The sequence below is a fragment of the Scyliorhinus canicula genome, chromosome 2 (assembly GCF_902713615.1).
Source record: "Scyliorhinus canicula chromosome 2, sScyCan1.1, whole genome shotgun sequence".
Lineage (NCBI taxonomy): Eukaryota > Metazoa > Chordata > Chondrichthyes > Carcharhiniformes > Scyliorhinidae > Scyliorhinus > Scyliorhinus canicula.
In genome coordinates, this window is record NC_052147.1 from 5,570,188 (window position 1) to 5,704,035 (window position 133,848).

At 52.1% G+C, this 133,848-nt stretch overlaps 1 protein-coding gene across 5 annotated transcripts; it reads left to right on the forward strand.

Annotated features, from left to right (window-relative positions):
* Positions 1–34,700: 34,700 nt before the first annotated feature.
* LOC119979635 (probable G-protein coupled receptor 132) lies at positions 34,701–111,372 on the forward strand. 5 transcript variants are annotated; one of them, XM_038822155.1, is made up of 3 exons: positions 34,790–34,860; positions 88,990–89,087; positions 110,187–111,372. In XM_038822155.1, exon 3 carries the CDS (start codon positions 110,236–110,238, stop codon positions 111,259–111,261), a length of 1,026 nt encoding a protein of 341 aa, XP_038678083.1. In that variant the 5' UTR covers positions 34,790–34,860; positions 88,990–89,087; positions 110,187–110,235; the 3' UTR covers positions 111,262–111,372. The 5 variants fall into 5 exon arrangements, with proteins under 5 accessions (XP_038678101.1, XP_038678083.1, XP_038678115.1 ...); XM_038822163.1 differs by lacking the exon at positions 34,790–34,860 and adding an exon at positions 65,285–65,401; XM_038822173.1 differs by lacking the exon at positions 88,990–89,087 and having other exon boundaries at positions 34,701–34,860.
* The last annotated feature ends 22,476 nt before the right edge of the window (positions 111,373–133,848 follow it).

A 133,848-nucleotide genomic window follows, 5' to 3' on the forward strand; every position in this document is an offset into this window, starting at 1 on the left:
TTTCTGACTGTTGCCAGGTTTCTGACTGTTGCCAGGTATCTGACTGTTGCCAGGTTTCTGACTGTTGCCAGGTTTCTGAGTGTTGCTGGTTTCTGACTGTTGCCAGGTTTCTGACTGTTGCCAGGTTCTAACTGTTGCCAGGTTTCTGACTGTTGCCAGGTTTCTAACTGTTGCCAGGTTTCTAACTGTTGCCAGGTTTCTAACTGTTGCTAGGTTTCTAACTGTTGCCAGGTTTCTGACTGTTGCTGGTTTCTGACTGTTGCCAGGTTTCTGAGTGTTGCTGGTTTCTGACTGTTGCCAGGTTTCTGACTGTTGCCAGGTTTCTGACTGTTGCCAGGTTTCTGACTGTTGCCAGGTATCTGACTGTTGCCAGGTTTCTGACTGTTGCCAGGTTTCTGACTGTTGCTGGTTTCTGACTGTTGCTGGTTTCTGACTGTTGCTGGTTTCTGACTGTTGCCAGGTTTCTGACTGTTGCCAGGTTTCTGACTGTTGCCAGGTTTCTGACTGTTGCCAGGTTTCTAACTGTTGCCAGGTTTCTGACTGTTGCCAGGTTTCTAACTGTTGCCAGGTTTCTAACTGTTGCCAGGTTTCTAACTGTTGCTAGGTTTCTAACTGTTGCCAGGTTTCTGACTGTTGCTGGTTTCTGACTGTTGCCAGGTTTCTGAGTGTTGCTGGTTTCTGACTGTTGCCAGGTTTCTGACTGTTGCTGGTTTCTGACTGTTGCCAGGTTTCTGACTGTTGCCAGGTTTCTGACTGTTGCTGGTTTCTGACTGTTGCTGTGTTTCTAACTGTTGCCAGGTTTCTAACTGTTGCCAAGTTTCTAACTGTTGCCAGGTTTCTAACTGTTGCCAAGTTTCTAACTGTTGCTGGGTTTCTAACTGTTGCCAGGTTTCTAACTGTTGCCAAGTTTCTAACTGTTGCCAGGTTTCTAACTGTTGCCAAGTTTCTAACTGTTGCCAGGTTTCTAACTGTTGCCAAGTTTCTAACTGTTGCTGGGTTTCTAACTGTTGCCAGGTTTCTAACTGTTGCCAAGTTTCTAACTGTTGCTGGGTTTCTGACTGTTGCCAGGTTTCTGACTGTTGCCAGGTTTCTGACTGTTGCCAGGTTTCTGACTGTTGCTGGTTTCTGACTGTTGCCAGGTTTCTGACTGTTGCCAGGTTTCTGACTGTTGCCAGGTTTCTGACTGTTGCCAGGTTTCTGACTGTTGCCAGGTTTCTGACTGTTGCCAGGTTTCTGTTGCCAGGTTTCTGACTGTTGCCAGGTTTCTGACTGTTGCCAGGTTTCTGACAGTTGCCGGGTTTCTGACTGTTGCTGGGTTTCTAAATGTTGCCAGGTTTCTAACTGTTGCTGGGTTTCTAACTGTTGCTAGGTTTCTAACTGTTGCCAGGTTTCTGACTGTTGCCAGGTTTCTGACTGTTGCCAGGTTTCTGACTGTTGCTGGTTTCTGACTGTTGCTGATTTTCTAACTGTTGCCAAGTTTGTAACTGTTGCTGGGTTTCTGACTGTTGCCTGGTTTCTGACTGTTGCTGGTTTCTGACTGTTGCTGGTTTCTGACTGTTGCCAGGTTTCTGACTGTTGCCAGGTTTCTGACTGTTGCCAGGTTTCTGCCTGTTGCCAGGTTTCTGACTGTTGCCAGGTTTCTGACAGTTGCCGGGTTTCTGACTGTTGCCAGGTTTCTAAATGTTGCCAGGTTTCTAGCTGTTGCTGGGTTTCTAACTGTTGCTAGGTTTCTAACTGTTGCCAGGTTTCTAACTGTTGCCAGGTTTCTGACTGTTGCTGGTTTCTGACTGTTGCCTGGTTTCTGACTGTTGCCAGGTTTCTAACTGTTGCCAGGTTTCTAACTGTTGCTGTGTTTCTAACTGTTGCCGTGTTTCTAACTGTTGCCAGGTTTCTGACTGTTGCCTGGTTTCTAACTGTTGCTGTGTTTCTAACTGTTGCCAGGTTTCTGACTGTTGCTGGTTTCTGACTGTTGCTGTGTTTCTAACTGTTGCCAAATTTCTAACTGTTGCTGGGTTTCTGACTGTTGCTGGTTTCTGACTGTTGCCAGGTTTCTGACTGTTGCCAGGTTTCTGCCTGTTGCCAGGATTCTGACTGTTGCCAGGTTTCTGACTGTTGCTGGTTTCTGACTGTTGCCAGGTTTCTGACTGTTGCGAGGTTTCTGACTGTTGCTGGTTTCTGACTGTCGGCAGGTTTCTGACTGTTGCCAGGTTTCTGACTGTTGCCAGGTTTGCAGGTTCTGACTGTTGCCAGGTTTCTGTTGCCAGGTTTCTGACTGTTGCCAGATTTCTAACTGTTGCCAGGTTTCTGACTGTTGCCAGGTTTCTGACTGTTGCCAGGTTTCTGACTGTTGACAGGTTTCTGACTGTTGACAGGTATCTGACTGTTGCCAAGTTTCTGACTGTTGCCAGGTTTCTAACTGTTGCCAAGTTTCTGACTGTTGCCAGGTTTCTGACTGTTGCTGGTTTCTGACTGTTGCCAGATTTCTGACTGTTGCCAGGTTTCTGCCTGTTGCCAGGTTTCTAACTGTTGCCAAGTTTCTGACTGTTGCCAGGTTTCTGACTGTTGCTGGTTTCTGACTGTTGCCAGATTTCTGACTGTTGCCAGGTTTCTGCCTGTTGCCAGGTTTCTGACTGTTGCTGGATTCTGACTGTTGCCAGGTTTCTAACTGTTGCCAGGTTTCTGACTGATGCCAGGTTTCTGACAGTTGCCAGGTTTCTGCCTGTTGCTGGTTTCTGACTGTTGCCAGGTTTCTGACTGTTGCCAGGTTTCTAACTGTTGCCAGGTTTCTGACTGATGCCAGGTTTCTGACAGTTGCCGGGTTTCTGACTGTTGCTGGGTTTCTAAATGTTGCCAGGTTTCTGACTGTTGCGGGGTTTCTAACTGTTGCTAGGTTTCTAACTGTTGCCAGGTTTCTAACTGTTGCCAGGTTACTGACTGTTGCCAGGTTTCTAACTGTTGCTGTGTTTCTGACTGTTGCTAGGTTTCTAACTGTTGCCAGGTTTCTAACTGTTGCCAGGTTTCTGGCTGTTGCCAGGTTTCTGACTGTTGCTGGTTTCTGACTATTGCTGGTTTCTGACTGTTGCCAGGTTTCTGACTGGTGCCAGGTTTCTAACTGTTGCTGTGTTTCTAACTGTTGCTGTGTTTCTAACTGTTGCCAGGTTACGGCCTGTTGCCTGGTTTCTAACTGTTGCCAGGTTTCTGACTGTTGCCAGGTTTCTGACTGTTGCTGGTTTCTGACTGTTGCTGTGTTTCTAACTGTTGCCAAGTTTCTAACTGTTGCTGGGTTTCTGACTGTTGCCTGGTTTCTGACTGTTGCTGGTTTCTGACTGTTGCCGGGTTTCTGACTGTTGCTGGTTTCTGACTGTTGCCAGGTTTCTGACTGTTGCCAGGTTTCTGCCTGTTGCCAGGTTTCTGACTGTTGCCAGGTTTCTGACTGTTGCCAGGTTTCTGACTGTTGCCAGGTTTCTGACTGTTGCCAGGTTTCTGACTGTTGCCAGGTTTCTGTTGCCAGGTTTCTGACTGTTGCCAGATTTCTAACTGTTGCCAGGTTTCTGACTGTTGCCAGGTATCTGACTGTTGCTAGGTTTCTGACTGTTGACAGGTATCTGACTGTTGCCAGGTTTCTGACTGTTGCCAGGTTTCTGACTGTTGCCTGGATTCTGACTGTTGCTAGGTATCTGACTGTTGCCAGGTATCTGACTGTTGCCAGGTTTCTGACTGTTGCCAGGTTTCTAACTGTTGCCAGGTTTCTGACTGTTGCCAGGTATCGTCTGTTGCCAGGTATCTGACTGTCGCCAGGTTTTTGACTGTTGCCTGTATTCTGACTGTTGCCTGGTTTCTGACTATTGCCAGCTTTTAGACTGTTGCCTGTTTTCAGACTGTTGCCGGGTTTCAGACTGTTGCCGGGTTTCTAACTGTTGCTGGTTTCTGACTGTTGCCAGGTTTCTCACTGTTGCCAGGTTTCTGACTGTTGCTGGGTTTCTGACTGTTGCCAGGTTTCTGACAGTTGCCAGGTTTCTGACTGTTGCCTGGATTCTGACTGTTGCCTGGTTTCTGACTGTTACCAGGTTTCTGACTGTTGCCAGGTTTCTGACTGTTACCAGGTTTCTGACTGTTACCAGGTTTCTGACTGTTACCAGGTTTCTGACTCTTGCCAGGTTCCTGACTCTTGCCTGGTTTCTGACTTGCCTGGATTCTGACTGTTGCCTGGATTGTGACTGTTGCCTGGTTACTGACTGTTGCCAGGTCTCTGACTGTTGCCTGGTTTCTGACTGTTGCCAGGTTTCTGACTGTTGCCAGGTCTCTGACTGTTGCTGGTTTCTGACTGTTGCTAGGTTTCTGACTGTTGCCGGGTTTCTGACTGTTGCCAGGTTTCTGACTGTTGCCAGGTCTCTGACTGTTGCCTGGTTTCTAACTGTTGCCTGGTTTCTAACTGTTGCCAGGTTTCTGACTGTTGCCAGGTTTCTGTTGGCAGGTTTCTGACTGTTGCCAGGTCTCTGACTGTTGCCTGGTTTCTAACTGTTGCCAGGTTTCTGACTGTTGCCAGGTTTCTGTTGGCAGGTTTATGACTGTTGCCAGGTCTCTGACTGTTGCCAGGTTTCTGACTGTTGCTGGTTTCTGACTGTTGCCGGGTTTCTGAATGTTGCCTGGTTACTGACTGTTGCCAGGTTTCTGACTGTTGCCGGGTTTCTGAATGTTGCCAGGTTTCTGACTGTTGCCAGGTTTCTGACTGTTGCCAGGTTTCTGACTGTTTCCAGGTTTCTGACTGTTGCTGGTTTCTGACTGTTGCCAGGTTTCTGACTGTTGCCTGGATTCTGACTGTTGCCTGGTTTCTGACTGTTGCCAGGTTTCTGCCTGTTGCCAGGTTTCAGACTGTTGCCTTGATTCTGACTGTTGCCAGGTTTCTAACTGTTGCCAGGTTTCTGACTGTTGCCAGGTTTCTGGCTGTTGCCAGGTTTCTGACTGTTGCCTGGATTCTGACTGTTGCCAGGTTTCTGACTGTTGCCAGGTTTCTGACTGTTGCCAGGTTTCTGACTGTTGCCTGGATTCTGACTGTTGCTAGGTTTATGACTGTTGCCAGGTTTCTGGCTGTTGCCAGGTTTCTGACTGTTGCCTGGATTCTGACTGTTGCCAGGTTTCTGACTGTTGCCAGGTTTCTGACTGTTGTCTGGATTCTGTCTGTTGCTGGGCTTCTGACTGTTGTCTGGATTCTGACTGTTGCCTGGTTTCTGATTGTTACCTGGTTACTGACTGTTGCCTGAATTCTGACTGTTGCCAGGTTTCTAACTGTTGCCTGGTTTCTGACTGTTGTCTGGATTCTGACGGTTGCCAGGTTTCTGACTGTTGTCTGGATTCTGACTGTTGCCAGGTGCCCGATCCAAACCCTGACTGTACTGAGGGTTTCATTCTGCAGTTTCCAATTGCACCAAATTCCGGAGTCGCACAGAGAAACAGGCCATTCGGCCCAACTGATCAATACTGGTGTTCATGCTCCACACAAACCTCCTCCCATCCAATTCCACCTCACCCCATCGGCATTTCCTTCTATTTCTCCTACTTGGATGCACCTACGCTATTCCCCTCAACTACACATTGTGGGGAATTCCACACTCTCTGGGCAAAGAAGCTTCTCTAGTTCCCTGACTTATCCAGTCCCTTTTACACTCTGAAGGACCCTTATATTGTCTCATCCCTCAGTCTTCCTGTTCTGTAAAGCTCCAGCCTGTTTATCCTTTCCTCAGAGTTATGAAAACTCTGACTGGTCTCAGTTTTGAACCTTCTCCATGACGTCAATGTAAATTTTACAACAGAGGTTGGATGGGTGTTCAGTGCCCGGGGTCTTACACCTCAGTCTCATCAAGGTGCAGGGAGATCAGAACAATTCTTTATGAATGAGGTGATTCTGATCCATCCCAGGGCAGCAGTGGTTAGCACTGCTGTCTCACAGTGCCAGGGACCCGGGTTAGCACTGCTGCCTCACAGCGTCAAGGACCCGGGTTAGCACTGCTGTCTCACAGTACCAGGGTTCCAGGTTAACACCGCTGTCTCACAGTGCCAGGGACCCGGGTTAGCACTGCTGTCTCACAGTGCCAGGGACCCGGGTTAACACCGCTGTCTCACAGCGCCAGGGACCCGGGTTAACACCGCTGTCTCACAGCGCCAGGGACCCGGGTTAACACTGCTGCCTCACAGTGCCAGGGACCCGGGTTAAGACCGCTGTCTCACAGCGCCAGGGACCCGGGTTAACACTGCTGTCTCACAGTGCCAGGGACTCGGGTTAACACTGCTGTCTCACAGTGCCAGGGACTCGGGTTAACACTGCTGCCTCACAGTGCCAGGGGCCCGCGTTAACACTGCTGCCTCACAGTGCCAGGGACCCGGGTTAACACTGCTGTCTCACAGTGCCAGGGACCCAGGTTAACACTGCTGCCTCACAGTGCCAGGGACCCGGGTTAACACTGCTGTCTGACAGTGCCAGGGACCCGGGTTAACACTGCTGTCTCACAGTGCCAGGGACCCGGGTTAACACTGCTGCCTCACAATGCCAGGGACCCGGGTTAACACTGCTGCCTCACAGCGCCAGCGACCCGGGTTAGCACTGCTGCCTCACTGTGCCAGGGACCTGGGTTAGCACTGCTGTCTCACAGTGCCAGGGATCCGGGTTAACACTGCCGTCTCACAGTGCCAGGGACCTGGGTTAACACTGCTGTCTCACAGTGCCAGAGACCCGGGTTAACACCGCTGTCTCACAGCGTCAAGGACCCGGGTTAGCACTGCTGTCTCACAGTACCAGGGTTCCGGGTTAACACCGCTGTCTCACAGTGCCAGGGACCCGGGTTAGCACTGCTGTCTCACAGTGCCAGGGACCCGGGTTAACACCGCTGTCTCACAGCGCCAGGGACCCGGGTTAACACCGCTGTCTCACAGCGCCAGGGACCCGGGTTAACACTGCTGCCTCACAGTGCCAGGGACTCGGGTTAACACTGCTGTCTCACAGTGCCAGGGACCCGGGTTAAGACCGCTGTCTCACAGCGCCAGGGACCCGGGTTAACACTGCTGTCTCACAGTGCCAGGGACTCGGGTTAACACTGCTGTCTCACAGTGCCAGGGGCCCGCGTTAACACTGCTGCCTCACAGTGCCAGGGACCCGGGTTAACACTGCTGTCTCACAGTGCCAGGGACCCAGGTTAACACTGCTGCCTCACAGTGCCAGGGACCCGGGTTAACACTGCTGTCTGACAGTGCCAGGGACCCGGGTTAACACTGCTGTCTCACAGTGCCAGGGACCCGGGTTAACACTGCTGCCTCACAATGCCAGGGACCCGGGTTAACACTGCTGCCTCACAGCGCCAGCGACCCGGGTTAGCACTGCTGCCTCACTGTGCCAGGGACCTGGGTTAGCACTGCTGTCTCACAGTGCCAGGGATCCGGGTTAACACTGCCGTCTCACAGTGCCAGGGACCTGGGTTAACACTGCTGTCTCACAGTGCCAGAGACCCGGGTTAACACCGCTGTCTCACAGCGTCAAGGACCCGGGTTAGCACTGCTGTCTCACAGCGCCAGGGACCCGGGTTAGCACTGCTGTCTCACAGTGCCAGGGACCCGGGTTAACACTGCTGTCTGACAGTGACAGGGACCCGGGTTAACACTGCTGTCTCACAGTGCCAGGGGCCCGCGTTAACACTGCTGTCTCACAGTGCCAGGGACCCGGGTTAGCACTGCTGTCTCACAGTTCCAGGGACCCGGGTTAACACTGCTGTCTCACAGTGCCAGGGACCCGGGTTAACACTGCTGTCTCACAGTGCCAGGGACCCGAGTTAGCACTGCTGTCTCACAGTGCCAGGGACCCGGGTTAACACTGCTGTCTCACAGTGCCAGGGACTCAGGTTAACACTGCTGTCTCACAGTGCCAGGGACCCGGGTTAACACTGCTGTCTCACAGTGCCAGGGACCCGGGTTAACACTGCTGTCTCACAGTGCCAGGGACCCGGGTTAACACTGCTGTCTCACAGTACCAGGGATCCGGGTTAACACTGCTGTCTCACAGTGCCAGGGACCCGGGTTAACACTGCTGTCTCACAGTGCCAGGGACTCAGGTTAACACTGCTGTCTCACAGTGCCAGGGACCCGGGTTAACACTGCTGTCTCACAGTGCCAGGGACCCGGGTTAACACTGCTGCCTCATAGTGCCAGGGACCCGGGTTAAAACTGCTGCCTCACAGTGCCAGGGACCCGGGTTAACACTGCTGTCTCACAGTGACAGGGACCCGTGTTAACACTGCTGTCTCACAGTGACAGGGACCCGGGTTAACACTGCTGTCTCACAGTGCCAGGGGCCCGCGTTAACACTGCTGTCTCACAGTGCCAGGGACCCGGGTTAGCACTGCTGTCTCACAGTGCCAGGGTCCCGGGTTAACACTGCTGTCTCACAGTGCCAGGGACCCGGGTTAACACTGCTGTCTCACAGTGCCAGGGACCCGAGTTAGCACTGCTGTCTCACAGTGCCAGGGACCCGGGTTAACACTGCTGTCTCACAGTGCCAGGGACTCAGGTTAACACTGCTGTCTCACAGTGCCAGGGACCCGGGTTAACACTGCTGTCTCACAGTGCTAGGGACCCGGGTTAACACTGCTGTCTCACAGTGCCAGGGACCCGGGTTAACACTGCTGCCTCATAGTGCCAGGGACCCGGGTTAAAACTGCTGCCTCACAGTGCCAGGGACCCGGGTTAACACTGCTGTCTCACAGTGACAGGGACCCGGGTTAACACTGCTGTCTCACAGCGCCGGGGACCCGGGTTAACACTGCTGTCTCACAGTTACAGGGACCCGGGTTAACACTGCTGTCTCACAGTGCCAGGGTCCCGGGTTAACACTGCTGTCTCACAGTGCCAGGGACCCGGGTTAACACTGCTGTCTCACAGTGCCAGGGACCCGAGTTAGCACTGCTGTCTCACAGTGCCAGGGACCCGGGTTAACACTGCTGTCTCACAGTGCCAGGGACTCAGGTTAACACTGCTGTCTCACAGTGCCAGGGACCCGGGTTAACACTGCTGTCTCACAGTGCCAGGGACCCGGGTTAACACTGCTGTCTCACAGTGCCAGGGACCCGGGTTAACACTGCTGCCTCATAGTGCCAGGGACCCGGGTTAAAACTGCTGCCTCACAGTGCCAGGGACCCGGGTTAACACTGCTGTCTCACAGTGACAGGGACCCGTGTTAACACTGCTGTCTCACAGTGACAGGGACCCGGGTTAACACTGCTGTCTCACAGTGCCAGGGGCCCGCGTTAACACTGCTGTCTCACAGTGCCAGGGACCCGGGTTAGCACTGCTGTCTCACAGTGCCAGGGTCCCGGGTTAACACTGCTGTCTCACAGTGCCAGGGACCCGGGTTAACACTGCTGTCTCACAGTGCCAGGGACCCGAGTTAGCACTGCTGTCTCACAGTGCCAGGGACCCGGGTTAACACTGCTGTCTCACAGTGCCAGGGACTCAGGTTAACACTGCTGTCTCACAGTGCCAGGGACCCGGGTTAACACTGCTGTCTCACAGTGCCAGGGACCCGGGTTAACACTGCTGCCTCATAGTGCCAGGGACCCGGGTTAAAACTGCTGCCTCACAGTGCCAGGGACCCGGGTTAACACTGCTGTCTCACAGTGACAGGGACCCGGGTTAACACTGCTGCCTCACAGTTACAGGGACCCGGGTTAACACTGCTGTCTCACAGCGCCGGGGACCCGGGTTAACACTGCTGTCTCACAGTTACAGGGACCCGGGTTAACACTGCTGTCTCACAGTGCCAGGGTCCCGGGTTAACACTGCTGTCTCACAGTGCCAGGGACCCGGGTTAACACTGCTGCCTCACAGTGCCAGGGACCCGGGTTAACACTGCTGTCTCACAGTGCCAGGGACCCGGGTTAACACTGCTGCCTCACAGTGCCAGGGACCCGGGTTAACACTGCTGTCTCACAGTGCCAGGGACCCGGGTTAACACTGCTGTCTCACAGTGCCAGGGACCCGGGTTAACACTGCTGTCTCACAGTGCCAGGGACCCGGGTTAACACTGCTGTCTGACAGTGCCAGGGAACCAGGTTAACACTGCTGTCTCACAGTGCCAGGATCCCGGGTTAACACTGCTGTCTCACAGTGCCAGGGACCCGGGTTAACACTGCTGTCTCATCAGTGCCAGGGTCGGGTTAGCACTGCTGCCTCACAGTTACAGGGACCCGGGTTAACACTGCTGTCTCACAGCGCCGGGGACCCGGGTTAACACTGCTGTCTCACAGTGCCAGGGACCGGGGTTAACACTGCTGCCTCACAGTGCCAGGGACCCGGGTTAACACTGCTGTCTCACAGAGCCAGGGACCCGGGTTAGCACTGCTGTCTCACAGTGCCAGGGACCCGGGTTAACACTGCTGCCTCACAGTGCCAGGGACCCGAATTAACATTGCTGTCTCACAGTGCCAGGGACCCGGGTTAACACTGCTGCCTCACAGTGCCAGGGACCCGGGTTAACACTGCTGCCTCACAGTGCCAGGGACCCGGGTTAACACTGCTGTCTCACAGTGCCAGGGACACGGGTTAGCACTGCTGTCTCACAGTGCCAGGGTCCCGGGTTAACACTGCTGTCTCACAGTGCCAGGGACCCAGGTTAGCACTGCTGCCTCACAGTGCAAGGGACCCGGGTTAACACTGCTGCCTCACAGTGCCAGGGACCCAGGTTAGCACTGCTGTCTCACAGTGCCAGGGACCCAGGTTAGCACTGCTGTCTCACAGTGCCAGGGATCCGGGTTAACACTGCTCCCACAGTGCCAGGGACCCAGGTTAACACTGCTGTCTCACAGTGCCAGGGATCCGGGTTAGCACTGCTGTCTCACAGTGCCACGGACCCGGGTTAACACTGCTGTCTCACAGCGCCAGGGACCCGGGTTAGCACTGCTACCTCACAGTGCCAGGGACCCGGGTTAACACTGCTGCCTCACCGTGCCAGGGACCCGGGTTAACACTGCTGCCTCACAGTGCGAGGGACCCGGGTTAACACTGCTGCCTCACAGAGCCAGGGACCCGGGTTAACACTGCTGTCTCACAGTGCCAGGGACTTGGGTTAACACTGCTGTCTCACAGTGCCAGGGACCCGGGTTAATACTGCTGTCTCACAGTGCCAGGGACCCGGGTTAACACTGCTGTCTCACAGCGTCAAGGACCCGGGTTAGCACTTATGCCTCACAGTGCCAGGGACCCGGGTTAAAACTGCTGTCTCACAGCACCAGGGACCCGGGTTAGCACTGCTGTCTCACAGTTCCAGGGACCCGGTTTAGCACTGCTGTCTCACAGCGCCAGGGACCCGGGTTAGCTCTGCTGCCTCACAGTGCCAGGGACCCGGGTTAACACTGCTGTCTCACAGCACCAGGGACCCGGGTTAGCACTGCTGTCTCACAGTGCCAGGGACCCGGTTTAGCACTGCTGTCTCACAGCGCCAGGGACCCGGGTTAGCACTGCTGTCTCACAGTGCCAGGGACCAGGGTTAGCACTGCTGTCTCACAGTGCCAGGGACCCGGGTTAGCACTGCTGTCTCACAGTGCCAGGGACCCGGGTTAGCACTGCTGTCTCACAGTGCCAGGGGCCCGCGTTAACACTGCTGTCTCACAGTGCCAGGGACCCGGGTTAGCACTGCTGCCTCACAGTGCCAGGGACCCGGGTTAACACTGCTGTCTCACAGTGACAGGGACCCGTGTTAACACTGCTGTCTCACAGTGCCAGGGACCCGGGTTAGCACTGCTGCCTCACAGTGCCAGGGACCCGAATTAACATTGCTGTCTCACAGTGCCAGGGACCCGGGTTAATACTGCTGTCTCACAGTGCCAGGGACCTGGGTTAGCACTGCTGCCTCACAGTGCCAGGGACCCGGGTTAGCACTGCTGCCTCACAGTGCCAGGGACCCGAGTTAACACTGCTGTCTCACAGTGCCAGGGACCCGGGTTAACACTGCTGTCTCACAGTGCCAGGGACCCGAGTTAACACTGCTGTCTCACAGTGCCAGGGACCCGGGTTAACTCTGCTGTCTCACAGTGCCAGGGACCCGGGTTAGCACTGCTGCCTCACAGTGCCAGGGACCCGAGTTAACACTGCTGTCTCACAGTGCCAGGGACCCGGGTTAACACTGCTGTCTCACAGTGCCAGGGACCCGAGTTAACACTGCTGTCTCACAGTGCCAGGGACCCGGGTTAACACTGCTGTCTCACAGTGCCAGGGACCCGGGTTAGCACTGCTGCCTCACAGTGACCACCGGATGACACGGTCACGGCTCGCGTTACGTGGTAGGAACGTGCCAGATTTTCCCAGGGCCTTGGGCAGTGCACAAGTGTTTCCTTCGGGCTGCAGAGTTTGTTAAATAAATTTACTGTTGTTACAGGCCTTAATGCAGTCACAGCCAATCAGAGCCAACTCCAGCCGCCTGCCTCTGTGTGGGTGACTCTCTGCTGGATGCATCAATTGTTGCCTGTGTGGTAGCTAATATGTGCTACTCAATAATCTAACTAGTACTGATAAAGCCAACACTCCTGGTACCATGTTTTGTTACCTGTGTGGTAGGTAACATGTGCTACTCAATAATCTAACTAGTTCTGATAAAGCCAACACTCCTGGTACCATGTTTTGTTACCTGTGTGGTAGGTAACATGTGCTACTCAATAATCTAACTAGTTCTGATAAAGCCAACACACTGCTGGTACCATGTTTTGTTACCTGTGTGGTAGGTAACATGTGCTACTCAATCCTTGGCTAATGATGAGGTCGTCTGAATCTCGATGATGAGGACTCAAACTCGTCCAGTAGTAACAAAAGGTTTATAGAGTAACTATAACAATAATTGCATATGTTCTTTAACTTTGACACTAGTGATAAGGTTAACAAGACCTAACTACGGTAACTATACTTAACTCTACTAGCCATCTGAACTAGTCTGCTATTGCCCTGATCACAGTGCACCCCCGAGAGAGCCAGAGACCCAATGTGGTTGCCTTTTATACCCCTGTTGATCTGGCCCTCTAGTGATCATGTGGTGCTACTGGTTACACATTAACCCCTCGTGTACATGCACATACAGAGATCACTATAACCAGTCCCAGGTTCATCCTTAACACAGACCCCTGGGGGTGTCAACCACTCAGCTCCGATATTCATGGAGAGGTGGGGAGGCTGTGAAAATAGTTTTGCGGCCAGGATTGAGAGAACTGGATTGCACTTCCTGTGTTCCCTTCTCGCCAGTGAGGTTAGTGGGAAAACTAGCAGCAGGAAGTCATCTCAAGGACTGTTAAGGGTGGAGGGGGTAGGGGCAGTGACCTCAGACACAACCCTCAGCAACGTCTGCCTGCTGGAGATTACGGCAGCCGGCTGTGCCCTCAGGCAAAAGCAGGTAACTCTTTAATACAACTGTTTGTTTAGAAATACGGGGCAGCACGGTAGCACAGTGGCTAGTGCTGTGGCTTCACAGCGCCAGGGTCCCAGGTTCGATTCCCCGCTGGGTCACTGTCTGTGTGGAGTCTGCATGTTCTCCCCGTGTGTACGTGGGTTTCCTCCCACAGTCCAAAGACAGTGCAGGTTAGGTGGATTGGCCATGATAAATTGCCCTTAGTGTCCAAAAAGGTTTGGGGGGGGGTTATTGGGTTACAGGGATGGGGTGGAAGTGAGGGCTTCAGTGGGTCGGTGCAGACTCGAGGGGCCGAATGGCCTCCTTCTGCAGTGTATGTTCTATGTAAGTCACAGTGCAGAATTAGTGGGGGTATAGAGGGAGGTTGGTGGGGGTACACAGGGAGGCTGGTGGGGTACAGAGGGAGGCTGTGGGGGTACTGAGGGAGGCTGGGGGGGGTACAGAGGGAGGCTGGTGGGGGTACAGAGGGAGGCTGGGGGGGTACAGAGGGAGGCTGGGGGGGTACAGGGGGAGGCTGGTGGGGGTTCACAGGGAGGCTGGTGGAGTACAGAGGGAGGCTGGGGGGGTACACAGGGAGGCTGGGGGGGGGTACAGATGGAGGCTGGTGGGGGTACAGAGGGAGGCTGGGGGGGGTACACAGGGAGGCTGGTGGGGGTACAGAGGGAGGCTGGGGGGGTACAGAGGGAGGCTGGCGAGGGTACAGAGGGAGGCTGGGGGGGGGTACAGAGGGAGGCTGGGGGGGGTACACAGGGAGGCTGGGGGGGGTACAGAGGGAGGCTGGGGGGGTACAGAGGGAAGCTGGTGGGGGTACAGAGGGAGGTTGGTGGGGGTACAGAGGGAGGCTGGGGGGGTGCAGAGGGAGGCTGGGGGGGTACAGAGGGAGGCTGGTGGGGGTACAGAGGGAGGCTGGCGGGGTACAGAGGGAGGCTGGGGGGGTACAGAGGGAGGCTGGTGAGGGTACAGAGGGAGGCTGGTGGGGGTACAGAGGGAGGCTGGGGGGTACAGAGGGAGGCTGGGGGGGTACAGAGGGAGGTTGGTGGGGTACAGAGGGAGTGGGGATGATGGGGGTACAGAGGGAGTGGGGATGATGGGGGTACAGAGGGAGGCTGGGGGGGTGCAGAGGGAGGCTGGGGGGGTACAGAGGGAGGCTGGTGGGGGTACAGAGGGAGGCTGGGGGGGTACAGAGGGAGGCTGGGGGGGGTGCAGAGGGAGGCTGGGGGGGTACAGAGGGAGGCTGGGGGGGTACACAGGGAGGCTGGGGGGGTACAGATGGAGGCTGGTGGGGGTACACAGGGAGGCTGGTGGGGGTACAGAGGGAAGCTGGTGAGGGTACAGAGGCAGGTTGCTGTGGATGATAAAAGAAATGGTAGCTGAGAAAGTAGATGTGTCGGTTTTGATTTTGTAAAACTCTCATGATTTGGGGGAGGCTCATCACGAGCAAATATTGAATGTGACCCGCCCTGTTCAAAATAGGAAAGAAACAGAAAACAGGAAACTGTTTCAGTTAACTTCACAGGTGCCAGAGCGATAACGCAGCATCTATTCTTAAAGCAGTCACAAGCAGGTCTTAATATAATCAGACAGGTCAACAAGGTTAATGAAAGGAAAATCATGTTTGACTAATTTCTTGTAGTTTTTTGAGGAAGTAATGAACAAGGTGGATGAAGGAGAACCTCTCGATGTGCTGTATTTAGATTCCAGGAGGCATTCAACAAGATGTCACACCAAAGATAATTGCAGAAAAGAAGAGATCATGGTTCGGAGGGTAATATATTAGCATTGATAGAGGATTGGGTAGCTACCAAGAAACAATGAGTAGGGGTAAATGGGTCATTTTGGAGTTGGCAAGATGTAACTAAAGGAATGTCACAGGAATCATGGCCGGGGACTCGATTATTTACTATTCATATGAATGACTCGGATGAAGGGACCGAAGGGGTTGCTACATTTGCTGCTAACACAAAAGAAAGGTAGGAAAGTAAGCTGTGAAGAGGATACATTAAGTCTGCAAAAGTACATAGGCAGGTTAAGTGAGCGGACAAAGGTTTGGCAGATGGAGTATAAAGTGGGAGAATGTGAACCTGTCCACTCTGGCAGGAAAAATAGAAAAGCAGCAAATGATTCAAATGGAGAGAGACCGCAGAACTCAGAGGTACAGAGGGATCTGAGCGTCCTGGTGCAGATACGGCGAGTGATTAGGGAAATAATGGAATGTTGTTGTTTATTTGCAGGGGGAATGGAATGTAAAAATTAGGGATGTTTTCCACAGTTCTATAGGGTGTTGGGGAGTCCACATCTGGAGCACTGTGCGCAGTCTTGGACTCCTGATTGAAGAAGGGGTATAAATGTGTTAGAAATGGCTCAGGGAAGGTTCACTCGCCTATTTCCTGGGGTGAAGGTGGTTGTCTTATGAGGAGAGGTTGAACAGGTTGCGCCTCTATCCAGTGAAGTTTGGAAGAATGAGGTGATCTTACTGATATATAAGACCTTGAGGAGTCTCGACAGGATGGGTATGGAATGGATGTTCCTCCTTGTGGGAGACAGCAGAACGAGAGGAGACAGTTTAAAAATAAGGGGTCTCCCATTTAAGATGGAGATAAGGAGAAATGATCTCTCTCAGAGGATCGCGAGTCTTTGAAACTCTTCCCCAGAGAGTGATGGGGGCAAGGCCATTGAATATTGTTAAGGCAGAGGGACATAGATTCTTCACTAACAAGGGAGTCAAAGGTTATTGGGAGTATGTGAGAATGTACAATCAGATGCGTCATATTCTAACTGAATGGTGGAGCAGGTTTGATGGGCCGAATAGTCTACTCCTGCTCCTAAGACCTATGTTTGTTTGTATGTATAAATTGTTAGATATTGTTTAGACGTTCCTCTGCTCCTCAGTAAAGTAATCGTGCTCCATGCTGCTCAGAACCACCATTGTATTTCTGAAACTTTCATGTAACTTTTATGTAGTTACATTGGGCAGAATTCTCTGCTCCCCACGCCGGGTGGGAGAATCGCGGGAGGGCCGGGCGACTCACGACACGCTCCCCTTGCGATTCTCCCACCCCCTGCTCGGAAGAATCGCGCTCGCCGTTTTTCACGGCGACCGGCGATTCTCCAGCCCGGATGGGCCGAGCGGCCTGACGTTCCCGACCGGTTCACGATGGCGGCAACCACACCTGGTCGCTGCCGGCGTGAACATGGGCGCCAAATGCTGGTTTGAGGCTTGTGGGGGGGCGGAGAGGGGAGTGAGCACCACGGCCGTGCTCGGGAGGGGACTGGCCCGCGATCGGTGCCCACCGATCGTCGGGCCGGCGTCTCAATCGGACGCACTCTTTCCCCTCCGCCGCCCAGCAAGATCAAGCCGCCACGTCTTGCGGGGCAGTGGAGGGGAAGACGGCAACCGCGCATGCGCGGGTTTGAGCCGTCAGCCGTCGTGACGTCAGTCACTGCATGCGCGGGTTGGAGCCGCCCAAGCTGCGCATGCGCGGGTGATGTCACTTAGGCACCGCCGTCGCGTCATTCTCAGCGCGCCGCCTTGACGCAAACGTCAAGGACCGGCGGCTGAGAGTTACGGAACGCCCCGGGTGGGGGTGAATAAGGTGGGAGGAGCGGCCTCCGAAGCCGTTGTGAAACTCGGCCGAGTTCATGACGGCCTTCCCGATTTATCGCGGGAGCGGAGAATTCCGCCCATTGTATATCTTGTGTTGCCCTATTATGTATTTTCTTTTATTCCATTTTCTTCCCATGTACTGAATGATCTGTTGAGCTGCTTGCAGAAAAATACTTTTCACTGTACCTCGGTACTCGTGACAATAAACAAATCCAATCCAATCCGATCCAATCATCTTTCCCTTCCCTCCATTTTCGGAATGGGAATGGCATTCCCATGGAATGGGAATGGGAATTCCATACCAGCCTCCCCGAACAGGCGCCGGAATGTGGCGACTAGGGGCTTTTCACAGTAACTTCATTTGAAGCCTACTCGTGACAAGAAGCGATTTTCAATTTCAATTTTTCATTTCATCTTCATCAATACAGACCGATGCAGTCAGCCCCTCTCTCCCCGAGGTCGCCTGAACTGCGGAATGTTTTTCCAGCATTTTCCCTTCCGTCTGTGTATCAGTTAGCCAGAATTATTGCTTCTGTGACCGAATCGACGGGGACTTTCAGAGGCTGAAATTAATCAAATCCTGCGATCGGATTCTCTGTTCCGTTTAGCGTTCCACTGGTCAACATGCACTTTGTAAAGGTCACTTTTCCCTCAGTTAAGCATTGTTGAAGAAAATGAGCATTTTTTGGGTGCCCCAGAACCGGGGGCGGCGGGTGGGGTCTCGCTTCCTCTGTTGCATTTTGCAAAGCCCCCTCTTCCCCACTCAGAGATCCAGCAGTGAAATTGTGCAGATTTCACACCTTCTGCGAGGTGTAACATTAGTAACGCAGTCAGGGTACAGCGCCAGCGATTTACTCAGCGTCCCAACTGCATGCAATCTTATCAAAACAGCCCGACACCAAGCCATGGCTCATGATTTTATTTGTTAAAAAAGCATGAACAATTTTCATTGAATTTAACAGGAAATCAACAAGCGTGTGAAATGAATGAAAGGGTTTCTTGTGTGGCCGCACAACCTCTCGACCTCCCAAAGCGATTCACTGCCAATGCAGCTGACAAGTTTAAAGATAAAACGTATACCGATCGTGATGGACTCAGCCTGAGAAGGGCTTGGCTGGAAAAAATACATTTTCAAAAATTGTGTTTGAAATGCAGCCATTTCCTGCCTCATTTCAATCTGGGTGAGAATTGAAACAACAGCTGTAAATTCAGAACTAGAAATTCATTATTAGAGAGACGGTGACATCCAGAGAGTGACACAAAGAGAGAGAGAGAGAGAGAAGGAGGCGTAGAGAAAGAAGAGAGAGAAAGGTGGGGTGGGGGGGGGGGGAGATTGAGAAAGAGACACGGGTCACGGGTCTGATGCGAGCAGATTGTTACCATGTGGCCCCTTCACTAAGGTAAGGTTCATCTTCAAACAAACCTACTTTATTGGTTGTGAAATGCTATTGGGACATCTCGATCTGCTGAAAGGATCTGTAGAAATAAAATTTCTTTCTCGTTTTTGCTTCATCATGTTTACTGTTTTGCTGTTAAAATCGATGAGGACAGTTTGATCGTTGAAACTAGTTGCCTGTCGTCGCTTCTGACCTTGACTCGAAGTTGTTGACCAAGTTTCAACCAACCTACAGTTTTTATGCAAAGACTAAAAATGAGATTAAAATCATAAAAGATGCAAATAGTTTGGAGGAGACAGTGAGCAGGATATTATTGACCACCTGCATCATGACCAGTCCCAAACTTACACTGCGGGCTGAAATGATCAACTAGATCTCAACTAGATAGATGGAGCCAAACTGCCCAGGGGATGTTCTGGGCACACTCCAAACATCTCAGAAATAGTGGGCGGGATTCTCTAATCCCGCAGCAGAGTCTCCACGCCATCACGGCGTGAACGGGCAGCTGCCAAGACTAATTCTGGCCCCTAGAGGGGGCCAGCACGGCGCTGGAGCAGTTCACACCGCTCCAGCTGCCGATCCCGGCGCGTACTGGGCACCGCGGGACCCGCGCACGCAGCAGTGGCCTCCTACAACGCGCTGGCCACGACACAACATGGCGCAAGACTACAGGGGCCGGCGTGTAGGAAAGGAGGCCCCCAGCCAGAGAGGCCGGCCCGCCGATCGGTGGGCCCTGATCACGGGCCAGACCGCAGCGGAGGCCCACCCCAGAGTCGGAGCCCCCGCCTCCCCCACAGGCCGCCCGCCACCTGACCCTTCCACGCTGACTTCCCGCCGGCTGAGAGCAGGAGTGGACGGCGCCGGCCGGACTCAGCGTTTCCACGACGGCCGCTCGGCCCATCCCGGCCTGAGAATCAGCGGGCCGGCCGCGTAGAGCGGCCCCCGACCGCCGCCGCGCCAACCACGCCGGCGCCAATGCCGCCTATTCTCCGTTCTGCGGAGAATCGCGTACCGGCGCAGGGGCAGCGTGGGCCAGACGCGGGGAATCTCCGACCTGGCCCAGGGCTGGGAGTATCCCACCCACTAAATGTTGGAGGCCATTGGGCCCCTTCAAGCCTGCCCTGCCATTCAATAAAATCATGGCTGATCTTTGACCTCAATGCCTCCTTCCCCTATTAGTGCCATGTCCCACAATTCCCTTAGTATCCAAAATTCTATCGACCTCCATCTAGGAATACCCAATGACCGAGCATCCACAGCCCGCGGATGTAGAGAATTCCAAAGATTCACAACCCTCCGAGTTCTCCTAATCTCAGTCCTAAAGCCTGAGCCCACTCCTTAGCCTGAGACTGTGCCACATGTTCCAGGTTCCCTGGGAAAGGGGGAACCGCTCTTCGCATTTACCCAATCAAGCCACTTAGAAAATACAAATCTGCATGTCGGTGTAATCAGCACTGAGACAGAGAGAGTGAGAAAGAGGCCAGGGAGGAAAATTACTAACCATCAAGCGTCCCCACGAGGGGTTGCTGGACAGCGGGAGGCGATATTGGAACCAAGCAGGATGGCGGCCATTTTCAAAATGGAGGGCAACACGTTGACGAAAAAATTAATCTAATATGAGCTCCTGTGAAAGAACAAGGTGAATCATCGGAGTAAATGGGAGAAATATCTCAAGAATAACCTTGTTGAGAAGGGTTGAGGAAGGAACGAGCCTCCTCCATCCCCATGTGCAAGAGTCTTCTCCAAGCGTAACTTGGCTGACGATGACTTTGGGAAAGTGTCGTGGCCACATCCCAGCGGGAGCGAGCGGGTGAGGCTCAATACTCTCAGAATGGGTAAGAAAGTTCCTGAAGGTTAGAACACAAGGGAATGTTACACAATATTACACAGAAGGAGGGGGAACCCTGCAGTGCAGAGGGGCAAGAGCTAGCCAAGGCTGGAGGAGGGGAGAATCTTATTATCTTACTATCTGGTTCCCGTAAATTGGAAATAATCAAGCTTTTGACTAAAAATAGAGTTGGAGCTTCATCGAGTATATTTCTTGCATCTTTCATTGTGGTTTGAGGATTGTTACTCAATATCTAACTGCAGCCTGCAAGTACATTCTCTTCACAATCAGTTCCCATTTCTTTACAAATTTCGTAACATCCCATTCTTTAAAAATCATATCTTGGCCCAGAATCGTCTGTATCATTGGACACCAGAAGATACGCTCCAGGACCCTGGAAATTCCCAATGCGCTGACTATATGGAATTTCCTGGGCCCCCTCACCTGATACATCGACTCCCAACCGCCCCCCACCCCCCACTCCCCTGCACCCCCCCCCACTCCCCTGCACCCCCCCACTCCCCTGCACCCCCCACCCCCCCACTCCCCTGCACCCCCCCACTCCCCTGCACCCCCCCCACTCCCCTGCACCCTCGCCACCCCAGCCTGACTTGATCAGTCCCCGACCTGACACCTTTTCCTGACCCGAGCGCCCATCCTACCCACCCTACCCTACCCCCCTCACCCAGCTGCCACCCCGGGACTCCATGTCCTTACCCTTCGAACATCCACACAACCCCGCCCCCCCTCGCCCATCCTGCACCCCCTTGCTCATCCCTCCCCCTCCCACATCCCTCCCCCTCACCCATCCCCCCCCTCACCCATCCCCCCCCTCCCACATCCCTCCCCCTCACCCATCCCTCCCCCTCCCACATCCCTCCCCCTCCCACATCCCTCCCCCTCACCCATCCCCCCCTCACCCATCCCCCCCCCTCGCCCATCCCTCCCCCTCGCCCATCCCTCCCCCTCCCACATCCCTCCCCCTCCCACATCCCTCCCCCTCACCCATCCCCCCCTCACCCATCCCCCCCTCCCACATCCCTCCCCCTCGCCCATCCCCCCCCCCTCGCCCATCCCTCCCCCTCGCCCATCCCTCCCCCTCGCCCATCCCTCCCCCTCGCCCATCCCCCCCCTCACCCATCCCCCCTCCCACATCCCTCCCCCTCCCACATCCCTCCCCCTCGCCCATCCCTCCCCCTCGCCCATCCCTCCCCCTCGCCCATCCCTCCCCCTCGCCCATCCCTCCCCCTCGCCCATCCCCCCCCTCGCCCATCCCTCCCCCTCGCCCATCCCTCCCCCTCGCCCATCCCTCCCCCTCACACATCCCTCCCCCTCCCACATCCCCCCCCTCGCCCATCCCTCCCCCCTCGCCCATCCCCCCCTCGCCCATCCCTCCTCTCACCCATCCCCCCCCTCGCCCATCCCTCCCCCTCGCCCATCCCTCCCCCTTGCCCATCCCTCCCCCTCGCCCATCCCCCCCCTCACCCATCCCTCCCCCTCGCCCATCCCTCCCCCTCGCCCATCCCTCCCCCTCGCCCATCCCTCCCCCTCACACATCCCTCCCCCTCCCACATCCCTCCCCCTCACCCATCCCCTCCACTTGCCCATCCCACCCCCTCGCCCATCCCTCCCCCTCACACATCCCTCTCCCTCGCCCATCCCTCCCCCCTCGCCCATCCCTCCCCCTCACCCATCCCTCCCCCTCGCCCATCCCTCCCCCTCGCCCATCCCTTTCCCTCGCCCATCCCTCCCCCTCGCCCATCCCTCCCCCTCACCCATCCCTCCCCCTCGCCCATCCCTCTCCCTCGCCCATCCCTCCCCCTCGCCCATCCCTCTCCCTCGCCCATCCCTCCCCCTCGCCCATCCCTCCCCCTCACCCATCCCTCCCCCTCACCCATCCCTCCCCCTCGCCCATCCCTCGCCCATCCCCTCCCCTTGCCCATCCCACCCCCTCACACCTCCTGCCCCCTCACACATCCCTCCCCCTCGCCCATCCCACCCCCTCACACATCCCTCCCCCTCACACTTCCCCCCCCCCCCCCCCCTCACACATACTGCCTCTTCACTCACACACCTTCTCTCGAGGGCTTTTCAAAAAAACTTTGGGACATTTAGAATTCCTACAGTGCAGAAGAAAGCCATTCGGCCCATCAAGTCTGCATGTCTCTCCGAAAGTCCACCCTACCTAGACCCAGTCCAGCACTCAATTGCCACAACCCCACCTAACCGTTGTACACTAAGACCGTAAGACATAGGAGCAGAATTCGGCCACTCAGCCCATCGAGTCTGCTCCACCATTCAATCTATGGCTGATATGTTTCTCATCCCCATTCTCCTGCCTTCTCCCCATAACCCCTGATCCCCGTATTGATCAAGAACCTATCTATCTCTGTCTCAAAGACACTCAGTGATTTAGCCTCCACAGCCTTCTGCGGCAAAGAGTTCCACAGCTTCACCACCCTCTGGCTGAAGAAATTCCTCCTCATCTCTGTTTTAAAGGACCGTCCCTTCAGTCTGAGGTGGTGTCCTCTGCTTCTAGTTTCTCCTACCAGTGGAAACATCCTCTCAACATCCACTCTATCCAGGCCTCGCAGTATCCTGTAAGTTTCAATAAGATCCCCCATCATCCTTCTAAACTCCAACGAGTACAGACCCAGAGTCCTCAACCGTTCCTCATACGACAAGCTCTTCATTCCAGGGATCATTCTTGTGAACCTCCTCTGGACCCTTTCCAAGGCCCCAGCACAACCTTCCTTAGATATGGAGCCCAAAATTGCTCACAATACTCCAAATGGGGTCTGACCAGAGTCTTATACAGCCTCAGAAGTACATTCCTGGTCTTGTATTCTAGCCCGCTCAACATGAATGCTAACATTGCATTTGCCTTCCTAACTGCCGACTGAACCTGCACGTTAACCTTCAGAGAATCGTGAACAAGGACTCCCAAGTCCCTTTGCGCTTCTGCTTTCCGAAGCATTTCCCCATTTAGAAAATAGCCTATGCCTAAATTCCTCCTTCCAAAGTGCATAACCTCACACTTTTCCACATTGTATTTTATTTGCCACTTCTTTGCCCACTCTCCTAGCCTGTCCAAATCCTTCTGCAGCCCCCTTGCTTCCTCAATACAACTTGTCCCTCTACAGATCTTTGTATCATCTGCAAACTTAGCAACAGTGCCTTCAGTTCCTTCTTCCAGATCATTAATGTATACTGTGAAAAGTTGTGGTCCCAGCACAGACCCCTGAGGCACACCACTAGTCACCGGCTACCATCCTGAAAAAGACCCCTTTATCCCCACTCTCTGCCTGCTGCCAGTCAGCCAATCCTCTATCCATGCCAGGATCTTACCCTGAACACCATGGGCTCTTAACGCATTTAACAATCTCCTATATGGCACCTTGTCAAAGGTATTCTGGAAATCTAAATAAATCATGTCCACTGGTTCTCCTTTGTCTAACTTCCTTGTTACCTCCTCAAAGAATTCTAACAGATTTGTCAGACACGACCACCCTTTGACGAAGCTGTGCTGACTCAGTCCTATTTTACCATGCACTTCCAAGTACTTTGTGATCTCATCTTTAATAATGGACTCTAAAATCTTACCAATGACCGAAATCAGGCTAACAGGCCTAGAATTTCCTGCCTCCTGCCTCCTTCCCTTCTTAAACAACGATGTTACATTAGCCACTTTCAAGTCCTCTGGACCCTTCCTGCCTCCAGTGATTCCTGAAAGATCATCACCAATGCCTCCACAATCTCCTCAGCTATAGGACCCTGGGGTGTAGTCCATCCAGTCCAGGTGATTTATCCACCTTCAGACTTTCAGTTTCCCCAGAACCTTCTCCTTAGTAATGGCCACTGAACTCACCTCTGCCCCCTGGTTCTCCTGGAGCTCTGGCATCCCACTGGTGTCTTCCACCGTGAAGACTGATGCAAAGTAACTATTCAGTTTGTCTGCCATTTCTTTGTTTCCTATTATTACTTCTCCAGCCTCATTTTCCAGTGGTCCAATGTCTATTTTTGCCTCTCTCTTACCTTTTATATATTGAAAAAAAACCTCTTGCTATCTTCCTTTATATTACTAGCTAGCTTTCACTCAGACTTCATCTTCTCCCCCCTTATTGCTTTATTAGTTGTCCTCTGCTCTCTTTTAAAGGCTTCCCAATCTTCTGGCTTCCCACTAATCCTGGCCATTTTGTATGCTTTTTCTTTAGCTTTTATGCTGTCCTTGACATCCCTCATCAGCCATGGATGCCTTGTCCTCCCCTTAGCATGTTTCCTCCTCCTTGGGATGAATTTCTGTTGTGCCTCCCGAATAACCCCCCAAAACTCCTGCCATTGCTGTTCCACTGCCTTCCCTGCTAGGCTCCTTTTCCAATCAACTCTGGCCAGCTCCTCCCTCGTGTCTTTGTAGTTACCCTAATTTAATTGTAATACCTGATTGCAGCTTCTCTCTCTCAAACTGCAGGGTAAATCCTATCATATTGTGGTCACTGCTCCCTAAGGGTTCCTTCACTTTAAGGTTCCATAATCAAGTCTGCTGCAGTACACATCACCAAATCCAGAATTGCCTGTTCCCTCGTAGGCTCTGTCACAAGCTGGACCGAAAAAACATTCCACAAATTCCTTTTCTTGGGGTCCACTACCAACCTGATTTTCCTAGTCCACTTGCATATTGACGCCCCCATGATTATTGTAATATTGCCTTTTTAACATGACTTTTCTATCTCCTGATTTATTTTCTGCCCCACATCCTGACTACTGACAAGCAATTTACACGGACAGTACATCACCTAACCTGCACATCTCTGAACTGTGGGAGCAAACAGGAGCACCGGAGGAAACCCACTGAAGCACGGGGAGAATGTGCAAACTCCACACAGACAGTCAGCTGGGGGCTAACCCGGGTCCCTGGCTCTGTGAGACAGCAGTGTTAACCCGGGTCCCTGGCACTGTGAGACAGCAGTGTTAACCCGGGTCCCTGGCACTGTGAGGCAGCAGTGTTAACCCGGATCCCTGGCACTTTGAGACAGCAGTGTTAACCCGGGTTCCTGGCTCTGTGAGACAGCAGTGCTAACCCGGGTCCCTGCCACTGTGATACAGCAGTGTTAACCCGGGTCCCCAGCACTGTGAGACAGCAGTGTTAATCCGGGTTCCTGACACTGTGAGACAGCAGTGTTAACCCGGGTCCCTGGTTCTGTGAGACAGCAGTGTTAACCCAGGTCCCTGGCACAGTCAGACAGCAGTGCTAACCCGGGTCCTTGGCACTGTGAGGCAGCAGTGTTAACCCGGGTCCCTGGCACTGTGAGACAGCAGTGTTAACCCAGGTCCCTGGCACAGTCAGACAGCAGTGCTAACCCGGGTCCTTGGCACTGTGAGGCAGCAGTGTTAACCCGGGTCCTTGGCACGGTGAGGCAGCAGTGTTAACCCGGGTCCCTGGCACTGTGAGACAGCAGTGTTAACCGGGTCCCTGGCACTGTGAGACAGCAGTGTTAACCTGGGTCCCTGGCACTGTGAGGCAGCAGTGTTAACCCGGGTCCCTGGCACTGTGAGACAGCAGTGTTAACCCGGGTCCCTGGCACTGTGAGACAGCAGTGTTAACCCGGGTCCCTGGCACTGTGAGGCAGCAATGTTAACCCAGGTCCCTGGCACTGTGAGACAGCAGTGTTAACCCGGGTCCCTGGCACTGTGAGACATCAGTGTTAACCCGGGTACCTGGCACTGTGAGACATCAGTGCTAACCCGGATCCCTGGCACTGTGAGGCAGCAGTGTTAACCCGGGTCCCTGGCACTGTGAGACAGCAGTGTTAACCCGGATCCCTGGCACTTTGAGACAGCAGTGTTAACCCGGGTTCCTGGCTCTGTGAGACAGCAGTGCTAACCCGGGTCCCTGGCACTGTGAGACAGCAGTGTTAACCCGGGTCCCTGGCACTGTGAGGCAGCAGTGTTAACCCTGGTCCCTGGCACTGTGAGACAGCAGTGTTAACCCGGGTCCCTGGCACTGTGAGGCAGCAGTGTTAACCCGGGTCCCTGGCAGTGTGAGGCAGCAGTGTTAACCCGGGTCCCTGGCACTGTGAGGCAGCAGTGTTAACCCGGGTCCCTGGCACTGTGAGGCAGCAGTGTTAACCCGGGTCCCTGGCACTGTGAGACAGCAGTGTTAACCCAGGTCCCTGCCACTGTGATACAGCAGTGTTAACCCGGGTCCCCAGCACTGTGAGACAGCAGTGTTAGCCCGGGTCCCTGGCACTGTGAGACAGCAGTGCTAACCCGGGTCCCTGGCACTGTGAGGCAGCAGTGTTAACCCGGGTCCCTGGCACTGTGAGGCAGCAGTGTTAACCCAGGTCCCTGGAACTGTGAGGTAACAGTGTTCACCCGGTTCCGTGATGCTGTGGGTCACCCACCGTGCTACCCTACTAAGATTATTTAATTATCAGAATACGACAGTTAGTTCTGTAAAAATATCAAATGATCTGCCTTCAGCAACACTTTGTAGCAATGAAGAAACAAACACATTTTGATGACACTGCCTTTCTGGAGGAGCTGGATTGGGAAATCCTGTCAGTAATGTACAGCTGTGACATGGGAAAATGTAGCTTACTGCCTCTCTGTCAATACCACTCTTCCAAACATTAATTCCTTTTTCCTAAATAAAAGAAGGTTAACAATCAATATTTATAAATACACGGATGAATTTAAGAGTTTTTTTATAGCTTGTTTTCTTTTCAAAAATTGTATTTACTGCAAAAACGTAAATGTTGCTACAGTCCCGTGGGCTGCTTTGCCCTTTGAGGGGCTGAGCTGACTAGTGTCACTCTCGTTGCCGTAGGAACCGTGTGCGATGTTGCTAAAGTTGTGTCACTAACATTCCTGATGTTTCACTGCTTTATCCTCATGTTGTTGATGGTGTCTCGCTGGTTAGTGATGTTACTGGTGATGGTGTCTCGCTGGTTAGTGATGTTATTGGTGATGGTGTCTCGCTGGCTAATGATATTACTGGTGATGGTGTCTCGCTGGTTAGTGATGTTACTGGTGATGGTGTCTCGCTGGTTAGCGATGTTACTGGTGATGGTGTCCCGCTAGTTAGCGATGTTACTGGTGATGGTGTCTCGCTGGTTAGTGATGTTACTGGTGATGATGTCTTGCTGGTTAGCGATGTTACTGGTGATGCTGTCTCGCTGGTTAGTGATGTTACTGGTGATGCTGTCTCACTGGTTAGTGATGTTACTGGTGATAGTGTCTCGCTGGTCAGTGATGTTACTGATGATGCTGTCTCACTGGTTAGTGATGTTACTGGTGATAGTGTCTCGCTGGTCAGTGATGTTACTGATGATGCTGTCTCACTGGTTAGTGATGTAACTGGTGATGGTGTTTTGCTGGTTAATCACTGGTTAGTGATGTTACTGGTGATGGAGTCTCGCTGGTTAGTGATGTTACTGGTGATGCAGTCTCGCTGGTTAGTGATGTTACTGATGATGTTGTCACACTGGTTAGTGATATTACTGGTGATGCTATCTCACTGGTTAGCGATGTTACTGGTTATTGTGTATCGCTGGTTATTGATGTTACTGGTGATGGTGTCTCTTTTGTTAGCGATGTTACTGGTGATATTGTCTCGCTGGTTAGCGATGTTATTGGTGATGGTGTATCGTTGGTTAGAGATGTTACTGGTGATGCAGTCTCGCTGGTTAGTGATGTTACTGGTGATGTTGTCTTACTGGTTAGCGATGTTACCAGTGATGCTGTCTCGCTGATTAGTGATACTGCTGGTGATGATGTGTTGCAGGTTAGCGATGTTACTGGTGATAGTATCTCCCTGGTTAGTGATGTTACTGGTGATGGTGAATTGCTGGTTAGCAGTGTTACTGATTATGGTGTCCCGCTGGTTAGTGATGTTACTGGTGATTTTGTCTCGCTGGTTAGCGATGTTAATGGTGATGGTGTCTCACTGGTTAGTGATGTTACTGGTGATGGTGAATTGCTGGTTAGCAGTGTTACTGATTATGGTGTCCCGCTGGTTAGTGATGTTACTGGTGATGTTGTCTCACTGGTTAGCGATGTTGCCGGTGATGATGTCTCGCTGGTTAGTGATGCTGCTGGTGATGATGTGTAGCTGGTTAGCGATGTTACTGGTGATAGTATCTCACTGGTTAGTGATCTTACTGGTGATGCTGTCTCGCTGGTTAGCGATGTTAATGGTGATGGTGTCACGCTGTTTTGTGATGTTATTGGTGATGGTGAATAGCTGGTTAGCACTGTTACTGATTTTGGTGTCCCGCTGGTTAGTGATATTACTGGTGATGGTGTTTCGCTGGTTAGCAATGTTATTAGTGATGTTGTCTCGTTGTTTAGCGATGTTACTGGTGATGCTGTCTCGCTGGTTAGTGATGTTACTGATGATGTTGTTTCGTTGTTTAGCGATGTTACTGGTGATGGTGTATCACTGGTTAGTGATGTTACTGGTGATGGTGTCTTACTGGTTACTGATGTTACTGGTAATGGTGTCTCACTTGTTTGTGATGTTACTGGTGATGGTGTCTCTCTGGTTAGCGATGTTACTGATGATAGTGTCTCGCTGGTCAGTATGTTACAGGTGATGATGTCTCACTGGTTAGCGATGTTACTAGTGATGCTGTCTCGCTGTTTAGCGATGTTACTGGTGATGCGATTTCACTGGTTAGTGATGTTACTGGTGATGCAGTCTCGCTGGTCAGTGATGTTACTGATGATGCTGTCTCACTGGTTAGTGATGTAACTGGTGATGGTGTTTTGCTGGTTAATCACTGGTTAGTGATCTTACTGGTGATGGTGTCTCGCTGGTTAGTGATGTAACTGGTGATGGTGTGTCGCTGGTTTGTGATTTTACTGGTGATGCAGTCTCGCTGGTTAGTGATGTTACTGATGATGTTGTCTCACTGGTTAGTGATATTACTGGTGATGCTGTCTCACTGGTTACCGATGTTACTGGTGATGGTGTCTCACTGGTTATCAATGTTATTGGTGATGGTGTATCGCTGGTTAGAGATGTTACTTGTGATGCAGTCTCGCTGGTTAGTGATGTTACTGGTGATAGTATCTCACTGGTTAGTGATCTTACTGGTGATGCTGTCTCGCTGGTTAGCGATGTTAATGGTGATGGTGTCTCGCTGGTTCGTGATGTTACTGGTGATGGTGAATTGCTGGTTAGCAGTGTTACTGGTTATGGTGTCCCGCTGGTTAGCGATGTTATTGGTGATGCTGTCTCGCTGGTTACTGATGTTACAGGTGATGTTGTCTCACTGCTTAGCAATGTTACCGGTGATGCTGTCTCGCTGGTTAGTGATGCTGCTGGTGATGATGTCTTGCTGGTTAGCGATGTTACTGGTGATAGTGTCTCACTGGTTAGTGATCTTACTGGTGATGCTGTCTCGCTGATTAGCGATGTTAATGGTGATGGTGAATTGCTGGTTAGCAGTGTTACTGATTTTGGTGTCCCGCTGGTTAGTGATATTACTGGTGATGGTGTCACACTGGTTAGTGATGTTACTGGTGATTCGCTGGTTAGCGATGTTACTAGTGATGTGCCTCGCTGGTTAGCAATGTTACTAGTGATGTTGTCTCGTTGTTTAGCGATGTTACTGGTGATGGTGTCTCGTTGGTTTGTGATGTTACTGGTGATGCTGTCTCACTGGTTAGTGATGTTACTGGTGATGGTGTCTCGTTGGTTTGTGATGTTACTGGTGATGGTGTTTCGCTGGTTAGTGATGTTGCTGATGATGTTGTCTCGTTGTTTAGCGATGTTACTGGTGATGGTGTATCACTGGTTAGTGATGTTACTTATGGTGGTATCTTGCAGGTTAGTGATGTTACTAGTGATGCTGTCTCACTGGTTAGTGATGTTACTGGTGATGGTGTCTCGCTGGTTAGTCATGTTACTGGAGATTGTGTCTCACTGGTTAGCGATGTTACTGGTGATGGTGTCTCACTGGTTAGTGATGTTACTGGTGATGTTGTCTCTCTGGTTAGCGATGTTACTGGTGATAGTGTCTCGCTGGTTAGCGATGTTACTGGTGATGGTGTCTCTCTGGTTAGCGATGTTACTGGTGATTGTGTCTCATTGGTCAGTATGTTACTGGTGATGGTGTCTCACTGGTTAGCGATGTTACTAGTGATGTTGTCTCGCTGTTTAGCGATGTTACTGGTGATGCGGTCTCACTGGTTAGTGATGTTACTGGTGATAGTGTCTCGCTGGTCAGTGATGTTACAGATGATGCTGTCTCACTGGTTAGTGATGTAACTGGTGATGGTGTTTTGCTGGTTAATCACTGGTTAGTGATCTTACTGGTGATGGTGTCTCGCTGGTTAGTGATGTAACTGGTGATGGTGTTTCACTGGTTAATCACTGGTTAGTGATGTTACTGGTGAAGTTGTCTCGCTGGTTAGTGATGTTACTGGTGGCGGCGTGTCGCTGGTTAGCGATGTTACTGGTGATGGTGTTTTACTGGTTAATCACTGATTAGTGATGCTGCTGGTGACGTTGCCTCACTGGTTAGCGATGTTGTGGATGATCTTTTCTGCTTTTCCTGCTGATCTGTCGAGCCAACATTGACTCTGGTCCATCTCTTTTACTTTCTGCTTTCAGTATCAATGATGTACATCTTCCCCAACAACCTTTGCTGAGTTCCAGATTTCCATGATTGGATCTTGAACATGTACTTTGTCCTTTCAATAACTCTTGCAGAGATTTAACTTGTTGAATTGTTGACCTCCTCATATCCTTGCTTCGTTGAGTTATTGCCTCACTTTCAACTAGTCACATGGAGGATGGTTTGGCTTTTAACAGCGATGCAAGTTGACAGGGTGGATTGGAGTAACAATACTCCAAGGCGTGAGTCTGCCTCTTCCTCTGGGCATTTCACAAAGATTCTTTTACTTGCCTAAAAGTATCTTTCTATAAATCCATATGCCCTGGGTAATGTAGTGATGTGAGGATCACAGAATCACAATGGAGTAGAATGAGGCCATTCGGCCCATTTGATCTCTGAAAGAGCGTTGCACCTAGTCCCACTTCCTTGCCTTATCCCCCTTACCGTGCACATTGTTTCTTTTCATGTAGCAATTCACTCCCTTCTCATTACCTCAATCAAACCCGCCTCCTCCACCTCTCAGGAATCTCGCTCCAGACGAATATTTTTCCTCACATCACTTTGGCTCCCTTTGGCAATTATTTAGAATTTGCGCTCCCTCGTACTTGATGTACTGCTGAGTGGAAACAGCTTCTCACTATTGGCCCTGTCCACACCCCTCAGAATCTTGAACAGCTCGATCAAGTCACCTATCAGCCTTCTTCTCTCCAAGGGAAACAGTCGCAGCCTCTCCAATCTATCCTCAAAGATACAGTTCTTTATCCCTGGAATCATTCCTGTGACTACTTTCCCTTTTGTTCCATGAGCTAGACTGTTGCTCACAAGTCTGGGCCGGGATTCTCCCCTACCTGGCGGGGCGGGGGGTCCTGGCGGGATGGAGTGGCGTGAACCACTCTGGCGTCGGGCCGCCCCAAAGGTGCAGAAGTCTCCGCACCTTTAGGGGCCAAGCCTTACCATTGAGGGGCTAGGCCCGCGCCGGAGTGGCTGGCGCTCTACCGGCTGGCGGGAAAGGCCTTTGGAGCCACACCAGCCGGGGCCGAAGGGACTTCGCCGGCCGACGGCAGTCCGCGCATGCGCGGAGCGTCAGCGGCTGCTGACGTCATTCCCGCGCATGCGCAGGGGAGGGGGTCACTTCCAACTCCACCACGGTGAAGACTATGGCGAAGGCAAAAGGAAAAGAGTGTCCCCACGGCACAGGCCCGCCGGCCAATCGGTGGGCCCCTTGTGGGCAGGTGGAACCCTGGCCCGCCTGTCCCCCGCGGATCAGATGATTCCGCCAGTGGGAAAGCCCAGGAAATTCTTGGGTGCGGCTTTTTTGTTTCTTTCACTTTTCATTGGCCCTGTGGCTCTGGCATCTTGTTTGCTTCTCTCACCCTTTGCTCTGCATATCTTCTCCCAATGGTTGGACTTCCCACAAGCTCTGCAGTTTGATCCATACGCGAGACATTTCCCTCCGTCTGTGAACTCATCTGGTCGCCCGCAGCTCTTGCACATCTTTCGCTCTGTCTGGTCTGCATCCTTTTGTTGCTCCTCCACCGTGTTAGCCGTTCTGTCGCTCTCTAGAATTAACTGGGTAATCAGTGTCTTCATCTGTCTGCTCTCAGTTTCATTTGCTCTGCGAATCCTAATGAGCACTCATGCCGTGGATGACGGATTCCTGGAATGTATGTGAGATGGTTTTCTAGGTCAGTGTGTGCGTTACTAACTAGGGGGTGGGCCATTTTAGATCTGGAACTGCAACGAGAAAGGGATAATTAATAATCTTGTTGCAAAGGAATCTTTAGGGAAGGGTGACCACAATCTGACGGAATTTTATGTGAAGTTGAAAGCAATGTAATTCAATCGAAAATCATGCTTTTTAAAAAAAATCTAAACAAAGGAAAATATGAAGGTATGAGGGTCAAGTTGGCTGAGGTGGATTGGAAATCTACAGTAAAATGTATGATGGTATTTTTACAAATTCATTTACAGGATGTGGGCATCGTTGGTTAGACCAGCATTTCGTGCCCATCTCTCTGAGTCCTTCAGAAGGTGGTGTTGAGCTGCCTTCTTAAACCGCTGCAGTCATTGTGGTGTAGGTGCACCCACTGTGCTGTTAGGGAGGGAGTTCCAGGATGTCGCCCCAGCGACAGTGAAGGAACGGCCGATATATTTCCAAGTCAGCGACTTTGAGCGACTCCGGGTTGTAGCGTTCCCAGGTTCTGTATTTTTCACCGATGTGTTTCCCCACTGGCATAGCGGAGAATCGTGCCTGGGTGAAAGATTCCGATCGGGCCTTTGTCTGCAAGCAAATCCACCCAAAATGTTTGTCTTCTTCACAGAGGGAGAGACAAACCCCCCCCAGAAATATGAGTGAATGAAGGGGCTTTTGACAGGGGGGACGGACGGAGACCCAGGCTATGGGGGAAGTCTGGCAGTCTGCCAACCTTAGCTGAGTTGGCTGGCATCAAGCAAGATGGGGTGTGGTGGTGGTGGTGGTGGGGTGGGGGTGGGGGTTGTGGATCTCCTCCCTCTCCACCCCCTGACCTCTCCGACCCCCCCTCACCTATCTCACTGGGCCGGCCAGCCAGACCCCGGTGAAATCCAACCCCCTCCACTTACCGTGGCATCTGACTCCCAACGCCGATCGCCATTGGGGACTGCCTGCAGTTCCAGCGGTGGCCACCGCTTCCCCCTGGCGCTGCTGGGAACAACAAAGCCATATAATTGGCCAGCAGCTCTCTGAGGCAGGATGTCCCTCCGGCCAATAGCTAATTAATCACTAAATGAGCCGCCCTGACCCTGGGCGACCTCCCCATTGCCATTTTAGCCAAGAGGTGCTCTATAACATCTAGCCCATTATTAATCACTACAGGACTGCAATGCAGCAATGAATATGGGACCCTGGGATACCTATTCAAATAACAATGGGTCTTATTTCTCCATGAATAACATAACAGAGTCTTCAGGAATGACAAATAATCTCAAAGTCACTACTTTGAGCAAAAACCCAGCAGAAGAATCATTAGAATATTCTTTACGTTGAATCAATTTCATGAATTAGCTTCAGAAACACTGGAAAGGGGGTGAAAGGGCTGATCCACAAGTTGGGGGTGATCAGAGGTGAGTGAGAGGTCTTGGGGTGAATACATCCAACCAGCCAGCCAGCTCCCCCCCACAATAGAAGGGCTGGTTTAGCACAGTGGGCTAAACAGCTGGCTTGTAATGCAGAACAATGCCAGCAGCGCGGGTTCAATTCCCGTACCCGGACTCCCCGAACAGGTGCCGGAATGCGGCGACTAGGGGCTTTTCACAGTAACTTCATTGAAGCCTACTCGTGACAATAAGCGATTATTATTATTATAAATTCCTGCTGGAAATTCCAGACTGTGGGAGTGACGGCAAGAAGGGGCGCAGCCACGATGCCCTCCACAGTTGAATGGCCTATCCATCATCCTCCAGCTTGCCTCCCAATCAACGGGATGAAGTATCTAAGAGCTGTAAGAAGTGAAGAGAAAGGCTGCAGCATAGCGAGGAGGGGGGGGGTATGGAGGGAGGGGGCCCAAGGGGACAATGGTAGAGTCAGAGAGGAGGGACAGGGCCAGTTGCAGGAGCTCTGTGGACAGATGTAGTGAGGAGGCCCGTGGTCCAGACTGAGAAGTGGGTGAGATGGGAAAATGGCACTTTCTCACCCCCCTCTGATATTTCTGATCCTGCAGTTGGGGATCTCCCTCGTGGTTTGTGGTATTGGAGTTCACATGAACACTGTATGAGTCAGTGGAAAGAGGAAGGACCTGTGCATGTTTGCTGCACACACACACGGAATGTTTGCTTACTGGCCAGGGAGCATCTGCTATTGCTGCCCATCTGACCTGCGGTAGTTTGGAAAGGACTGTCATTTGGAGCAGTGGAGGTGCACGGAGAGGAAAATGGCGGGGAAAGCAGAAAGGGAGCAAAGAAGGTGAAGAGAAGGACTGAGCCGTGTCGAGGGCCACACTGTGGTAAGTGCCAGGCAACCGGTGCCTCGCGACCTTCACCATTATTCCTGTGCCTTTAACTGCACAGAATGCTCAACATCTTGTGTGTAGAATACCCTTTAGTCCTGAGATCTGACATGAGTCAAGCAACCAACCTGCCAGGTAACAATTGCAACCTTTTTCTCTCTTGTCACTTTATTGACACTCAATCTTGCACTCTCTCACTTCTTCTCTTTCACACCCTTTCTCTCAATCCCTCTCTCAATTTCCCCGTCCTCGTACACTTTCTGTCTCTTTCACTCTCAATCTCTCTCACTCATTCTCCATGTGAAGTTACTGTGAAAGTTTTGAGAAGACGTGGTGGTTAGGTGAATTGGACATTCTGAATTCTCCCTCCGTGTACCCGAACAGGCGCCGGAATGTGGTGACTAGGGGCTTTTCACAGTAACTACTGTGCTACTGTAACTACTGTAACTACATTGCGGTGTTAATGTAAGCCTACTTGTGACACTAATAAAGATTATTATTATATTACCTACCTCTCCTCTAACTTTCCAGGATCTGTAGGTGTTATGGGCCAGGGTTTAGACCATGTATCATGGAGTTCACCTGACCCACAACTTTTAATAGATTGTGGTATGGGGAGCACACGGCCCACTCTACAGGTGTGGTACAGCAGAAATGGAAAAGCATTTTTTAAAGCAAAACAATGTTTATTCTATGAACTCAAGTTAACCTTTTTAAAACATACAGTGAACATCTTAGCAACCATCAATTCAAATACAACCCCCAAAGACTACAACACTAAGTAATCCTTAATAACTTCCCAAACAACATCCAGAAGACAGAAGAAATACCTTTTAACAGAAGCACATCAGGTTTACATTCACTACTGAAAACATTTATAATTCTGAATTCACCAAATGATCAAGAGATAGTCTTTTGATGGCAGAGAGAACAGCAGTACACCTGCTCTGTCTGGCTTCAGCTCCAACACTGAAAACGAAACTAAAACACACCCTGCAGCAAACAGCCTAAAATGAAAGTAAAAAGCTGACAGACAGCCCAGCTCCACCCACTCTCTGACATCACTGCAGCAGTAAACACCCATTTCCTAAAGGTACTCTCACGACAGATATTTATATGCGCATCCATTTAGAAACACCTATTTCTTAAAGGTACTCTCACATGACATGGGAATAAACCAAGAACAGGATCTGTGGAACCCAATTGGAAACAGTTTTCTTGTCACAAAAAGACCAATTGGACATTACCCTCTGCTCCTGCCTCTGAACAAATTTTGGATGGGGTTCGGTTTGAGTACAGGGAAAAGTATTATTCTGCGAACAGCTCAAACAGATCATTCCGTACATGAAAAGAAAATACATAATAGGGCAAACATAAAATACACAAATTAAACACAAAAACACAGGCATGGGGTGAAGCAGACGGAGTGTGGTACTACTCAGTTGAGAAGATGTGTGAAAAGATCAGCTCAGTCCATAAGAGGGTCGTTTAGGAGTCTGGTAACAGCGGGGAAGAAGCTGTTTTTGAGTCTGTTCGTGCGTGTTCTTAGACATTTGTATCTCCTGCCCGATGGAAACTTGGAAGAGTGAGTAAGCCGGGTGGGAGGGGCCTTTGATTATGCTGCCCGCTTTCCCCAGGCAGCGGGAGGTATAGACAGAGTCAATGGATGGGAGGCAGGTTTGTGTGATGGACTGGGCGGTATTCACGACTCTCTGACGTTTCTTGTGGTCCTGGGCCGAGCAGTTGCCATACCAGGCTGTGATGCAGCCCGATAGGATGCTTTCTGTGGTGCATCTGTAAAAGTTAGTAAGACTCAGTGTGGACATGCCGAATTTCCTTAGTTTCCTGATGAAGGGATTGTTAAAGTAAATGTAGATCAAATATTCCTGGCGCTTTCTTGGTGATAGCATTGACGTGGGTGGACCAGGACAGATTTTTGGTGATGTGCACCCCTAGGAATTTGAAACTGCTAACCATCTCCACCTCGGCCCCGTTGATGCTGACAGGGGTGTGTACAGTACTTTGCTTCCTGAAGTCAATGACCAGCTCTTTAGTTTTGCTGGCATTGAGGGAGAGATTGTTGTCGCTGCACCACTCCACTAGGTTCTCTATCTCCTTCCTGTTTTCTGACTCATGGTTGTTTGAGATCCGACCCACTATGGTCGCGTCATCAGCAAATCTGTAGATGGAGTTGGAGCCAAATTTTGCCGCACAGACGTGTGTGTACAGGGAGTAGAGTAGGGGGCTAAGTACGCAGCCTTGCGGTGCCCCGGTATTGAGGACTATCGTGGAGAAGGTGTTGTTGTTCATTCTTACTGATTGTGGTCTATGGGTCCAGATTCAGTTGCAGAGGGAGGACCCAACCTGCCTCTTTCCCTTTGGATCACAAGGGTTTGAACATTCTGCGGAGTCATTAATATGTCGCTCCCTTCACTATGCCTTTTCCATCCAGCCCTTCGTCCGCACTGCAATGTCTGCCTCTTCCCTCTCTTTTGAGAAAACAGATGGTAAATATTTATTCAGGAGCTTGCCCATATCCTTCAGCTCCACACACAAATTATTGTTTACAGTAGGAACATTGGAATTAGGAGCAGTATTCGGCAAGTCAGCCCTTTCAGCCTGATCCACCATCCAATCAGATTATGGCTGATCTCTTCCTGGTCTCAGATCCCCTTCCCTGCCTGTTCCCCTAATCCTTCAGAAATATATCAATCTCAATCATTTAATGATTCAGACTCCACCGCACTATGGGGCAGCGAGTTCCACAAATTCACCACCCTCTGTGAGAAGTCTCATCTCAGTTCTAAACCTACCGCCTCTCAACCTATATCTGTGACCTCTCATTCTACAAAGGGGAACATTTGGTCTACGTTTACTTTATCAATCCCTCTTAGTATTTCATATACCTCAATCAGATCCCCTCTCATCCTTCTCAACTCCAGCGAGTATCAGCCCAAACTGTTTAATCTCTCCTCGTACATCATCCCCTTTCATCCCTGGGATCAATCTGGTGAACCCCCTCTGAACTGCCTCCAATGCCACTACATCCTTCCTCGAATAAGGAGACCAAAACTGGACACAATGCTCCAGATGTGGCCTCACCAACACCCTATACAATTGCAACAACACTTCTCTAATTTTACACTCCAGTCCTTTTGCAATAAACGCGAACATTCCATTTGCCTTTTTAACTACAGGCTGTGCCTGCATACCGACTTTCTGCGATTCATGGACAAAGACACCCAGATCCCTCTGCACAGATCCCTCTGCCCAGATCCCTCTGCCCAGATCCCTCTGCCCAGACCCCTCTGCCCAGATCCCTCTGCCCAGATCCCTCTGCCCAGATCCCTCTGCACAGATCCCTCTGCACAGATCCCTCTGCCCAGATCCCTCTGCCCAGATCTCTCTGCCCAGATCCCTCTGCCCAGATCCCTCTGCCCAGATCCCTCTGCCCAGATCCCTCTGCACAGATCCCTCTGCCCAGATCCCTCTACCCAGATCCCTCTGCCCAGATCCCTCTGCCCAGACCCCTCTGCACAAATCCCTCTGCCCAGATCCCTCTGCCCGGATCCCTCTGCCCAGATCCCTCTGCCCAGACCCCTCTGCCCAGATCCCTCTGCCCAGATCCCTCTGCACAGATCCCTCTGCACAGATCCCTCTGCCCAGATCCCTCTGCCCAGATCTCTCTGCCCAGATCCCTCTGGCCAGATCCCTCTGCCCAGATCCCTCTGCCCAGATCCCTCTGCACAGATCCCTCTGCCCAGATCCCTCTACCCAGATCCCTCTGCCCAGATCCCTCTGCCCAGACCCCTCTGCACAGATCCCTCTGCCCAGATCCCTCTGCCCGGATCCCTCTGCCCAGATCCCTCTGCCCAGACCCCTCTGCCCAGATCCCTCTGCCCAGATCCCTCTGCCCAGATCCCTCTGCACAGATCCCTCTGCCCAGATCCCTCTGCCCAGATCCCTCTGCCCAGATCCCTCTGCCCAGATCCCTGGGCCCAGATCCCTCTGCCCAGATCCCTCTGCCCAGATCCCTCTGCCCAGATCCCTCTGCCCAGATCCCTCTGTCCAGATCCCTCTGCCCAGATCCCTCTGCACAGATCCCTCTGCCCAGATCCCTCTGCCCGGATCCCTCTGCCCAGATCCCTCTGCCCAGACCCCTCTGCCCAGATCCCTCTGCCCAGATCCCTCTGCCCAGATCCCTCTGCACAGATCCCTCTGCCCAGATCCCTCTGCCCAGATCCCTCTGCCCAGAACCCTGGGCCCAGATCCCTCTGCCCATATCCCTCTGCCCAGATCCCTCTGCCCAGATCCCTCTGCCCAGATCCCTCTGCCCAGATCCCTCTGCCCAGATCCCTCTGCACAGATCCCTCTGCCCAGATCCCTCTGCCCAGATCCCTCTGCCCAGATCCCTCTGCCCAGATCCCTCTGCCCGGATCCCTCTGCCTAGATCCCTCTGCCCCGATCCCTCTGCACAGACCCCTCTGCCCAGATCCCTCTGCACAGACCCCTCTGCACAGATCCCTGGGCCCAGATCCCTCTGCCCAGATCCCTCTGCCCAGACGCATTCTGAATCTGATTTCCATTTAGATAATAATTTGGCTTTCTATTTTTTCAGCCAAAATGGATAACCTGACACTTATCTGCATTAAACTCCATTTGCCAAACTTTGGCCCAATCTCCTAGCCTGTCTGTATCCAAGCGGCTTTTCACAGTAACTTCATACGTGTGTCAATAAAAGATTATTGCTATTATTATCTGTAAAATCTTTATCTCCTCTTCACTAGCTGTTTTCCCACCTATTTTAGTACCATCCGCAAATGTTGCTATGCTACACTCTGTTGGGGAAGGTGGGGGGGTCTGGGGCTCACGAGCCCGCCGGGGGGGGGCACTGTTTTTCAGGCCGGATCCGCCCTTGGCTGGCGCCATGTTGCACAGAGCGGTCGCTGCCGGCTGCCGCCATGAGCCTGCACGACCACGGACCCGGCAATTCTCCGGGGCCGTATCGGCAGCTAGATCCGGGTACTCTAGGCTGCCTTCCTGCTCGCCCCCAGCAATAAGGAGGAACGGTGGCCGTTCTGCAGCGTATTGTTGTTCGTTATACGCCACCGTTCCCACGCTGGCATCAGGACAGAGCCTGAGAATCGGAGAATCCAGCCCCTGTTCTTTAATTTAGTTCCTAGTGTCTGATAATCCCCCCCAAACAGGTCCTCTTCCCTAATATTCCCCATGTTGTTCATCCCAAGGAGGACCACAACAACTGGACCCTCACCCTCTCGCTCCACTATCCTTTCAAGCCGGTCAGAGATGTCACTCACCCTGGCACCGGGCAGGCAATATAATACGCGGGACTCGCAGCCTGAACTAAGAGGTGGGTTTTAAGGAGGACCTTAAACGAGGAAAGTGAGGGCGAGAGGTTTGGGGAGGACACTCCAGAAGTTACGGCTCAGGCCGCTGGCAATGGTGGAGGGATTGGCATTGGGAACGATCGGGAGGAATGCAGATATCCAGGTGGGGCTTGGTACTGGAAGAGATGACACATTTGGGAGGGGGGAGGCCATGGAGGGATTTGAAGACGAGGATGAGAATTTTGATCGGGTTTTGAATGGGCGGTGTGCTGTCTGTACAGAGGGGGGGGGGGGGGGGCGGTGGTGTGGAGGGAGGGGGGTGGGGGGGAGGGAGGGGGTGGGGGGGAGGGAGGGGGGTGGGGGGGAGGGGGGTGGTGGTGCGGAGGGAGGGGGGGCTCTACTTACCCGCTGAGACAAAGGGATTCTGCCCGTCAGTTTGAAGTAGCCTTTGAGCCCAATTGTCAAGCTGGGATTGTGGACAGAATTTTCTGAGCTCAGCGGAAAGGTTTTGTGAAGCCACCTACTGCCCAGGCCGCTCAAGCTGAGGTAGCAGCAACCAGCATTGGTACTGGCTTGGGTCACCACCTCAATGAGAGGAGGGAGGGGTTGGCTGAGGTGAGGAGTTGAAGTGGTCTAGCCCCTCCGGAGTCCCTTCTTCCTCAGGGTGGAAGCTGTCACAAACGGTGACGGAATGTTTTCTCTGTGGGCAAGGTCGGAGGAAGCATTTCCAGACAGGATATTTGCTGACCAAGACACAGGGCTGTAACCTAACTTGGCCAAGACCATCGCTCTGGGCCTCCCAACAGTCTCAGGGCTTTGGGAACACTGAGCGGGATTCTCCGATGCCTGATGCCGAAATCATAATAATAACATTCATCATCGCTTATTGTCACAAGCCGGCTTCAATGAAGTTACTGTGAAAAGCCCCTAGTCGCCACATTCTGGTGCCTGTGTCACGAGGAGGTACATGCAGTCATTCTGAGGAAGTGGCTGTCACTGGCAACGCTGGAATGGGCAGCACGGTAGCATAGTGGTTAGCACAATTGCTTCACAGCTCCAGGGCCCCAAGTTCGATTCTGGCTTGGGTCACTGTCTGCGGAGTCTGTACATCCTCCCCGTGTGTGCGTGGGTTTCCTCTGGGTGCTCTGGTTTCCTCCCACAGTCCAAAGATGTACAGGTTAGGTGGATTGGCCATGCTAAATTGCCCTTAGTGTCCAAAATTGCCCTTAGTGTTGGGTGGGGCTACTGGGTTATGGGGATAGGGTGGAGTTGTTGACCTTGGGTAGGGTGCTCTCTCCAAGAGCTGGTGCAGACTCGATGGGCTGAATGGCCTCCTTCTGCACTGTAAATTCTATGAAATTTAATGCCCAGTTGCAGTTGATAAGACGGGCAATGGTTGTTCCTCATCTAACACTGCCTCAGACCTGGTTCAGTCCAGCTGTGCGTTTAATTCATGTCTTGTGTTTGTTTTCTGGACAATATTTATTCCTCAGCCAGACTATCTGGTCATAGTAACAGAGTATCTAGTCATTGTCACATTGTTGTTGGTGGGGGTTTGAAGTGGGGACATTTCATGCTGCATCTCAATAGGATTTAATTGGCTGTGAGATGTTTAGGGAGTTCCTGTGGTTGGGATAAGTACGATACAAATGCAAGTTCTTTATTTTTCCTTTCTCATTTCCTTATTTTCTTGCACTGTAGAAGCCACAGTCCCCACTGATCACAGGTGTCCATGAGTTAAAGATTCATTACAACACAGAAGGAGGCCATTTGGCCCATTCGGTCCGTGCTAGCTCTCTGTAAGAATTCAACTTGCAGCCCTGCTGATTTGTTTCCCTCGAGCGTCAATAAATTTACTTTTGAAATAATCGCTTGTCTCTGCTTCCGCCATTCTGCTGGGCAGTGAGTTCCAGCTCATGACCACTCACCGTGTAAAACACATTCTTCCTTACATCACCCCCCGCACCGCTCTCGCCCCCAAAAGATTTACCTGAACTAAACCTGTCACAATCCTCCAAACCTCTCTCAAATCTCCCATCAACCTCCCAGGAGAACAGCCTCAACCTCTCCCAGCTAGCCTTATCAGTAAAATCCCCTTAACCCTGGTAAATCCGATAAATCCCCCTCCGCACCCTCTCGAGGTCCCTCGCGCACATCCTTCCGAAAGTGTGGTGACCAGAACTGGACTCCATACTCTAGTTGAGGCCTAAAGTAAGGCCTGTGTTTGTACTCAATGCCTCTTGATGTACCATCAATTGAACGCGAGACGAGTTGCTGTACAAAAGTATGGCTTTAATCAGCTAGATGTTAGCCCTGCGGTCGATTACAGTAAATGGACGACCGCCGGGTGTACTGGGTATTTATACCCCACCCTGGAGGCGGGGTTAACTCAGCCTCTCGACCAATCGGGGAGCCGTCACATGACTGGTCTCAACCAACCGGTTGAGAGGCACATGACCGACCAGGGCCAATGGTAAGCCGGTGTTCTGCACCAATGGCAGGCAGCTATGCTAATCATACCACCACACCTCCCTCCATCAAGCCCAAGATCCCAGGTGCTTTGGTCATCACTCTCTCAATGTCACGGTCGAAGATCGGTGCAGACGAGGGCCTCTGTCTCTCTCACACAGTGCCACGTCATCCATATCGCCTCTCGCTGCCCCTTCAGAAAGAATACATTAGCTCACATTCCTCTGCTTGATGTCAATATTGCCATGCTCCACAATGCTGCTTTATTCACACAGATAGATCACAACATTCACACTGGGACAAACTGAAACAGAAGCGGTGTGGGAGTTCCAGCGATGAAACTGGCCACGTTCTGCTCCTCCTCGGGAGCTGGGATGAGAGTGGAGATGACAGGTTGATGATTTCCTGCTCTTTCCATTGACACGTCTGACATGCAGAAATTCTGTGTCAGATGGAGTGTTTTCACTGGGGAATCTAAGGGGGGGGGGGGGGTGGTTTGCGGTGGGAGGGGGAGAGGGTGCAGCTATAGGGGTGGGGAGGGCACTTGAGTCTCTTTCTCAATCTCAACCTTTTTGAGTTCGATTCTCCACCCTAGCCCTCCACGGCCACGCCCCGCCCTCTGCCCTCTCTGGGGTCCTGACTTTGCTTCAGCCAGTCTGTCGTTAAAAACAGAAAACCTCGACGCCCGTCGTGGGCCATTCCACACTGTGGGGCATCGCAAACTCAGCAGGATCCAACTGGAATGGCAATCCATTGTGTGTTAGCCAGCGTTCCCCAGCTGGGGGAACTCAAGTGTTTTAAACTGGAACAGGGCTACCCATCTGAGCCACTGTGAGATGGGGGGGGGGGTTGGGGGGGGGGGGGGGTTGGGGGGGGGGGGGGTACGGGGGCAGGGGTTGGGGTCGGGTCAGGTGGGGTACTAACAGGAAGCATTTGCATTTCTGGAACACCTCAGCATGTCCCTAATGTTTTGCACACCGGGAAATACTTGCTGACGGGGGTACAAACAAATCTATGCACAGCAAGATCCCATTACTCGCAATCTAACCACTAGTTTTTGTGATTTATTTTTGAGGGATTGGTATTGGCCAGGATACTGGGAAAGAGCTCAGCACCTTTCCTTGGAAAGAGTGGTCATGGGGCCTGGACAGGGTGGATAGGGAGCAGCTGTTCCCCTCAGCTGAAGGGTCAGTTACGAGGGGAGACAAGTTCAAGGTGAGGGGCAGGAAGTTTGGGGAGGATTTAGAAACATAGAAAATAGAAGCAGGAGGAGGCCATTCAGCCCTTCGAGCCTGCTCCACCATCATTATGATATGGCTGGTCATCAAGTTCAATACCCTGATCCCGCCTTCCCCCATATCCCCCGATCCCTTCAGCCCCAAGAGCGAAATCTAATTCCTTCCTGAAATTACACAACGTCTTGGCCTCAACTACTTTCTGTGGTGGTGAATTCCACAGATTCACCCCTCTCTGGGTGAAGAAGTTTCTCCTCACCTCAGTCCTATAAGGTTTACCCCTTACCCTCAAACTATGACCCCCTAGTTCTGGACTCCCCCACCATCGGGAACATTCTTTCTCAATCTACCCTGTCTAATCCTGGTAGAATTTTGTAAGTTTCTATGAGATCCCCTCTCACTCTTCTAAACTCCAATGAATATAATCCTAACCGATTTAGCCTCTCCTCATCTGACAGTCCCACCATCCCAGGAATCAGCCTGGTAAACCTTCGCTGCACTCCCTCCATAGCAAGAACATCCTTCCTCAGATAAGGGGCGAAATTCTCCCCTACCCGGTGGGGCGGGGGGTCCCGGCGCCAACCACTCCGGCGTCGGGCCTCCCCAAAGGTGCGGAATTCTCCGCGCCTTTAGAGGCTAGGCCCGGGCCGGAGTGGCTCCCTCTCCACCGACTGGCGGCAAAACTGGCGGCAACGGCCTTTGGCGCCCGCCGCCCAACGTTGGGGCTGGCCGAAAGGCCTTCGCCGGTCCGCGCATGCGCCGGAGCGTCAGCGGCCGCTGACATCACCACCGGCGCATGCGCGGTGGGGGGGGTCTCTTCCACCTCCGCCATGGTGGAGGCCGTGGCGGCGGCGGAAGAAAAAGAGTGGGCCCCGATCGCGGGCCAGGCCACCGTGGGGTCACCCCCCCGGGGTCAGATTGCCCCGCACCCCCCCCCCCCCCCAGGACCCTGGGGGCCCGCTCGCAACGCCAATCCCGCTGGCACAGATGTGGTTTAAACCACGCGGCAGGAAAGGCCTGACAGCGGTGGGACTTCGGTCCAACGCGGGCCGGAGAATCGCTCCGGCAGGCACGCCGATCTCTGGGTGGTGGAGAATTCCGGCCACGGCGGGGGCGGGATTTACGCCGGCCCTGGGCGATTCCCCAATCCTGCGGGGGGTTGGAGAATTCCGCCCAAGGGCACCAAAACTGTACACAATACTCCAGGTGTGACCTCACCAATGCCCCATACAATTGCAGCAAAGCATCCCTATTCCTATCCTCAAATCCTCTCGCTCTGAAGGCCAACGTACCATTTGCCTTCTTTACTGCCTGATGTACCTGCACGCTTACTTTCAGCGACTGATGCACGAGGACACCAAGGTCTCGCTGAGTATCCGCCTCTCTTAATTTGCACCCATTCAAATAATAATCTGCCTTCCTATTTTTGCTACAGAAGTGGATAACCTCACATTTATCCACATTATCTGCCATGCATGTGCCCACTCACTCATCCTGTCCAAATCCCGCTGAAGCATCTCTGTATCCTCCTCACAGCTCACCCTCCCAACTGTGTATCATCTCAAATTTGGAGATGCTACATTTAGTCCCCTTGTCCAAATCATTAATATATAATGTGAACAGTTGGGGTCCCAGTACAGATCCCTGCAGTACCCCACCAGTCACTGCCTGCCAATCAGAAAAAAAGACCCATTTATTCCAACGTACTGCTTCCTGTTGCTAACCAGCTTTCTATCCATCTCAAGATACTATCCGTAATCCCATGCCCTTTAACTTGACATATTAATCTGCTATGTGAGACCTTGCCAAAAGCCTTCTGAAAGTCTAAATAAACCACATCCATTGGTTCTCCCTGGTCAACTCTACTAGTTACATCTTCAAAGAATTCTAGTAGATTTGCCAAGCATGCTTTTCCTTTTATAAATCCATGCCCATCCATTTGAGGAAAAGCTTTTTGATCCAGAGGGTGGTGATGGTCCGGAACGTGCTGCCTGGGAGGGGGGTAGGGGCGGGTTGCCTCACATCCTTTTAAAAAGCACCTGGCTAAGCACTTGGCACGTCATAACATTCAAGGCTACGTGCTGGCAAATGGGATTCGGTAGGCAGGTCGGGAATTGTGGATGTGTCGGTACAGACTCGATGGGCCGAAGGGCCTCTTTCGTGCTGTATTATTCTGTGATTTACATCTACCAGAGGGCAGATCTGGCCTCGGTTTAACATCTCGCCTTTGACAGTGCAGCTCCCCCACTGCTTAGCCCTGCTGAACCCTGGCGTGGGACTTGACCCCCGACACCCCCCTGCCCGGCCAGAGCCCCTGAACCACAGCTGATGGAGTAGCAAGGCTTCCAGTGTTCCAGGCCTCACACAATCCGGGGGCAGCACGGTAGCATGGTGGTTAGCATAAATGCGTCACAGCTCCAGGGTCCCAGGTTCGATTCCCGGCTGGGTCACTGTCTGTGTGGAGTCTGCACGTCCTCCCCGTGTGTGCGTGGGTTTCCTCCGGGTGCTCCGGTTTCCTCCCACATTCCAAAGATGTGCGGGTTAGGTGGATTGGCCATGCTAAATTGCCCGTAGTGTCCTAAAAAAGTAAGGTTAAGGGGGGGGTTGTTGGGGGTATAGGGTGGACACGTGGGTTTGAGTAGGGTGATTATTGCTCAGCACAACATCGAGGGCCGAAGGGCCTGTTCTGTGCTGTACTGTTCTATTCTATTCTAAGCCTGCAGGGACAAGGCCCGTGGCTGAGCCATAACCTGGTCACTGGGACCTCTCGACCCTGACAGGTGCCATCGGAGCCAGAGTGGGGGGGGGGAAAAAGCAGTTAACATGCAAAAAATAAACTTGTGAAAGAGCATGTGCCTGTGGTTTGGTGACTGACAGGCTATGCAAACGGGAATCAGTGGCTGCCTGAATCATGCTGATACCTGTCTTGTGTTAATTGTGTCATGACAAGTCTGTTGACTGAAACTCAGAGAGATTCAAAGCATTAGGCAAATATAACTGCCTCCACATGTTAACACTGCTTTGTATTTATTGCATTCTAAGTTCTTTCAGTTCGGGCTTTGGGACGACTGAATATAGGCCACGTCCCAGGACAATTAGGGGCTAATGAGGTGGGGTGTGGGGGTTGGGGGTCACAGGTCAGAATCTCTGTTTTCCTTCCCTAATTGGCCATAGGTGAACCAATTGGGCTTTTTCTTTCAAGAACAATCCAACCGCCTGGAAGCAGCATTTTAATTTCCATATCTTGTAAACTTGAATTCAAATTCACAAACTGCCGGTTAATCCAGGAACGGAACCACTGTCCCGCCATGTCATGTGGCACTGAGCCATACACAGTCACCAGGCCCCAGGCCTCTGTGGTGACACAGCAGCAGTTGGAGAGGCCCAGAACAGGCTTCAGGATCCTTTAGGCTGAGGAGTGAGAATTCGGTCAGGATCACTCCCCCTTTCCCCACTCCCAGCCACCACCCCCTCCCTCTCCACGCTCCCTGTGATGCTGCACGCGGTTGAACAGCTGGCGTAGTGAATCCATGAAACTGTGGAAGGGGAGTAGAGAGCAACAGGGGCAGGAGTTCCCGTACGGCCAATGAAGTACTTTTGAAGTGTAGTCACTGTTGTAATGCAGGAAATGCAGCAGCCAAGCTGTGCACAGCAAGATCCCACAAACTGGAACAGGACAATGACCAGATAATCAGCTTTTAGTGGAAGACGTCACTTCCAACAGTGCAGCACTCCCACTGAAGTGTCAGCCTGGATTATGTGCTCTTCTTCTTGTTGTATCGGATATATGGAGCACAGTTCTGAAATTTGTGGGGAATACACAACTTGGCAATATGGTAACAAGCGAACAGGAGCAGACTTTGGAAGCCCATAGACCGATGACTGGTAAAATGTAGGTTTAAGGTGAGAGGGGAAAGGTTTAGAGGAGATGCACGAGGCAAGTTTTTTACACAGAGGGTAGTGGGTGTCTGGAACTCACTGCCAGAGGAGGAGGTGGAAGCAGGGACGATAGTGACGTTTAAGGGGCATCTTGACAAATACATGAATAGGATGGGAATAGAGGGTACAGACCCTGGAAATGTTGAAGGTTTTAGTTTAGATGGTCGACGCAGGCTTGGAGGGCCGAAGGGCCTGTTCCTCTGCTGTACATGGGCAGACCCATGGTAGATACAGTTGAATGAGGGGTAGAGGCCTTTGGATGATCAGGGGCGGAGAAGGGGGCCATCTGGGATGGGGCTAGGTAGAGGGTGGAATTAAGGAGGCGGGGGTTAAGTGGGGAAGGTGATGGACGGTAGAGGGGAGTGGAGGCGCAAGCCTCCGGTAAGGTTGGTAACGTGGAACGTCCGGGGGCTGAATGGGCCGGTTAAAACGTCGTGGATGTTCGCGCACCTCAGGAGCTTGAAAGCGGGGGTGGTCTTTCTGCAGGAGACCCACCTCTGTGAGAAGGACCAGGTTAGGTTAAGGAAGGGGTGGGTTGGGCAGGTTTTCCACTCGGGGTTTGATTCAAAACCGAAATGGTAATTGTGTTGTGGGGCCTGGGACTCAGGTTGACTAATCCTTGTTGGTGGCAGGGCAAGTTGGCTCAGTCAGGGATCCTGACTTTTATAAATATAAGTAGGTTTGATAAATAAAGGCAAAAGCAACGTTAAACCTTAAATATCAACAGTTAGGGTTCAGCTGGAATATTGTGTAATTCTGGTCATTGCACTTATAGAGGATATCACAGGGGGAGCGAGGAGGTTTATCAGGATCATCCTGGAGACGAGGGATTTCAGATACATGGTGAGGTTGGAAAAACTGGGATTGTTCTCCTTAGAACCGAGACAGTAAAGGGGAGATTTAACAAAGGCTTAAAAATGAAACATTTTTTCATTTTTAAATAAAAACAGTAAACATTTCCACTGGTAAGTGTTGTAACCACACACATTCAATTTCAAATATTAAGCAAAGAAACTAGAGGGGAAATTAAGAGAACCGTTATACAGGGCCATTAACATTTGTAACACACAACACAACTTGTGTTTGTCTCACGCCGTTAACCTAATAAAACTCCCCAAGAGTGTCATAAAACAAATTTGATACGAGGGCAGAGGGTGAAAAGCTTAGTCAAAGTGGTCGGATTAAGGAGCGTCTTAAAGAGAGAGAGGCTGGGGCGTGGAGAGATTGAGGGAGGGAATTCGAGAGACTGAAGCAGCTGAAGTCTCAGTCACCAAAATGGGGAAGAAATTAAAATCAGGGACACGGGGCAGAATTCGAGACGTGCGGATTCCTTAGAGGAGGGTTGTGGGTTGGAGGAGCTGGGCAGGGACAAGTCCATGGAGGAAACACGACAGACAGGAAGCAGGAAACTCCAGGCCAGTTCGCCTAAACTCTGCCAGAGGGGAAAATGCTGGAATTGATTGTTAACGGGGAAATCTCAGTGCAATCTGGGTGAATTTGGTTTTGTGAAAGGGAAATTGTGTTTGTCTAATTTATTAGCGTTCTTTGAGGATGTAGCAAACCATGCGGATAAAGGGGAACCTATGGATGTGGTGTACTTGGATCTCCAAAAGGTGTTCACAAGCTATCACATCAAAGATTTTTTTAAAAAAAATTTAGAGTATCCAATTCATTTATTCCAATTAAGGGGCAATTTAGCGTGGCCAATCCACCTACCCTGCACATCTTTGGGTTGTGGGGGGTGAAACCCACGCAAACACGGGGAGAATGTGCAAACTCCACACAGACAGTGACCCAGAGCCGGGATCGAACCTGGGACCTCGGCGTCGTAAGGCAGCAGTGCTAACCACTGCGCCACCGTGCTGCACTTATCACAGCAAAGATAACTACACAAAATAGGAGCGCATGGTTTGGGGGGGTAACATATTAGCATGGAGCAAGGATTGGTCAGCTAACAGGAAACAGAGAGTAGCAGTAAATGGGTCATTTTCAGTTTGGCAAGGTGTAACCAATGGAGTGCCACAGGATTCATTGCCGGGGACTCCACTATTTACCATTGAGACCTGAAGCTATGGAGCTAAATTTGCTGATGGGACATAAGTCTGCAAAAGGACAGAGGACGCGATCTATCGGCCACATCACGCCGGGCGCAAAAACGAGCGAGCCGCTTAGATAGCGGGAGAGGCAGAATTCGGGAACCACGGCGATCAGTTCCTGATGTAACCGGCCCGTTCCCGTTGGCGAGACCTGGATCCTGCCGAGCTGTGGCGGGAAATCATTAATCAGAAATGAAGATCACTCTCCATCCCATTAACGGGAAGTATCCCCTTTCGAACAGCCTCCTGTGATCTAACCGCCTCCCCAGCGAGAGGTCACGTGGCCGCCGTTTAGTACACCTGTTTAAAAATGTGAAGCCAGCGCAATGGCTGCGGTGGGGATCCGGGGGAGGTGAATAACCATTTTCAAAATCGGGCAGTCAGCTAGGGGGCTCTGGGAGCCTGCCCCACTGCTTGGGGGGTAGGGGGGAGCCCCCAGGGGGAGCAGCCCCACTTGGGTGGATGGTGGGCCACCATTTCTGGGGGGAGGGGGGTTGGCCCTGAGCAGGGTTGGCGAGGGGTCACACGGGTCTGTAGTGCCACCCCCCCTGGATTGTGTATACCCGTAACAAGGGCAGCTCCAGCTTCCACTGGCAGAGCCCCCTCTGTGGTAATACCATGGTCACTTTAACCCCTGGTGACCATGCCAGCCGCTGCCCGCACAGTTGAAGACTATTGGGCGGCAGGGTAGCACAGTGGTTAACACTGTTGCTTCACAGCGCCAGGGTCCCAGGTTCGATTCCCATCTTGGGTCACTGTCTGTGCGGAGTCTGCACGTTCTCCCCGTGTCTGCGTGGGTTTCCTCCGGGTGCTCCGGTTTCCTCCCACAAGTCCCGAATGACGTGCTGTTAGGTGAATTGGACATTCTGAATTCTCCCTCTGTGTACCCGAACAGGAGCCGGAGTGTGGCGACTAGGGGTTTTTCACAGTAACTTCATTGCAGCGTTAATGGAAGCCTACTTGTGGCAATAAAGATTGTGAATTAATTATTGCTAATAGGGAATTGGTAATTCTGGTAATGTGAGCACCTCACAGGTCCCCAATGGACGGGCGTGACATGTCCCAGGTGGTTGTTACTGCCGAGCATCATAGTCAGGCTGTACGGCCTGGACACTCGGCCTGAACTCCGGAGGCATCAGCATCACAGAGGCAGCAGCCAACATTGGAACAGCCAAGAGCTGGGCCACAGCACTGGGGACATTCCCATGACAGAGGGTGGGTGTGTGGACTGAGGAGGGAACCAGCGCCCGGCCCAGGTAAGGTTCCCAGCCGGTGTCTGGGGTCCAGTGCCCAGCGGCTCCTGCCCCGGCTGGGGGTGTGTGTGCACTGGATGATACCCTGAGGGACGGCACGGGATGTGAGGGTGGGGAACGGTCAGTGAATCCAAGCGATCCGGGGTGGATGCCATGGCTGATCGGCAGTCTGCCCAATTCCTCACAGATATTGAGATATGGATGGTACCCTGGACCCCGTGGAAGCTGCCCTCACGTTGGCGTTGGCAGGCCAGGCAGCAACAGCATCGAAAGAGGCTCGAGGTGGCAGCCCATGTGCCAGACCCCGCCCAACAGCCTGAGGAGCCGGCCGCCCATCAGGCCAGGGAGGGACCCAGAGGGGGAGCCCGCAACATCTCGAGGTGTACAGACATCACTGGCCCTTCGAACAAATGAAGGACAGCTGGTGCCACGTCAACAAGGAGATGGTGCGGCACCTGTGCCGTAGTCGTGCGGAGGAGGGCGCACGCTGCCGGTGGCCATCAAGGTCATTGCAGCCGTGTACCTTTATGCCGTGACCTCCAGGCCCGTTCCTCGTAGTGGGGGGGGTGAGGAATCTGAGGTCTGGTATTCTTCCGCCCATCCGGGCCCTTTCCCATTTGTTGTGGGCCATCTTTCCCTGCGGGGACGGAGAGGGGACATCGGGAGCCGCGTGCTTCATGCTTCACGAGGCGGGGGGGGTGGCACGGGTTTGGGCACCGCTACTGGCCATGGGTGGGGTGTGCTGGTGGATGGCAAGCTGTGTTGGGACACGTGGCAGTATTGTACTGGTGGGGAACAGGGTCATCCGGGGGGGGGGGGGGTTCCAGGTGCAAGGTCGCCGGGGGTGGGTGAGGGGGGCTGACAGGCGGGCCGATGCTAACTCACCCATGAGACCTGGTGGAGATCATTGACTTTTTCATGGCATTGGGTGGCGCTCCCCCTTGTCACCAGCCCCCCCCGCCCTGCGCGCTGCCGACTGTCACCACCCCCCCGCCCCACCCCCCCGCCCCGCGCGCTGCCGACTGTCACCACCCCCCCGCCCCACCCCCCCGCCCCGCGCGCTGCCGACTGTCACCCCCCCCCCCGCCCCCCCCCCCCCGCCCCGCGCGCTGCCGACTGTCACCACCCCCCCCCGCCCCCCCCCCCCCGCCCCGCGCGCTGCCGACTGTCACCCCCCCCCCCCGCCCCGCACGCTGCTGACTGTCACCCCCCCCCGCCCCGCACGCTGCTGACTGTCCCCCCCCCCCCGCCCCCCGCCCCGCGCGCTGACGGCTGTCACCCCCCCCCCGCCCCGCCCGCTGACGACTGTCACCCCCCCCCCCTCCCCCCCCGCCCCGCTGCCACTGCCTCCCAGGCAGCACTGCCGACCCTATGGCTGACCCTCTGAGCCCCTCTGGGGAACAGGCCGTCCCCTCTGGACTTTACCGCGTCAATGCGGCCAGGTCGGCATTCCAGAATCGTGGAGCTGCTCTGCTTGGTGGCTGCGTGTCTGGGGTTTGCTCTGCGGGATCGGTTTAATTGCTGTTCTCCCTCGTTAGCGGGGAGCTGGCGGGCACAGTCCCGGCCAATCAGCCGGCAGGACAGTCGTTCCCAGCGTGAAGGCCATCGGGCATCGCTACGGTGACGGTTTCGCCGTGTCGGCCATCGGGAAACACCTGGCAGTTCCAGCTCGCCACCACACTCAGAACAAATTTGGTTGGAGCGCGCCCATGGATTAAGTGTGCGGGTAACAATTTGGCAAACTGCAGGGAGAATGTCAACGTCTTGCCGGGGGGGAATGGAAAAGCAGCATTTTTCAAATTCATTGACAGGATGTGGGCGTCGCTGGTCAGACCAACATTTATTGCTAATCTCTAATTGCCCCTGGGAAGGTGGGTGGTGAGCTGCCTTCTCGAACCCGCTGCAGTCCCTGTGGTGTAGGTGCACCCACTGTGCTGTCAGGGAGGCAGTTCCAGGATGTTGACCCAGCGACGGCGAAGGAACGGCCGATGGACGCGATTTACCGGCAGCATCCCACCGGAATCGGGACTGGACGCAGCCGGTAAGTTCCGCGAGCGGCCTCTTCTGGGATTTCCGACAGTCGTTAGTCCCCACGAGATCTGACGGGATCGCGCGAGACGTCACCACCTGGATCATTCTCACAATGGGCGGGATCCAGACTTGCATAGTTAAGTGACCTGAACTGTTGACTTACTTATGCCTGCGCCAAATCAAACCGCTCCCCGGATCTATCGGGATCTATCGGCCTCGCCAACGATACCCCAGCTGACCACCGTTTAGCAATGGTCTCCACAAACAGGGAGCTGGCGGAACGGCATTTATGGGGGTCTCCCAGGCGATTGGAGGCCCCTGGGTGGTTGGCTTCTGGGCAGGATGGTGCCCTGGCACTGCTGATGCCACCCAGCGCCCTGGCAGTGCCACCCAGCACCCTGGCAGTGCCACCCAGCGCCCTGGCAGTGCCACCCAGCGCCCTGGCAGTGCCACCCAGCGCCATGGCAGTGCCACCCAGCACGTTGGCAGTGCCACCCAGCACCCTGGCACTGCTGATGCCACCCAGCACCCTGGCACTGCTGATGCCACCCAGCACCCTGGCAGTGCCACCCAGCACCCTGGCACTGCTGATGCCACCCAGCACCCTGGCAGCGCCACTCAGCACCCTGGCAATGCCACCCAGCACCCTGGCAGTGCCACCCAGCACCCTGGCAGTGTCACCCAGCACCCTGGCACTGCTGATGCCACCCAGCGCCCTGGCAGTGCCACCCAGCACCCTGGCAATGCCGCCCAGCACCCTGGCAGTGCCACCCAGCACCCTGGCAATGCCACCCAGCACCCTGGCAGTGCCACCCAGCACCCTGGCAGTGCCACCCAGCACCCTGGCAGTGCCACCCAGCACCCTGGCAGTGCCACCCAGCACCCTGGCACTGCTGATACCACATGGGCACCCTGGCACTGCTGATGCCACCCAGCACCCTGGCGGTGCCACCCAGCACCCTGGCAGTGCCAACCAGCACCCTGGCAGTGCTGATACCACATGGGCACCCTGGCACTGCTGATGCCACCCAGCACCCTGGCAGTGCCACCCAGCACCCTGCCAGTGCTGATACCACATGGGCACCCTGGCACTGCTGATGCCACCCAGCACCCTGGTGGTGCCACCCAGTGCCCTGGCAGTGCCACCCAGCACCCCGGCAGTGCTACCCAGCACCCTGGCAGTGCTGATGCCACAGGGGCACCCTGGCACTGCTGATGCCACATGGGCACCCTGGCAGTGCCATTGTCCCGCCCAGAACGGGACTTTTTCTTTTTTAGATCGTGCCGGATATATTTCCAACTCAGGGCGATAAGAAACCAGCCTCTGATTGGGCAAGTTCGATACAGCAGGAAAGTAAGACCTCAATGGTCCAGGCCAGGGCAGGAGTGGGGAAGAGAGCGGTCACTGGAGTGAGGCCAGCAGTGGCCATGGGGTGAGGGGGGAAGCGGCCATGGCGTGAGGAAGAGAGAGGTGAGAGTATGTTTGTGAAAAAAAGAAGAGAGAGCGAGGGAGGTGAGTGTGAGTGAGAGAGAGATCGTGTTTGAGAGAGTGTGGGTGTGAGGGAGAGAGTTAGTGTGTGTGAGAAAGTGTGTGTGTGAGAGGGAGTGTGTGAGAGAAATAGTTTGTATGTGTGTGTGTGTGAGTGTGGGTGCCAGGGAGAGAGAGGGAGTGTGTGAGAGAGAGAGATTGTGTGGGAGAGAGAGGGAGTGTGTGAGAGAAATAGTTTGTATGTGTGTGTGTGTGAGTGTGGGTGCCAGGGAGAGAGAGGGAGTGTGTGAGAGAGAGAGATTATGTGGGAGAGAGAGAGAGTGAGAGAGAGGGAGTGTGTGTGAGTGAGAGAGAGTTTGTGTGTGTGTGAGAGAGAAAGAGTTTGTGTGTGAGAGAGAGGGAGTGTGTGTGAGTGAGAGTTTGTGTGTGAGAGAGAGGGAGTGTGTGAGAGAGAGAGAGTTTGTGTGTGAGAGAGAGGGAGTGTGTGAGAGAGAGAGAGTTTGTGTGTGAGAGAGAGGGAGTGGATCTGAGTGAGAGTTTGTGTGTGAGAGAGAGGGAGTGTGTGAGAGAGAGAGAGTTTGTGTGTGAGAGAGAGGGTGTGTGTGAGAGAGAGAGAGTTTGTGTGTGTGAGAGAGAGGGAGTGTGTGAGTGAGAGAGTGTGTGTGAGTGAGAGAGAGAGAGTTTGTGTGTGAGAGAGAGGGAGTGTGTGAGAGAGAGAGTTTGTGTGTGAGAGAGAGGGAGTGTGCCTGAGTGAGAGAGAGAGAGTTTGTGTGTGAGAGAGGGAGTGTGTGAGAGAGAGGGAGTGTGTGTGAGTGAGAGAGAGTTTGTGTGTGTGTGAGAGAGAGGGAGTGTGTGAGAGAGAGAGTTTGTGTGTGAGAGAGAGGGAGTGTGTGAGAGAGAGGGAGTGTGTGTGAGTGAGAGAGAGTTTGTGTGTGAGAGAGAGTTTGTGTGTGAGAGAGAGGGAGTGTGTGAGAGAGAGAGAGTGAGAGAGAGGGAGTGTGTGAGAGAGAGAGAGTGAGAGAGAGGGAGTGTGTGAGAGAGAGTGAGAGAGAGGGCGTGTGTGAGAGAGAGAGAGTTTGTGTGTGAGAGAGAGGGAGTGGATCTGAGTGAGAGTTTGTGTGTGAGAGAGAGGGAGTGTGTGAGAGAGAGAGAGTTTGTGTGTGAGAGAGAGGGAGTGTGTGAGAGAGAGAGAGTTTGTGTGTGTGAGAGAGAGGGAGTGTGTGAGTGAGAGAGTGTGTGTGAGTGAGAGAGAGAGAGTTTGTGTGTGAGAGAGAGGGAGTGTGTGAGGGAGAGAGTTTGTGTGTGAGAGAGAGGGAGTGTGTCTGAGTGAGAGAGAGAGTTTGTGTGTGTGAGAGAGAGGGAGTGTGTGAGAGAGAGGGAGTGTGTGTGAGTGAGAGAGAGTTTGTGTGTGAGAGAGAGTTTGTGTGTGAGAGAGAGGGAGTGTGTGAGAGAGAGAGAGTGAGAGAGAGGGAGTGTGTGAGAGAGAGAGAGTGAGAGAGAGGGAGTGTGTGAGAGAGAGAGAGTGAGAGAGAGGGAGTGTGTGAGAGAGAGAGAGTTTGTGTGTGAGAGAGAGGGAGTGGATCTGAGTGAGAGTTTGTGTGTGAGAGAGAGGGAGTGTGTGAGAGAGAGAGAGTTTGTGTGTGAGAGAGAGGGAGTGTGTGAGAGAGAGAGAGTTTGTGTGTGTGAGAGAGAGGGAGTGTGTGAGTGAGAGAGTGTGTGTGAGTGAGAGAGAGAGAGTTTGTGTGTGAGAGAGAGGGAGTGTGTGAGGGAGAGAGTTTGTTTGTGAGAGAGAGGGAGTGTGTCTGAGTGAGAGAGAGAGTTTGTGTGTGTGAGAGAGAGGGAGTGTGTGAGAGAGAGGGAGTGTGTGTGAGTGAGAGAGAGTTTGTGTGTGTGTGTGAGAGAGAGGGAGTGTGTGAGAGAGAGAGTCTGTGTGTGAGAGAGAGGGAGTGTGTGAGAGAGAGGGAGTGTGTGTGAGTGAGAGAGAGTTTGTGTGTGTGTGAGAGAGAGGGAGTGTGTGAGAGAGAGAGTTTGTGTGTGAGAGAGAGTTTGTGTGTGAGAGAGAGGGAGTGTGTGAGAGAGTGTGTGTTTGTGTGAGAGAGAGAGGGAGTGTGTCTGAGTGAGAGTTTGTGTGTGAGAGAGAGAGTGTGTGAGAGAGAGAGAGTGAGAGAGAGGGAGTGTGTGAGAGAGAGAGAGTGAGAGAGAGGGAGTGTGTGAGAGAGAGAGAGTGAGAGAGAGGGAGTGTGTGAGAGAGAGAGTGCATGTGTGAGAGAGAGGGAGTGTGTGAGAGAGAAAGAGTTTGTGTGTGAGAGAGAGGGAGTGTGTGTGAGTGAGAGAGTTTGTGTGTGAGAGAGAGGGAGTGTGTGTGAGAGAGGGAGTGTGTGAGAGAGAGTTTGTGTGTGAGAGAGAGGGAGTGTGTGTGAGAGAGAGAGAGAGTTTGTGTGTGAGAGAGAGGGAGTGTGTGTGAGAGAGGGAGTGTGTGAGAGAGAGAGTTTGTGTGTGAGAGAGAGGGAGTGTGTGTGAGAGAGAGAGTTTGTGTGTGAGAGAGAGGGAGTGTGTGAGAGAGAGAGTTTGTGTGTGAGAGAGAGGGAGTGTGTGTGAGAGAGGGAGTGTGTGAGAGAGAGAGTTTGTGTGTGAGAGAGAGGGAGTGTGTGTGAGAGAGAGAGTTTGTGTGTGAGAGAGAGGGAGTGTGTGAGTGAGAGAGAGTGCATGTGTGAGAGAGAGGGAGTGTGTGAGAGAGAGAGAGTTTGTGTGTGTGTGTGACATGAGAATGCGAGAATCCTGCTGTCTCGCAGCACCCTGAATGTTAAATTAATTGAAATGAAATGAAAATCGCTTATTGTCACAAGTCGGCTTGAATGAAGTTACTGTGAAAAGCCCCTGTTGAGCAAAAGCAGCAATATCAGTCCTCCCATTAAAATGGCAAAAAGAAGGTAAGAGTTCTGTACTTTGAATAAGAAATGATGATAAATGGATACATATAAGAAATAGAAAATACTTTTAGAAATGTCTGTTTTCTAATGTTGGTACCTATTGCGTAAACACAATTGTTTTTTGTGGTTTAATTCTTTAACAAAGTAAGAATGTTTCACCGGGGGTTCTGTCAGAGCTCTTGGGTTTCAAAAGGTTCCCACAGTGAGAAACGTTTGGGAAACCTTTAGCGGGATTCCCCGCTCCCCAGCCCCGTCTTTTCTGCCGGGATTCTTTCTTCCCGTCGCCTGTCAATGGGATTTCCCATCGTGACCACCCCACTCCGTCGGGAACGCCACAAGCGCGGGCACTCTGACAGCAGGAAAAGAGAGTCAGATTAGCCGGGGAGAATTCCTGCCCCCCGTCTATGCTGTAACGGAGAATTTTAATGTTAATATTGACTGTGAGAAGTGGAGAGGGTCAGCAGCTCGTAAAGGCTGTAACCCCCCGGAATGTTCCGGGCTTAGTTTTCTGGAGCAATGGGAGCAAATTGGAATGTAGATGTTGGATAAAACAGGTGATATTAAAGTGGCCACCGGCCGGATTGCCCACAGCCCTTTCAGAGTCCGACAATTCAATGCCCAGCGTTTCATGCCTCTAATTTCATCCCATTGCCCCAAATATAGGGGCTGGTTCAGCACAGTGGGCTAAATCGCTGGCTTGTAATGCAGAACAAGGCCAGCAGCGCGGGTTCAATTCCCGTACCAGCCTCCCTGAACAGGCGCCGGAATGTGGCGACTGGGGGCTTTTCACAGTGACTTCATTGAAGCCAACTTGTGAGAATAAGCGATTATTATTATTAAATAGACAGGAACGTTCTCTAACGACGCCCGGGGGGTGGGGGTGGTGGGGGTGGGGGGGGTCAGTTATCACAGGGCACCGATTGAAAATGATTGACAAAATAACAGGAAGTGACATGAGGTGAGGAAAAGTGTTTCTGCATAGGTGGTGGACGGGGGAGGGGGATCATTTGGGTGTCTCGACAAAAGGGCTGGCACTGACAAGATGGGACCGAATGGCCACCTTCTGTGCCGTACTGTTCGAAGGAAGTAGGATGGTATTTCTAAGAGAGATTGCCCTCCGTCTGTACTGTACCTTTCTGCGGTTCTATCGTACGTTTTGGAACAGGCAAGGGAACTGGCCACCCGAGAGCCAGTGGTGAGGGCCCAGAATTCGCCAATGGTTGGGATTCACGATTCCCCCTGGCGGCGCGCCCCACCTCCGGGTTTCCCGGTGGCGTGCAGCGGTTCCGATGGAAAGTGGGCAGACCGAGCTGTTGGTCAGCTCCCCTCGTAGTTCCTCCGTGGTTCAGTGTCGAATCTGCTTTGATGACGCACCCTTTGGATGTTTTGTTGAGTTAAAGGTGCTATACTAATACCAGTTGTTGCAGATGGAGGATGCTGAGAAGTTTGTTGTGAAGGTGGAGGAGAGGGGTGGGTGGTGGGGGTGGGGGGGGGGGGGGGGGGGGGGGGGGTCACAGACCAAGATTTTGATCTAAATAAGACTGCGTCTGAAGGATGAGGTGTGAAGTGACCGTAACTCGCTGAGCGAGACATGTGAATTAACAGAGAGAGTGGGAGGTGCCGGCACATTATCAAACCATAAAAGGTAATTAGCTGCGCAGTTAAGCAGCGAGGATGTAAGATATATCAAAAGCAAGGAGAAGCTTGCACAAATATAAGCGGAATCTAGTGGACTGGGTAAAAGCCAGGGATAGGAAGTAAGCAATAAGCTGCGAAAAATAATTTGCAGGTTTTGCAAATTTACTGAGGAAGACGGGCGGTGGGTGGGTAAATATAAACCCACTGATGGCAAACGTCGGGGTGCTGCGTTGGGCAATAAAGAGGTGGCCGCCTTCTGAATGAGGACTTGGCAGAAGAGGAAGAAAACGAAATGGCTTTGATATGACAGGGGTTAAACATAAAATTTGGGAGGAAGTTATTGGATTCTGTGGCTCTGAGTTCTCATGTCCAAGAAGACAGGCAACTCCCTTTTCAAATTAGTTATTCAATCAGCATTCTCAGAGAGAATGTTCCAGAACCTGACAACTCTGAGTGACAAAGTTCTCTTCCTTTCGCCACTGGATCATTTCCCACTGATTGTAACTTGATGGGGTTTGATTTTCCGTTTGGGGCTAGGAGCAGGGTTCCCCGTTCCCCCGTTCGGAATCGATGATCGGGCGGAGACTCCCTTTTGACCCCAAAATCGGGGGGGGGCGGCGCCTGTTTGATGCAGCTTTTGTATCTTCCGCCCCCCCCCCCTCCGAAATGGTGTCACCGGAAGGCCCTCCCCCGATGCTCCGCCCTCGATGGGCCGAGTTCCCCACCACGCGGTTCATGTGCGGTCTCAGCCATGCGGGAACCCGGCGTGGTGGCAGCGGACTGTGTCCGGCGGGGCCACAGTCGGGCGGGAGCCGTGTTGCTGGCCAGGGGTGGGGGGGAGGGCTGGGGGGACTGGTGGGGGATGGCCAAGGGGTGACCAGGGGTCGGCAAGGGGGGGGGGGGGGGCACTATCAGGCAGGTCGAGTCGGCGAACGGCGCCATAATTCAGCCCCGAACCCCACTACCCGCACCGAACATCAGCTCCCCACCCCTGGGTCACCTGGGTGTCCCCTACCCCCAAGTACGGGGCGACTCAATTTCCCAGTACCCCTATAATAGGGAACCCCCCACATGGAGCCCTGTTATAGGGAGACCCACCCAGGGACCCCTGACCAAAGGGAACCCCCACATGGACCCCTTAAATAGGGAGACCCCTACACGGACCCCCTGATTAAAGGAACGCCCCCACAGATCCCCCCCCCACACCGACTCCCCCCCAGCCCCCAGAAAAGAGGCCTCTGTGTGGAAGCTAGAGAGCAGTCCAGCCAGGGGCAGTGAGAGGAATTACCGCTGGCACATTGGGGTAAGGTCGGGTGGTCTTTCAGAGGGCTGGTGCAGACTCAGTGGGCTGAATGGCCTCCTTCTGCATAGTAGAGATTCTATGATCTGCCAAGCTTTTGCCCACTCACCTAACCTGTCTATAACCCTCTGTAGACTCTTTGTGTTATCCTCACCACTCGCCTTCTCACTGTACATTCACTGCCCTCGTCCAAGTCATTATGTATTCGAAACAATTGTGGCCCCAAAACTGATCCCTGCAGCACTCCACTAGGTAAAGGTTGCCATCCTGAAAATGCCTGTCTTATCCCAACTCTGGGGGCAGCACAGTAGCATAGTGTTTAGCACTGTTGCTTCACAGCGGCAGGGTCCCAGGTTCGATTCCCGGATCGGGTCGCTGTCTGTGCGGAGTCTGCACGTTCTCCCCGTGTCTGCGTGGGTTTCCTCCGGGTGCTCCGGTTTCCTCCCACAAGCCCCGAAAGACGTGCTTGTTAGGTGAATTGGACATTTTGAATTCTCTCTGTGTACCCGAACAGGCACCGGAATGTGGCAACTGGAGGATTTTCACTGTAACTTCATTGCAGTGTTAATGTAAGCCTTCTTGTGGCAATAAAGATTATTATTAGATTATTATATCAGTCAACCAATCCTCTATCCATGCTAATAAACCACCCCCCAATACCATGGGCTTTTATCTTATTAAGTAACCTTTAGTGCTTATCAAACACTTTTTAGAAATCCAAGTATATTACATCTACTGGTTCTCCTTTATCTATCCTGCTTGTTACCACCTCAAAGAATTCTAATAAAGTTGTCAGACATGATTTCCCCTTCATGAAGCCATGCTGACTCTGCTTGGTTATATTATGTATTTCTAAATGTTCTGTTATTATATACTTTATAATGGACTCTAACGTTTCCCCAATGACAGAGGTTAAGCCAACTGGCCGATAATTATTGTTTTTTGAATAAAAGTGTTACATTGGCAATTGTCCAATCCTCTGGGTCCACTCCAGAATTTAAGGATTCTTGGAAGATTGCTCCAGTGCATCCACTATCTCTGTAGTTTTGATTTTATTTGATTTGATTTATTATTGTCACATGTATTAGTCTACAGTGAAAAGTATTGTTTCTTGCATGCTGTACAAACAATGCATACCGTACACAGGGAAGGAAGGAGAGACTGCAGAATATAATGTTACAGTTATAGCAAGGTGTAGAGAAAAGATCAACTTAATACGAGGTAGGTCCATTCAAAAGTCTGATGGCAGTAGGGAAGAAGCTGTTCTTGAGTCGGTTGGTACCTGACCTCAAACTTTGGTATCTTTTTCCTGATGGAAGAAGGTGGAAGAGAGTATGTCTGGGGTGCGTGGGGTCCTTAATTATGCTGGCTGCCTTTCTGAGGCAGCGGGAATTAGAGACAGAGTCAATGGATGGGAGGCTGGTTTGCGTGATGGATTTGGCTACATTCACAACCTTTTGTAGTTTCCTGCGGTCTTGGGCAGAGCAGGCTCCATATCAAGCTGTGATACAACCAGAAAGAATGCTTTCTATGGTGCATCTGTAGTTGCTTTCTTTAATATCCTGGGATGTAACCCATCAGGTCCAGGGGACTTATTGTCCTTTAACCACATTAGTTTCCCCAATACTTATTCTCTCGTGATTGTTATTTGCAGAGTTTTGACAGAGTAAATACGGAAATACCATTTTTCAGGTAGGTCAGTAAACAGATGACAATTCGCAAAAGGAAGAGTTTACAAAAGAAAAAGTTTTCACATAATGAGTTGTGTTGTGGAATGTTGAAAGGGTGACGGTAGCAACTTCAACAGTCACTTTCAAATGAAACTCAAATAAATTCTTGAAAAGGAGACATTTCAGGGCGATGAGGAAAGAGCAATGGAGTGAAATTAATTTGATAGGACTTCGAAAGAGCTAGCACAGACACAGTGGGCCAAACGGCTGCCTCTGTGTTGTACTATTGTATGATTCCAGAAATAGTATTTCACCAGGAAGCAGGGTGAGGTGGAATAATGGAGGGATGCTGCCATGGGTACAAAATGGGCGCAAGAGCCTCCATCCGCTCGCTCCTGTCTCCCAATCTTCTGTCCCTCCACTCAAAGACATTTTGCTTCTAGATTTATGAGTTTCGACCCTCCCAAACGACAGAGGTGCACAAATCGTACCTTCTTGCAGCCAGTGCTGAGATCTGTGCCACACTGAGATATGGTGACAGCAGAAAAGGGGCTGTAATTCTCTCATTAACAGGCCATGCAAGATGGTGGGGCCAAGGCATTGCGAGCTTGATGTTTCAAACCTCCCAGTGATTGGGATGTCCCCTGGGGGATACGTTCCAGATGTGGCACTGGGAGAATATTGTGGGCTGTGGTTGTAGCAGCAAGATCCATTCACCCATCACCCATGTGTTCACCGATCTACACTCGCTCCCAGACCGTCAACACAATTTTGAAATCCTCGTCCTCGTTTTAAGATGCCTCCAAAACGTGACGGCCCTCCCACCTCTAATGTCTGTAATCTTCTCCAGGCCCTCCTGAGACCACTTTAATTCTGGCCTCTTCCACATCCCTGTGTTCCTATTGCTTCACCTTCTGACTGCGTCTTTAGCAGCTTGGACCCCTAGCTCTGGAACCCCGGGCGGAATTCTCCGACCCCCCGGGGAGTGGGAGAATCACCCGGGGCCGGCGTCAATCCCACCCCCGCCGTGGCCCGAATTCTCCGCCACCCGGGAATCGTCGGGGGGGGGGGGGGGGGGGGGGGGGAATTCGCGAATCGCGCCGCACCGGTCGGTGGGCCCCCCGTGATGATTCTCCGGCCCGTGATGGGCCGAAGACCCGCCGCTGACAGGCCTTTCCCGCCGGCGGGAATCAAAGCACGTCTGGTGCTGGCGGGATTGCACGCGCCGGGGTCCTGGGGGGGGGGCGATCTGGCCCCGGGGGGGTGCCCCCACGGTGGCCTGGCCCGCGATCGCGGCCCACCGATCGGCGAACGGGGCCTGTGCCGTGGGGGCACTCTTTTTCTTCCGCCTCCGCCACATCTCCACCATGGCGGGTGGCGGAAGAGACCCCCTCCCCCGCGCATGTGTCGGGATAACGTCAGCAGCCGCTGACACTCCGGCGCATGCGTGGACTTCCGCCGGCCGGCGAAACCCTTTCAGCCCCGGCTGGCGTGGCGCCAAAGGCCATTTGCGCCGGCCGGTGGAGCGGAAACCACTCCGGCGCGGGCCTTGCCCCTCAATGTGAGGGCTTGACCCCTAATGGTGCAGAGAATTCCACACCTTTGGGGAGGCCCGAAGCCGGAGTGGTTGGCGCCACTCCACCACACCGGGACCCCCCGCCCCGCCGGGTAGGGGAGAATCCCGGCCCCCGTCCCTACACATCTCTACCTCTCCTCACTCCTCCAAGCCACTCCTTTAAACTTGCCTTTTAGACCAAGTACTTGCTCATCTACCTAATATCCCCTTTTGACATTTGGGGCGAGATCTACCACCCGTATTGCTCCCGGAAAGCAGTGTGGTGAGGCTGATGGATGCTGGGAAATCCCACTTCCGGGATCTACCCGGCTCGTCACGCCTGGCGAGATCTGGCACAGATCTCGTGAGCCGTCACAATATAAATTAGGGCAGCACGGTAGCATTGTGGATAGCACACTTGCTTCACAGCTCCAGGATCCCAGGTTCGATTCCCGGCTGGGTCACTGTCTGTGTGGAGTCTGCACATCCTCCCCGTGTGTGCGTGGGTTTCCTCCGGGTGCTCCGGTTTCCTCCCACAGTCCAAAGATGTGCAGGTTAGGTGGATTGGCTATACTAAATTGCCCTTAGTGTCCAAAATTGCCCTTAGTGTTGGGTGGGGTAACTGGGTTATGGGGATAGGGAGGAGGTGTTGACCTTGGGTAGGGTGCTCTTTCCAAGAGCCGGTGCAGACTCGATGGGCCGAATGGCCTCCTTCTGCACTGTAAATTCTATGAATGCTCCCCACTGTAGGCGGGATCACTTCCTGGCAAATCTGCATATTGGAGTGAGACAGCTAGTCTCACTCTAACGTGCGTTCCCGAGATCTAACCGAGACGTTGGGATCTAACCGCCATTACCTCGGAGACCTCGGGCGAGCGCCGTTCAGTGCTGGTCTCCAGGGACGGCATTCGTGAGGTTTCACAGGGGATCGCAGGCCCTCAGGTGTTTGCCCGCTGAGCTGGCTGGTCAACGCAAAAAACGGGACTAAATGCAGCCTCGGCCTAGCGTTCTCCGCTGAGGCCTCTGATCTACCCGCATGGCCGTTAGCGTGGTGATTCCTGGCACTCTGGCACACGCTGTGGGACTCTGATCTACCCGCATGGCCGTTAGCGTGGTGATTCCTGGCACTCTGGCACACGCTGTGGGACTCTGCTGCCATTCAGGTAGATCACGCCCCTGGTATCAGATTATCCTTGATATCGCTCCTGTCAGGGGCTTTGAGACATTTTACCATGTTAAAAGTGCTACATCAGTGTGCAGTTGTGGTGGAACACGTTTAATCCTTTGTCATCACTGTGTACAGCTGTGTTCGAGACGCCTGCCAGCTTTAAGCAGATGTACCAATGACAATGCCGCCAACGAGTAATAAAAACACTCACTGCCTAACAACTCCCTAGGGGTTAGTGTAGGAGGAGGTGTTCCTCAAACAGGCAAGCTGCTACAATTCCACCTTGGACCGGCACTCCAGACAGACATGAAGAGTAAATTCAGGCTCAGCTTTCGGTCTGTGACACTGCGGTGGGAAAGATTTGCCTGTTTCTTGGGGCTGTATGTGGAAACCTTGCCGAGACGGACAGTGTAGTTGGTATGTGTCCCTCACCTTTCCCAATGTTTTAGCCGTGTATTCATTGCAACTTCCTGAAATGTTCCCTGTAAAAATTGTTCTGCATGACTGCTTTTTTCAACACGTGTTATATCTAAATGTTTTTTTCGCTGCTGTGTGTTATTTAACATGATGTGGAGATGCCGGCGTTGGACTGGGGTGGGCACAGTAAGAGGTCTTACAACACCAGGTTAAAGTCCAACAGGTTTGTTTCAAACACCGGCTTTCGGAGCGCTGCTCCTTCCTCAGGTGAATGGAGAGGTATGTTCCTCTCCATACCTCTTCATTCACCTGAGGAAGGAGCCGTGCTCCGAAAGCTGGTGTTTGAAACAAACCTGTTGGACTTTAACCTGGTGTTGTAAGACTTCCTATTTAACATGGAATCGGCTCTACACGGTATATTCCAGGCTCCTGTGTGGATGCACAAGCACAATTTCACAGAAACATTGGGTGTCAATTTTACTTTTTCTCTTCAATTCCCTGAACCCCTTCCTACATCGAGCTTTTGCACCTTCCTGCATGTCCCTCCTTATAACCCACCTTGTTTCCATCCAGCCCTCTCCACTGTGCTCTCTCACCTCGGGTTATCTGTCTGCATACCTCGCCCTATGTACCTCACTCTCCCTCCCTCCTTCGCCCTGTATCTCATTCACTCTCTCCGCCCACCTTGCTGTTGTTCTCTTGGTCATCCCCTCTCTCGTTCAGCCTTTCTCCCCGACACCCTCTGCTTCCCCTGCCCCTTTGTCTCACTCTTTCCATTCCTGTTGGTGGTGGTGGGGGGGGGGGGGGGGGGGGGGGACTAGACCTTTAAACGGGAAGTAAACTTTGTCGGAAAGTGTCACACAGGGAAACGTTCTTGAGGGGTTTCCCAGGAGAGATGAGCTCACAGATACTGCATGTAGAAGGTTGACGATGATGCAAAATCTGAAGTATTTTTAATATTTGAGGCATTTCAATTTTTTTCTGCGATGCATTTGTTTTTCACCACAAGGGGGGAAGGCCCAGGAGAAACTGTGATGTGGTGAACACTGTCTGATGATACAATTTGCCAATTCTCGTTAGCAGAAACCGAGACTACTTTAAGCAAATGAGACAGTTTGACACAAATAACTGTTCCGATGCAAAACTTGCCTCAACGTGTCTGCAGTTATCAGCTGAGGCTCAGTGTGGGTAAGGCTCGCATTCCTGAGCTCAGAGGTTGGGAGTGCAAGTCCCGCTCCAGAGACTTGAGCTCTAAAATCTAGACTTAATCTTGTGCAATGCTGAGGGAACGCTGCACTGTCCAGGCACAATCGCTCGGATCCGTTATCAGGCCCAATCCCTGTCTGCCCTCCAAGGTTGAGATAAAAGTTCCCACGGTTCAATGAGAAGAGCAAGGGAATTGTACCCAGTGTCCTGGCCACCATGCATCCCTCAGTCAATACCACAAAAAGGGGTTGATCTAGATATTGCCGTATAACTGTTTGTGGAAGCTTTGCTCTGTCCAAATTAGCTCCTGTGTTTCCAACATTGTAACATTTCATTGCTACATTTCAAAAAGTGCTTCATTGCCCGTGAAGTGTTTGGGGACATGTTGAGGTTGTGAAAAGTATTATCAAAATGCAACTTCCTTACTTCTGTTAAAAGCTTTCAAAAGTATTGATTAGTTCTTGTATAAAATCTCGCATTGGACAATTTGGAACTCTCAGCATTTTGCAGCCCATTGTCAGGCCTACAGTGTCACAGAGTTTTTCTACAGCCTGGAGAGAGGCCGTTCAGCCCATCTTGTGAATAATAGCCATCAAGAACCTATTTACTCTCATCCCATTTTCCAGCACTTGATCCGTAGCCTTGTGCGCTGCGGCGTTTCAAGGGTGCCTCTAAATGCTTCTTAAATGTGAGTGTTCCCACCTCTACCAGGCTTTCAGGTAGCGAGTCCCAGACTCCCACCACCCTCTGGGTGAAAATGTTTCCCCCCTCATCTCCTCTAAACCTCCTGCCCCTTACCTTAAATCCACACCCCCTGGTTACTGACCCCTTCACTAAGGGGAAAAGTTTCTATCTATGTCTCTCAGAATTTTGTACACCTCAGTCAGCCCCCCCTCCCCCCCCCCCCAGCCTTCTCTGCTCCAAGGAAAACAGCCCCAGCCTAACCCGCCTCTCTTCACAGCTGAAATGCTCCAACCCAGACAGCATCCTGGGGAATCTCCTCTGCATTCTTTTCTGGTTTAGCACAGGGCTAAATCGCTGGCTTTGAAAGCCGACCAAGGCAGGCCAGCAGCACGGTTCAATTCCTGTACCAGCCTCCCTGAATAGGCGCCGGAATGTGGCGACTAGGGGCTTTTCACAGTAACTTCATTTGAAGCCTACTTGTGACAATAAACGATTTCAATTCATTTCATTTCATTTCACGTCGTCACGTCCTTTCTATAGTGTGGTGACCGGAACTGCACCCAGTACTCTAGCTGTGGCCTAGCCAGTGTTTTATTCGGCTCCATCAGCCTCAGTTAGTAGAGGCAAGTATGCCACAAGCCACCTTATCTACCTGTCCTGCCACCTTCAGAGATATGTGAACCTGCACACCTAGGTTCCTCTGGTCCTCTGTACTTCCTAGGGTCCGACCATTCATTGTTTATTCCCTTGCCTTAGTTAGTCCTCCCACAATGCATCACCTCACGCTTTTCAGGGTTAAATTCTATCTGCCACTGTACTGCCCGTCTAACCGGCCCATCCATATCGTTTTGTAACCTGAGGCTTTCCTCCTCACCATTTACCACACCACCAATTTTTATGTCACCTGCTAACTTACTGATCATATCTCCTAAATTCAATACAAACAGCAAGGGAGCCAGCACCGATCCCTGCGGCCCACCACTGGACACAGATTTCCAGTCACAACAACAACCTTCAAACATCACCCTCTGCCTCCTGCCACTCAACCAATTTTGGATCCAATTTGCTAAATTGCCCCGGATCTCATGGGCTCTTACTTTTTTGCCCAATTTCCCATGCGAGGCCTTGCCAAAAAGTCTTACTGAATTCCATATATTTGTTATTTACAGCACAGAAGGAGGCCATTCAGCCCACCGTGTCCGCACCAGCTCCCAAAAGAGCAATCCAGATAGTCCCATTCCCCAGCCCTATCTCCGTACCCCTCTAAACTCGTCACTTTCAAATATAGATCCAGCTCTCTTTTGAAACTTCCTGTGGAATCCGCCTCTACCACCCTCCCAGGCAGCGCATTCCAAACCCCAACAAATCTCTGAGTAAAGACGTTTTCCCTCCTCTCACTCCGAGCTCTCTTGCTGACCACCCTGAAATTGTGACCCCTCATCACTGACATACCAATCAGTGGAAACAGAATAGCGACTTTACCCTGTTAAAATTGTTCAGAATTTTGGACACCTCAATAAGGTCGCCTCTTAATCTTCTCTGTTCCGGGGAAAACATGCCCAACTTCTCCAGTCTGTCCTTTTATCTAAAATTCCTCATTCCTGGTATCATTGAAGTAAATCTCCGCTGCACTCTCTCCATGGCTTTAACATCCTACCGTAAAGGTGCCCAGAACTGAACACAGGGGCTGGTTTAGCACACTGGGCTAAATCGCTGGCTTTGAAAGCAGACCAGCAGAACGGTTCAATTCCCGTACCAGCCTCCCCAAACAGGCTCCGGAATGTGGTGACTAGGGGCTTTTCACAGTAACTTCATTTGAAGCCTACTTGTGACTGTGGTGGTATGATTTGCATAGCTGTCTGCCATTGGTGCAGAACACCGGCTTACCATTGGCCCTGGTCGGTCATGTGCCTCTCGACCGATTGGTTGAGACCAGTCATGTGACGGCTCTCCGACTGGTCGAGAGGCTGAGTTAACCACGCCTCCATACCGAGGTATAAATAGTCAGAACGCCCGGCTGTCGTCCATTTACTGTAGTCGACTGCAGGGCTAACTTCTAGCTGATTAAAACCTAACTTCTGTACAGCAACTCGTCTCGCGTTCGATTGATGGCTCATCAGTGACAATAAGCGATTTTCATTTCAATAATCCAAATGTGGTCTGACCAATGATTCCTAGAGGTGTCACATCACTTCCTTGCTTCTATACTGTCGAGGGACTTCTCACAGGAACTTCATTGCAGCATTAATGTAAGCCTACTTGTGATTATTTACATTTACTCGATGCCTCTATTTATGAACTCAAGGATGCTACAAGCCTTCTTAACAACTTTTTCAACCTGCCACTTTCAGAGAATTATGCACCTGCACACTGAGGTCCCTCTGCTCCTGTACTCCCCCCAAAGTTGTACCATTGAGCCTATATTGTCTCCCCATGTTTCTTCTACCAAAATTTGTAAATTCTCTGTAAATTTAGAGATTTTACCTCAATACCCACCTCAAAGTCATTTATATAAATCAGAAGAAGCAAAGGTCCCAACACTGAGACCTGGGAAACACCACTTTCAACTCATCTCCCTTGGAGAAATGCCCACCTATACCTACCCTCGGTTTCCTATCTCTGAGCCAACTTCTAATCCATGCTGCCAAGGACCCATCAATCCCAAACATTTTTAATTTGCTAACCAACCTGCCACGTAGCACCATATCAAATCTTTCTGAAAGTCCAAATATACAACATCCACAGCATTACCCTTATCTACTGCCTGTGTCATCACCTCAAATAACTCAGTTAAATTTGTCAGACATGGCCTGCCCTTGACAAAGCCATGTTGACTGTCTTGCATCAACTTACTTTTTTCTCTAAGTGTGTATTTATCACATCCCGTATCATGGCCTCCATCAGTTTTCCCTCTCTTGATGTCAAGCTGGCAGATCTGTAGTTTCCTGGGTTATCCTTTGCCCCTTTATTAAACAACGGTGTCACATTTGCAACCCTCCTGTCCCCTGGGACTAACCCTGTGTTCAGAGAGGCCTGGGAAATTTCTGTCAAAGTTTATGGGCCTCACTCTATCCTTCACTAATCTTTTAGCATTAATACGCTTGAAGAACATTTTGCTATTTGTTTTGCGCAGCCTGCCATCCATTCCCCATGCTTCCTCATGGCCTTCCTTATTCCAGCCTTAGCCTCTCCCCTTCATTTGAGACACTGGGCGAAATTCTCCGACCCCCGCAGGGTCGGAGAATCGCCTGGGGCTGGCGTAAATCCCGCCCCCGCCGTGACCGGAATTCTCCGCCACCTGGCGGGGGCGGGAATCACGGCGCGCCGATCGGTGTGCGCCCTGCGGCGGGACTTCGATGGGTCGAATGTAATGCGACATGAATCCAAGATCCCTGTTGAGGCCGCACTCATGTGTGTGGAACTTAGCTATAAGTTTCTGCTCGGCGATTCTGCGTTGTCGCGTGTCCTGAAGGCCGCCTTGGGGAACGCTTACCCGGAGATCAGAGGCTGAATGCCCTTGACTGCTGAAGTGTTCCCCGACTGGAAGGGAACATTCCTGCCTGGTGATTGTCGCGCGATGCCCGTTCATTCATTGTCGCAGTGTCTGCATGGTCTCGCCAATGTACCACGCTTCGGGACATCCTTTCCTGCAGCGTATGAGGTAGACTACATTGGTCGAGTCGCACGAGTATGTACCGCGTACCCGGTGGGTGGTGTTTCCACGTGTAATGGTGGTATCCATGCCGATGATCTGGCATGTCTTGCAGAGATTACCCTGGCAGGGTTGTGTGGTGTCATGGTCGCTGTTCTGAAGGCTGGGTAATTTGCTGCAAACAATGGTTTGTTTGAGGTTGCGCGGTTGTTTGAAGGCCAGTAGTGGGGGTGTGGGGATGACCTTGGCAAGATGTTCATCTTCATTGATGATGTGTTGAAGGCTGCGAAGAAGATGTCGTAGTTTCTCCGCTCCGGGGAAGTACTGGACGACGAAGGGTACTCTTTCAGTTGTGTCCCGTGTTTGTCTTCTGAGGAGGTCGGTGCGGTTTTTTGCTGTGGCACGTTGGAACTGTCGATCGATGAGCCGAGCGCCATATCCCGTTCGTACGAGGGCATCTTTCATCGTCTGTAGGTGTTTGTTATGCTCTTCCTCGTCTGAGCAGATCCTGTGTATACGGAGGGCTTGTCCATAGGGGATGGCCCTTCCAGTCGGGGAACACTTCAGCAGTCAAGGGCATTCAGCCTCTGATCTCCGGGTAAGCGTTCTCCTAGGCGGTCTTCAGGACACGCGACAACGCAGAATTACCGAGCAAAAACTTATAGCTAAGTTCCGCACACATGAGTGCAGCCTCAACCGGGATCTTGGATTCATGTCGCATTACATCCACACCCCCACCATCTGGCCTGGGCTTGCGAAATCCTACCAACTGTCCTGGCTTGAGACAATTCACACCTCTTTAACCTGGGGTTAGCCCTAACTCGGGATCTGTAATGATTTGATTACCTGCAAATGCTCGCACTCTAAGCATTGTCCAGCATCTCTGACTTTGTCTATATAAATGTTTCTGGAACATAGCTCTCCATTCACCTGAGGAAGGAGCTGCGCTCCGAAAGCTCGTGTTTGAAACACACATGTTGGACTTTAACCTGGTGTTGTAAGACTTCTTACTGCCACTCTCTCCCCATAGCCCTGTATCAATCCCAAACTAATCCCACTGCCCCACTCTTCCCATAGTCCTGTATCAATCCCAAACTAATCCCACTGCCCCACACTCTCCCCATAGCCCTGTATCAATCCCAAACTAATCCCAATGCCCCGCTCTCTCCCCATAGCCCTGTATCAATCCCAAACTAATCCCACTGCCCCACTCTCTCCCCATAGCCCTGTATCAATCCCAAACTAATCCCACTGCCCCACTCTCTCCCCATAGCCCTGTATCAATCCCCAAACTAATCCCACTGCCCCGCTCTCTCCCCATAGCCCTGTATCAATCCCCAAACCAATCCCACTGTCCCACTCTCTCCCCATAGCCCTGTATCAATCCCAAACTAACCCCAATGCCCCGCTCTCTCCCCATAGCCCTGTATCAATCCCAAACTAATCCCACTGCCCCACTCTCTCCCCATAGCCCTGTATCAATCCCAAACTAATCCCACTGCCCCACTCTCTCCCCATAGCCCTGTATCAATCCCCAAACTAATCCCACTGCCCCGCTCTCTCCCCATAGCCCTGTGTCAACCCCAAACTAATCCCACTGCCCCACTCTCTCCCCATGGCCCTGTATCAATCCCAAACTAATCCCACTGCCCCGCTCTCTCCCCAGAGCCCTGTATCAATCCCCAAACTAATCCCACTGCCCCGCTCTCTCCCCATAGCCCTGTATCAATCCCCAAACCAATCCCACTGTCCCACTCTCTCCCCATAGCCCTGTATCAATCCCAAACTAATCCCACTGCCCCGCTCTCTCCCCATAGCCCTGTATCAATCCCAAACTAATCCCACTGCCCCACTCTCTCCCCATAGCCCTGTATCAATTCCAAACTAATCCCACAGCTTGCTCTCTACCCATAGCACTGTATCAATCCCAAACTAATCCCATTTCCGTGCTCTCTCCCCATCGCCCTGTATCAATCCCCAAACTAATCCCACTGTCCCACTCTCTCCCCATAGCCCTGTATCAATCCCAAACTAATCCCACTGTCCCGCTCTCTCCCACAGCCATTAAAATGAGATTGAATGGAGATAGTAAAAATCCTGAAGTGTTTGGGGAAAGGGCAGGCAAATAGGACTGCTGGGTGTCTCTTTACAAGATCTGTCCAGGTTTGATGGGCTGAATGGCCTCTTTCTGTGATGCATCAGTCAATGAGACTTCAGCAGCTGAAGGCAGTTTCCAAAAACCAGTTTGAAATCGGTGGAGCATTTCAATCAGTGCGCAGTGAAATAGTTGGCAGGTTTGATCATGTTGAAAGTCTGTCATTTTAGTCGATGCCGATGCCATTTACTCTCTGCCATTTGCCCAATGTTGGTGGGTGCTTGGGTGACGTGGTGCAAGTTTAAATTATTGCTCCATAATTTCCTGGAGTGTCCTTGCTACAGTGTACGTGAATGAAGGAACCAGTTACCATGATTCTACCATTTAGGAACCATCCAGGAAATAAGCAATAGGAGCAGGAGCCGGCCATTCGGCCCATCGAACCGGTCCTCCATTCAATACAATCGCTGTTCATCTATCCCCTCAACTTCACTTTCCCACCCACTCACAATGATTTTCCCGAGACATTAAAAATCCGTCTCATTCTCGAATTTTTTCAACAATGAGGTGTCCCCAAGCGCACTGGAGTAGACAGATCCAAAGATTCACAACATTCCGAGGGAAGAAATCTCTGCTCACCTCAGTGCGAAGCGGTCGGCCCCTTATCCTGAGATTGTGTTCCATGTTCTCGATTCCCCAACCAGGGGGAAATAGCCCCTCAGCATATACCCTATCAAACCCATTCAGAAGGACATCGCCACTCCATAAAGCCACTCGGCCCATCGAGTCTGTTCCGATGACTGATCTGATATAATAATCCTCAACTCCACTTCCCAGTCTCAATCTCGTCACCCTTGATTTCCTAAATGATTAAAAACCTGATGAGGAGATTTCTTGTGGCGGCCATGGGCTGAGCAGTCACACGCAAGGTGGTTCTCTCCTAGAAACATCTTATTACACCTTACTAACCCATCAAACAGGCCAAGCTACCTTCCCCCAACTTAATCCCCACCTACCACTCATTTACCGTTTTGAACACAGAATAAAATATATATATAGAAGAGAAGGAAACACACAAGAAAGAAAAATAAAGACAGGTAGGGTCTTCTCCACCAGCTCAACAACAGCAACTCTGTACAATTGGCAATATTATTTTTAACACATCAATAGGTACCTGTTTGTGGGGGGGTGGAGACTGGGGATGTACATAAACGTTTGGATGCCAGAGAAACAATTAAAGAGGGCAATACGAGAATGGGTCTGGTGTTGGTGCTGTCACTTGCTTCTCCCGGATGGTTTTCGCTGCCGTTAACGTCGCGCCTTCACCTCCGCTTCGGCCGTTCGTCCCATCTTTCGCCCGTATTTTCCTTGCTCTCTGTTACTGTATTTGCAAAGTTTTTGATCATTTCCCGTGCTTTCCTTCCGGCTATCATTCCCTCGCCTCCCCCTCCACCTCTCTTTCCCCTCTATTGTTCCCTGTCTCCTCCCTCTTCTCCCACCCCCCCCGCCCCCTTCTGCCCCCTTTCCCCCCCTCCCATTCTCCTGTGGTTTGCCTTTCTTTACTCTTAGGTTTAGCAGTCCCCCCCCCCCCCTCCCCCCCCCCCATCCCCGGTCTATCCCTCCCTCTCACGCCTTGGCTACTTTCCCCTGATTCTTGGCCGCCCGACTAATCTTCCTCTTGTACGTTGGCCACAAACAGGTCCCGGAACAATTGCATGAATGGCTCCCACGTTCTGTGGAAGCCGTCGTCTGACCCTCGGATGGCGAATTTGATTGTCTCCATTTGGAGAGATTCCGAGAGGTTGGACAGGCAGTCTGCAGCTTTGGGTGGTGCTGCTGACCGCTAGCCAAACAGGATTCTATGACGGGCGATCAGGGAGGCAAAGGCAAGGGCGTCCGCCCTCCCCAGGAATAGAGAGCGGTCGCACACATTGCAGCTCCAGCTTGAAGGTGTTGGTTTTGGAAGTTTCTACCCGCTAGTGGGGTCATTTCGGCAGAAACGTGGAGAGGAAAGTGCAGGAACAAAGGTTCTCCGCAGGATTGGCATGTCTACTGGCTATCAGACCCGGCAGAAGACAGTGCGGGACCGGGCTAAGGGGGTTGGAGGAAGCCTATATCGCAGCACCAATTTCGGGAATGGCAGACGGGGAAGGGTCGTTGCCGGTGGAAAAGCCTCAGATGGAGCAATTGATGAGCTTGATCGAGGAGGAATTTCTCCAGCGAAGGAAGGAGATGCACAACGACTGGTTGAAGCCGATTGAGGGGTTGTGGCACCTCTGTGAGGTCGTGGGGGCCAGGGGAAGTGTCTCTAGGTGCAAGGTGCGATGATATGTGAGGTAGAGAAGGTGGTTTCTGACCAGAGAGATCGGATTGTGTCCCTGGAGGTGGAGGTGGGGAATTCTGGGGGATCTATGCAAGTCACTATGGGTGATGGTGGAGGAGCAAGAGAACAGGTCCAGGCGGCTTGACTGGTGGATTGTGGGTCTGCCAGAGGGTGTGGTTGGCCGGGCTGGTGGAGGAGGCGGTGCTGGACAAGTCCCCAGAGGTGTATCAGGAGGTGGGTCAGGCCCACAGGTCCTTGAGGCAGAGGCCGAGAGCGGGGGAGCCACCGGGAGCGGTGATTGTGCGGCTACACAAATTCGTGGACAAGGAGAAGATCCTGAGGTGGGCCAGGGCGAAACAGGTCTGTGAATGGGAGGGTAGTCGAGTCTGGGTGTACCAGCACATTGGCACAGAGCTGGCAAAGAGGCGTGTGGCATTCAAAAAGACCAAGGCGGTGTTGTTCGGTAGAAGATTTCTTTGGGGTGCTATACCCAGTGAGACTTTGGGTAAATTTTGATGGTCGAGAGTACTATTTTGAGATGCCGGAGGAGGCGAACGACTTTATAAAGGACCATAAGCTGGGGGGGGGGGGGGGGGGGGGGGGGTGACGGTCGAGGGGAGTGGAGGCGTAAGCCTCCAGTAAGAGTTGTGACATGGAATGTCCATAGGCTGAATGGAGCAATCAGAAATTCCGGGGTTTTTGCACACCTGAGGGATTTGAGAGCATGGTTTTTCAGGCGACCCACCTCTGGGTGAAGGATCGGGTTAGGCTGAGGAAGGGATGGGTGGGGCATGTATTCAACTCGGGGTTTGATTTGAAGACGAGGGGGCGGCCATTTTGTTGGAACAAGGGGACAGGGTTTGTGGGGGCCAGGGAAGCGCGGGACCCGGGAAGAAGGTGATAGTGAGTGGGGTGCTGGGGGGGATGCCAGTGCTGCTCGTCAACGTTTATGTGCTTAACTGGGATAATGCGGGGTTTGTAAAGGGGTTACTGGGAGTGATTCCGGACCTGGTGATTATGGGCGGAGATTTTGACTGTATAATGGAACTGAAGGTGGACGGGTCGAGCTCCAAGTCGATGGGAAGGTGGAGAACGGCGAAGGAGCTGACAGGCTTTATGTGGCGAATGGGGATGGTGGATCCGTGGAGATTCAGACACCCAGGAGGGAGGGAGGGAGTACTTCCTCTTCTCGCATGTGTATAAGGCGGCTTCTCGAATGGATTTCTTTGTTCTGAGTCAGACGGTGCTGATGGGAGTGTTGGGGCAGACTGTGCTGGAATTGTGATTTTGTACAATGCACCGCATTGGTTATACGTGAGGCTCAGTTCGGGGCAGGTTCAGAGGCCGGATGGAGGTTAGACGCGGGTCATTTGGTGGATAAGGTGATTGGAGATTATGTGGAGATTAATCAGAATGAGGAGGTGTGAGGGGCAGCACGGTGGCACAGTGGTTAGCATTGCTGCCTCACGGTGCCGAGGTCCCGGGTTCGAATCCCGGCCCTGGGTTACTGTCCGTGTGGAGTTTTCACATCCCCCCCCTGTCTGCGTGGGTTTCACCCCCCACAACCCAAAGATGTGCAGGGTCGGTGGATTGGCCACGCTTAATTCCCCCTTAATTGGAAAAAACTGAATTGGGTACTCTAAATTTATAAAACAAAAGAATGGGGAGGTGTCAGTGGCCATGCTTTGGGAAGCGTTGAAGGCTGCGGTTCGAGGGGGAGACTATCGTGTTCAAAGCGCACAGGGATAGGAGGAGGGAGGAACACACATGGCTGCAGGACAAGATAGTTGAGGTGGAGAGGAGATATTTGGGGGGGAGGGGGCACACAAAGAGGTTGTTGGCGAAGAGGACGAGGTTGCAGGGGCAGTTTGACAGGTTGACAATGGGCAAAGTGGTAGGGCAGCTGCGGAGGGCGAGGAGGGAGCAGTATGAGTACGGAGAGAAGGTGAGCCGTACGTTGGCCTATCAGTTATGGTGACAGGCTGCGTCTCGGGAAACGCTAGGGGTGTGGGCGGAGAATGATAGTTTTAGTGAATCTGTAATCTTTTATATCTTAGCAAGCAAGTCAAATCTATTTAGTTGTACTGCAAATAAATTAGCTTTGTTCAAAACTTAGCTTGATGTTCTTTGTGAGATACGACACTTTGAAGCCATCCTCACTCAGAAAACAAAGAACATCACAAAATCTTCACAATATACCGGGGGCGGGAGTGCCCCCAAACGCCAACACAGCCGTGTCGAGGGCGAAATCGCCATGTTAGATCCCATCTCGTTTTTTGCTTCTTCGTGGGGTGTGGTACTCAATGAACCCCGGGTGACAATGGAGTTCCTTTGACTATAGTTTTACAACGCAGGTTATAATGATGTAAACACACCACAACTTTAATATGTTTTCGCACAAGTGTAAATTTTGATCACATTCCTGCTCCAGCTAGTGCAATGATGCAATTTATTTATACCGTCTGTGATGATTGACGTAGCTGTGTAACTGAAGTATGTGTCTAATACGTTTGCCTGTCATAAATGAAAAACTTCAATATAAACATTTCTTAAAATAAATCTGAAGAGGGAATGTTGACATTTGCTGTTGAACGTTCATACCTAAAGAATGGTGATATATGGACAGCTGATCACGCAGACTCTGTACAAAGGTCACGCGCAATGACACCGATCCACATTTGCGCCTCTCCAGGATCCTTTTTGCGATCCCAGTGATTGGGAACAAATGTCAAACTTTTCACCCAAGAGCGGATTTGGAGCAAATCCATCCTGTGAAAAACCGTAGAGACCCAGGATTGGCAGAGTGTTCAGGTTCCCGACAGAAGACCTGAGGTTGTAGCCCAGGCTGGTGGCAGATATGAAACTGAGGTCCTTTGCCTGCCCAGGTAGACCTCAACAATCTCATTGCCCTCTGTCGCAGAGCGGGAGTGTTATCCTCAGTGTCCGAACCTAATCTTCATTACAAGAGCGATGCCACCAAAACATTAATCCCTTTGCTGTAACTCTGCCTCGGCAATGCTGGCCTCTTGGCCATCTGTGATTTTAAATGCTCAACTACTGGTGACTCAACTACTTCGGCCGAGAGCTCTGGAATGTGATACGTGCGACAGAAATGGAAACCTTTTCTTTTCCACTCCGAATCATAATGTCAATTGGTATGATCTAAAGTGATCTTATCAAACTCAATGTGGTCAATAAGTCAGCAGTCAGCTACTAATGTGGGGAGGATATTGTAGTTTGCACAGAATTTAAGGTCACCTTGTCAAGAGATGAATTATGATGATCTGCTCTCCAACGAGCAAGTCGCCACCATTTCTTTTTTTTTAATAAACAATTTTATTGAGGTAGTTTTTGGCTTTGTAAACAGTTACAGACATCAACAGAAAGAAAGCAAAAAAGGCAAAAATGTGCAAACATCCATGTACATTCAATACTTCAATCGTAACATACTGCACAAGCCCGCTCCTCTCCCACCGGTACTACCCGCCATTTTATCCCTCCTACTCTACTCTACTCTACCCCCACCCCCACCCACCCCCTGCTGATGCTCACTCTCCCGCAAAGAAGTCAATAAATGGTTGCCACCTCCGGGCGAACCCCTGTACAGATCCCCTCAAGGCAAACTTAATTTTTTCCATACCCAGGAAACTCAACATGTCCGAAAGCCACAACTCAGTCTTTGGGGGCTTTGAGCCCTCCACGCCAATAGCATTCGTCGCCGGCTATCAGGGAAGCAAAGGCCAAAACATCGGCCTCTTTCTCCCCCTGGACTCCCGGGTCTTCCGAAACCCCAAAATTGCCACCCCTGGACCCATCGCCACCCTTGTTTTTAGCACCCGGGACATGACGCCTGCAAATCCCTCCCAGTACCCCCTAAGCTTAGGGCATGCCCAAAACATGTGAACGTGGTTCGCTGGTCCTCCTGCGCACCTAGCGCATTTGTCCTCTATCCCAAAGAATTTGCTCATCCGAGCCACCGTCATGTGGGCCCGGTGAACGACCTTAAATTGAATCAGGCCGAGCCTGACACATGTTGCGGTCGAGTTTACCCTACTCAGGGCCTCTGCCCACAGCCCATCCTCCATTTCCCTGCCTAGCTCCTCCTCCCATTAAGTTTCAGTTCCTCCGTCTGGGACCCTTCCTCCCTCATGAGCACCTTATAAATATCAGAGACTCTACCCTCCCCTTCTTCCCCCCCTAGAGACTATTCTGTCTTGGATCCCCATTGGCGGGAGGCGTGGGAAAGATGGGACCTGTCTATGGATAAAGTCCCGCAACTGTATTGCGGGACCTAAAATCATTTCCCCTTACCAGACCAAATTTCTCCTCCAAGCTCCTCAAAGTCGCAAAGCTCCCTTCCAGGAACATATCGCCCACCCTTCCATCCCCCGCCCGCCGCCATGCTCGAAACCCCCCATCCATACTCCCTGGGGCAAACCGATGGTTGTCGCAGATTGGCGCCCAAACAGACGCCCCCATCTCCCCTACATGCCTCCTCCAATGGCCCCATATCCGCAGGGTCACCACCACTACCGGGCTGGTGGAATACCTGGCAGGCGGCAGCGGTAGAGGAGCCGTGACCAGGGCTGCCAGGCTGGAGCCCCTGCACGAAGCCGCCTCCACCCGCTCCCAGATAGACCCTGCACCACCATCCACTTCCTTATCATAGCGATGTTGGCCGCCCCATAACAATTAATCAGACTCGGCAAAGCCAGCCCTCCCTCGCTGCGGTTCCTTCCAGCATCGCCTTCTTCACCCGCGGAGACTTTCCCGCCCAAACAAAGTTCATGATTATCCTATTAACTCTTTTGAAGAAGGACTGTGGGACAAAGATCGGGGGCACTGAAAAACAAACAGAAATCGAGGGAGGATTGTCATCTTTACAGTCTGCACCCTCCCTGCCAGCGACAGCGGGAGTGCATCCCATCTCCGAAACTCTCCCTTCATTTGCTCCACCACCCTGGCCAAATTTAACTTATGCAGCCTGCCCAGTCTCGTGCCACCTGGATCCCCAAGTACCGGAAATTTTCCTCAACCAGCCTAAACGGTAGCCCCCTCAATCTGTTCTCCTGGCCCCTTGCCTGTACCACAAACATTTCACTCTTGGCCGTATTTAATTTGTATCCTGAAAACCGGCCGAACTTCCTCAACATTCCCAGTATACTTCCCATCCCGGCCACTGGGTTCGACACGTACAGGAGCAGATCGTCTGCATAAAGAGAAACCCTATGTTCTACCCCGCCCCTCACCATCCCCTTCCATCCCTCTGCGGCTCTCAGCGCAATCGCCAGCGGCTCTATGGCCAGCGCAAACAGCAGCGGGGAGAGCGGGCAGCCCTGTCTGGTCCCTCGGTACAGCCTAAAGTACTCCGACACTCTCTGTTGGTCCTGACGCTGGCCCTCGGGGCCTGATATAATAATTTGATCCAATTCACCAGTCCCTCCCCGAACCCAAACCGTCCGAGCACCTCCCATAGATAGTCCCACTCCACCCGGTCAAAGGCCTTCTCGGCGTCCATCGCCACCACTACCTCCACCTCCCTGCCCGCCGGGGGCATCATTATCACATTAAGTAATCTTCTCAGGTTGGCCGCCAGCTGCCGACCTTTCACGAACCCAGTTTGGTCCTCCCCAATCACCTCCGGTACGCAGTCCTCCATTCTAACCGCCAGTACCTTTGCCAGGAGCTTGGCGTCTACATTAATCAGGGAGATTGGCCTGTAGGACCCGCACGCCTCCGGGTCTTTACCCCGCTTCAATATCAGAGATATGGTGGCTTGTGACATTGTCGGCGGCAGGGTCCCTCTGTCCCTTGCCTCATTGAAAACCCTCGCCAAGACCGGGCCCACCAGCTCAGAAAACTTCCTATAGAACTCTACTGGGTATCCATCCGGCCCCGGGGCTTTCCCCGACAGCATGGCCTTTAGGCCCCCCGATACCTCCTCTACTCTAATCGGGGCCCCAGCTCATCCACTCGTCCCCCACTTACTGTTGGGAATGTTAACCCGTCCAGAAACCTTTTCATCCCCTCCGGTTCTTCCGGCGGCTCCGAAGTATACAGCTTGCGATAGAAGTCCCGGAATACCCTATTCAATTCTGCCGGATCCTCCACTTTGCGCCCCTCCCCATCCATCACTCTACCTATTTCCCTGGCCGCCTCCCTCCTCCTGAGTTGCTGCGCTAACAGTCTGCTAGCCTTTTCCCCATACTCGTACACCACTCCCCTCGCCTTCCTAAGCTGTTCCACGGCCCTGCTCGTGGATAGTGCCCCCAGTTCCGCCTGTAGTCTCTGCCTCTCCCTGAGTAAAACCTCCCCCGGGGACTCCGCGTGCTCTTCATCTATCCGACCCATTTCTCTGACCAATCTATCCATCTCTGCCCGGTCTGCCTTGGCTCTGTGGGCCCCAATTGAAATCAGCTCCCCCCGCACTACTGCCTTTAGCGCCTCCCACAGGGTCGCCGCTGAGACCTCCCCTGTGTCATTCACCTGCAGGTAATTTTGCATACACCTCCGAAGCCTCTCGCAGATCCCCTCCTCCGACAGCAGTCCCACGTCTAGCCTCCATTGCGGGCGTTGGTAGCTCGCCCCCCCCCCCCCCCCCCCCCCCCCCCCGATCTGCAGGTCCACCCAATGCGGGGCATGGTCTGAAAATGGTAATTGCTGAGTATTCCATGTTCTTTACCTCCCCCATACAGTCCCTGCTTAGTACGAAGAAATCTATCCTAGAATATACTTTATGGACGTGCGAGTAAAATGAGTAGCCCCTTCCTGTTGGCTGTCCCTCTCTCCAGGGGTCCACTGCCCCCATTTGCTCCATAAACCCTTTCAGCTCCCTTGCCATTGCTGAGAGTCTCCCCGTTCTGGGACACGACCAATCCAAAGCCGGGTCAAGGACCATGTTAAAGTCCCCCCGCCATTATTAGCCTGCGAGAGTCCAGGTCCGGGATCTTCCCCAGCACTCTTTTAATGAAGTCCACGTTATCCCAGTTCGTCATCCCATATTCACCAGCACCACTCTTCTCCCCTCCAGTCTGCCCCGTACCATCAGGTATCTGCCCCCCCCCCGTCTGCGGCTATGCCCTCCGCCTCAAATTGCACCCGCTTGTTGATCATGATTGCCACCCCCCTGGACCTCGAGTCCAAGTCCGAGTGGAAGACCTGGCTAATCCAGCCCTTCCTTAGCCTGGTCTGAGTCGCCACCATTTCTGATATCTAGATGACATGATGTTACGATAACAATCCCTGTTTACCACCGATTTCCAGTCTGGGATGGCCGGCTTGCAAACAATGCCGGCTCCTCCACTGGTGAGATTTTGTTCATTTGTTCACAGTGTGAGGGCGTTTATTGTTCATCCGTGATTGTCCTTGAGGGGGTGGTGTTGAGCCACCTTCTGGAACCGCTGTGATCCATGGATGTTAAGGTGATTCCGTGCTTCTATCAGCTTCAGAGATTTGGACAATCTCCAGCAGCCATCTCAAAACATTAGAAAAATATCACGGACTTTGCAAGATCTTCCTCGCCCAGTGGCGAGAAGATGGTCCAGCAGCAGCGTCACTCCCAAGCCAACTTTCCCAATATTGAGGTGATAATCCAACTCTCTGGGCAGCACATTGGTTCCTCTGCCTGACTCCACACTCCCAAAGCAATTCCTCGACTCAGAACTCAGCTATCGAGTTGGAGGGAATACAGCTGTATTAAGTTCCAAGCGAGTAGGGCAAGCTGGATGGCCTCTACTTGAATGCAAGGAGCAGTACAGGTAAAACGGATGAGTTAAGGACGAGATGGACATGTGGAATTGTGATATGTGACCATCACGGACACATGGTTGAGGGAGGGGTAGAATTGGCAGCTCAACATCCCAGGATATAGAATCTTTAGGCAAGGCAGAGGGCGGGGTGAAAGAGGAGGCAGCATTGCAATATTAGTGAAGCAGTCAGTTACTGTTTTAAGGAGAGATAATATTGAGGAGGAGGCATGAAATGAAACTTTGTGGGTAGAGCTTTGGAATAAAAAAGGGACAGTCACATTGTTAGGTGTTTATTATAAGCCCCTGGATAGTCAGTGGGAAATTGAGCAGCAAATATGTGCGCAATTCTCAGAGGTGTATAAAATAGTAAGTGGGGAATTATATTCGGTGATATCAACTTTCCCAACATTAATTGGGATATTCATGGTATTGAGGGTTTAGATGAAGTGAAGTGCTTAAAATGTATACATCAGGCCAATGCCGGTGCAGACTCGATGGGCCGAATGGCCTCCTTCTGCACTGTAAATTCTATGATAATCTATGATTAATCTAGGACAAAGGTTCGGCACAACACAGTGCTGGACCTAATTCTGGGGAATGAAGCCAGACAGGTGGTTGATGTGGTGGTGGGGGAGCATTTTGGTGATAGTGACCACAACATAGTACAATTTAAGCTTGTTGGACAAAGAAATAGACAGGTTGCAAAAAAAGGTTTTGGATGGGGGCGAGGGGGTGGGGATGGGGGTGGGGATGGGGGTGGGGGGTGGGGGAGTAGATTTTAGTAAAATAAGGCAGGATCTGGCCAAGGTAGACTGGAATGAGTTACTTGTGGGGAAATATACAGAAGAGCAGTAGGGGGCGTTCAAAAAGGGAATGGGGAGGGTACAGGCCCAACATGTTTCCTCCAGGGTGATGGGAAGGAATAACAAGCCCAGAGAAGCACGGATGACCAGAGATATTCAGGGTTGGATAAGAGGGAAACAGAGACCTTTAGCAAGAGCAAGGGGAGCAAATCAACAGTGGCATTAGTGGAGCACAGGAAGTGCAGGGTGGAGCTTAAGAAAGGAATTAGGAGAGAAAAGAGGGGATACGAGAAAGGTCTGGCTGGTCAAAGTAGGGAAAATCCCAAGATATTCTCTAAGTATATCAATGGGAAAAGGATACCCAGGGAAAGAGTAGGACTAATAGGGACCAAGAGGGCAATCAGTGGGTGGAGCTAGAGGACATTTGGTAGGGTGTTGAATGAATATTTCACATCTGTCTTCACACAGGAGAGAATGAGGATGTATGTATGGAACCCGGGGAGAGAGACTGTGAGGTTCTTGAGCAAATTGAAACAGGGAGTGACAAGGTATTGGCGGTGTTGGCAGGCTTTAAAATGGACAAGTCTCCAGGTCCAGATGAATTGTGTCCCAGGAGGCTGTGGGAGGCGATTGCAAGGGCTCGGACCCAAATGTTTAATTCCTCTCTGGCCATGGGGGAGGTGCCAGAGGATTGGAGAACAGCTAATGTGGTCCCACTATTTAAGAAGGGTTGTAGAGATAAGACCAGTGAGTCTTACATCAGTAGGAGGGAAATTATTGGAGAAAATTCTGAAGGAGAGAACCTATCTCCATTTGGAGAGGCAAGGTTTGGTCAGGAATAGTCAGCCTGGCTTTGTCAGAGGGAGGTCATGCCTCACAAATTTGATTGAATCTTTTGAGCACGTGACCAGGTGTGTAGATGAGGGTAGTGCAGTTGATGTAGTTTATTTGGATTTTAGCAAAGCCTTTGACAAGGTCCCACTTTGGAAGGAGTAATTTGACAAGGAAGTAATCAATGAACGGGATGACTCTTGCAAGTTCTGAGGAACAGAGGGACCTTGGCGTGTTTGTCCATAGATCTCTGAAGGCAGAAGGGCAGGTTAATAGGGTGGTGAAAAAGGCATATGGGACACTCGCCTTTATCAATCGGGGCATAGATTACAAAAGCAGGGAGGTCATGTTGGAGTTGTATAGAACGTTGGTGAGGTCACAGCTGGGGTACTGTGTGACATTCTGGTCACCACATTATAGGAAGGATGTCACTGGAGGGGGTGCAGAGGCGATTCACCAGGATGTTCCCTGGGATGGAACATTTCAGTTATAGAGGGAGGCTGGATAGGCTTGGGTTGGTTTCACTGGAGCAGAGAAGACTGAGGGGGCGACCTGATCGAGGTGGACAAGATTCTGAGGGGCATGGGCAGGGGGGATAGCGAGCAGCTGTTCCCCTTAGTTGAAGGGACAGTTAGGAGAGGACACAAGTTCAAGGCGAAAGGTTTCGCGGGATGTGAAGAAGACATTTTACCCAGAGGAACGCACTGCCTGGGAGGGAGGGGGGGGGGGGGGGGGGGAGGGGGGTGGTAGAGCCGGGTTCCTCACTTCCTTCAAAAAGTACCAGGATGAGCACTTGGCACGTCATAACATTCTAGGCTATGGGCCAAATGCTGGCAAATGGGGTTAGGAAGGCAGGTCAGGTGTTTTTCATGTGTTTTTCGATGGGCCGAAGGGCCTTTTCTGCATCGTATTTCCTGTGATTCTGTGAACTCGGTCACGACAGGAGATTCCCAGGACAGTGGAAATGTTTTCGGGATGACCACAAAGTCAAACATTCCCACCAACTCACGGGAGCCCCGGACTTGTGACTAACGAGAAAGGGAGAAGACTTTTTTAATATTAATAATAATCTTTATTGGTGTCACAAGTAGGCTTACATTAACAACGCAATTAAGTTCCTGTGAAAAGCCCCTAGTCGCCACATTCCGGCGCCTGTTCGGGTACACGGAGGGAGAATTCAGAATGTCCAATTTACCTAATAGCACGTCTTTCGGGACTTGTGGGAGGAAACCGGAGCACCCGGAGGGAACCCACGCAGACACGGGGAGAACGTATGGACTCTGTACAGACAGTGACCCAAGCCAGGAATTGATCCTGGGACCCTGGAGCTGTGAAGCAACAGTGCTAACCACTGTGTTGCTGTACCGCCCGAGGAACACACCGGATAAATTGAGCGACTTTGCCAGGGGCATGCAGAGGTTAGGTCGAGGCATTGGAGAGCGTGCACAAACCTCCAAACAACCGACCTCCAGCCCTTGTCCTTCTTGATGGTGGTGGGCGTAGCTGTTGAAGGTCGATGGTCACATGGCTGTCACAGGGCATCGGTGGTGGAGGGAGTGAACGTTTATTATGGGAATGAGGTGCTGCTTAAATGGGCTGCCTTGTCCTGGGTGAAGCCCAGCGGGGAAAGTGCACCATCTGCTGCGGTAAGAAAGATCAAATCTACATTTATAATCAGCTATATCTCACCCCAACCTATTGGCTGGGCGATTGGAAAGCTTCCACCTGAGCTAAGTAGACACTTCCACCTGAGCTAAGGGCAGCACGGTAGCATTGTGGATAGCACAATCGCTTCACAGCGCCAGGGTCCCAGGTTCGATTCCGGCTTGGGTCACTGTCTGTGCGGAGTCTGCACATCCTCCCCGTGTCTGCCTGGGTCCGGTTTCCTCCCACAGTCCAAAGATGTGCAAGTTAGGTGGATTGGCCATGATAAATTGCCCTTAATCTACAAAATTGCCCTTAGTGTTGGGTGGGGTTGCTGGGTTATGGGGATAGTGTGGAGGTGTTAACCTTGGGTAGGGTGCTCGTTCCATGAGCCAGTGGAGACTCGATGGGCCGAATGGCCTCCTTCTACACTGTAAATTCTATGATTCAGAAGAAGAATCATATTGGACCTGAAACGTTGAGCTCTATTTATCTCTCCATAAATGTGGCAGCTTTCCCCCCAAAATTTTCCCAACCCTTGTGCTTTTATTTCAGCATCTGCAGGATTGTGCTTTCATTTTAGATACTTTCCTTGTTTGCCGTTGTTCCGGTGGAATGTTTTGAGATGGCTGGCTGTGTTGAAGGTGCTACATAAATGCAAGTTGTTGTATCCTCATGTCTGTGACTCTTGGACCCAGTCCCACTGGGTGTGGACCTGCCTTGAATCTAACTCACCATCTCACTCAAAGGCAGACTGACAAAGAAAGCAGCGGCAGCAGCAGGAGGAGGGGGGTTCAGTAAATGGTTATACCCGGAATGAGGAGCCTGAAAAGACAGCAGGATAATTCCTTTACAGGACTATGGGGAAAGGGCGGAATGGAGTGGAATTAATGGGATATATTTAGCAAGGATCAGTCACAGGTTTGATGGGCTGAATAGGTTCCCTTTGTTCGATATAAATCCGTGACTTCGCGATAAAGAACAGAAAGTCCCTTCTTTCTCGTCCCTCACAACCTTTGCGAAGGTTGAATCATGGAATCACAAAATAGTACAGGGCAGGCGTGGGCCATTTGCCCCATCGAATTGGTGCTCGTTCTATTGAAGAGCAATCCAGTTAGTGCCACGCCCCCTGCTCCCCCCCCCCCACCCCCCCCCAAAGGCCCTGCAATTGTTGCCAATCGGATTCTCACTCAACGTCCTTTTCAGCCCATCTCGAGGTAAGTTCCAAATCCTAACAACTCCATGTGTAGAGCAAGCTTCCCTCATGCTGCTATGATCTGTTTCCCATGTCAATCACTTTCAATTCAGCCATTGATCCTCCAGCCATCTCCTTATCTACTCTATCCGAGCTCTTCATGATTTTGACCACCTCAATCGATGTCCTCGTAGCCCTCTCTGTTCGGGGAACACCCCAATCTTCTCCAGCCTATCCTGCAGTCCTCTTCCAGAACAACTGTTCAGCACGCTCTGCAATGCCTCTGTGTCCTTTGACGTGTGGTGGGCGGTATTGGACACACTACTACAGGTGGCTGATAATAGCAATGTTAATAATAATAATCGCTTATTGTCACGAGTAGGCTTCAATTAAGTTACTCTGAAAAGCCCCTAGTCGCCACATTCCGGCACCTGTTCGGGTAGGCCGGTACGGGAATCGAACCCGTGCTGCAGAACTCGTTCTGCATGACACGCCAGCTGTTTAGCCCACTGTGCTAAAGCAGCCTGTTGCACCTGCCTTTGGGATCCTGATGTGATCCTGATCACTGTCCACTGATCACTGTCCAGTAATGCAGTCATGTCAGATGATCATAAGAAAGAGGAGGAGGGGCTGAGCATTAATCTCCCGTCAGTCTACTCGGCCATTCAAGCTCCACTTTCCCACCCTCTCCCCGTATCCCTTAATTCCCTGAGCGGCCAAAAATCAGTCTACCCCAGCCTTAGATACAGTCAACGATGGTGTGTCAACAACTCTCTGGGGTGGAGAATGTCAAAGATTCACGATCCTTTGAGTGAAGCAATTTCGTCTCCGCTCAGTCCTAAACGATCCGCTCCTCGGACCCTGCCCCCTGTGTTCTCGATTCCCCGACCAGGGGAAGCAATCTGTCAGCGTATGCCCCATCACACCGTGTGGTTCAGCAGAGTGGGCTAAATCGCTGGCTTTTAAAGCAGACCAAGCAGGCCAGCAGCACGGTTCGATTCCCGTACCAGCCTCCCCGGACAGGCGCTGGAATGTGGTGACTAGGGGCTTTTCACAGTACCTTCCTTTGAAGCCTACTCGTGACAATAAGCGATTTTCATTTTTCGTTTCATACGTCCCAACGAGATCTCCTCTCATTCTGATTTGTTGACATTTACTGCTGGATGCTCATCCCTAACCAAGTGGGGGTATACAGACACCCCGGCAATCGCACAGACTCTGTACAAAGTGCACACACAGTCTTGGGTCATTGTGATTGAACTGAAGAACTCGTAGTCTGTGCAATATCACTCGAAGTTTGTGACAATGCTTTGTGCCGGTTTTCAAGAAGTGCAGTGGGTAGCTGTTTCATAAGTGCTTATTGAGGTGACACAGAGTCCTGACACAGCACTTCCTATCCAACTGCAGCTAGCCACGTCCTGTGCCGCACGCTGTGAAGGCAGGCGTTACCGCTGCGATTGCTCCCTGAGAGACTCCCTTTCTGTGGAAAATCGTGCTTCGAAAAGGTAAGTGATTTGTTTATTTTCCTCAGAATTTGGGAGAGTTTGCCCGACCTACTCGCTGACGAATCGGCAAAGGAACAGGATCAATCTGGGCAGAGTGGCTGAGAGGCTCTGGTGCAGGTCTCAGGGGAGCACGTGTAGCGACTGACAGGAGACTCAGAGAGTGAGGGGGGAAGCCAGAGAGAGGGAGCGAGAGAAGGGGGGGGAGAGCAGGAGCAGGAGAGCAAGAACGTGAAAAAAGACCAGAAGAGGGAATGAGGGAAAATGTGAAGTGAGAGAAGTGAAGATAATTTGAGAGAGAGAAAGAGATGGGAGGCAGAGAAATGTGTTGGGCAGAGACTGAGAGATGACGGGTCAACGTTAACTGATTGTATTAAGAGGAAGAAATCTTCCAACACCAGGTGAAAGTTCAACAGGTTTGTTTGGAGTCACTAGCTTTCGGAGCGCTGCTCCTTCCTCAGGTGAATCAAGGAGCTACACTCCGAAAGCTAGTGATTCCAAAAAAACCTGTTGGACTTACCCTGGTGTAAGACTTCTTACTGTGCTCACCCCGGTCCAACGCCGGCATCTCCACATCATCGTATTACCAGGACCAAGGGACAGGATAATGGAGTCTGCAGCATTAACACCACCCCCGGCAATATCACCCACCCCTCCCCCGGTAACATCACCCATCACCTCCACCCCTGGTAATGTCACCCCTCCCCCGGTAACATCACCCCTTCACGGCAATGTCCCCCGCCCCATGTAACTTCACCCTCCCCCCCCCCCCCCCCACCCGCCCCTGGTAACATCATCCCCAACCCCAAACCCCCCAAACATCACCCCCCCCCCCCCATAACATCATAACATCAATCCCCCCACCCAGTAACATCACCATTCCCCAGCCCCTCCCAGTAACATCCCCCCCCCCCCCCCCCCCCCCCCCCCCCCCCCCCCGGTAATGCCGTGCCTCTCTGCGAACATTGTTAGAAGCTCACTGATGTTAAATGCGAGGTTGTCCCAAAACTCTGAAGGGCGGACCTGGGACCCCTGCTATATATTTTCAATTTGTTATAATCTGAGGAAAGGATGTGGGGCAGGGAGGAACAGTTCAGCCACTGTGTGAACAAGCAATAAAGAATATTTATTAACTTAAAAGAAAAAGAACAGCCGCGAGGAAGGACTATAAAGCCCAGCACCAGGTAGCTTCACTGATGGCTACACACAGTATTATCAGAAATTACTATCTATGGTCCCGGAACTCTGAGACGTTTCCAAACAACTTCCAATATTGTACAACTCTACAAACAACATCCGCAAATAATTTCCACACACAGTTAATGTGGCCCTTTTGGGAAAACCATCTCCAATTTCAGCAAAGATGAAATCTGCACGTATCGAGTTTTGATCTTAACGGGCTGTCTCATAGAATCATAGAATTTACAGTGCAGAAGGAGGCTATTCGGCCCATCGAGTCTGCACCGGCTCTTGGAAAGAGCACCCTACCTCAGACCACGTCTCCACCCTATCCCCCCCCCAACCTTGTAACCCCACTTCACCTTTTTGGACACTAAGGGGCAATTTAGCATGGCCAATCCACCTAACCCGCACATCTTTGGATTGTGGGAGGAAACCGGAGCACCCGGAAGAAACCCACGCACACACGGGGAGAACGTGCAGACTCCGCACAGACAGTGACCCAGCCAGGAATCGAACCTGGGATCCTGGAGCTGTGAAGCAACTGCGCTAACCACTGTGCTACCGTACTGTTAAATATTTTCGGGAGAATGTTTCTGCAGCTGGGTGTGGCTAGTGGTAGCTGTGTCCCTGTTTGTCCCTGTCTCCCTTTTCCTCCAGTCATTGTGCTGTGGATCTCCCACTTTCCCTTTGATGATATCCAGATATCGCTCCATTTTGAAGTTACTTTCTCTTTACCCCCATTGTTTTCCTCTTGTGACTGAGGTAACCACTTGCTTTTCTCACTGACACGTTCATTTGCATCTCAATGTCTCTTCAGATATCGCCCAGCTTTATTTAATTTAATCCCAATTTCATCTTTTAAAATCTTAATTTTCCTCAATTCTTGACATGTTTCCTCTTTTTAAAAAAATGAAATGTCTTAATTTGAAAGACGATTACAATTCTATCTTATCAAACATTACAAAGATTTAAAAACATGGACTGACATGAAATATAGCCCAAAGTATTGACACACAAAATTCCCAAGAGCCTCGCTTACACTGGTGATGAATCCGCTGCAATGAGGTTCTTGCTCCTGGTCACGTGAATGATTTTCAAATGAAATGGCCGTAGTAATAAACTGCATCTAAATAACCTCGTGTTCCGATTTTGAAATCTCTCCAGATATTTTAGGGAATTCATTTCAATAATCTTTATTGTCACAAGTAGGCTTACATTAACACTGCAATGAAGTTACTGTGAAAATCCCCCAATCGCCACATTCCGGCGCCTGTTCGGGTGCACGGAGGGAGAATTCAAAATGTCCAAATTACCTAAAAGCACGTCTTTCGGGACTTGTGGGAGGAAACCGGGGCACCCAGAGGAAACTCACGCACAGGGAGAACGTGCAGACTCCGCACAGACAGTGACCCAAGCCGGGTATCGAACTTGGGACCCTGGCGCTGTGAAGCAACAGTGCTACCACTGTGCTACCATGCCGCCCAGTATGTTGCGTACATGATTGCTTCTGCTGAATTACTTGCAACATGAATCTTAAAATGTTGTAATTCCAATACCAAACTTAAATTCTCTTTTTCAATTGTGGAATATTTCTATCAGGGGCTAGTTTAGCACAGGGCTAAATCGCTGGCTTTTAAAGCAGACCAAGGCAGCCAGCAGCGCGGTTCAATTCCCGTACCAGCCTCCCCGAACAGGCACCGGAATGTGGCGACTAGGGGCTTTTCACAGTAACTTCTTTTGCAGCCTACTTGTGACAATAGGCGGTTTTCATTTCATTTCTGTTGACGGTGATTTAATTTCCTTGAGCAATACCCCACAGGCTTCTCAATTCCAAGTTCATCTTCCTGTAATAAAACAGCTCCCAAACTGGCATCCACAGCCAGTTTAAACGGTTTGTCATAATCTGGTACGGCGAACACTGGCTTTGTTGTCAACAGTTTGCAAATGTTGGGATGGAGTTTGGTAATCCTCTTGTTCTTCTTCAAGAGCTCTATTAGTGAGGGCAGCACGGTGGCGCAGTGGGTTAGCCCTGCTGCCTCACGGCGCCGAGGTCCCACGTCATTCCCGGCGCGCCGCTTTGATGCAAGCGTCAAGGCCCAGCGCGCGGAATTCACGTGCCGCCGCTCCCAGCCCCCCCCCGGGGGGTGGGGGGGTGGGGGGGGGGAAGAATAGGGGGCGAGGAGCGGCCTCCGAAGCTGGGGTGAAACACTCCGGGTTTCACTCCGGCGTCGGCTGTTTGTCTCCCGTTGGGAGAATTCCGCCCAAGGTTTTGGGTCCAGTATAACTCCTCTTCGGGGTAGAGATGAAGAATAACAAAGGTGTGAAGTCACTTGTGGGGGTGGTGTACAGACCCCCTAACAGTAACCAGTCAGTAGGAGGGGACATCAAAGAGGAAATAGTGGGAGCTTGTCAGAAAGGAATGCCGATTATCAGGGGGCGGTTTAATCTACAGAGAGACGGCAAAAATCAGAGAGACAAAGGGAGCCCTGAGGAGGAAGATTTTCAGGATAGTTTCTTAGATCAACAGGTTCTAGCACCAATCAGGGACCTGGCTGTATTAGCCCTGGTATTGAGCAATAATTAATTAATCACCTCATAGCAAAGGCGCCCCTAGGCAGCAGTGATGATAATATTATTGAATCTGACATTTAGCGAGAGAGGAGCAGATCCAAGACTGTTTTTAAACTTTAATAAGGGCAATAATGAGGGGATGAAAGCAGAGCTAACAAAAGTGAACTGGCAATGTATTACGTTAATGGATAGGTCACGAGAGAAGCAGGGGGTAACATACTGGCATGGATAGAAGATTGGCTAGCGACCAGGAAACAGAGTTGGCATGAATGGATCATTTGCAGGTTGGCACGAGGAGACAATTAGTGTGTGACAAGGATCAGTGCTGGGGACTCAATTCTTACAATTTATAGAAATGACTTGGATGAAGGGACTGAAGGTCTGGTTGTTAAATGACACAGAGATGGGGAGGAAAGTAAATTGTGAAGAGGACGTAAGGAGGTTGCCAAGGGATATCGATAAATGATTGGGAAAAGATCTGGCAAATGGAGTGTGATGTGGAAAATTGTGACATTGTCCATTTTGGCAGGAAGAATAAAAGAGAAGCTTATTATCTAAATGGTGAGAGATTGCAGAGCTGTGAGATGCAGAGGGATCTGGGTGTCCTAGTGCATGAATCACAAAAGGCCGGGACACAGGTACAGCAAGTAATTAGGAAAGCTGGTAGAATATTATTGTTTATTGTGAGGGGGAATAGATCACAAAAGTATTGAGGTTATGATTCAGTTATACAGGGATTGGTGAGACCATATCGGGGGTATTAGGTACAGATTTGGTCTCCTTATTTATTTATTTCAATTGTTCCAATTAAGGGGCAATTTAGCGTGGCCAATCCACCTACCCTGCACATCTTTGGGTTGTGGGGGTGAAACCCACGCAGACACGGGGAGAATGTGCAAACTCCACACAGACAGTGACCCGGGGCCGGGATCGAACCCAGGTCCTCGGCGCCGTGAGGCAGCAGTGCTAACCACTGCACGTTTGAAACATTTAAGATCCTGAGGGGTATTGACAGGGTGGATGTGGAGAGGATGTTTCCTCCTCTGGGAGAATCTAGAACCGGGGTCACTGTTCAAATATAAAGGATTGCCCCCTTTCAAGGGCGTGAAAAAAACTGATTTCTCTGAGAGGGTTGTGAGACTTTGCAATTCCCCTCCTCAGAGACGGAGTTTTAGGATATTATTAAGGCAGAGCTAGCTGGATTCTTAATGAAGAAGGGGGTGAAAGGTTATCGGGGGTCAACAGGCATGTGGGGTTGAGGTTACAATCGGATCAGGCCCGATCTTATGAAACGGTGTAGCAGCCTCGAGGGACCGATTGGCATCCTCCTGCTCCTGATCCCCATGTTCGTGTATAAACGGTGAGTGAGAATAACGATAAAATTAATACAAAATTGAAGTGGGCAATAGGAAATACACAAGAGAACAGGAATAAGCCAGGAAATGAGAAGTGACTTTTCGTAACTCTTTTGAGTTGCAAATAATCTGCAATATTTAGCAATAGGATTAAATTCACCCACCAATCCAATTATTCCTGTAATATTAAGACATTCTGTGTCAACCAATGAATGTGGAAAGCCAATTCTGCGAAGATAACCCCGAGATTGTATGCTTTAATAATATTCCAAAACAAATAATTGAGCTGTTGGTTTTCTAAGTGAGAATTTACAGAAGATTCACCCATCTGCATCATGCTAGTGTTGATGTACCATTCTAGCTTCCTCTCACTCTGTCAGCAAACTCTTCTCTTCACTGCTCCCCTATGTGTTTATCCAGCTTCCCTCTAAACGTATCTGTGCCCCAACCACTCCTTGCGGTATCGAGTTCCACATTCTCACTGTTGGCTGGGTAAGGAGCATTTCCTCACTGACTTTTTTATATCGATGGCCAACAGCTTTTGACTTACCACAAGGGAAAATATTTTCTCCACATATTCCCTGTTGATTTTTTTCATGACGTTGCAGGTGAGGTTACCCCTCTGCCTTCTCTTTCCTGCAAAAAAGAGTTGAGTCTTTCTGAACGCAGTTAGGGTACAGGCCAGCCTTTCTGTTCATTAGAATATTTGCTCCCATCTTTATGTTGATGATGTAATTCCTCTTTTGACCCTTTTCCAGTGGCTCTACAACATTTTTAATAACTTGCCAGGAGAGAGCCCAAGCTATGAGCGAACTCCAAGCTTGCTTCTACACAGGTCTCTGTCCACTCCACAACTCTATAGTCTTAGGCCATGTGTCCCTTTATATCACACGGTAGGTGGCAATGTTTCTCAGTCCCACATTAACCCTTGCTGTGCCAGATACCCCTATCCCACAATCACAAATTTGGCATAAGTTTGACTTAAGGCCTTAAAACAGTTCATGAAGGTGTTTCCCTGTCAACTTCTTGAGGGCAATTTGCGCTGGGCGGTAAATGTTGGCTTTTGCAGTAACACCACATCCTGTGAATGAATAAAAATGATCCTGTATTTGACAGGATGTGACTAGTGGTGGTCTACAAAGGCCAGGGTTGGGCCCTCAACTATTCACTGTAGTTATTAACAACTTGGATGGTAGAATGGAAGGCTAGACTTTACAATTCATTGGAACAGAGACAGTGTTATAGATGCCGATGTGAAATTACAGAGAGCAATCCGTGCTTCTCTCATCTCTTCACTTGAGCTGCGGTGATAGATGAGTCTTGATTCCACCTGAGCGAAGATTGGGGCAGGAGGAGTGTGTCAACTGGTGCAGTGGGAGCTCAGAAAGAAGAACAGAGAAGTGCAGTGACTAGGACTCAGCAATATTTAGAAAATGGGAATAGGAGGAGGCCATTCAGCCCCTCGAGCCTGTTTCGTCATTCAAGGAGGTTGCGGCTGACCTGCATCCTAACTTCAGACAATTCCATTGATGCCACACCCTTTTATACACTCAATCTATCAATTTAAGATTTAAAATTAGTTGACAGAACATCCAAAACATCTTGTGGTAAAGAGTTCCACAGATCTACCAGCCTTTGCAAACATTTATCAACTCCTCTTCTAAATGACGTGGATTTGATTTAAATCGCTGTCTACTTATCAATTCCAAAGTTGAACCATCAAAATATAAGAGTGGCAGTAGGTTAGACACTGAGAAAAAGGAAGAGCCTGTGACCGTGACCCATTTAAGGGGTGGAGGAGGTTATGAGTGTGAAAACATCATCAGAAAATGAGTGGATCAGGTGTCACGATGAGTGGTAGAGGCTTATTATGTGAAGAAGAGAGTGGCAGGGAACTGGACTCGAGAACAGTGTTTCGCAAACTTTTTTTCCAGCGACCCGTTTTTACAGAATGGCCGACTTTCATCGAATCAGAGAATTTGGCCAGTATGGTAGCACAAGTGGCTAGTGCTGTGGCTTCGCAGCGCCAGGGTCCCAAGTTCGATTCCCCGCTGGGTCACTGTCTGTGCGGAGTCTGCACGTCCTCCCGTGTGTGTGTGGGTTTCCTCCGGGTGCTCCGGTTTCCTCCCACAGTCCAAAGACACGCAGGTTAGGTGGATTGGCCATGCTAAATTGCCCTTAGTGACCAAAAAAAAGGTTAGGAGGGGTTATTGGGTTACGGGGATAGGGTGGAAGTGAGGGCTTAAATGGGTCGGTGCAGACTCGATGGGCCGAATGGCCTCCTTCTGCACTGTATGTTCTATATGTTCTATAATTTACAGTGCAGAAGGAGGCCATTCGGCCCATCGAGTTGGCACCGGCCCTTGGAAAGAGCACCCTATCTAAACCCACACCTCCACCCCCTACCCGTGACCCAGCAACTCCACCTAACCTTTTTGGACACTCAGGGCAATTTAGCATGGCCAATCCACCTAACCTGCACATCTTTGGAATGTGGGAGGAAACCGGAGCACCCGGAGGAAACCCACGCACACACGGGGGAGACTGTGCAGACTCCGCACAGACAGTGACCCAGCGGGGAATCGAACCTGGGACCCTGGAGCTGCGACCACAACCGCAACCCCCGTCACATTCACGAAAGATTCTCCATCGTTACTTTTGAAAACGTCGCGCTCATTGTTGGCACTTCTGTATTAAACGTAAAAATGATAAATTGTGCTTCTGTTTCACCTTGAAGGATCGTTCTAACCTGACACCATGCTGAAGGCTATGACTCAGGTTATTTGATTATTATATATCTTCACACCCATTGTTAGCATTTGGATAATTGCGTGCAACTGCAGGAAAGATTAACAGGCTCAGTATTACACAGTTTTAGCAACGTCATGTTCACTCGTTCAAATCCTAACATGAGCTCGGTTAGGAAATTAAACTTAAACCTTCCGTGACAGAAACAGGAGCCCTAACTGCTGAACCTGAAACGCGGTCAGACAGAATGTCACTGGATGTCTGTCAGTACCGAAACCCAGGTAAATATGCAGCAGACTGAAAACATGCTTAAAAATAAATACTGGGAGGGCAGCACGGTGGCGCAGTGGGTTAGCACTGCTGCCTCACGGCGCCGAGGTCCCAGGTTCGATCCTGGCTCTGGGTCACTGTCCGTGTGGAGTTTGCACATTCTCCCCGTGTCTGTGTGGGTTTCGCCCCCACAACCCAAAGATGTGCAGGGTAGGTGGATTGGCCAGGCTAAATTGCCCCTTAATTGGAAAAAATGAATTGGGTAATCTAAATTTATTTAAAAAAATAAAAAAATAAAAATGTACTGGGCACAGCTCAGCCGAGCAATATGCAAAACGTGCAGACACATTCCATTCCACACACCTGCACATTTTACTGACGCCTGTATACATGAGCGTAGTTTAGTCGCCAGCTTGTGTCATCCTTGACGGACAACTAAAGACTCAATAAAGCTAGAAGGAAAAGTCCTTGCGGTACAGGAACCGATTCAGCAGATGGAGTCTGTGTAGCCACCACAGCCGAGACGGCTGCTTGGGGTTGGATAACCTAGAAACAGGAGGTTGATAGCGGCGGGGGAGGTGAAGAACAAAAGGAGCGTTGTTGAAGGGCAGGAGCCCTGGTACGGAGAGAGAATTAGGAGGTGGAAGGAATGGACTTTTGCTGCAGGAGTGGAGGAGGCTGTACGCCTGGGTTAACTCAGAGAATGATAAAGGATGCAGGGGGTTAAACTCACACTAAACACAAGAAATAATGCAGATCGCGACAGCACGGTGGCACAGTGCTTGGCAGCGCTGCCTCACAGCGCCAGGGACCCGGGTTCAAATCCGGTCTTGGGTGACTGTCTGTGCGGAGTTCTCCCCGTGTGTGCGAGGTTTTTCCTCCGGGTGCTCCGGTTTCCTCCCACACTCCAAAGATGTGCAAGTTAGGTGGATTGACCATGATAAATTGCCCCTTAGTGACCAAAAGTTAGGATGGGTTACTGGGTTATGGGGATAGGGTGGAGGCGTGGGCTTAAGTAGGGTGCTATTTCCAAGGACTGATGCAGACTTGATGGGCCGAATGGCCTCCTTCTACACTGTGATTCTTTAATTCTATGCTTCAACGCTGGACACAGTCCCAGAGAGGCAGGGAAGCCCATGGCACCGTCTTCTACCTCGCCTCGTGTGGCCATACACTGTACTGCAGTGAGAATTGTGCTAGAGAGAGAAAACGGAAAAAATGGTCAGGTGATCTTTGGGGATTATTTTTGGTGACCTTTTGGCGACTCATTCTACACCATCCCACGACCCATCCACAAGTCGCAACCCCCACTTTGAAATTCACTGCTCTCGGAGACCTTTGAAACATTGTGGGAAACAGGACAGGGCTCGGCAAAACCCAAAGCTGGAGCAATACTGCCTAAAACATATAGAACATGGACCTGTACAGCACAGTCCAGGCCCTTCGGCCCACCATGTTGTGCCAAACTAGTCTGAAATGACACTAAGTGCCGTAAGATTCGACTTGTTCGCATCTTCCACCCTGAGACACAGCAATAGAATTTTATTTGGGTTTTGGAGCAAGCAATGAGATGGATTAAGGGTTTGGTCTGTCAACTCTGCACATTGGCTTTGTAACTTTAAGAATGGGATAAACATTTAAAAAATAAATACTCTTGATATCTACAATGTATATTCAGACATTCAGCCCGATGGGTTTGACACAGTTTCCAGTTCCTCGGTGTACTGTGTGTGAAAGGACTTATAAAGCAACCTCCCCCCCCTACCCCCCCCCCCCCCCCCCCCCCCCCCCCATTGCCCCAACCTCTAGTGCACCCCTCAGCCGGTAGTCCTGAAGTTTGGAATGTGCTGGTCTGCGAAACTCGATCAAGGACCAGTTGACCCGGCAGAGCAAAGAGCGTCTGTCACTGAGTTGATGCTCCTCCAGCTGCAGTTAATGTCTATTTTTCAGTGTGTATTCCTGGGAACAGCTCGTACAGCACAGAGAGTCCTGTGTCACAGAGCTGCTCGGGATGAACCTCGACACACCTCATCTCTCTCCAGACCTTCCTCGCAAAGGCACGTTCCAGAAGGAGGCGGACGAGGGCCTCTTGCCCACCACAGTCACCTCGAGGGCAGTGTGCGGACAGGGGGGGACTCCCAGTCTGTAGGGGGGGTTCCGATAGGGAGGACCTTTCTCACCACCAGCCAACCTAAGTCTTGGTGCTTGTTTGAAAGTTCTGGCGATGAGGCATTCTGTCCAATGACAGTCTGTTCAGGAAACCACCCAACAGAATCCACCATCTCCTTTTCCCGAAGGGTCTCTGGGATGTTCTGTACAGACCGCTGTCTCATGGACTTGTTATCAGAGGTGTTTCTCTGTATAAACCTTTCCATAAGGGACAGGTGGTGTGGCATCGCCCAACCACACGGAGCGTTTGACAGCAATGGGGCTGGACCCACCCTTCACAATAGAACCTCAACAAGTGGTAACACATTGGTGTCTCCACATTGAGAACCCGCACAAAGCTTGATGCAGCTGCACCCAAAGGTGGCCGTCAGGATCAGGATGATGTACGGCATCTTCCTCCCCTTTAACCAGAGCTTTGTACATCATGTCCCTGTGAACACGATCCATTTACAACCTCTAGAGAAAGCACAAGGTGACTCAGCTGATGGCCACGGTACAGGAGTGATTCAGACCTGGGTTACAAACAGGAACTCCCTGAGTACCTCACACCCACTGGTGAGGGGAGGGAGTGGCACTCCCACATGCCCAGTTTTTGATTCAACATCGATAATGAACTTGCTCATGGGTCCCGGAGCTGGACTTGAAGCTGAAGGCAGTCTCTGGCTCGGAGTCAGGAACATTACCCACTCCTGAAGGAAGTTAGAAGGAAATGTTTTAGATTTCACTGATTAGATCCCCGATGGAGCATTTAGCTGAATTTAATTTGCAAATCTGTGGGTTTGGGATTAGGTTGATGGGGTTGGTTTGACACCGCAGAAATGAACACTGAAATTGATAGTGAAGTTGTCTCAAAGTCTTTGCGTTAAATTGCAGAGCAATTGGCTGCTTGTGAATGAGTTTCGACGGGCAGCATGGTCGGCGCAGGCTTGGAGGGGCCGAAGGGCCTGTTCCTGGGCTGTACTTTTCTTTGTTCTTCCTTGTTCTTTGAGCCCCGGGTGAGAGTCAGTCTCAATGTGCTCATCGATCAATTACTGACACCTCTCAGTTGCTTTCTTGTCTGCTTGTGTGAAAGGCCTTGTTCACTTGGGCTGAGAGGTGGGCCTGGAATTTTCCTGGCACTGTGGAGATGGGTTTGGAGTTGTAGCAGGAGTGGGAAAATAGGGGGCAAGCTGTGATAGAACCGGTTGAACATAGAACATACAGTATGGAAGGAGGCCATTCGGCCCATCGAGTCTGCACCAAACCTTTTAAACCCTCAATTTATCATGGCCAATCCACCTAACCTGCACATCTTTGGACTGTGGGAGGAAACCGGAGCACCCGGAGGAAACCCACGCAGACACGGGGAGAACGTGCAGACTCCGCACAGACAGTGACCCAGCGGGGAATAGAACCTGGGACCCTGGCGCTGTGAAGCCACAGTGCTAGCCAATACGCTACCGTGCTGCCCAATTGGGGGCGACTTTGTTACCTGGCAGGAATTTTCAAATGGTGCAGGAGCCCCCTCCCCCCGCTGTGCTGGGGGCAGAACCTGACCTCTCTGCCACAGGATGGAGGGGCACCCAAACCAGACGTTCCATACCCTGCTGAGGGGAAAGGACTTCCTCGGAACGCAGACAATTGCCCCAATTTCCTCCTGGTCAATCAGGAGCCTGCGTCTGCGATGTCCCTGATGTGTTAGGCAGATTGGTTCGCCGTGGACTGCACTTGATGCAGTGAGGCTAGAAACAGACGTCTAACACTGGAGAAGATCCAACACGGTTTTATTCAACGATAGAACTGATAAACATATTCAACTGTGGGTCGACACTATACTGATCTGACTGGAGACCTAGTACTAGCCTGACCAGACTTACTCGCTACCGCATGGTGTTTGCACTGACTAGCTCGTGGACTCTGACTGTCTCAGTGGCTGGGTCCCGAGAGAGCGGGAAACCTAGTGCCCTCTGGCTTTATAGTGGGCGTGTCCTGTCTGGTGATTGGCTGCTGTGTTCTGTGTGCTTACTGGTCATCCTGTGTGTCAATCACTGCCTGTCTGCCCTCCATTATATACATGAGTGGATATTATGACAGTCACCATCAGGCACGCGGTCAGAGAGTGGGGCTCAGGACCTCTGTGTGGTTCAGATGTCAGAGGCGAGAAGCCCAGCTCATTTCCATGACAACCTGAAGGATTCTCTCTCTGATCTGCACCTCAGAAGTGACATTTCCTCTGGATCTGTGGCCTATCAGATCAGCCTCTCAGCAGCAACAACCGGCTGCTCGGAGCGCTGGGGCTTCACAGGAGAGACGGGAAGAGCAGAGGTTCACGGGAGACCCGTACACGGCACCTGAAGTCTCCAGGCACAGGGTGAGTTTCCTCTGCCTGTTGAAACATCCGTGTTTCAGGAGGCTCCGGGTCTGAGCCAGGTGGTGCTGGACAGCCTCCTGGGACACGAGCTGCTGCTGAGTGGCCCTGGAAGCCATGGTTATCCCAGTGACTGTCGAAGCTGCCATCACCCTCAATCTCTTTGTCTCTGGCTCCTTCCAGGCTCCTGCGCTTAGTCACAGTCGGTGGGCGGACAGTCGGATCTGTTGCTGTGTTTGGTACAGGGTGCAGCACACCAGGGTTGGTGATCACACACACCGCCTGCTGCCCACATTGTTGTCCTTTTAGGTTTCACCAGTCCAGTTAGTGGACAGCCACTCCTGTAAGCCGCCAAACCTTCATTTCACAGCCCATGCCTGACAATTTATCACAAGTTTAAAGACCAAGCAGCAACATGTGAAAGTGGCAAAACAAATAAAATATCAAACACAAACTTACCAAAGTAACATTGTGTGACGCACTTTCTCTTCGAGCACTACTTTTTATTCTTGCGTGAGATGTGGCTGCCATTGGCCAGCGTTTGTTGCCCGTCCCTAATTGCCCTTGCCAGGTGGACAGGTCAGAGTCAGCCACACTGCTGTGGGGTCTGGAGTCACATGCAGGCCAGACCGGGTAAGGTTGGCAGATTTCCTTCCCTAAAGGCTAGTAGTGAATCAGATGGGTTTTTACAACAACCAATGATGGTTTCATGGTCATTAAGTGTTATTAATTGAGTTTAAGTTCCACCAGCTGCCTCAGTGGGATTTGAACCCATGCCCCCCCGAGCATTCGCCTGGGCCGTTGCATTACTACTCCGTGTGGCTGTCCTGTTTTCTGAGATAGCCGTGACTGTCATGCTCTGGGCTTTGGAGCCCAGGAGGATCTCGCCAGCGATGACCTCCCATTACAGGAGAGGAGGCAGCAATTGGGGAACTTACTGAGTGGGTGTGGGGGAGGGCGGAGAGCGAGGGGTGGTGGGCAATGGGAAGGGCTTGAGCCACACCCCCTATCTTCCCATCCCGTTCACCATCATCCTAGTCATGGGGCACCTTTGTTTCCTGTTAGCAGTGATGTGGAGAGCTGCCACTGGCTGAGGTGACCATAAATCCTAGTTTGTACTCTTTTAAAAAAATAAATTCAGAGTACCGAATTCTTTTCTTTTCCCAATTTAAGGGGCAATTTAGCGTGGCCAATCCACCTACCCTGCACATCTTTGGGTTGTGGGGGCGAAACCCACACAGACACGGGGAGAATGTGCAAACTCCACAGGGACAGTGACCCAGAATCGAACCTGGGATCTTGGCGCCGTGAGGCAGCAGTGCTAACCCACTGCGCCACCGTGCTGCCCCTGTCATAAATCCTATTAAATCTGCCATTCATAGTAGGAAGCAGAGCCCATGTGAATGCTGCATTTGACAGTCGAAGCGGGATAGCCACTCTTTCTTTCATCATCGTGGGGGTTTGCGACATAACGCAACTCATGCACTAAGATGGACTCCGCCAATCAGTCTGCAAATGCACATTGTGGCGGAGAAAGCGGCCAGCCAATCAAACATTTCCCCCTCCTGCTCCCGGAGCCTCCTTCAGCAGCAGCCCGAGTTCCAGCATTGACACCCAGCTGAGTGGGGTTTATCCTGTAGCATCGTGATGGACTGTGTACTGTCGCCTGGACTCCACTTTCTGGCCTTGGGGTTTGTGATTTGAGAGAATCCCCAGTTAAAATCCCAACTACTTTACGAAGCTCACTGACGTGGGAGTGTGTGAGCTGGTGCCTGTTCTGTGTGGGTCCCGGGATTGAAACCATAGTTTATGGGATGTCTGTAGGCACTGTTAGCAGAGCTTCCCTTCGGTGCAGAATCATTGAATTTACAGTGCGGAAGGAGGCCATTCGGCCCATCGAGTCTGCACTGACTCTTGGCTACCCAAGCCCACAGCTCCACCCTATCCCTATAACCCAGTAACCCCACCCAACACTAAGGGCAATTTTGGACACTAAGGGAAATTTAGCATGGCCAATCCACCTAACCTGCACATCTTTGGACTGTGGGAGGAAACCGGAGCACCCGGAGGAAACCCACGCAGACACGGGGAGGACGTGCAGACTCCGCACAGACAGTGACCCAAGTAGGGAATCGAACCTGGGACCCTGGAGCTGTGAAGCAATTGTGCTAACCACTGTGCTGCCCAAGAAGGAGGCCATTCGGCCCATCGAGTCTGCACTGAGCCACCTAACCTTTTGGAAACTAAGGGCGATTTCGGGGGGACCGATCCACCTAACCGGCACATCTTTGGACTGTGGGAGGAAACCGGAGCATCCGGAAGATTGGGGAGAAAGTGCAAACTCCACACAGCACCCCCCCCCCCCCCAAAAAAAGGCTGGAATTGAACTCGGGTCCCTGGCGCTGTGAGGCAGCAGTGCTAGCCACTGCGTCACCATGTCGCCAATGGAGATTAAAGGCATGAATTAGAACCATCAATTTAAGAAGCTGTGAAAGTGATCGTTATGAACAGGATCATATTTCCCTCAACAAGATCAAAACAAGGGTTAAAAAGAAAAAGAGCAAAATTTGCATTTCTGTATTGCATTTCGATACTTCCGGTTATCACAAAACCAGTCCCCAGCTAATGTTGCATTTTTCTGATGTAGCCTCTGTTGTAGGAAATGCTGCAATTTGCTCACAGCAAGCTCCGCAAGAGCAGTGTGAGAATGGGCAGAATATCGGCTTCAGTGATGTTCCTTTAGTCAGTGTTAAATATCCGCCATGTCACTGAGGATAAGCCCCTCGCTCTTCTTCAAAGCATCCATCGCGGAAGCAGACAGGGGCTTGATTCATTTTTTGTTCATTTACGGGATGTGGGAGTCAGTGGTCAGGCCAGCATTTATTGCCCATCCCTAGTTGCCCTTCAAAAGGTGGTGGTGAGCTGCCTTCTTGAACCACTGCAGTCCTCGTGGTGTACGAACACCCACTGTGCTGTTAGGGAGGGAGTTCCAGGATGTTGCCCCAGCGACAGTGAAGGAACGGGGATATATTCCCAAGTCAGGATGGTGAGTGACTGGGAGGGGAACCTCCAGGCGGTGGGGTTCCCAGGTATCTGATGCTCTTGTCCTTCTACATGGTAGTGGGCGTGGGTTTGGAAGGTGCTGTCTGAGGAATCTTGGTGAGTTACTGCAGTGCATCTTGTAGATGGGACACACGGCTGCCACTGTGTGTCGGTGGTGGAGGTAGTGAATGTTCAATGTGGTGAATGGGGTGCCAAGCAAGCGGGGCTGCTTTGTCCTGGATTGTGTTGAGCTTGAGTGTTGTTGGAGCTGCGCTCATCCAGGCAAGTGGAGAGTATTCCATCACATTCCTGACTTGTGCCTTGTAGATGGTGGGCAGGCTTTGGGGGTCAGGTGGTGAGTTACTCTCCATGGGATTCCCAGCCTCTGATCTGTTCCTAGAATCATAGAATCCCTACAGTGCAGAGGAGGCCATTTGGCACTGGAATGTTTGTGAATATTTGTGCTAATGTGTCTGCCATGAGACTTGAACACATAAATCTAAGGTTCAGAGGCAAGACAGCCACCCATTAGCCTCTGCCAATATGCTGGCTGATAGTTAATTCTGTCACCATAGAATCATAGAATCCCTATAGTGCGGAAGGAGGCCTTTCGGCCCATCGAGTCTGTACTGACCCTCCAAAAGAACACCCTTCCTGTGTCATCCCCCTTGCCCCATCCCCGTAACCCCAACTAACCTTTAGACACCGAGAGCAATTTAGCATGGCCAATCCACCTAACCCGCACATCTTTGGACTGTGGGAGGAAACCGGAGCACCCGGAGGAAACCCACGCAGACACGGGGAGGATGTGCAGACTCCACACAGACAGTGACCCAAGTTGGGAATCGAACCTGGGACCCTGGAGCTGTGAAGCAATTGTGCTAACCACAATACTACCGCGCTGCCTTGGCGCAAACTCCACAGTCACCCAAGGCTGGAATTGAACCCGGGTTCCTGGCGCTGTGAGGGAGCAGTGCTAACCACTGTGCCACCCTGCCGCCCGGTAGCTGAGAGATCCACTCCCCATCTCTGACACCAAGCATCCTGGGACCGCACTGATACCTACCATCTTCTTCTTTGCAGTTTTCAGTTCTGATTCTCAGCCGCTCTCTGTGTCCAATGCGAAGAGAGATAGAAGAGATCTATAAGTGAGAGTAATGACGTGTACAAGGGGAGAGCATTGGTTGAGCGTGAGTGTGAAGGAGAGGGAGGTTATTGTGTAAGGGTGGCAATGAGAGTGATGGATGGGCAGATGTGGATTTGGGAAAGTCACAGAGAGAGATGGGTGGAATGTAAGGTAGGTTGGTGTGAGAACGGATAAGCTGGAGTGGGCAAAGTGAGGGGGTTGAAGTGTCTCAGACAGCAGAATATAGATAAATGTGCTGCGGCACTTATCATTTCCCTGATTAAACCATTGTTATATTGAAACCACAAGCATGGTGCCACACTCCTAGTACTGATCTGAAGGGTAACCTCCAGCCACACCTTCTCAGTTTCACTGATAGGGTTCTATCAGTAGGAAACAATATCTGTGTGTGTGGGTTCTCATAGCCCCAGCATCACACCCAGGGACGTGTCACTAAAATAAACTGTTGAACGTGTGGATTCCATTCTGTCAATTCTTTCTTCTCCATTCCCACCTCCAAACTGTGACTGTCCTCTCTCTAACACGTATACCGTTTTGGATACTGTTCGGGGGGTGGTTTGGTGGTGGGGGGGGGCTTTCAGGGAACAGCAGCATTGGAGCGGTTCACGCTGCTCCAGCCTCCCTTCCTGGCGCCAAATCGGCGCCGCGCCAACCTGCTGGCCCCGACTCAGCATGGCGTGGGTGTCCAGGGGGCGGCCGCACCGGAACGTAGGCCCTGGGGGGGGGGAGGGGGGGAGGGGGAGAAGCTGATCGGTGAGCCCCAGTCACAGGCCAGATCCCATCGGAGAATTGCCCCCAGAGTGAGGGAACATAGAACAGTACAGCACAGAACAGGCCCTTCGGCCCTCGATATTGTGCCGAGCCATGATCACCCTACTCAAACCCACGTATCCACCCTATACCCATAACCCAACAACCCCCCCCCCTTAACCTTACTTTTTTATTAGGACACTACGGGCAATTTAGCATGGCCAATCCACCTAACCCGCACATCTTTGGACTGTGGGAGGAAACCGGAGCACCCGGAGGAAACCCACGCACACAGGGGCAGGACGTGCAGACTCCACACAGACAGTGACCCAGCCGGGAATCGAACCTGGGACCCTGGAGCTGTGAAGCATTTATGCTAACCACCATGCTACCCTGCTGCCCAAATGGGGCAGATTGGATTGTTCTACAAAGAAATAGCTTGGATTCGATAGACAGAATGGCCTCCTGATGTGCCATAATGAGTCACTGACTAAATCCATCAGCTGCTACCTTTGCAGGATCCCTTTCAATACTGAAATTGAATCATGTGGGTCATTATCATGTCTGCTCATGTTAATTGATCAGCAAACCCCACACAAAATCCAGCCGTGTCGTGTCTGTGTTAAAAAGCAATTAGCAGATGATGTCACAGAGTCACAAAGTGGTTGCAGTGGAGAAGGAGGCCTGTTGGCCCGGTGTGTCTCTGCTACCCCACGATGGAGCAATTCACCGAGAGTCACACCCACTCCGCCACTCCCAACTCTCCAATTCCTTTCCTTTCCAGATGTTGGTCCAGTTTGCTTTGGAAAGCTCCAGTCGAACCTCCCTGCACCACATTCTCAGGCAGCGCATTGCAGATCCCAACCACCCACTGTCTGAAAAGGTTGTTCCTCATGTCGCTGTTCCTTCTCCCACCAGGGGAAACATGCTCTCGGCTTCCACCCTGTCAAGTCCGCTCAGGATCTTATCTGTTTTAAGAAGATCACCTCTCAGCCTTCCAAACTCCGATGGTTAGAGGCCCCAACTGTCCGGATGAGACAATCCCCTTCATCCCAGGAATGACTCTTTTCTGAACTGTTTCCAACACATTTATATCTTTTCTTAAATAAAGAGACCAAAACTGTGCACCATAGTCTAGATGTGGTCTGACCAACGCCCTGTACAGCTGCAGCAAAACATCCCCATTTTTACATTCCATTCCTCTTGCAATAAACAACAACATTCCATTATTTCCCTAATCACTCGCCGTATCTGCAGACTAACATTTCCTGATTCCTGCACCAGGACGCTCAGATCCCTCTGTACCTCCGAGTTCTGCGGTCTCTCTCCATTTGAATCATTTGCTGCTTTTCTATTCTCCCTGGACAGGTGCACATTCTCCCACTTTATACTCCATCTGCCAGATCTCTGGCCACTCACAATCTATTTATGCCCCATTGCAGACTCCTCGGGCGCGACCCCAATCCCTATCTCTGTAACTTTCTCCAGCCCTAAATCCCTGCGACATCTCAGTGCTGCCCCAGTTATGGCACATCCCCATTTTTCATGGCATGAATGGCAGAGCAGGCTCGAGGGGCTGAATGGCCTACTCCTGCTCATATTTTGGATCTCTGACCCCCATCCTGCCTCCTTTTGTGGCCTCCAACAGCCTTTTACTATCTATATGCCGATGGGAGATATTTTTCTCGGCTGCCAGTTTCTTCCTCCACTCTCCCTTTCTTATGAGTTATTTTCACTTCCCCTCTGAACATTCTATATTCCACCTGCTTCACAACGGTCTTCACTGAATTATTGGATCCAACGCCTCCCTCATTCCACTGCCCCCAACCACCCTGCCACACCAGGAGCTTAAACTCCGACCCATTGTGTCAGCATTCCAGACGTCACACTGCAGGAGGGATGTCAGAGCCTTGGGGAGAGTGTAGATTTCCCAGAATGGCACTAAGCATGAGGGAGAGACTTGGAAAAACTTCCCTGGAGCAGAAAGGGTGTAAGGAGATTTGATAGGGATGAAAATGAAACAGTAACTTGCATCTATTTGGCATCTTTCACTACCACAGAATGTGCCAAAGCATTTCCCAGCCAATTAGATACTTTAGAAGCTTTCCTGGCTGTTATAGAAAACCTGGTTGGCAGTTTTCACAGTGAAACATAGGAAGTAGGAGCAGGAGGGGGGCCCATGCACCCCCCTCTCGCCTTCTCCCTCATTCCACTGGATCATTTCCTGCCTCCATGCCATTTTCCTGGTTGATGCCAATATTCCTTAAGCTCCCTTCAACAGCGATGCTGTAATGACCAGATGGTCTGCTTTTGATTGAGGGATATATATTGGCCAGGCCAACATCCCATCCTGCCCACCCTCTCCCTTCCCTCCACCACCCCCAAAATCACCCTTCTTCAAAACACAGTAACTGGATATTAATGATTTGGATGAGGGAACAAAATGTAACATCTCAAAGTTTGCAGATGATACCAAGTTGGGTGGGAGGGTGAACTGTGATGAGGATGCAGGGATCCTACAGCAAGATCTGGACAGGTTGGGCGAGTGGGCAAACCAATGGCAGATGCAGTATAATTTGGATAAGTGTGAGATTATTCATTTTGGAAGCAAAAACAGGAAGCAGATTGCTACCTGAATGGCTGTAAATTGGGAGAGGGGAGTGTGCAGCGGGACCTGGGTGTCCTTGTGCACCATTTGCTGAAGGTAAGCATGCAGGTACAGCAGGCGGTAAAGAAGGCTAATGGTATATTGGCCTTCATTGCGAGAGGTTTCGAGTATAGAAGCAGGGATGTGTTGCTGCAATTGTACAGTGCCTTGGTGAGGCCACACTTGGAGTATAGTGTGCAGTTTTGGTCTCCTTCTCTAAGGAAGGATATTCTTGCTCTCGAGGGAGTGCAGCGAAGGTTTACCAGACTGATTCCAGGGATGGCGAGACTGTCATATGAGGAGAGATTGACTAGGTTGGGATTGTTCTCGCTGGAGTTCAGAAGAATGAGGGGGGATCTCATAGAGACTTATAAAATTCTAACAGGGCAAGACAGGGTAGATGCAGGGAAGTTGTTACCAATGATGGGTGTGTCCAGAACCAGGGGTCACAGTCTGAGGATTCAGGGTAAACCATTTCGGACAGAGATAAGGAGACATTTCTTCACACAAAGAGTGGTGAGCCTGTGGAATTCATTACCACAGGAAGTAGTTGATGCTAAAACGTTGAATATATTCAAGAGGCGGCTGGATATAGCACTTGGGGAGAATGGGATCAAGGGTAATGGGGCGAAAGCAGGATTAGGCTGTTGAGTTGGATGATCAGCCATGATGGTGATGAATGGCGGAGCAGGCTTGAAGGGCCAAAAGGCCTCCTCCTGCTCCTATCTCCTATGTATCTATATACCTGCCTGAGAAGACAGAACTAGAGGATTGAGAGGGTCAGCAGGTAGATGATGCTGCAAATTGGGAGAAGGTGAACAGACATGTGCTTTCCTATTCTGTGTTTACACTAAGGATTTTGCTTCTTTTTCAGGATGTGGCCTGGAATCTGTGGCTAGGATGACCCCTGTGTTTCCTTTGCAATGAACAACAGCAGTTACAATGGAAAGGAGTTCTGCAACATCACTTACAATCATGGAATTATGCCACTCATCACCGTTTACAGCCTGGTTCTTGCCATTGGGGCCCCGGCCAACCTACTGACCTTGTGCCTGTCCATGCTAAAGATCTGGAAGAAGAATGTGCTGTCTGTCTACCTGTTCACCCTCTCGCTGTCCGACCTGCTCTACATGGGGACCATCCCTCAGTGGATCCTGTATGTGAGGAACCACAATCAGTGGACACAGAGTGACACTGCCTGCCAGCTGACTGGCTTCATCTTCTTCAACAATCTCTACATTAGCATCCTGCTCCTTTGCTGCATCTCTGTTGACCGCTGTCTGGTGGTTCTCCACCCCATTGAATCGCAGTGGCGTCGCCGACGGAAGACGGCCGTGATGATCTGTGTTGGCGTCTGGCTTCTGGTGATGGTCACCCACCTCCCTGTCTTCTTCTTGTCCGGGGTGAAGAGTGGAAAGGCCAAGAACGACACCTGCTTTGAGACCATTCCCATGCCCCGACTGGTGGCCATGTTCAACTACGCCAGGTTCTGTGTGGGTTTCTGCGTCCCCCTGTTCATCCTGGCTGCCACCAACCTGCTGATTTTCAGAAGGATCCGCGCCAGCCCGTGTCTGAACCTACGCGAGAAGGCCAAGGTGAAGTACCTGGCCATTGCCATAATATTCATCTTTCTCTGCTGCTTTGCCCCGTACCACATCATCCTCCTCAGCAGGGCCATCATCTTCTCATTATACAAGGAAACCTGCTGGTTCGAGGAGAAGATTTACACTGCCTCCACTCTCTTCCTTTGCTTCTGTACAATCAACAGTGCCATAAACCCAATCCTCTACATGTTCTCCTGTGGGAGTGTGAGGCAGGAGCTCAGGCGAGATTTCCAATCCATCAGGGACCGGGTTACTGGCCGCCCTAACAGATCGGAGACTTATATATTGAGAAACGGGCAAACTTCGTCCGTGTATAGAATGGAACAAGTTACCAGTGAAAACTGATTGGCTAAAGATCATTCAAAGCAATCAATATTAAACACAACTTTGTTCTCCATTACACAAGACTGCAAATTAAAGTCGGGACGAATGTTCAACAAGCCCGTATGAGAAACTTGGTGGTGTACTGAGTGTGATGTATATATTTCTGTGTGAGCTCCCAACACTCAAAGCACTCACTGTTACACGAGGTCTGAAATGAATCCTCCACTTCATTCTCAGGATGGGTAAGGGGAACCTGGGTGTACCTAATGTGCTGGAGCGTTGTTTATCTGATTACCATCATGGGAAAAGAGCAAGGAGCACATAGGATCAGGATACTGTGGTTCCCAGTCCTGCCCAATCTAAGTCTTGACAGGTGTGTTGACACTGTTCTGGGATGAAGTGTTTATCTCAGTAATTCCTCCACAACACCAGTTTTATTGAGCTGTGAATTATCAGCTGGGAAAGTGGACAGGAAATGTGGGAACCGAAAGTGAATAATCAGGCAGAGAAAGTCTTGTGTTCCATCGCCCGATTGGGTCATTCATGCCTAACCAGGCAGGCGAGCAATGACACTGTGAATCTGAGCAATCCAGCAAGGGATAGACAATCGTCAACATGATTTCTCTCTATTGATAGACAGCTACCAGCAGGTGCTCCTTGGAACCTGGTTGAGAATCAAGTTGAAGCAATGGTGAATGTCAGGGATCTGGGGACTCCAGGATCAATTATCAAAGGGTTCACACCAGAATATTGTCCAGGATTAACACGCTTCACTGAGGGAGGTACAGGCAGCAATGGCAAATGAATATTGCTGCACAGTGGGAATTGTTTTCCTAGGCTCGCTAGTTATTGTTGGATTCTGAAGGATTAGGAAGGCTAATGGAATGTGAGCCTTTATCGCAAGAGGATTTGAATACAGGAGTCGTGAGGTCTTGTTTCCATTGTATAGGAGTTTGGTGAAACCCCACCTGGAGTATTGTATAGACAAAACTATATCACTCTATATAGTCATAGGAAAAGGACGAGTCCAATCAGCCACTCAACCCTTGAGATCATGGTGGATCTACACGTCCTCCCCCTTTTTAGAGGATAGACTCAGATTGTTCAATCAGGCACAAGACCCTCATAGCTCCCAGCTTGTGTGTTTCAATCAGATCACATCTCATGCTTCTAAACTCCAGATAATACTGACCTAATTTACTCAGCCACTTATCATTACACAACCCCATCATTTCAGGAATCACTCCAGAGGACCGTTGTAGTATTGTGTATCTAACCCCATGCTCTACCTGTCCCGGGACTGTATGATTGGGACACTGTACAGGGAGCTTTACTCTGTATCTAACCCCGTGCTCTACCTGTCCCAGGACTGTATGATTGGGACAGTGTACAGGGAGCTTTACTCTGTATCTAACCCCGTGCTGTACCTGTCCTGGGAGTGTTTGATGGGGACAGTGTAGAGGGAGCTTTACTCTGTATCTAACCCCGTGCTGTACCTGTCCTGGGAGTGTTTGATGGGGACAGTGTAGAGGGAGCTTTACTCTGTATCTAACCCCATGCTGTACCTGTCCTGGGAGTGTTTGATGGGGACAGTGCAGAGGGAGCTTTACTCTGTATCTAACCCCGTGCTGTACCTGTCCTGGGAGTGTTTGATGGGGCAGTGTAGAGGGAGCTTTACTCTGTATCTAACCCCGTGCTGTACCTGTCCTGGGAGTGTTCAATGGGGACAGTGTAGAGGGAGCTTTACTCTGTATCTAACCCCGTGCTGTACCTGTCCTGGGAGTGTTTGATGGGGACAGTGTAGAGGGAGCTTTACTCTGTATCTAACCCCGTGCTGTACCTGTCCTGGGAGTCCTCGTGTCTGCTTTGCTGTTCAGACAGGTGATCGTTGATCTTCTACCTCGACACTATTTCCCCCACTTTCCCTGTATCCCTTTATATCTTTAATATGTGGAAATCTATCGATCCCAGTCTTGAACGTGCTCCGTGACAGAGCCTGACCCGCTCTCTGGGGTAGAGAATTCCAGAGATTCACCAGCCTCCGAGTGGAGAAATTCCCCCCTCACCTCAGTCCTCATTCTGAGACGGTGTCTCCTGGTTCTAGGACCCCAGCGGGGAAAACAAACTTCCTGCATCTACTCTGTCGAGCTCTGTTAAGAATTATGTCCGATTCAATGAGATCTCCTCTCAAGATTCCAAACTCCAGGGATGCAAGCCCCGTCTCCTCAATCCCTCCGCCAATGGCAATCCTGCTATCCCAGGGATCAGTCTGGTGAACCTAAACTGCCCTCCATCCATGGCAACCAAAACTGTAAACAATACTCCAGGTACGGTCTCCAAGGCTGGACGCAGGGTAACCAAGGCTTCTGTACTCAAGTAGCTATGCATTAACGGCCAACAAACCATTCACCTAATTAAAAATCTGAGATTCATGTTTGATCATGAATGTATATTTAGATGGCATCCGCTATATGTGCTGCATAAATGCTTTGCGTTGATATAACTTTAGTTATCGGTTTGAAATAAATATCTTCTCAGGGATGATTTCTCAGGGCTATTGATTGACGAATCCCCAGGTGACTGTGATTGGATCACAGCACAGAACACACGCGTGTACAAACAAACACAGAACACACATGTGCACAAACAAACACAGAACACACATGTGCACAAACACAGAACACGCGTGTACAAACAAACACAGAACACACATGTGCACAAACAAACACAGAACACACGTGCACAAACACAGTACACATGTGTACAAACAAGCACAGAACACACACGTGCACAAACAAACACAGAACACACACATGTACAAACAAACACAGAACACATGTGCACAAACAAACACAGAACACACGTGCACAAACACAGTACACATGTGTACAAACAAGCACAGAACACACACGTGCACAAACAAACACAGAACACACACATGTACAAACAAACACAGAACACATGTGCACAAAAACACAGAACACACATGTGCACAAATATGCACAAACACCCACACAGAGACACACACGTGTACAAACAAACACCGAACACGCATGTGCTCAAACACAGAACACACATGTGCACAAACAAGCACAGAACACACATGTGCACAAACAAGCACAGAACACACATGTGCACAAACAAACTTAGAACACACATGTGCACAAACACAGAACACACGTGCACAAACAAGCACAGAACACACACGTGCACAAACAAACACAGAACACACACATGTACAAACAAACACACAGAGACACACATGTGCTCAAACAAACACAGAACACACACATGCACAAACACAGAAAACACATGTGCACAAACACCCACAGAACACACACGTTCACAAACACACACACAGAGACACACACGTGCACAAACAAACACAAAACACACATGTTCACAAACAAGCACAGAACACACGTGCGCAAACACCCACACAGAGACACACATGTGCTCAAACAAACACAGAACACACACGTGCACAAACACAGAAAACACATGTGCACAAACACCCACAGAACACACACGTTCACAAACACACACACAGAGACACACACGTGCACAAACAAACACAAAACACACATGTTCACAAACAAGCACAGAACACACGTGCGCAAACACCCACACAGAGACACACATGTGCTCAAACAAACACAGAACACACACGTGCACAAACAAGCACAGAACACACACGTGCACAAACAAGCACAGAACACACATGTGGGCAAACACCCACACAGAGACACACGGGGCTGGTGTTAATGCAAGCCAGTCAACTGGTGGTCAGGCCTATTTAATCATGGGGAGCCCCCCCCCCCCCCCCCCCCCCCCGTGTCCATCTCCCAGCACCGGCCGAGGATTCCCCGGCTGAGGAGGAATTTACAGGATGAGGCTGACCAATGAGCTAATTGGGCCCTGAGTCCCACATCAGCAGATGGTGGCTCAGGGGTATAATGGGAGGCACGCTGATTTCCTGTCCTCTCAGACGGGCTTAACCCTCCCAGCCGTCCCTCCACTGTCACTGGTCCTCCCGCGCTAACAGCGCCTTGTCATGGACCGCAATGGTTCAGGAAGCCATCCCAACTCCATTCTCTCAGGGGAAATTAGGAAGTTAAACGTGGAAAAGAAAACTCTTGCACTCAGACACTGGTAAGTTATCCGAGAGAATGGAGATTCCATGGTGAGAATCAGCTGTCATGGGAAGGAATGGTTGAGAGAGGATGAAATTAATCAAATGTATTGACTTTTAGTAAATTTCCGAAAGTGAAATGTTTCATAGGACTTTCCAAATTTTGCAGATTAAGTTGGTTAGCACTTCCTGTTTACATAATCTCAAGTCTGAATAAAAACCACAAATGTATTTTCATAATGATTGTTAATTCATATCAAAGGTTTGAGGGGTTGGCCTGTTTTATTTCTGTGTACATAGGTTGCCTCTGTGATGCTGCATCTATGTGTTCAACGTCAAACGTATCATTTTGATGCCGTTGTTTAAAAAAATTAATTAAATGTTGTTTGAAGCACCTTTGACATTATCTCATTCCAGTCTAGATGTGTGACAGACTCCATCTTGCCCTGTGTTGTTCCCTCAGACTTTACTTTTCCAAGAGGGTGTGTGTGTTGATGCCAAGAAGGTTAGGAATAAATGCAAGTTTGGAATAAAGGCAGGAATTGCTGGGAGAAGATTGCGGATCTGCCCGAACATGGGAGACAGTATGGAATTTCCAACGGAGTTGCTCCATCAGCATCTCCCCTACATCCATCCTTTGACCTATTTCGGGCTTCTCAATTGGTGGGTGCTTTTAGATTTTGGAAAGGGTGCAGAGGAGGAATACTAGACTCATCATCATTGTAAAAACCAGGGGCTGGTTTAGCTCACAAGGCTAAATCGCTGGCTTATAAAGCACACCAAGCAGGCCAGCAGCACGGTTCGATTCCCGTACCAGCCTCCCCGGACAGGCGCCGGAATGTGGCGACTAGGGGCTTTTCACAGTAACTTCATTGAAGCCTACTCGTGACAATAAGCGATTTTCATTTTCATTTCAAATATCTGAGTTATTAAGGTGGAATAAAATAGTTGAGAAACATAGACTGCTTGGTGGTGGGGCGGTACAGGGGGGGGGGGGGGGTTGGTGTGTGATCTGATTGAGGTTAACATAATGACCAGCATAGATTGTGCTCCAGTTGACCCTTGATGTCAGGAGTTCTTCTTCCAGAGACTACTGAACGTCTGGGGCAGGCTGCTGGCCGGTGGGTGGGGTACTGATTCCCTGAGCCCCTTCAAGCGAGAGCTTCTACAAGGGGGGAAACGGACTTCAGGGGACTCTGAGCCTGAATGATCTACTGGATCAGTTCCAATTATCCGGGGAAATCGGAGAGCAACCTGCTGTATACCCCCCCCCCCCCCCCAAATTGCCGGAGGGGTTTTGCTCGCATTTTAACCTCTCGCAGAAGATCACACATTTTTCAGGTGGGGTGAGGCACAAGACAGAGTGTAGCTTACCTGCCTGTCAATGCTCCCATATCTTTACGAATAGGCCAAACTCCACGAGAACAATTATAGAGTCATTTCTGAAGGTTCCACTTCTCAATCTGAGTTTTTAATACTTGTCTTTAGTACAGACTGAACGGGTGGAGTAAAATCTGAAGAGTAAATGATGTGTGATCAATGCAGTTGGCACTAAATTAGAAACCTATCTGGGTCGATATCTTCTCGAAGGACGGATTTTATGGAAACGCTATTGCAGCGATGGAGAAGGGTTAAAGATTCCCTAGTTTTACAGATCTGGAGAGAAATTCTCCGCGGACCGTCGTGACGCCGATTTCCGGCGGGAAAAAGCGGTGCAGATGACTCCGGCGTCGGGGCCTTCTTCTAGGCCGCTAATCTCTGTTCCCGGAGGGGCCAGCATCAGACCGACGCCATACGCGTCATTTTAACGCGCTGCAGAAGTGGCGCGTTGAGAGAGAGAGGACGGGTACCGGCGTGGGGAGAGGAGAAGAGCGGGAGAGGAGGGGGGGGAGAGGAGGGGGGACAGCGGGAGAGGAGGGGGTGAGAGCGGGAGAGGAGGGGGGAGAGCGGGAGAGGAGGGGGGGGGAGAGCGGGAGAGGAGGCGGGGAGAGCGGGAGAGGAGGGGGGGGAGAGGCGGGAGAGGAGGCGGGGGGGAGCGGGAGAGGAGGGGGGGAGAGGGGAAGGAGGAGGGGGGAGGGGAGGGAGGGGGGGAGGAGGAGAGGAGGGGGAGGGAGGAGGGGAGGGGGGAGAGGCGGGGAGAGGGGGGGGGGGGGGGAGAGGGGAGGGAGAGGGGAGAGGGGGGGGGGAGGGGGGGGAGGGGGGGGAGGAGGAGGAGAGGGGAGGAGAGAGGGAGAGGAGGGGGGGAGAGGGGGGAGGAGGGGGGGAGGGGAGGGGAGGGGGAGGAGGGGAGGGGGGAGGAGGGGGGGAGGGGGAGGAGGGGGGGAGGGGGGGGGGGGGAGGAGGGGGGGAGGGGGGGAGGGGGAGGGGGGGGAGGGAGGGGGGAGGAGGGGAGGGGAGGGGAGGGGGGGGAGAGAGGGGAGGGGGGGAGAGGGGGGAGGAGAGGGGGAGGGGGAGGGAGGGAGGGGGGAGGAGGGGGGGAGAGGGGAGGGGAGGGGGGAGGGGGGGGAGGGGAGGGGGAGGGAGGGGAGAGGAGGGGGGGGTGAGAGCGGGAGGAGGGGGGGGAGAGCGGGAGAGGAGGGGGGGAGAGCGGGAGAGGAGGGGGGAGAGGGGGGAGAGGAGGGGGGCGAGCGAGAGCGGGGAGAGGAGGGGGGGGGGGAGAGCGGGGAGGAGGGGGGGGAGAGCGGTCGAGGAGGGGGGTGGAGAGCGGGAGAGGAGGGGGGGGAGGAGAGCGGGAGGAGAGGGGGGGGGAGAGTGGGAGAGGAGGGGGGAGAGGAGGGGGGAGAGCGGGAGAGGAGGGGGGGAGAGCGGGAGAGGAAGGGGGAGAGCGGGAGAGGAGGGGGGGAGAGCGGGAGAGGAGGGGGAGAGCGGGAGAGGAGGGGGAGAGTGAGAGAGGAGGGGGGAGAGCGGAAGAGGAGGGGGGGGAGAGCGGGAGAGGAGGGGGGGAGAGTGGGAGAGGAGGGGGGGAGAGGAGGGGGGGAGAGCGGGGAGAGGAGGGGGGGAGAGCGGGAGAGGAAGGGGGAGAGCGGGAGAGGAGGGGGGGGAGAGCGGGAGAGGAGGGGGAGAGCGGGAGAGGAGGGGGAGAGCGAGAGAGGAGGGGGAGAGCGGGAGGAGGGGGGAGAGCGGGAGAGGAGGGGGGGGAGAGCGGGAGAGGAGGGGGGGAGAGTGGGAGAGGAGGGGGGAGAGGAGGGGGGAGAGCGGGGGAGGAGGGAGGGGGGAGAGCGGGAGAGGAAGGGGGAGGAGCGGGAGAGGAGGTGGGTGAGAGCGGGAGAGGAGGGGGAGAGCGGGAGAGGAGGGGGGAGAGCGAGAGAGGAGGGGGGAGAGCGGAAGAGGAGGGGGGAGAGTGGGAGAGGAGGGGGGAGAGGAGGGGGGGAGAGCGGGAGAGGAGGGGGAGAGGGGGGAGAGCGGGAGAGGAGGGGGGGAGAGCGGGAGAGGAGGGGAGAGGGGGGAGAGGGAGGGGGAGGAGGGGGGAGAGGAGGGGGGAGAGGAGGGGGAGAGGAGGGGGGAGAGGAGGGGGGAGAGGAGGGGGGAGAGGGGGGGAGAGGGAGGGAGGAGAGGAGGGTGGAGGGGGGGAGAGGGGGGAGAGGAGGGGGAGGGGGGAGAGGAGGGGGGAGAGAGGGGGAAGAGGAGGAGAGAGGGGGAAGAGGAGAGAGGAGGGAAGAGGAGGAGAGAGGGGAAGAAGAGGAGAGGAGAGAGAGAGGGGAAGAAGAGGAGAGAGGGGGGAAGAAGAGGAGAGGGGGGGAAGAAGAGGAGAGGGGGGAAGAAGAGGAGAGAGGGGGGGAAGAGGAGGAGAGGGGGAGGGGGGTGTGGGTACCGGCCTTCGGGGGGGGGGGGTGTGGGTACCGGCCTTCAGAGGGAGGGGGGGGGGGGTGTGGGTACTGGCCTTCAGAGGGGGGGGGGGAGGGGGGTGTGGGTACTGGCCTTCAGAGGGGGGGGGTGTGGGTACCGGCCTTCAGAGGGGGGGGGGGTGTGGGTACCGGCCTTCAGAGGGAGGGGAGGGGGGTGTGGGTACCGGCCTTCAGAGGGAGGGAGGGGGGGGTGTGGGTTCCGGCCTTCAGAGGGAGGGGGAGGGGGGTGTGGGTACCGGCGTTGAGAGAGAGGGGGGCGGCGTTGGAGGGGGGTAGGGGTGGTGGTGAGGGGGGTAGGGGTGGTGGTGAGGGGGGTAGGGGTGGTGGTGAGGGGGGTAGGGGTGGTGGTGAGGGGGGTAGGGGTGGTGGTGAGGGGGGTAGGGGTGGTGGTGAGGGGGGTAGGGGTGGTGGGGGTGGGTAGGGGTGGGGGTGTAGGGGTGGTGAGGGGGGTAGGGGTGGTGGTGAGGGGGGTAGGGGTGGTGGGGTGGGGGCAGAGGGGGGGCGCCGCTGCCCCCAAACCCCCACCCCTATCCCTACCCCTCCACCCCTACCCCCCACCCCTACCCACCCCCTCCACCCCTACCCCCCTCACCACCCCTACCCCCCTCGCCACCACCCCTACCCCCCTCCAACACCGCCCCCATCTCTCTCAACGCCGGTACCAGCCCCTCTCTCAACGCCGCAACCCCCCCCAACGCCGCAACCGCCCCCCCCCCAAACACAGGGACACTCTCTCTCTCTCTCTCCCCCCACACCCCCCAAACGCACCCCCCCCCCAACGCCGGGACTCTCTCCTCCCCCCCCCCCCGCACTCGCCCTCCCCCCCTCCCACTCGCCCCCCCCCCGACACTGAACGGCGTCAACCATCATCAATGGTTGACGCCGTTTTAAAGCTACTCTGTTTTTCGCCGACGTGACCCGTGGCCACGTCGACGGGACTTCGGCCCATCCGGGCCGGAGATTTGGTGAAAGTAAAAATATAATGCCATCCCGCCGGCGCCAGCTGTTTCCAGAGGCTGCCGGCGGGATTTGCACAACGCCTGCTTTTGGCCGGTCGGAGATTTAAAAACCCGGCGGGAGCGGGAATAACGCCGCCGCCGGCCGATTCTCCGACCCTGCGTGGGGTCGGAGAATCCCGCCCCTGCTTATTGATCCAAGGTACATTGAGGAAGTCAGTGTGGGGGGCCACCTTGCTCCAGGTTCGATAGGGACAGCAACAGGTGAGCAGAACACAAAAATTGACAACTTTTTGGATGAAATGTGAAAAAACCGACATAAGCACCAGCTGGCCCCACCCCCACATCCACCCCCACCCCCAATAAAAACCTTCCCTTCAGATATAAAACTCCAGGCTGACAATGGTTTTTAAGCAATCACGAGCAACCACCAAATAAGGAGTTTTCACAAGATGAGTTAAGCCTCCATTGCCGAACCAGAGGAATTGAGATTGGAAATTTATAATCCAGGTCAGATTGCACAGTAAACTGGCACAGCTCAACGTCAGCAAAATGATTGTAACAGTTGATTCTAAGATCATCTTCACACATCCTGTCTAGACAGTACTGACCACAGAGTAAAGCACCTTCTACACTGTCGCCAGTAACTGGGGAAAGCGGCGGCATTGTGGCATCGTCACTGGATCCTGTTGTCCAGGGACACGGGCTGGGATTCTCCGTTGGCCGACGCTGAAATCGGGAACGGCGATTGGGCGGAAAATAGCTACCAAAGTTAAAATAGCAGCCATCGCCATTCTCTGTCACCTCGGAAATGGTGTCATTGCGACGGTTGCCGTGTGTAGTTTAAGCACCGTTTAGCATATCATTAGTGGGCCGACCCGCAATTCTCAGCCTCCGATGGGCCGAATTCCCGACGGCGCGGTCCACGTGTGCTTTACAAAATGGTGAACCTGACGTGGTGGCCGCTGAGAGAGAGAAGGTAGGACACGGAGAGGAGAGACTGCGACCTGCCGGCCTGGACATTGGCCGTGCTGGCTGGGGTGTGGGGAGGGCCTGCCAGGGAAGGGGGAGGATGGGAAGGGAGGGGGGGGGGGCCAGGCCGAGTGGCTGGGGCGACCCTTTCCACGGGACGGGCGGTGTCCAAGCAGGGACAGCCATTATGGCAGCCATCTTGCTGCGCACTCACTGACCGTCCACCTTGGCCCTGGTTCTGCACAGGCCATATAGGTGCCCCCCCCCCCCCCCACCCCCCCCGCCACACCGTCATCCCGTCCCAAAACACCCACCCAACCGGCAACCACCCACCGGCAGACCACCCAAGGCAACACACACGGCAGCCCCAAGTGAGGACAGTGCCAACCAATGGTACCCCTGGCATCAGGGGCGGGCGCCATGGCCAGGAACCCCCATGGTGCTGGCCACCGACGGGGCAGGGGTAAGAGGATAGGGGTGAGAATTTCCAACAATCCCAGGACAGGTACAGCATGGGGTTCGACACAGAGTAAAGCTCCCTCTACTCTGTCCCCATCAAACACTCCCAGGACAGGTACAGCACGGGGTTAGATACAGAGTAAAGCTCCCTCTACACTGTCCCCATCAAACACTCCCAGGACAGGTACAGCACGGGGTTAGATACAGAGTAAAGCTCCCTCTACACTGTCCCCATCAAACACTCCCAGGACAGGTACAGCACGGGGTTAGATACAGAGTAAAGCTCCCTCTACATTGTCCCTCCCCGTCAAACACTCCCAGGACAGGTACAGCACGGGGTTAGATACAGAGTAAAGCTCCCTCTACACTGTCCCCATCAAACACTCCCAGGACAGGTACAGCACGGGGTTAGATACAGAGTAAAGCTCTCTCTACACTGTCCCCATCAAACACTCCCAGGACAGGTACAGCACGGGGTTAGCTACAGAGTAAAGCTCTCTCTACACTGTCCCCATCAAACACTCCCAGGACAGGTACAGCACAGGGTTAGATACAGAGTAAAGCTCCCTCTACACTGTCCCCATCAAACATTCCCAGGACAGGTACATCACGGGGTTAGATACAGAGTAAAGCTCCCTCTGCACTGTCCCCATCAAACACTCCCAGGACAGGTATAGCACGGGGTTAGATACAGAGTAAAGCTACCTTTACACTGTCCCCATGAAACACTCCCAGGACAGGTACAGCACGGGGTTAGATACAGAGTAAAGCTCCCTCTACACTGTCCCCATCAAACACTCCCAGGACAGGTACAGCACGGGGTTAGATACAGAGTAAAGCTCCCTCTACACTGTCGCCATCAAACACTCCCAGGACAGGTACAGCACGGGGTTAGATACAGAGTAAAGCTCCCTCTGCACTGTCCCCATCAAACACTCCCAGGACAGGTATAGCACGGGGTTAGATACAGAGTAAAGCTCCCTCTACACTGTCCCCATCAAACACTCCCAGGACAGATATAGCACGGGGTTAGATACAGAGTAAAGCTACCTTTACACTGTCCCCATGAAACACTCCCAGGGCAGGTACAGCACGGGGCTAGATACAGAGTAAAGCTCCCTCTACACTGTCCCCATCAAACACTCCCAGGACAGGTACAGCACGGGGTTAGATACAGAGTAAAGCTCCCTCTGCACTGTCCCCATCAAACACTCCCAGGACAGGTACAGCACGGGGTTAGATACAGAGTAAAGCTCCCTCTACACTGTCCCCATCAAACACTCCCAGGACAGGTACAGCACGGGGTTAGATACAGAGTAAAGCTCCCTCTACACTGTCCCCATCAAACACTCCCAGGACAGGGACAGCATGGAGTTAGATACAGAGTAAAGCTCCCTCTATACTGCCCCATCAAACACTCCCAGGGCAGGTACAGCACGGGGTTAGATACAGAGTAAAGCTCCCTCTATACTGCCCCATCAAACACTCCCAGGGCAGGTACAGCACGGGGTTAGATACAGAGTAAAGCTCCCTCTACACTGTCCCCATCAAACACTCCCAGGACAGGTACAGCACGGGGTTAGATACAGAGTAAAGCTCCCTCTACACTGTCCCATGAAACACTCCCAGGACAGGTACAGCACGGGGTTAGATACAGAGTAAAGCTCCCTCTACACTGTCCCCATCAAACACTCCCAGGACAGGGACAGCATGGAGTTAGATACAGAGTAAAGCTCCCTCTATACTGCCCCATCAAACACTCCCAGGGCAGGTACAGCACGGGGTTAGATACAGAGTAAAGCTCCCTCTATACTGCCCCATCAAACACTCCCAGGCAGGTACAGCACGGGGTTAGATACAGAGTAAAGCTCCCTCTACACTGTCCCCATCAAACACTCCCAGGACAGGTACAGCACGGTGTTAGATACAGAGTAAAGCTCCCTCTACACTGTCCCCATCAAACATTCCCAGGACAGGTACATCACGGGGTTAGATACAGAGTAAAGCTCCCTCTGCACTGTCCCCATCAAACACTCCCAGGACAGGTATAGCACGGGGTTAGATACAGAGTAAAGCTCCCTCTACACTGTCCCCATCAAACACTCCCAGGACAGGTATAGCACGAGGTTAGATACAGAGTAAAGCTACCTTTACACTGTCCCCATGAAACACTCCCAGGGCAGGTACAGCACGGGGTTAGATACAGAGTAAAGCTCCCTCTACACTGTCCCCATCAAACACTCCCAGGACAGGTACAGCACGGGGTTAGATACAGAGTAAAGCTCCCTCTGCACTGTCCCCATCAAACACTCCCAGGACAGGTACAGCACGGGGTTAGATACAGAGTAAAGCTCCCTCTACACTGTCCCCATCAAACACTCCCAGGACAGGTACAGCACGGGGTTAGATACAGAGTAAAGCTCCCTCTACACTGTCCCCATCAAACACTCCCAGGACAGGGACAGCATGGAGTTAGATACAGAGTAAAGCTCCCTCTATACTGCCCCATCAAACACTCCCAGGGCAGGTACAGCACGGGGTTAGATACAGAGTAAAGCTCCCTCTATACTGCCCCATCAAACACTCCCAGGGCAGGTACAGCACGGGGTTAGATACAGAGTAAAGCTCCCTCTACACTGTCCCCATCAAACACTCCCAGGACAGGTACAGCACGGGGTTAGGTACAGAGTAAAGCTCCCTCTACACTGTCCCCATGAAACACTCCCAGGACAGGTACAGCACGGGGTTAGATACAGAGTAAAGCTCCCTCTACACTGTCCCCATCAAACACTCCCAGGACAGGTACAGCACGGGGTTAGATACAGAGTAAAGCTCCCTCTGCACTGTCCCCATCAAACACTCCCAGGGCAGGTACAGCACGGGGTTAGATACAGAGTAAAGCTCCCTCTACACTGTCCCCATCAAACACTCCCAGGACAGGTACAGCACGGGGTTAGATACAGAGTAAAGCTCCTCTCCACACTGTCCCCATCAAACACTCCCAGGACAGGTACAGCACGGGGTTAGATACAGAGTAAAGCTCCCTCTACACTGTCCCCATCAAACACTCCCAGGACAGGTACAGCACGGGTTAGATACAGAGTAAAGCTCCCTCTACACTGTCCCCATCAAACACTCCCAGGACAGGTACAGCACGGGGTTAGATACAGAGTAAAGCTCCCTCTACACTGTCCCCATCAAACACTCCCAGGACAGGTACAGCACGGGGTTAGATACAGAGTAAAGCTCCCTCTGCACTGTCCCCATCAAACACTCCCAGGACAGGTACAGCACGGGGTTAGATACAGAGTAAAGCTCCTCTACACTGTCCCCATCAAACACTCCCAGGGCAGGTACAGCACGGGGTTAGATACAGAGTAAAGCTCCCTCTATACTGCCCCATCAAACACTCCAGGCAGGTACAGCACGGGGTTAGATACAGAGTAAAGCTCCCTCTACACTGTCCCCATCAAACACTCCCAGGACAGGTACAGCACGTGGTTAGGTACAGAGTAAAGCTCCCTCTACACTGTCCCCATGAACACTCCCAGGACAGGTACAGCACGGGGTTAGATACAGAGTAAAGCTCCCTCTACACTGTCCCCATCAAACACTCCCAGGACAGGTACAGCACGGGGTTAGGTACAGAGTAAAGCTCCCTCTACACTGTCCCCATGAAACACTCCCAGGACAGGTACAGCACAGGGTTAGATACAGAGTAAAGCTCCCATTACACTGTCCCCATTAAACACTCCCAGGACAGGTACAGCACGGGGTTAGATACAGAGTAAAGCTCCCTCTACACTGTCCCCATCAAACACTTCCAGGACAGGTACAGCACGGGGTTAGATACAGAGTAAAGCTCCCTCTGCACTGTCCCCATCAAACACTCCCAGGACAGGTACAGCACGGGGTTAGATACAGAGTAAAGCTCCTTCTACACTGTCCCCATCAAACACTTCCCAGGACAGGTACAGCACGGGTTAGATACAGAGTAAAGCTTCCTCTACACTGTCCCCATCAAACACTCCCAGGACAGGTACAGCACGGGGTTAGATACAGAGTAAAGCTCCCTCTACACTGTCCCCATCAAACACTCCCAGGACAGGGACAGCATGGAGTTAGATACAGAGTGAAGCTCCCTCTACACTGTCCCCATCAAACACGTCCAGGACAGGTACAGCACAGGGTTAGATACAGAGTAAAGCTCCCTCTATACTGCCCCATCAAACACTCCCAGGGCAGGTACAGCACGGGTTTAGATACAGAGTAAAGCTCCCTCTACACTGTCCCCATCAAACACTCCCAGGACAGGTACAGCACGGGGTTAGATACAGAGTAAAGCTCCCTCTACACTGTCCCCATCAAACACTCCCAGGGCAGGTACAGCACGGGGTTAGATACAGAGTAAAGCTCCCTCTACACTGTCCCCATCAAACACTCCCAGGACAGGTACAGCACGGGGTTAGATACAGAGTAAAGCTCTCTCCACACTGTCCCCATCAAACACTCCCAGGACAGGTACAGCACGGGGTTAGATACAGAGTAAAGCTCCCTCTACACTGTCCCCATCAAACACTCCCAGGACAGGTACAGCACGGGGTTAGATACAGAGTAAAGCTCCCTCTAAACTGTCCCCATCAAACACTCCCAGGGCAGGTACAGCACGGGGTTAGATACAGAGTAAAGCTCCCTCTACACTGTCCCCATCAAACACTCCCAGGTCAGGTACAGCACGGGGTTAGATACAGAGTAAAGCTCCCTCTACACTGTCCCCATCAAACACTCCCAGGACAGGTACAGCACGGGGTTAGATACAGAGTAAAGCTCCCTCTACATTGTCCCTCCCCATCAAACACTCCCAGGACAGGTACAGCACGGGGTTAGATACAGAGTAAAGCTCCCTCTACACTGTCCCCATCAAACACTCCCAGGACAGGTACAGCATGGGGTTAGATACAGAGTAAAGCTCCCTCTACACTGTCCCCATCAAACACTCCCAGGACAGGGACAGCACGGGGTTAGATACAGAGTAAAGCTCCCTCTACACTGTCCCCATCAAACACTCCCAGGACAGGTACAGCACGGGGTTAGATACAGAGTAAAGCTCCCTCTACACTGTCCCCATCAAACACTCCCAGGACAGGTACAGCACGGGGTTAGATACAGAGTAAAGCTCCTTCTACACTGTCCCCATCAAACACTCCCAGGACAGGTACAGCACGGGGTTAGATACAGAGTAAAGCTCCCTCTACACTGTCCCCATCAAACACTCCCAGGACAGGTACAGCACAGGGTTAGATACAGAGTAAAGCTCCCTCTACACTGTCCCATCAAACACTCCCAGGACACGTACAGCACGGGGTTAGATACAGAGTAAAGCTCCCTCTACACTGTCCCCATCAAACACTCGCAGGACAGGTAGGGAATGTTTTGAATGAGGAGGAGGGTCTGGGTGGTTTTGAATGAGGAGGAGGGTCTGGGTGGAATGTTTTGAATGAGGAGGAGGGTCTGGGTGGTTTTGAATGAGGAGGAGGGTCTGGGTGGAATGTTTTGAATGAGGAGGAGGGTCTGGGTGGTTTTGAATGAGGAGGAGGGTCTGGGTGGAATGTTTTGAATGAGGAGGAGGGTCTGGGTGGTTTTGAATGAGGAGGAGGGCCTGGGTGGTTTTGAATGAGGAGGAGGGTCTGGGTGGTTTTGAATGAGGAGGAGAGGGCTGGGTGGTTTTGAATGAGGAGGAGAGGTCTGGGTGGTTTTGAATGAGGAGGAGGGTCTGGGTGGTTTTGAATGAGGAGGAGGGTCTGGGTGGTTTTGAATGAGGAGGAGGGTCTGGGTGGTTTGAATGAGGAGGAGAGGGCTGGGTGGTTTTGAATGAGGAGGAGGGTCTGGGTGGTTTTGAATGAGGAGGAGGGTCTGGGTGGTTTTGAATGAGGAGGAGGGTCTGGGTGGTTTTGAATGAGGAGGAGGGTCTGGGTGGTTTTGAATGAGGAGGAGAGGGCTGGGTGGTTTTGAATGAGGAGGAGGGTCTGGGTGGTTTTGAATGAGGAGGAGAGGTCTGGGTGGTTTTGAATGAGGAGGAGAGGTCTGGGTGGTTTTGAATGAGGAGGAGAGGTCTGGGTGGTTTTGAATGAGGAGGAGAGGTCTGGGTGGGATTCTCCAGCTGCCGATGCTGGAATCATAAAAGTCGATTTGGCTGAGAATTGGTTTTGACGTCAAAATCACGGTGGGCGCCGAATTCCGCCAAATCGCAATTCTCCATCACCTCGACATCGGCATCAGTGCGTTGCAGAAGCATGTACGGTAAACGCCGTTGGCATATCACCATCAGCCTGACCTGTTGTTCACCGGGGCCTCTGCAATTCTCCGCCTCTGATGGGCCGAATTCCCGACGGCGCGGTTCACTTGTGCTTTTAAAAATGGTGAATGTGGCGCCGTGGCTGCTGAGGGAGAGAGAGAGGGCGGTTCCGGAAAGTATCCAATATCGCCATAGTTTGCTGACAGTTGTGCCGTTGGCTGGGGGGGGGGGGGAGTAGTGGGAGGGTGGCCAGGAGGTGGGCAGTGGGGTTGGGTTGGACGGGGCAGGGAGCATCATTGCCGCAGCCGGCAACGAAGCCATGCAACTGTGCACGCCACTGACTGTGCCCACTGTGAACACGGGTCGTTTCGGTGTCCCCCCCCCCCTCCCCCCCCAGGTCACCCCCCTCGGTGCCCTCTGGCCCCAGCCATCCCATCAGCCATATGGGCGCACCCCAGCGCAACCAGTGCTATCTTGTTGGCTGGGCTGGTGTGTGTAGGGAGTGCAATGTGTATGTGCGGCTGTAGCTTGTCAACCTCCTGAATGCCAATCACAAATCCGGCACCCTTTCTAATGGGAACTGACCGTGTTCCACGTGGCGCCGGTGCTAGCCCCTCAAATCGGTCCAGGTACGGCGCCGGTTTTGCTGTTCTCGCAGTCTACGACTCCCGCCCTGGCGTCAACGCTTAATCTCAGGAAGGAAGAATCCAGCCGCTGACAATCCGTGCTGACAGATTGTGGTGGTATGGATATGAGCACTGCCATTGGTGCAGAGCACTGGCTTCCCATTGGCTCTGGCTGGTCATGTGCCTCTCGTCCGATTGGTTGTGACTAGTCATGTGGCCGCTCTCCAATTGGTCGAGAGGCAAGTAGGCCCCGCCTCCGAAGCGGGGTATAAGTACCCAGAGTTCCCGGCGGTTGGCCATTCTCTGTAGTCGACCACCGGGCTAACAACTAGCTGATTAAAGCCACAGTTCGGATCCTAATTGTGTCTTGAGTCGAATTGATGGTACATCACAGATACGCAGAGACTCAAACTTCCAAACCTTTGTAGCATTAATGCTTCTGTTTTTTTGTGTCTGGTGCCGGTTTTGAATCTGCCTCGTGCTTCCTACGAAGCAGCCACGGTGACCACAGCTTCAGATTGCTTCACCTATAACGAACCCTGAACAGGAAGTAAGCCAGCCAGTTTCACAGGCCACAGTTTATCGCCTAAATTGGGTCAAAGGAAACTAGGGACTATGGTGAGACATTATGGAGATGAATGGTACAGTCCAGCCTCCCACCGTGCCAGCCAGTGTCAGAATATGGTGTATCTGTTCACGGAAGTTTTTGCTTCGAGTATTTCTTGTACCGATCAGCTCGCCTGATTTTACAAGCCCGCGATATTGACTCTCCCATGCAACCAGAACCACGGGCGGAATTCTCCCACCCCCTGCCGGGTCGGAGAATCGCCCGGGGACAGCGTAAATCCCACCCCCCCCCGCCGTGGACGGAATTCTCCGCCACCCGGCAATCGGGGAGGGGGGTCGGAGAATTCCGCCCCACATTCCTGAGGTTTCCTGGCGTACGTGGTCAATGGTCCTAGTCAGAGATGGTAGCCTAGTAAAATTGGGCATAATCTTCATCAGCACGCTGTGTGACCAGGAACATCCATTCCCCCCTGTGATGGAACCATCAATTCACTAGACACGTGCTTTAAGGTATGAACAGTGGTTTTAATCTACTTACTACAGAGCCAGCCTGTTACCCGTTGAACTCTCGATGAACTGCAGGCTGGCTCTGGACAAGGGTATTTATACAGCAGCACAAGGGGGAGGAGTCGTGGGCGGAGCCAAGGGTGGAGCCCTGTACAAACTCCTGAGCATTCCCAGAGCTACTCCCCCTAGTGGTCGAATAACGCTACTGCGCTTACAATGGTATTGGTAAATACAGTGTGAATTACTAAATTACAGTCACCACACCCTGGCAAGTTCTCTATCGCGGCACTGGGAAGGTGCCGGGCAGAGGCGTGACGGCAAAATTCAGGAGATGGAATCTCTACAGTCACCTGCTTCTTACTTCCTGGCTGCTGATGCCAGGCTCAAGGCAGCTTCAGAGGTAACAACGGGGCGATGGAATGGAATGGTTTACTGATTCTCCAGCACCTTTCCTCTCTTGCACCGTACAGCATCCTGCATTTACATAGCACCTTTAATATCGTAAAACACCTAAAAGTGCATCATGGGAGCATGATCAAATACAATTCGACAGCAAGCCGGATAAGGAGATATTAGGTCAGATGCCTGATCGTAGGAGTAGGTTTTGAGGAAAGTCAAAAGGGGGAAGAGAGGTAGAGATACCGAGAGGAATAGTGAGATGATTCAGAGCTTCGGCCCTGGGCAGCTGAAGAGACTGATGCCGATCAGGAGACCAGATTTGGAGGAGAGCATTCGAAACTCTGGTGAATACAGGCCCAGTCTCACATGAACACAAGAATTAGAAGCAGGAGTTGCCCAGCAGGCCCGTCAAGCTTGCCCCGCCATTCACCATGGCTGGTCTATCTTCTCAATTTCTACTCAAAGGACAGTCCTGCCATCCCAGGGGTCAGTCTGGTGAATCCTTTTTGCACTTCCTTTATGGCCGTTATATCCTTCCCGAGGTTGGGGCAACACAACTGGACACAGTACTCCAGGTCTGACCAAGAACTGCAGCAGTACATCCTTTATCCTGTACCCAAATCTGCTTGCAGTGACGGTTAACCTTCCTAATTGCGTGTTGCACCTGAATGTTAGCTTTCAACAAGAACAAGAACAGGTCCCTCTGGACATCAGCAGTTCCAAAACTCTCCCTATCTCAGAAATTCTCTGCCTTTCTGACGCTCCGACCAAGGGCTGAGGCCTTGGCCCGGGTGCTGCAGGATTGGACAGAAGGAAGCGGCTGCTGCAAATCAGGTACGTTTAGGTTTAGCTCAGTGGGCTAAACAGCTGGTTTGTGATGCAGAACGAGGCCAGCAGCGCGGGTTCAATTCCCGTACCAGCCTCCCCGAACAGGCGCCGGAATCAGGCGACTGGGGGCTTTCCACTGTAACTTCATACTTGTGACAATAAAAGGTTATTATTATTATTATTATTAGTAATAAGTTTAAATTTCCAGCCACTTCCAAGCCAGATATTGGTTAGGGGTTTTGTTGGGGTGTTGGACAGTTAAGGGTGGGTTGGACATTTGCCGGTGGTCGGATGGTTGAGGTGGGGGTCGGACAGTCAGAGGGGTGTGTCAGATAACCGGGGGGGGGGGTTCGGGTAGTCGGGGGAGGTGATGGTTGGGTCGGGTTGGTCCTGGAGGGGTGTAGTAGGAGATTGGGAGAAGTTGTGGGGATATGGATTCCCACGGGGAGGGGGGGGGGTGTTTCCTTGGGGTTTGGGAGTTGAGGAGCTGTCCATGGAGGGGGTCTACAATCCTGTGGGAGGAGTTGCCAGGAGTGAGGGGCTTCCGTTACACTACCCTGGGGCCCGGATGTTAGAGGCTTTGACCGTTAATGCTTCCACTATCTCTCAAGCCACACTCTGGTTTATCGATCATGAAGTTGAGGGGATTTACCAACATTTAATCCCATTACTGTTTCCAACACTACACTTGTAACAATACTGATTTCTTCCAGATACTCATTCTCACTAGTCACTTGGTTCTCTAATATTTCACAGATAGTTTTTTTGTATCTTCCTCTATGAAGACAGCACAAAGAAACTTGTTACCTTCATTTGCCATTTCCTTATTCCCCATTATAAATTCTCCTGTTGCTGTCTTTACTAATCTCACAGTTGTCTTTGCTAACCTTTTCCTTTTTATATACCCATTGAAACCTTTGGCCTATTTTCATGTTCACCGCTCGGTTACTTTCATATTTTATTTCCTTTTTATCGGTTTGTTGATCCTCTTTCGCTGAATTTTCAAATTCTCCCAACCCTCAGGCTGGCTGCTTCTTCTTTGGCAGCTCATTTCCTGCTGGGTTTTGTACCTTAATGCAATGTAAATTTGCAGCAAACCATGCATTAATTCTTTAAATGCTAGCCATTGCCTGTCTGACATCATAACTTCTAATGTGGTTGACTGATCCACAGAATCCCTACAGTGCAGAAGGAGGCCATTCGGCCCATCAAGTCTGCACCGACCCTCCAAAAGAGCACCCCAACCCAGGCCCACTCCCCTGCCCTATCTCCGCAAACCGGCAACTTTATCCTGGCCAATCTGCCTAAGCTGCACATCTTTGGACTGTGGGAGGAAACCGGAGGACCCGGAAGAAAACCACGCAGACACGGGGAGGACGTGCAGACTCCACACAGACAGTCACCCTGGCGCCGTGAGGCAGCAGTGCTAACTGTGCAGCACTACCTATTGCAACCAATTGTGATACAGTGGTTAGCACTGCTGTCTGACAGTGCCAGGGATCCGGGTTAACACTGCTGTCTCACAGTGCCAGGGCCCCGGGTTAGCACTGCTGCCTCACAGTGCCAGGGACCCAGGTTAACACTGCTGTCTCACAGTGCCAGGGACCCAGGTTAACACTGCTGCCTCACAGTGCCAGGGACCCGGGTTAGCAATGCTGTCTCACAGTGCCAGGGCCCCGGGTTAGCACTGCTGTCTCACAGTGCCAGGGACCCAGGTTAACACTGCTGCCTCACAGTGCCAGGGACCCGGGTTAGCACTGCTGCCTCACAGTGCCAGGGACCCGGGTTAGCACTGCTGCCTCACAGTGCCAGGGACCCGGTTAACACTGCTGCCTCACAGTGCCAGGGACACGGGTTAACACGCTGTCCACAGTTGCAGAGACCCGGGTTAACGCTTGCTGTCTCACAGTGCCAGGGACCGGGTTAACACTGCTGCCTCACAGTGCCAGGGACCGGGTTAACACTGCTGGCTCACAGTGCCAGGACCCAGGTTAACACTGCTGTCTCACAGTGCCAGGACCGGAGTTAACGTGCTGTCTCACAGTGCCAGGGCCCGGGTTAACACTGCTGCCTCACAGTGCCAGGGACCCGGGTTAGCACTGCTGTCTCACAGTGCCAGGGACCCGGGTTAACACTGCTGTCTCACAGAGCCAGGGACCCGGGTTAACACTGCTGTCTCACAGTGCCAGGGACACGGGTTAACACTGCTGTGTCACAGTGCCAGGGACCCGGGTTAGCATGCTGCCTCACAGTGCCAGGGATCCGGGTTAACACATGCTGTCTCACAGTGCCAGGGACCCGGGTTAACACTGCTGTATCACAGTGCCAGGGACCCGGGTTAGCACTGCTGTCTCACAGTGCCAGGGACCTGGGTTAACACAGCTGCCTCACAGTGCCAGGGACCCGGGTTAACACTTCTGCCTCACAGTGCCAGGGACCCGGGTTAACACTGCTGTCTCACAGTGCCAGGGACCCGGGTTAACACTGCTGTCTCACAGTGCCAGGGACCCGGGTTAACACTGCTGCCTCACAGTGCCAGGGATCCGGGTTAACACTTCTGCCTCACAGTGCCAGGGACCCGGGTTAACACTGCTGTCTCACAGTGCCAGGGACCCGGGTTAACACTGCTGTCTCACAGTGCCAGGGACCCGGGTTAACACTGCTGCCTCACAGTGCCAGGGATCCGGGTTAACACTTCTGCCTCACAGTGCCAGGGACCGGGTAACACTGCTGTCTCCACAGTGCCAGGGACCCGGGTTAACACTGCTGTCTACAGTGCCAGGGACCAGGTTAGCACTGCTGTCTCACAGAGCCAGGTACCGGGTTAACACTGCGTCACAGTGCCAGGGACCCGGGTTAGCACTGCTGTCTCACAGAGCAGGGACCCCGGGTTAAGCACTGCTGTCTCACAGTGCCAGGGACCCGGGTTAACACTGCTGCCTCACAGTGCAAGGGACAGGGTTACACTACTGCCTCACAGGCCAGGGCACCGGGTTAGCACCTGCCTCACAGTGCCAGGGAC

Bases quoted from the DNA above. Each gene is read 5' to 3' on its own strand.
- LOC119979635 (XM_038822173.1), top strand. From the start codon at position 110,236: ATGAACAACAGCAGTTACAATGGAAAGGAGTTCTGCAACATCACTTAC.